This window comes from Carassius gibelio, chromosome A14 (assembly GCF_023724105.1).
Source record: "Carassius gibelio isolate Cgi1373 ecotype wild population from Czech Republic chromosome A14, carGib1.2-hapl.c, whole genome shotgun sequence".
Lineage (NCBI taxonomy): Eukaryota > Metazoa > Chordata > Actinopteri > Cypriniformes > Cyprinidae > Carassius > Carassius gibelio.
Genome location: NC_068384.1, coordinates 1699187 through 1843365, shown reverse-complemented (window position 1 = coordinate 1843365; position 144179 = coordinate 1699187). Strand labels below are relative to the sequence as shown.

The 144179-nt window shown below is 36.8% G+C and overlaps 10 protein-coding genes and 2 long non-coding RNA genes across 20 annotated transcripts in view; 3 read left to right on the top strand and 9 right to left on the bottom strand.

Moving 5' to 3' along the window:
- Positions 1 to 6681: 6681 nt before the first annotated feature.
- Positions 6682 to 19403, bottom strand: LOC128027058 (uncharacterized). Its single transcript, XR_008186619.1, has 3 exons — positions 18882 to 19403; positions 18685 to 18809; positions 6682 to 6788 (listed from the first exon to the last, which is right to left on the bottom strand). It is a non-coding gene; the product is annotated as an uncharacterized LOC128027058 (long non-coding RNA).
- An 8273-nt stretch (positions 19404 to 27676) lies between these two features.
- LOC128027057 (uncharacterized) lies at positions 27677 to 31044 on the bottom strand. Its single transcript, XR_008186618.1, has 4 exons — positions 30569 to 31044; positions 30339 to 30462; positions 28370 to 28452; positions 27677 to 27849 (listed from the first exon to the last, which is right to left on the bottom strand). It is a non-coding gene; the product is annotated as an uncharacterized LOC128027057 (long non-coding RNA).
- Positions 31045 to 32832: 1788 nt separating this feature from the next.
- LOC128027195 (inositol polyphosphate 5-phosphatase OCRL) lies at positions 32833 to 49377 on the bottom strand. 6 transcript variants are annotated; one of them, XM_052614536.1, is made up of 23 exons: positions 48806 to 49377; positions 48143 to 48222; positions 45156 to 45247; positions 44828 to 44866; positions 44604 to 44717; positions 43860 to 44009; positions 43391 to 43709; positions 43208 to 43309; positions 41985 to 42099; positions 41722 to 41838; positions 41309 to 41490; positions 41058 to 41169; positions 40688 to 40797; positions 40448 to 40583; positions 40264 to 40374; positions 39901 to 40066; positions 39248 to 39483; positions 37607 to 37630; positions 36538 to 36654; positions 36376 to 36460; positions 35850 to 35977; positions 35236 to 35347; positions 32833 to 35151 (listed from the first exon to the last, which is right to left on the bottom strand). In XM_052614536.1, the coding sequence occupies exons 1-23, from the start codon at positions 48848 to 48850 to the stop codon at positions 35027 to 35029; spliced, it is 2817 nt and encodes a 938-aa protein (XP_052470496.1). In that variant the 5' UTR covers positions 48851 to 49377; the 3' UTR covers positions 32833 to 35026. The 6 variants fall into 6 exon arrangements, with proteins under 6 accessions (XP_052470496.1, XP_052470498.1, XP_052470501.1 ...); XM_052614538.1 differs by having other exon boundaries at positions 43391 to 43685; XM_052614541.1 differs by lacking the exon at positions 48806 to 49377 and adding an exon at positions 48574 to 48596 and having other exon boundaries at positions 48143 to 48256.
- Positions 49378 to 49678: 301 nt separating this feature from the next.
- si:ch73-335m24.2 (protein eva-1 homolog C) lies at positions 49679 to 54850 on the bottom strand. 3 transcript variants are annotated; one of them, XM_052614542.1, is made up of 8 exons: positions 54650 to 54847; positions 52711 to 52913; positions 52488 to 52611; positions 52081 to 52233; positions 51755 to 51898; positions 51592 to 51663; positions 50671 to 50751; positions 49679 to 50333 (listed from the first exon to the last, which is right to left on the bottom strand). In XM_052614542.1, the coding sequence occupies exons 1-8, from the start codon at positions 54741 to 54743 to the stop codon at positions 49945 to 49947; spliced, it is 1260 nt and encodes a 419-aa protein (XP_052470502.1). In that variant the 5' UTR covers positions 54744 to 54847; the 3' UTR covers positions 49679 to 49944. The 3 variants fall into 3 exon arrangements, with proteins under 3 accessions (XP_052470502.1, XP_052470504.1, XP_052470503.1); XM_052614544.1 differs by lacking the exon at positions 52081 to 52233 and having other exon boundaries at positions 54650 to 54850; XM_052614543.1 differs by lacking the exon at positions 50671 to 50751 and having other exon boundaries at positions 54650 to 54841.
- Positions 54851 to 58262: 3412 nt separating this feature from the next.
- On the top strand, positions 58263 to 64520 carry LOC128027194 (chloride intracellular channel protein 2-like). Its single transcript, XM_052614534.1, has 6 exons — positions 58263 to 58475; positions 61125 to 61234; positions 61648 to 61773; positions 62439 to 62539; positions 63424 to 63593; positions 63713 to 64520. Exons 1-6 carry the CDS (start codon positions 58422 to 58424, stop codon positions 63869 to 63871), a joined length of 720 nt encoding a protein of 239 aa, XP_052470494.1. The 5' UTR covers positions 58263 to 58421; the 3' UTR covers positions 63872 to 64520.
- A 3349-nt stretch (positions 64521 to 67869) lies between these two features.
- LOC128027193 (sodium/potassium/calcium exchanger 3-like) lies at positions 67870 to 84848 on the bottom strand. The gene is made up of 18 exons (XM_052614533.1): positions 84724 to 84848; positions 84294 to 84549; positions 79029 to 79124; positions 76044 to 76120; positions 75149 to 75223; positions 74977 to 75061; positions 74797 to 74900; positions 74645 to 74719; positions 74530 to 74555; positions 74384 to 74437; positions 74070 to 74212; positions 73786 to 73952; positions 71892 to 72168; positions 70683 to 70849; positions 70464 to 70578; positions 70230 to 70342; positions 69714 to 69779; positions 67870 to 69603 (listed from the first exon to the last, which is right to left on the bottom strand). Exons 2-18 carry the CDS (start codon positions 84457 to 84459, stop codon positions 69493 to 69495), a joined length of 1917 nt encoding a protein of 638 aa, XP_052470493.1. The 5' UTR covers positions 84460 to 84549; positions 84724 to 84848; the 3' UTR covers positions 67870 to 69492.
- A 739-nt stretch (positions 84849 to 85587) lies between these two features.
- LOC128026959 (probable palmitoyltransferase ZDHHC24) lies at positions 85588 to 88619 on the bottom strand. The gene is made up of 5 exons (XM_052614261.1): positions 88466 to 88619; positions 88181 to 88233; positions 87832 to 88103; positions 87423 to 87700; positions 85588 to 86454 (listed from the first exon to the last, which is right to left on the bottom strand). The coding sequence occupies exons 1-5, from the start codon at positions 88470 to 88472 to the stop codon at positions 86162 to 86164; spliced, it is 903 nt and encodes a 300-aa protein (XP_052470221.1). The 5' UTR covers positions 88473 to 88619; the 3' UTR covers positions 85588 to 86161.
- Positions 88620 to 93949: 5330 nt separating this feature from the next.
- On the bottom strand, positions 93950 to 97234 carry LOC128027133 (hepatocyte nuclear factor 3-gamma-like). Its single transcript, XM_052614438.1, has 2 exons — positions 96917 to 97234; positions 93950 to 95249 (listed from the first exon to the last, which is right to left on the bottom strand). Exons 1-2 carry the CDS (start codon positions 96974 to 96976, stop codon positions 94182 to 94184), a joined length of 1128 nt encoding a protein of 375 aa, XP_052470398.1. The 5' UTR covers positions 96977 to 97234; the 3' UTR covers positions 93950 to 94181.
- A 1907-nt stretch (positions 97235 to 99141) lies between these two features.
- On the bottom strand, positions 99142 to 125748 carry LOC128027191 (cytoplasmic FMR1-interacting protein 2). 2 transcript variants are annotated; one of them, XM_052614531.1, is made up of 29 exons: positions 125602 to 125748; positions 114812 to 114961; positions 114627 to 114716; positions 112781 to 112858; positions 112226 to 112327; positions 111751 to 111932; positions 111562 to 111658; positions 111124 to 111252; positions 110936 to 111040; positions 110757 to 110845; positions 110022 to 110259; positions 109647 to 109939; positions 109430 to 109577; positions 109185 to 109338; positions 108781 to 108937; positions 108269 to 108365; positions 108091 to 108167; positions 107875 to 107983; positions 107655 to 107774; positions 106900 to 107099; positions 106729 to 106816; positions 106475 to 106618; positions 106285 to 106375; positions 105006 to 105136; positions 102555 to 102627; positions 102334 to 102428; positions 101354 to 101592; positions 101094 to 101241; positions 99142 to 100890 (listed from the first exon to the last, which is right to left on the bottom strand). In XM_052614531.1, the coding sequence occupies exons 2-29, from the start codon at positions 114926 to 114928 to the stop codon at positions 100723 to 100725; spliced, it is 3759 nt and encodes a 1252-aa protein (XP_052470491.1). In that variant the 5' UTR covers positions 114929 to 114961; positions 125602 to 125748; the 3' UTR covers positions 99142 to 100722. The 2 variants fall into 2 exon arrangements, with proteins under 2 accessions (XP_052470491.1, XP_052470492.1); XM_052614532.1 differs by lacking the exons at positions 99142 to 100890; positions 101094 to 101241; positions 101354 to 101592; positions 102334 to 102428; positions 102555 to 102627 and adding an exon at positions 102658 to 104218.
- A 329-nt stretch (positions 125749 to 126077) lies between these two features.
- On the bottom strand, positions 126078 to 133530 carry LOC128027662 (tyrosine-protein kinase ITK/TSK). The gene is made up of 17 exons (XM_052615456.1): positions 132805 to 133530; positions 132552 to 132656; positions 132281 to 132362; positions 132006 to 132128; positions 131826 to 131857; positions 131379 to 131530; positions 130390 to 130455; positions 130219 to 130273; positions 129610 to 129689; positions 129359 to 129504; positions 129076 to 129147; positions 128530 to 128698; positions 128230 to 128446; positions 128094 to 128158; positions 127893 to 128011; positions 127654 to 127811; positions 126078 to 127243 (listed from the first exon to the last, which is right to left on the bottom strand). The coding sequence occupies exons 1-17, from the start codon at positions 132940 to 132942 to the stop codon at positions 127175 to 127177; spliced, it is 1848 nt and encodes a 615-aa protein (XP_052471416.1). The 5' UTR covers positions 132943 to 133530; the 3' UTR covers positions 126078 to 127174.
- A 3011-nt stretch (positions 133531 to 136541) lies between these two features.
- LOC128026967 (mediator of RNA polymerase II transcription subunit 7-like) lies at positions 136542 to 138064 on the top strand. The gene is made up of 2 exons (XM_052614270.1): positions 136542 to 136710; positions 137058 to 138064. Exon 2 carries the CDS (start codon positions 137067 to 137069, stop codon positions 137793 to 137795), a length of 729 nt encoding a protein of 242 aa, XP_052470230.1. The 5' UTR covers positions 136542 to 136710; positions 137058 to 137066; the 3' UTR covers positions 137796 to 138064.
- A 914-nt stretch (positions 138065 to 138978) lies between these two features.
- The window catches only part of LOC128027190 (LON peptidase N-terminal domain and RING finger protein 1-like), a 14555-nt gene continuing 9354 nt past the window's right edge, over positions 138979 to 144179 (top strand). Inside the window, exons 1-5 of the mRNA XM_052614530.1 lie at positions 138979 to 139794; positions 142002 to 142120; positions 142882 to 143004; positions 143174 to 143344; positions 143467 to 143596. Coding sequence (XP_052470490.1) covers positions 139497 to 139794; positions 142002 to 142120; positions 142882 to 143004; positions 143174 to 143344; positions 143467 to 143596 — 841 coding nt within the window. The 5' untranslated portion in view covers positions 138979 to 139496. The remainder of the gene's footprint in view (positions 139795 to 142001; positions 142121 to 142881; positions 143005 to 143173; positions 143345 to 143466; positions 143597 to 144179) is intronic.

Here is a 144179-nt window from a genome sequence, read left to right as displayed (position 1 = left end):
TTCATAATTTTTTTTAGCTTTTATGTGGGAAAAAGATACATTTTCACTCCATTTTGATATTATAACATGACAAGATGATAATATAATATATATGTATTATATATTATTATGATATTGTTAATGATGAAAACCATATGAGCAGAAAAAAAAAAAAAAAACTGAAATCACTTCAGAAATCTTGACTTTATAGACATGGATGGTGACCCCAAAAATGAAAAGTTTGTCATCATTTTCTCACCCTCATTAAACAAACCTATATGTATGGGGAGAAACAATGGGTAGGACTTTCTTCTATGGAACACAAAAGAACACAGCTTGAAAAACATGTCTGGACATTAAAATAAAATGGTGCATTGTAGTTCATGTTCACTGTATTGACTGAAACACATCACAATTATGACAAAAAGTTACAACTAAGAGATAATCATAATTATAACAATGAGTCAAAATTATGACAGTCACAATGATAATTTCAACTATTTGTCTCCTAATTACTTTTTATGACATAATATTTTTTTTCCCATGTGTCCAAAATTAGCTTATATATGACATTATTTCTCTGTGGAACACAAACACAAAAAAGACTTGTCAATAAAATGGAAGTCAGTGTGGTCTAATGTTGTTTATTATCCCCAATAACTTTCATTGTGCGGACATTCTTTGATGAATAAGAGGAAATTGCCCCAACAATATAAATTAAACAATATTGTAACTACTGCATTATTTGACTGAAAGCTTAAACTGAGGGAAAGAGCAAAAATAAGAGAAATCTATATATAGTACACCAGAAAAAAAATTGATCTATATGTTCTGTCTGCAGGCCCTTATTACTGCTCTGTCCGTTGGGAGCAGCTCTGGGAAGTGTCTGCTTAGCATTGTGAGCTGACATGGTCTGACAGGCAGTAGGGTACCCCACGAGGTGATCGCACCCCGATCCGGAGAGGTTATGTCATCAAACCCGGGTCAGCTGTATAATTGGTCTGGGGGTCAGTGAGGTGATGTGGAGCGTGACAATGAAGCTCTAGAGTTACAGTGCAGATCTGGCTGGGGAGGCAGTTATGTAGCCCAGACTGCTCAGAGATCAGCAAGGAGTCTGCTCACTCTCACTGCAATAGAAGGTGTCATAGATTCCCATTAAAGCTAACTTATGGATTGAGTTGGCAACTCTGGACCCACAAAAACATAAAGATGCTTTATTATCACAGGGTGTTCTATATAATTGATAAAAGAGATATAAAAGCTAATATGATACAATTTTAACTTCAAGCCAAGACACAGCAGTAACATCTGGTGCAGGCCTGGCAACAAGCATCCAGTTTCTTCTGCCACACCATAGAATCATTATTATTACCTGTCTGTCTTGAAAGCACCACCAGCGGTGGGTGTTTTCTGCTTTCAAACTCAGTCAATTCTAATAAATCAGCCACACTGATACATAGTGGATCTGACAGCCCGTTGTCAAATCACTGCCATTCCAAACGTCAAAGCTGCAGAAAGAACAACATCACGGGCAATTTGGCACATTACAGCCTCCAAGAGCTGCCACTTGGACTCCTGCGCAGGGTCTGCGGCTGCACTGAAGTGGAAGAAAAAACACAAGGGACTGCAAACAGAGCCTGGAGCCAGGTAAGGAGCAAGAACAACACAGACCTAATGAACCTCAGCTGTGTTAACAGCAGCAATCCTGAGGAGGGGATGGATCACTGACGTGAAAAAAAAAAAAAAAATGCTAGGTGTTGTGTGTGAGGGGGTTGTGGCGAGCCAGTAGGTAGTAGTGTAGGAGCGTCTGTCATTTTGTGCTTGAGATCAGTTAGTTACTGCTCTAATCAGGGTGCCGAATTCTTGTGAATTGGTGAGAGAGCCCCTAGGGAAAGACCCACTATGATGAACTGTTATAGGTGAATGTGAGTGGGAGCCAACAGGGATGGAACACATCCTGGACTCATTTGCCTCACCACTGATCCAAAAAACATCATCCAGGATTAAACACACAAGGAGAGGCTTCAGCTTGACCTCAGTAGTATTCTTAAACTCTGGAATAACATACCTAACATTGTTCGGGAGGCAGACACAATCTTGCAGTTTAAATCAAAATTAAAGACCCATCTCTTTAACCTGGCTTACACATAACATACTAATATGATTTTAATATCCAAATCTGTTAAAGGATTTTTAGGCTGCATTAATTAGGTAAACCGGAACCAGGAACACTTCCCATAACACCCTATGTATTTGCTACATCATTAGAAGAATGGCATCTACTCTAATATAAGTCTGTTTCTCTCTTGTTCCGAGGTCACCGTGGCCACGAGATCCAGTCTGTGTCCAGATCAGAGGGTCACTGCAGACACCCGGATCCAGTAGGTATCCAGACCAGATGGTGGATCAGCACCTAGAAAGGACCTCTACTGCCCTGAAAGACAGCGGAGACCAGGACAACTAGAGCCCCAGATACAGATCCCCTGTAAAGACCTTGTCTCAGTCGACCACCAGGACAAGACCATGGGAAACAGATGATTCTTCTGCACAATCTGACTTTGCTTCAGCCTGGAATTGATCTACTGGTTTCGTCTGGTCAGAGGAGAACTGGCCCCCCAACTGAGCCTGGTTTCTCCCAAGGTATTTTTCTCCATTCTGTCACCGATGGAGTTTTGTTTCCTTGCCGCTGTCGCCTCTGGCTTGCTTAGTTGGGGTCACTTCATCTACAGCGATATCATTGACTTGATTTGCAAATAAATGCACAGACACTATTTAAACTGAACAGAGATGACATCACTGAATTCAATGATGAACTGCCTTTAACTGTCATTTTGCATTATTGACAAACTGTTTTCGTTGTTCAGTTGCTTTGACGCAATATATTTTGTTTAAAGCGCTATATAAATAAAGGTGACTTGACTTAGGTACAAGTTTTTAAATTTTAAATCTTTATTACTCCTTTTCATTTATTATTTCAAACAAATGCTGCTCGCTCAAACTTTCAATTCATCAAAGAATCTTGAAAAAAATATATGGATTCTAAAAAAATATTAAGCAGCACAACAATTTTCAACATTGATAACATTGTCAAATACAATAAAATCATACTTTTCCATGCATTCAATATGCTTCGAACCCTAAACGATTTAAACAGTTGCACTTCTCTGAAGTTGTTTACGCATCAAATACTTTTTAAATGCTTTCAATACATTATTAAATACATGTCAGTGTCTATGCAATCAACCACTTAACAGTAAAAAATAAATAAATAAATAAAATAAAAATACTGACCACCCCAAAGTTACCTTCAATATCTTCATTTTAACACAGACAGTTAATTAATGGACTCAACAGATTGATAAGTAAATGAAGTCAATGGTAAATCTTTTGGTCAGTTCTACTAACTCTCAGACCAATCTTTCATGGATCTTCATTGGTCTCCAGTTTTAAAGCACTGGAACAGAGGGAGGTTTGACATTGTTTTGGGAGTGGGGAAGATTGGAAGCTCTACCTCAGTTTTTATGATTGCATTTCAGGCAGTAAACAAGACTCTCCCCACGGGGATCCCGTGACATTGTAAAATGGAGCAAGGGCTTGTGCTAGGCAGTCACTTCAAAAAACACTGTTTCTCAAAACTTTTATTGAACTGTTTGCAGTTGCCTCGGCCTGCACATAAATTCATTATAACAACATTTTAAACATTAGCATCTGCTGGCGTCCTCTTCTAAATGTTAACTAGTCCTCAACGTGATTTTACACCCAGGCAGAAGTTGCATGAGGGCCCAAAAGAAACAGATTACCACAGAGAGAAGGTTATCAGTTCTGTGCACCAGAGAGATTGTCAGATAGCTAACAATAAACCATGCTGATCCAGGAAAGGTTATTAATGAACCCCTGCTTATCGCAGAACAAGTACAAAATTATTATCTGTTAAGGAAATTACTTATAAGAAGGTGGATGCCACTTTTTTTAAGGGAATCTCAGGTCCTGGGGGATGGCTGTGGTTTGCGGCTATAGTGCAAACAGGCAGACGTCAATGTCTCAGCCAACACTTGACAGACAGCAGCACGAGTCGCTACCCTCAAGTTATTCAACTAATCTTTCAAGTGGAAAATTAATCTTCCTTCTGCTCTCAGAGAAGCATAAAAGCTGTTTTGTCTGAACCTAGTGAAGTTTACCATAATCAGAAGCACAGCTTAACTAAAGTTGGGGAGATTGAGTTTTTTACCCCATGAATTTACAGCAGAGACAATCCCAGGGAGCAACCTGGGGTCAAGTACCTCAGTGAAGGACACAATGGTGATTGTTTTGAGCCCTAGATTAAGGTACTTAAATGGTGAACTTGAATGAAATGAGTAATCTTCCAGTTACCAGCCCTGAGATGCCACCACACCACCTAAATTAAGGCTGTGTGCAAGAGGAATTAAATACAACTTTTCAATTGACCCTTTGAAATGATCTCTTATTTGAGCCATAACATTAAAATAAACTCAATGAGACAGGCAAATGCATAAAGTGGTGCTATGATACTCTTGACACTTTGCTTAGCACTTACTAGGGATCTGAATGATTAATCAAAGATAGATTAATCGCTTGTAATAATTGTATCGATTAAGCTTAGAGATGGTCTATTATCTAATCAATTTCTGTTCAAATACATTCCAGTATTCATGCAAGCAGATGTCAAAAACACTGCCTCTAAAACCCACATTAGTTCTTAATGTATTTCATGACCGATACACAAACGTGCACTTTTGACTTGGTAAAACACAGGCTCAATGACAAATGTCGCAGGAGTGTTTGATTATAAGTAAAGAGTATATGCACTACAAAACACATGATCATATACTAACTAGAGTACACCATGACGAGCACTTTGTCTTAATTACAGTGATGATGTTGTGCTGCATCTCTATTGTTTCATTGACACATTGAATGAGTGCTGTGAGTGAAGAGGTGAGTGCTCTCTGTGTCTTCAAGCATTTTGGTTCGTGTTCAGATATGGAGAAGGTGTAATATTCACGTGAAGAGCACATTTTTTGTGGCATCCTTATCTGTTAACTGGCACCACACCATTCATAATGCACAAGAAGTGGAGAAAATAACAAGACATGACGCAACATCCATCTAGCACATATGCACTCCTGTTGCTTGAAAACAATTTTTGGGGTTCCATGCATGCAAGATGTGTCATCATTCTGTCTGCTGTAACAAAAGCCTTGTTGCTTTTCAAACTGTATCTGTTTGTTCTGCACAGATATAAGGTTATAATTCAGTCATTGCTATAAAATATTAGGATTTCGCCACATTCATTTGGCAGCACTGAAGTTGAATTGATTAACTGATTGTTAATTTACTTGAAAATCGATTATTAAGATTCCTGAAAATTCCCATCCCTAGCACTTAAGCTAAAGTGGATGAACTGAACCTGGTGATAACGTGATACAAGCAGACATGACGTGGCCACACAGAAGCAAAGCCTGCTCAGTCATTCAGAGCAGAAGCACTGTTCACTCAAAGATATTGCAGGATTCTGTGTACAGAAATCTTAATCTTGGAATTGTTCCATGATTATGGTGGAAAAGAAGTGTTTGTCTAAAATGCTGCGACGAAAATATATTGTCGTACTTGGTACACTGTATGTATATGCCTATATAAGCTTTGAAGTGCAGGGGTCATCATAAAATTGCATTGAAGCCTCAGGGAGTGCAGAGAGTTCAAGGAATGCAGAAACAATCTTCACATATGTCATACATGAAACCTTACAAAAAAATGAGCTCAATAAAAAAACAGACCTGCTTTTGGAGGAGAGGCACATTACAGGAAAAATGGCCCTGGCTATATCATCCTTTACCTCTCAGAGCTGGAGGAGGTTCTGATGTAACAGCTGGAAAATCTTGGCCGAGGATGCTTCATTCATGCGATAAGGCTCACATTCTGACTGCCTTTGTGAATTCTACACAGCTTATAAACGCATTAGTACACAGAGATGGAGATGTCACAGGGCAAAAGCGATGGTTTTTGGGAGGAGGCCAGACTGCTATTATTTGCCAACTCGGATTTGATGAACCCCATTAAACTATAATAGCTGATTTTCTAAATCGCTGCCAACGCTGCTCTTTAACAAGCTTCTGAGGATGTTTGCCTGTATCCATCCTATTAACCACCCCACTCTTCCTGATGTCTTAATGCAGGTCAGCTCCTCCGGGTTTTAGAGAGAGAAAAATGGACAGAGAAAAAAAAGAGAGGGAGAGCTATCTGCTCTTTTCCTTATCTTTTAGCATAAACATCTGAGCCCGTCTCAGACTCTGCCGCTCAACAACCAGCCAGACTTTCTTGGCACAGTCTGTATGTACCATAGAGAAACCACCAGGCAGAGAAAAAGCCCCACCACAGACTAAATCTCAGCACATCTGGAGCAAACCTGTAGCCTTGCGGATCACAGGTACCCGTATCATGCCATGCACACGCAGAGTAGCGCGAGGAAGTCAAGATGTGCAGTGATGCTGAGAGATATGCAAATCCATGTGCACGGTCCTTCCCTCAACTCTCCCTGAGGAATAAATCTGCATTTCATCAAGGTTCCTTTAGGTTGTAAATGCATTAAATATTCAGCATATATATTAAAATGCAGCTGAGCTTAGAGAATATGTGTAAAACTTCACCTCTACATTCAATCAAAAAAGAGGTCTTATCAGCTCATTATTTTTCACTGGATTGTTTATTAAACATGAACCCGTAGACCTTCCTCTCTGCTGTTTTGGAGTACGTGGTGATGGCAGTCAGGGCCTGGGTCTGGTTGAGACAGCCTGTAAACAGAGGCAAGGGAAGTAGATTTGAAAGTGCATGATCCAAACCAGAATTTTTATAATTCATGACTGAACACATTTTGTAACCATTTTCATGGTAATGCAGTGTTTGATTTGAAAATGGGTTTCAAAGGATGAATTTTGAGATTTTAGGTTTTCAAATGATATATAATTTCTGATGATTTCTAAAGTGTGATAGAGAAAAAGGCAACAAAGAAGACTTTTTTTGACAAAGGTCAGAACTCATGTTATGATGTAGGTTTTTGAGGTGCACTCTTGCCATAAATCAATCTATTACTTTTTCTACATAATTATTAACAACAAAGATTGGTAAAATATTGGTAAAATCTATATTCTAACGATATATAGTTTGTCATTATTAGATTAGGATTTAATTGTAATATAGTGATTTTCTGCTGAAGAAACATGGAAACAGTTGTGCTGCTTCTTATTTTTCTGGAAACACACACACACACACACACATATATTGTCTCATTCAGGATTCTTTGATGAATAGAAAGTATATACATTTAAATAAAAAATAAAAATAAAAAAAACTTATTTTGTAAAAATCTTTTGTAACATTTCTGTCACTTTTGACCAATTCTTTTTTTGAACGGTAGTGTAGATCCTTTCTTTCAGTGAAAATAGTGCTGTTATCCATTATTAAAGCTAGTTTGAGGCATATAATTAGAATCAAGTTTTCTTTGCATGGATAAGAGTCTTATCAACAACAAAAAAATTAGCTTTCTGTAAACGGTTTAATGTGATGTTCAAGCCAAGGTCCACAAAAAGCAAGTGGATCTTCAAACCACTTGCACATGTTTGATATTGTTGCAATTACTTTATGATAATAAACAGCTGGCATTTGATCCAGCACTGATAGACAGCTGAGATTATAGAAGCATGATCACACATGATTACCACTGTGGTTGTTGCCATGACTACAGTTTGGCGGAGTGATGCAGTGACCCCAGATCCCCTGGCTACTGGCCAGAGCTTCGAACATGAAGCAACAGAGCCACTCAGACAGTCAAGACATCTCTGACAAACAAACAAGTCAATCGTAAGTAGCCAGACAACATCTGCTGCAAAACTATTTGCTGCTTTGCAGATTTTCTAATTTAAATGTGCCCAATATGAAACAGTCAATTTCTTCTAGTCAACATGATAAACCATAACATGAAATGCAACAGATTCTAAACTTGTACTAAGTGGACAACAATCTGCTTAACAAACACTGAATGACTAAGACAATGCAATAGTTGAGACAAAAACATACTTGTTATGTGACACACAGCAACCACAATACCACTGTACAGTAAAACTGATATAGGCTTATGTCCCTACTGAATAAATACAAAATGTTATAAAATGAATAAATATAGAAAATGTTGATGGTTTTCACTACAAATAACCATTACAAACATTACAAACCATCTACTTTTAAATAGCATGAAATGCTATTTTGTGACGGCTTTGCAAGGGACAACATAAACTACTGTATAAGCACTTTCTATGAAGCCCATATTTATAATACGTTATAAGGGTATTCTTAAGGCATTATAATGAATGCATAATGCATTATAAAAAATAAAAAATCAACTCATAAATAATCATAACAACAATTATAATACATCATAATACTTATGTATTTGTGGTTTTAAGTTTAAGACTATGATTATAACACACAATGAACACCATATTAAATCTACTTCATTTACAGTACAATGGACTGTATCATATTTTGACATTGTTTAAGATATCTTACTACAGCTTGTGAGTGGTTAGATGTTGAGTGTTTCTGGTGGAGCTAATGTTACTTGACTGATGTGAGCTTAATACTCAAACTGAAAAAAATGCAATGTTTTATAGTTAAATTTTATTTTGAAGGTCCCCTTAATCAATTCACTATAAGCAGCTTTGCAACTACATGCCAACTAACTCTCATTAGATTATGAGTATGTTCAAGAACGGTAAAATCTAGTATGGTAGAATAAGCTAACATACTTACAAAGACTAGTTTTAGGCTGGTAATAAGCTGTATTTATTTTATTTTAGATAATATTCTAGGTTCAAACAGCCTTTAAGTATAGCTAACTACCTTTTCGAATCTGTGAATGACCTCAAATTATGATTAGCTTGTAGCTTGGCAAGCCACAGTTTTAAAAGTTGTTTCCAGCAGATTGTCGAGACCTTGCTGGACTTTTCTGTCTTTTTAATTCTAACTTCGCAGCAGGCTCCAAATGCACATTAGTTCATAAAACTTACCAACCTCTGCATAAGTATGAAACAACCTGAATACTCTCTTTTAACATGATCTCCCAGATATGCAAAGATTATGAGAAGTTATGAACAATCAGTGGAGCCTACTTTCTCTTCTAAACAGGAAATTATCATGTCCTACAAGCACCTAGACATTCTGACTCTGCATATCTCAACTATATATTTCTCTGTGCACTCTTTATAAAGTCCCAGTCCCTAGTGGATTTCAAAAGTAGCTCCCTTGCATGCTCCTTCCACATTTACCCTGCGGGAGAAAGTGTGTGATGTTTATGTAGTTGCCATGACGAGAGATGTTCTTTAGAGAGAGACTGAGGAGGTGTTTAATGATCTTCAGCACCCTCAGGTTTAGACAACCATTATAGCATCAGTCTCAAACATACACAAGTGCTTCTCTATTCTCTGCAGGGTAACCGATGGTGGTTGGCTGAGGACCAAGGAGGGACTTTTTTCTGCTACGATACCACCCAGAAGCCTAATACCATCCTGATGATTACTACTGGAGCTGTTGACAAACAGATGATATTCTCATGCATATGAAATTACCTGAAGTTTATACATATCAGACCGGTGGCATTATTTAGGTTACCTTTCTTTATTTGCCGTCTCTTGAGAGACAAGCATTTTTAAACTCGGATATCGGATTCATGAGAAAACCAAACACAGCATGCAAAGAAAACAAGCGCTCCTGAGAGACATCCATATGCGTAAACAAATTATATTCATCCTACATGGAAATTAAACAATGAGCTTCTATTGCTTGGAATTCAACTTTCATCATCATGCCCATCAATCATTACATACTCTTATATTCGAGTCATACTGCATACTGAGTCAAAGTGCATTTAACAAGGTTAATGTCTTTGGCTTACAATAAAACATATGGGAAGTGTTTATGAGGTTTAAAAATGGCAATTAACATTGTTTATGTCACTTTTCCACATGCAAAAGTAATTCCCATAATGCTTGCTGTGAATCAACTCCATGACTTTAACAATGGCAAAATAATATCTCTTTGCAAATGCTCACATGCAAACAATTAAATGCATTCAAAAGCATTTCAAATTTGATTTAAAGGAATCTGTGAATGACTTTGCGAAATGTGCGCCTACACTATGCCATTTAATGGAGCCCCCGTGAGCATTTGGCTTTTGCTCCAGCACCTCCGCAGCACATTTGTCTTCATCTGAGGTAACTGCTGAGCTGTGGGACAGCTCCCATTCGTTCGGTTTGATGATTAAACAGATTTTGATTTGGCATACTGCTGTGTAAACTTCCTGTGTGGCTAACCCTCAGGTCTAGCCTCTCCTCCGGGCCCCCCCCCAAGAGTCCCGAGCACCATTGCTGGTACCATCCGTCCAAATGCCCGTTTAACTCCCTCATTTCTAGGTGTTCCTCCAGGTCATTCTCCTGTTTTTCGCAACAGCCATATCCCAAAGACTTTGTGAATATTAAATAGCACAGACTGTGGGAATGGCTCCCAAATGGGCAGCAGATGTTGTTCGAAGTCGAGGTGAGATTGTTTGGTCTCCAAATGGAGTTTGGATATTGCTAGTTGACAACACTTCACAGCATGTAACCACTAAAGATCGGGCGACCACAGTTTCCACCAAAACATGATGGTAACAAATGATTTCGACCTCATCAAACCCTTTTATCGAATATTTACAAACCATATGGCTATTGCATAAACCTCAAGGGTTTTTAGGGTAAGTATCTTTTCATCTGTTGGTAATCACTATAAGCTCCATATGTTGTTAAGGTTCCTTAGGAACATTATCCTGCAGCTTTACTCTGATAAAAGGGGATATAATGTCTACCATAATCTCTTTAGAATAAAAGATGTGTCCTTTGTCTGGTAACATTATCTACTAAGAGGGGTGCCAACTCATGCCAGCTTCAGCTGCCAAACTGAATACTAACACTCTAATCAGTACAAACTACAACTGCCTTCTGGTTACCTGCATCACCTGTCAGCTCTGAGAGGAACCAGACCAGTATAAGGAGTAAGATGAATGAGTAACTAGTGGAAAATCCTTTCAGAGTCTGTTTAAGATCCAGAAGCAGTCGTACCTTCAGGCGAATGCTGTATCAAACTCAGCGAGACGAAAGAAAGGAAATAGCTTGGAAGGATGAAGAAAGAAGCATGCAAACCCATTTTTAGGGATTTATACAACTCATATCCTGCTTTTGACTCCATATAAATACTAATAATTGTTGTGATGATTAAAGTAGATGCTACAAGAAAGAGTTTATTTTAACATAACACAGAATGAGAATGTTTTATGTATACTCTACAGTATATGTATTTGTATTCATCATAGGACAAGGGATTGAGAAGACTGCATGGGAAATTAAAAGAATGAAATTTTTTTTATAAATATGATGGAAAGCAGAGCACTGTGGGTAAACATGCCTGGAAGCATCTATATTGAGTATATGATACATACTATATACTATGCATTGCTTATAGTGGTGTTAAGGCCGTTAACTAAGAATGGAAACCACATCACAACTAGAATGATAACAGCAAAGAGGAACAATATTATTGGAATATCGTTTTTCCAGCTGATAAATCAGAATCCAGAGTTTGAGCATTTAAAGATGACGTGTGCTTATAATAACAAAATATTATCATCAGTTGGTGCAGCCACACTAGTATAATTATCGATCTTGATGGAAATGGGCCTTTAGATGGTTGTGACAGAATTAAACTACTGCCAATTTGTCATGTTCTAAATCCATCCTGTGACATTGATTCATTAGCGACATGAGAGCAGCACCTTGACAGAGTCAATGACATTCCAATTAAATTCAAATATCACAATAACCATGAAAATTTACAGCAAACAGACTGTCATACCAAGAATGACAGGAAAAAAGAAAGACTACCTTGCCCTAGAAGTATGTTGTTTGGTATTCTCAGTGTTAGTATGTAGGCAGCTCTATCATCCTAGTAGAGACGGGGAAAGAGTGATGACTTCTTTCTTCGTCTGGTAACATCTTGCCGATTCCCTGCAGCTGAGGGCGGCCTCTGTAATTTATTATTTGTTCGGTTCTTATTATGGAAATACTTTCTCAATTGACTCTCACTTTTGTATATTTTCACAGTCATTATTTTCTTTCTTTAATCTCTCCCCCCTCCCTCTTTGTTTATTTGATGTAATAACATGCTTGGGTTCGTTTCTATAGGCACAGCATACGTGAACCCTAAAAAAGAGTTTTCTCTTTCAAAGGGACTTTGTTTATTTGTTCAGTCAGTCAGGTTGGGATAAAATGGCCAAGAGTGTCTATCATGAGGTGATCGCTGAACTGAACCATACATGCTGCTCTCTAGTGTACATTACCTCAAGTTCCTAATCCAATTTTTCATGACTTAAAAAACTGCATGTTCTGTTTGGCTCAAATATCATAAGGTATTGCCAATGATTACTTTATACAAGGTTGGATGTCCCATTTTTCATGTAGAAATTCCCTGTACCATGTGTGGAAAGCTGCTTACTTAGCAAATTACATTATTTGACTCTTTGGGTAAATCTCACGAAACCTTTGGTCTTATTTCACACCAAAATCAAAAGACAGACAATAATTTTTGTACAAGTATAATTATTTTTTCATTGTGACATTATTTTATATATTTTTAAAAACTTAAATATAGCTAAAAAACTTTGAAAACTTTTTTAAAGCTAATATATATATAAACACACACACACACACACACACACACACATATATATTAAACAATATTCAATATATTATAAATAAAAATATATTATAAAAATAGAAAATTATATGTAAAATTGTTAAATGTTTTAAATTATTAATTATCTTTAATTAAATATGCATATATTATCACTGTAGTATATGATTGTAAAAAATAATGTTATTTGCAGTTATGAGAATAATGGCAATCACCATTGAGAATATTGCTAATTACTACATAAAATTTTTTAAAACTCTGGCTGCACTAAGTCACAATAATTAAATGCTTTAAAATGCTTTATGCAAAACTTAATTGCTTATTTTTAATTAATTTTTTTGTTATCTTATTATGTGTGTGATTGACCCCCTTATTTTTGCTTTAAGTTTATTATTATAACATCAGTGTATTCATGCTTACACACAGGCTGGACGTCTGGGTAGGAATAACACTGTCTAACTAGACTCAGGTGTGTAAACTTTAATAAGCATTAGTATTAGTAAAGATTAAGAGCTGGCGTTTAATCTTTGTTATTCATAGATGTCTCTCTATCGATCTCAAGAGCATCAGGATTAAAAAAGGCCAGGGGTGTCACTGACCGCTGACCCAAACCTCAGCTTTGATGACTGACCCCTAATGCCAAGTTGTCAAGGTCTGAAAGCTAAAAGGAAGACCGGCCTCTGGCCTCTCAATGTCACTGCTGGTCTACAAGGGGTTAACAGCCATTAGGGTCCAGGGGTTAGGGTCTGAAACTCCCATGCCAATACATCACGTCCAACCCTGCCATCATCAGCAAAATTATTCAGTTCATGTTTTAAAGAGCAGTTGGTTCTGTTTTATTCAGCTGTTTTCAGCTCGGATAAGTTTTTCAAATTGGGAAATCAAAATTCAAAATTGTAAATGACTCACAAACCATCCCTACGAAATTAACACTGTAGCACAAATTGATTTAAAAATCCATTACCCGCATTTAAGAAATGTTTTAACTGGTAATCAGCACACAGTAAGCAAATTAGCGAGTAATGAGAACACAATATTCATCACATTAGAGATGGAAACAAGCTGGAAAAAGAAAAAAAGAAAATGAGCATTGAGTAAAAAAATGCCCTGCCAAATATTCTGATATATGACCTTTTGCTCCCTCCTACTGATGTCAGATCCTCCCCTCCCTCTTCCTTTGTCAAACCTCAGGAAAGGCCAGAAGCAAACCAAAATCCCCAGAGGCCGGCAGACCAGGCCCAGGGTCCAATACTTCATTCCAAGCACCCAGAAGGCTTTGGGGTGGGCGAATGTATTTAAAGAGAGAGGGGGGTGGGGGTGATCTGGTGCCCTTGGGCAACAAAAATGACTAAGTACCTTAGCAGTGAAAATAAGGGCCCCAAAGACAAAGCGACTTCCTCTCCTGCTGTCCGTGTTTCATATCCACCGAATTAAAGGAGTCAGTTTGGCTGCACAGGTCAGTTCAGGCCTTCAGTTCAACAGGAATCCACAGGTTCCTGGATAATCTTATCTAATCCAATATTAGCTGCATTTTTCATCTTAAATGCACAGATTAAAAGCCTTTGAAAGGGTTAATAGTGCAGGGCGCTTACAAGTGAGGGTCAGTATGAAGAGCGAAAGGCTTGCTGGGTAAATCTCCACAGCGCTCCATTTCATGACTTCAAAGGTGGTGAAACGATATGGCACTTGACAGACAGAAGGACGACTGTGGTCTCTTTCAAGTCCATGTCAGCAGAAAACACTCCCATAAAAGAGTTATGTACTGTACTTAAGAGTTCAGAAAGATGAGGAAAAAGATGGATTTCAAAAGCAAATATTTATTTAAAAGCTGTAGGTTGTTGCATAGAATAGATCTAGAATTCTCAATTAAAAACGAGCTGTAGAGGATAGGAGACAATAAAATGGGAACTACTGAAGGTTAGGTATTTTCTGTTAATAAGTCTGTAACTTATAACTTCTTAACTAATAACTTTTTTTTGTGTAATTTTGCACAATTTTGGTGGGACTAAAGCATTTTAATAAGACAAATTATTTCTTTAGAAAGACTAAAATCAAACTTTTAAAGTGCATGTCTAAAACAGTGTTTAGATAGTACAGGATAGGTTAAATTGAGATTCAACAGAGCACAAAGAAATGTGTAAACCTAAAAAGTCTCTTAAACTCGCCAAGTCTACATTTATTTCATAGTAAAAATGTCATACAGTAAAAACTGTTATTTTGTGAAATATTATTATAATTTAAAATAATACAGTATGCTTAAAAATTATTTATACCAGTTTTCATCATCATTACTCATTCTAATTTGGAGATAGCTGATTTGATGCTCTAGAAACATTTCTTATTATTAATGTTAAAAACAGTTGTGATGCTTTATGTTTTGGGGAAAAATATGATGTATTGTCAGGATTCTTTGATTATTAATAATAATAATAATAATAATAATAATAATAATAATAATAATAATAATAATAATAATAAAATAGAACTCTTTGTTAACATTTTACATATTTTTAACGTCACTTTAGTTTAATGTATCCTTGCTGGATAAAAGTACCGTTTCTTTAAAAAGGAAATTTTACAGACCCCAAACTTTTGAATTATAGGGTATGTATGTGTCAGTGACAAGGACTATGATTCCAGTGCTGAGAATCCCCCATCACTATCAACACACTCCCACTGCTGCACAGATCCAGTGTTTCTTGAAGACCCAGGGTTACCTGCCACCGACCTGTTATCAATGAGTTTGCACGAACTCCCTAAAGTTCATCTGTCAGTGAAGGTTTACATCTGCTCAGAAGGTTAAGTGTGTCTGACAGCTATTTTCTTTACTTTCCTGATGTGTGAGACTCACTGTTAAGAGTTGAATTGTGTGTGGTTTTAGTCTTTCTTTGTGTCTGCTTTAGTCCAGAAGAGAGCATCAGCTAGGGCAACTATTAAAACCCCAATCTCATTGTCACAGGGTTATGTGTGTTTTGAAAATCACGATTTTGCATATCATGATGAAATGTCTGTTGAGAGGCTACACAGATGCTGGGATAATTGGTGTCGAGTCTGTACCATTTTAAAATTGTAATGATGCAGAATGTGGCATCAGAGATATTCGTCGACAAACAGCATCTGGCAAAAACTACATGTGGGATTTTACACAAGCCAAATGGCAATGGAGATGGCAGCACAGTGTCATTAGGGGTTTGTGGAGCAGACAGCTCACTAAAATCTGCAAGAACCTACAAGCCAAGCCTTCATCTCTTATTCATCAAGGATGAGAAAGCAGGAGTAATATGAGAGCAGTATATTGAGGAAAATTAGTATATCTTATTGCAAGGATCAGAAGGCACAAAAGTGTGATATCAGCAGCCTGGCCTGTCGACAAAGACAAAACTCTCTTTCTGTCCATTTTAATGAGCTATTGTTTGTAAAGTGGTCACTTCCTAAACCTATAGAGGCAGGAAGCTCTATTTCAGGGGTATTTCAAAAGATTAAGGTTATGTGGTGGATGCGTCATGCCACACACATCAGTGCCGATGGGGAGTATTCCCAATCCGGTGATGCCATGGAAAAAAGCATGTTCAGCAAAGGAGGAAATTAGTTCATGCTTTCTGCAACTTTAAGAGGATGCACTTCCTGTGACCCATCTTGGCTTCAGGAATGAGGTCACCATTATTAGGAATGCCTTTTCTCATGTATTGTGTCACTCATTTACCCTGCAGTGCAATGACATATATTCTATTAACTGTAGAATTATTATTATTATTTTTTTTTAAATAATTTATTTAAAAATGCTACAATGCTCTATCATTGCCCTATGTACCATTTTTATTATAAAGCATAATCAAACTATATATTATTATATTCTACAAAGTATACATAGAACGTAACAATTTCTTCTGTTGTGATGGGGAAATTCTTGAAGGACCTATCTGAGATGTAAGGCTCAAACCACCAGAGATGGGACCAAGTCACACATGTGCAAGTCTCAAGTAAGTCTCAAGTCTTAACCTTCAAGTCTCAAGTAAGTCCCAAGTATTTTTTTCTTGGGCAAGTCAAGTCAAGTCAAGTCACAAGCTATGTCAAGTCAAGTCCAAGTCAAGTCACCTTAATATTGTTATTTTGCAGAATCTGATCTTAATAAAGTTAAAAAACGAGATATAAGTAACTGTCAGTAAATTAAAATAATTTGGATTTGCATTGTAAATACTCATGTTCAGTAAAATACATCATGGAATCAAACAAAATTGTAACTTCCTAAAATTATTTATTTTTCACTTCTGCCAACAGTGTTTGAAATGTTTTACATTTTCAACATTGAGTACATAAAACTAAACATCCAACAGACTCCTATCTGAACACCTCTCTCTCTCTCTCTCTCTCTCTTAAACACAGTTTACATACAACATTAAACTGTTACATTTCTCCTCTCTCTCTCTCTCTCTCTCTCACACACACACACACACACACACACACTCTCTCTCTCTCTCTCTCTCTCTCTCTCTCAGAGTATAGAATATAAATATGACGTATTTTCAGTTGTTTCATACTTTTTTGTTATATATATATATATATATATATATATATATATATATATATATATATATATAAATATAAATATATATATGTGTGTGTGTAATATGCACTTCTCATGATTGGGTAATCGCGGCAGCTACATTTGTTTTTCTGATTAATTGTTTTGCTCTATGAGAAAGACAAGGTAACAAAATATTCGGGGCTTATGCCCCCTTAGCCCAGCCCTAGCGCCGCCCCTGGAATGCGTTTTTTTGACGGCCTGCTAGCGGATCATTAGGGGCCGTTCACATCACGTCTTTTGCGAGCGCAAGTTCGTTATTTCCAATGTAGGCGCGCGGTATGCGCGCTCATAATGGAAGCAACGCGCTCACGACGTGCACCGCATCGAGTTAAAAACATCTAAACTTTTCAGAATGCTGCAAGCGCACTGCAGGTCATGTGACAATAACTAACCAATCAGCTTCATCCTTTCCCGTATCAACGTTGAAAGCTCAGCTAACATGAAGGAACAGCTGTTCATAGCTGTATATGGATTGCCATTTTGAAATGAATTTAGTAGCAGAGCTACTGCGAGCGGTTTTTAGTGCTGCAAATCCATTTATCCTTTGCTGAAATTTCTACGTCTTCATTGAGAGAGAGCGTGTCATGGATGCTTAGCAACGACAGACGCCCCAGGAGCACTTCTGCCCGACCGCTTTGGAAAGAAGGAGAAAGCGGCGCGACTAGCGTTTTCCACGCGTTTTTAGTCGCGAACTGAACTATTGAAGACAAAAGCGATGACCCTCGGTACCTCTCAGGCTGACATGTTGATGTGATGTGATATCTGATTTAAGTGGGCGTGGTGTGTGTAAGGTAGAGAGGGCATGACTGATGATAGTGTCCTGATCCAGTCACGACGCTATTCTCAGCCTGCGCTCCAGCTGAGTAATCAACTTTATTTAAAAAAAATAATTTATATATTTTATATTCAAACTGAAAACATGATTTGATTAACACTCAAGTCATTCAAGTCATCGTGTCTCAAGTCAAGTCAAGTCCCGAGTCTTTAACTTCCAAGTCCGAGTCAAGTCTCAAGTCCTAAAAATAGCGACTCGAGTCGACTCGAGTCCAAGTCACCAAGTCACAAGTCCCCATGTCTGCAAACCACTGGAGTATGGATATTTGCCAATATTTGATTCTTAGATTTCAATTTTAGACTATTTCACTCTTTACTGTATTATTGATCAAACATAAAGATAATGACCATGAGGGACGTCTTTCAAAAACATTTAAATATTTCACTGACCCCAAACTTTTGAATGTTAAAGTATCATGTTAATGTACAAGTAACAATACTAGCAATGCTTGCCTTCACACAGCACCTCTTATGATCGTCATAAAATGTATCACCTGTAAGCAGCAATTTCGATGTCCAGATTCATCTTCTGATTCATCAGTTCTTCACAGTCCCCACTCAGATCCTTCATCTAGAACTGAAGATCAGCCTCCTCCTCCTCCAGCTGACAGATGTAATTCTGAACAGAGACAGCACAGTGGTGAGATATTGAGAACCGCTGCAGTAGAATATGATCAGTGAGCGTTTGTACCTCCAGCTCCTCTATCTCCTCCAGGTATTTGGCTTTCTTTGATTCTATTTCGGCCTCCAACTCATCTCAATGCTTCTCCAGCTCTGCCACTTCTTTCTGCAGCTCTACAATCTACAATCACACATATACAGCTCCAGAAAAGACTGAGCGTATGTGTGTGATTTAAGGCTTGTTATTAATGGTTTTAAATTATGTACTGATTAATTCATTTTTATCCATTAAAAATATATACAATTAATAATGCATATGAAAGATGATACACCACAGCCAACAACATTCACAATATATTGGGAGCTCCTTCAATACTCTTTAAAAGGCATCTTAGGTGACACCTCATGAAGTTGGTCAGAGTCTGCAGAGCTACAATCTAGACATAGGGCAGCTAGTTTAAAGAAGCTAAAATATAAGAATGTTTTATTTGTTTAACTTTTTTTCATCACTATATAATTTCCATAATTCCCTTTGAGTGATTTCATATTTTTGATGACTTTATAATGTGAAAAATTGAGTCTTTCACTGTGCATGAACATAAACTGATGCGGATCCACATTGTGTAACTACACAGCTGAGCTTAACATAACATTATGTTGTAATTAATAGCTATTTTAGTCTTAGACTAGCAATTGTGAGAACATGTCTGAAAACAGTTGCTGTTTCATGTTGCATATTCACCCATCAACAAACACAAAGCAGAGAGCTGTCAGCCACACCTCAGTGCACGAGCAGCCCTGCTGTGAGTAATTACTGTAATCAGGTAAGTTAAACAGTCAGCTGTCAGAGATGGATGGAGATTGCACGCTCTGTTTCTCTTTCAGGTAGATCATGGTTATTAACAAGCTGATGATATGTCAACAGATGAAAATAGTTGTTACGCTGAATAAGGCAGTCTGCAATCCCCCCATCATCAGAGAAAATGTGCCATAACTGTGCCTTAATATACAGCTCAATGATAACTGATTTCACCACCAACAGTTTGTTTAGGCAAACTGTCTCAGAGAGCAACTAGATCACTAGTATCTATCCCTAATGGCAGGAGAGATAGGGTACGAGTATATTAGAGATGTGTCCAAAAACAAAGACATCTGCTGCTGCCAAGTTAGATCGGCAAATCATAGAAAGCATTTTAAGAAAACTGACCCAAAACTCTTGTTTTTGTCTTAATCTAGTAATTTATTTAAAAATACATAAAAAATTAACTGATGTAATGATTTGAAATCTGCTCTTCTATGAGGAGTATTTTTTTAATTGTAAATAAGAATTTATTCATTAAAAATGTGTCAAGCTCAATACATCCCTTAAAATATCAGTTAATTTGACAGCAAAGTTAGATAAGGATGTAAAATATAATGTGCTCCAACTTTCCAAAAACCTGCTATTCATGAATTAATAACTCATAATATTCGTAAAAAGGCTAAAATAAAACAAAATTAAATTAAATAATGTGCTTTTACTTTTCTATAAATACTGAATATTTCTTGACTACAATACATATTTCCCAGTAAAAATGGGACTAACAGCTTCAGAAGCCATTATTCTTTGCACCAACCACTGAACTGCACAGAATGAATTGGATATCATAGTAGACATCTACGCTGCTTTCAAAAACTGACCAGTTGAAGGGATTTTAGTAGCCAGAATGTTACATAAACATTAGATTCGGATGTGCCTTGAAGCCTTCTTATGGTGCATTCTGCAAAGGTTTCTGACTCAGGCTAAGAAACATAACTGATAGGAGAGAAAAATACAGAGAGGATGTTGTATGAATGGAGGGAGCAAGATGCAGCGGAGCAGACTGTCCATCACTGATCAGGGTACAGGATCCTGTGTTATGAGAGTGAGCAGTGTGGTTGGGGTCAATTTATTTTAAGAGAGGGGCTATGACCACAACCACAATAATTAGAACCAATCCACCCTGTTCGTTATCTCAAACCTAAAGGTGTCACTTGTGGCTGACCAATGATTTTCTTGCTCTTGAGAATGTAAACTGAAGCAGTGAACGGCTCCTAATCATTCCATAATAAGACCCTTTACGTGAATGCAGCGTCACTTATTCTTCTCTGCCTCTTTTTTTCACCCTAAAGTTTCTCTTCCTGTCGGTGAGGGAGGATGACAGGTGAGATTTTATTACTACGTCTCCTGAGGCACAGCAGGAATGTGTGAAGTTTATGAAGTTTACGATTGAGGGAGAGAGTGCGTTGGCAGACTGTGAAATGTATTGTTCATAATGGAAGACAGTGAGTGAGATAAACACAGTTAGAGACGATGCACTCCTCAGATGCTCCTGGTGCTATCTCTCAGAATAATCACTCCGGGCAGCAGGAGTTCTCTTACTTTATTTCTCAGCTGTCAGTCTGACTGAGGACGATGCATTGTAAAACACCATCCCCCACAGAAACTCCTCAGCTTTTACCCGCTCTCCTAAATGCTGATTTTCAGCATTAGGGGCTGACACAGGAGCTTGCGTCTGATGCTGAGCTGCTGAGGTGGTGGGAGTTCAGGTCAATAATTTGAGTTAAGCTGTGGCCATGTACACATTGAACAGGTTTGAGATTAACAAGTGCATTTAAATGTGGGGCCAATTCCCCTAAATGATTGTTCTGTGACTACAGGTTACAAGAGCATGAAACAGCAAGACAAACATATGTAGACAAGTACCTCTATCCCTCAAACTCAAAGGCTCATTTTTGTTTGCACAATAACAGACTAGCTAGGAAGTCAATGTCACCTAAAATTAAACATTTAGGAGCCAAATGACTTTATTTTACAAGTGACAGATTTGTTCAAATGGTTCGTCAGCAGCATTTGGTTATTCAATGTTATTCAATCCTGATTGATCCTGATTGTATTTCTGACATAAATGTCACTGCTTTGTAGAAATATTTCTGCCGGTTTATATAAAATATATCAATTGAATTTTAATCATAAAAAATAAAAATAAAATAATTTCTTTAATATCTAGAAATAATTCAACACTCACTCTACAAATCTCAATCTGATGAAGACAAATAGGCTGAAACGCCATGCTTAAATGTTGCAATTTTTTTTAGAGGTGAAATATTATTACAACCAAACAAAGTCTCCTGTACAATGGATTTTACAATGGATATCAGATCTTACTACATTAAACAACCAATGATACTTCTAGCATTTTTAAAAAATTTTAGAATTCCATTTATTACAACAAATCTCTGTTGCAAATATTTTTATATACAACCAATAATTCACTAATAATGACTCAGTGAGGGAGAGGGAGGTTTTGTGAACATAGGTAAAAGCTCTAATCGATTCACTAAGCGAGTCCGATTCAACCTGCTAACTCACATGCAAGTTCAAGACCATTCTGTACTGGTTCATAAGAAGCATATTTTCTTAAATCAGATGGTGTTCATTATTTCACATAGGAAATTGGTGTGCATTCTAATTAGACGTCATCTGCCTAGACTTAAATTATCCACCAAAGTGGATTCAAATGTAATTATTTTTTTGTGTAATTTGCAACCAATTTAGTTTGGAGCCCTGATGTGACTTTGGATGGTTCAGAGCTGTGTCACTGATGCAAAAGTGTGTTGTTGAAGATAAACGCACTCATCAAGTTCTTGAGGATATCCATGTCAGTCTCTTTGGAGACGTCCTTCACTTTCCCTCCAGTCAACTTAACCCAGCTGCTCTTGCTCCTTTCCTGCAGCATCAATGGCAGCAGCCCTCGAGGGTCTTGACTCAAACTGAAAAGCAGGAAAGGTTCACTGCTTTAAGTTTCTTGCATCTCTGAAGAAGAGAAACCATCCATCAAATTCTGCAGAGAGCAGGCAATGAAGATGAATCACTGATTATTCCCAGAAGAAAGAAGAGCAAATGAAGGCCCATCAGGTGAGCAGGTGCAACCAGTCAAAAATCCTCCTCCAATTACTGTTCCCCCCAAATCCCAATCAATATCAATTGTGAGCGAAACAATTGGACCTTGTGCAGCGCTAATGAATCAAAGAACTAGTTTTTGGTTCCGGAACCACCTGAGAGAGAGAGCAATGAATGGATAAGCTGACTAAATAAAAACAGGGAAGGGTGGTAAAGGATGTGTTTGTGCATGCGTGAGCTGGTTTTTTGTGCATGCACAACTTTTGGCAGAAGAGCAGGAGTTGTTCTTGGCCTGCTTATTTTACACCCACACACAACACACACACTAGAAATCTCTGAAAGCCTATAGAGGCTCTCCTGTGTCTTCTTGTAAAAGCGATCTATTCTCATCTCCAGACTCTTTCTGCATAGAAGCCTGGGAAAGGCTCCAGATCTCTGATTACTGCCGCAACCCTGGTCGAGAGCAGCCACTCCTGGTGCAAACGGGGTTAAAGGGCACTGATGCTGTAGGATGACCTTTAGAGAGCCATCACTCCTCAAAAGACACAGAGGGGACAATAGTGTTCTGTAATAGATGTGGACAGAGCTCTCTGTCCCACAAAACTGTCCCCTGAAGTAAAGTATGAAAGAGGAAGGAAAAAAACAAGCAAACCAGCCACACTGAGATGTGTTAAGGACGATTCTGTCATTATTTAAAGGCTTATTTAATTATTCTAGACCTTTTTACAGTGTTTGATAGTGTCCATCTCAATTGACTTGCATAATATAGAAAAGAGCAGCTATTAAAGAAGAAGAAAGTGACGTGACATTCAGCCAAGTATGGTGACCCATGCTCAGAATTTGTGCTCTGCATTTAACCCATCCGAAGTGCACACACACAGAGCAGTGAACACACACACACACACACACACACACACTAAGAACACACACCCGGAGCAGTGGGCAGCCATTTATGCTGCGGCGCCCGGGGAGCAGTTGGGGGTTCGATGCCTTGCTCAAGGGCACCTAAGTCGTGTTATTGAAGGTGGGGAGAGAACTGTAATTGCACTCCCCCCACCCACAATTCCTGCCGGCCTGAGGCTCGAACTCACAACCTTTCGATTGGGAGTCGGACTCTCTAACCATTACGCCGCAACTCCCCAATTATGCTACATTTCTCCTTATCCCACAGAATAAAGTACTTTTTTTTGTGAACTAATTCTTTAAAAGGAACAATTCAAGATGATACAAACTCGACTGACAGAAGTAAGTTCACACACACCGTGGACAGCCATTTTTTTTTGTGGCACCCGGCAAACAGAGTGCTGTACATCCACTCTCCCAAACTACAATCCCTGCCGTCACTAAGACTTGAACCCACTATCTTTAGATTACAAGTCCAATTCTCTAACCATTAGGCCACAACTGTTCCAATGCCCCAATGTACAACAAAAAATAAAACAATGGTCCCACTTGAAAAATTTGAAAGGCAATATGAATAAGTTTAGACAACTTTACAACTCAAATAATAAACTAAAGACTTAATTTAAGAGCTTTAAAAAATAATGAGCTTTACATTTCATCCTTTAAACTCCCTGAAATGCTGGTTTTATGTACTTATACAACACAACTTATTTCATGTTCTCTCATGTATGTATACTTGTAACAGCCTTACTTTAACTCTTTTATAAGGTTATATATTTTTTAATTATTTTCTGTGGTTATCAAATTACTGTTTAAAATGTTATGATATTTTATTTTTTATCAAATAAGTCTCTTTGAATGGAGTCAAGGCAATATTTATTTGATCCAAAAATACAGTAAAGACAGTAATATTGTTTAACATTTACATAAAAAAATTAGCATATTGTGATAAAGTTCATTATTTTCCATAATGTAATGATAAAAATTATTTATATATATTTTTATATAAAAATGATAAAAAGAAAAGTGTTTTTGATACAAAAAAAGTCAACCTTCAAATAATTATGTTCAGTTATGCACTCAATACTTGGTCGGGAGTCCTTTTGCAGAAATGACTGCTTCAATGTGGTGCATGGAGGCAATCAGCCTGTGGCACTGCTGAGGTGTGATGGAGGCCCAGGATGCAAAATCTCCTGATAGCTAGCTGCATTGACCCTGCCCTTGATAAAACACAGTGGACCAACACCAGCAGCTGACATGGCACTTGGCAGCTGACCCACTGACTGTGGGTACTTGACACTGGACTTCAGGCATTTTAGCATTTCCTTCTCCCCAGTCTTCCTCCAGACTCTGGCACCATGAATTCCAAATGACATGCAAAATTTGCTTTCATCCAAAAAAAGTAATTTGGACCACTGAGCAACAGTCCAGTGCTGCTTCTCTGTAGCCCATTTCCTGCACACGCCTGTGCACGGTGGCTCTGGATGTTTCTACTCCAGACTCAGTCCACAATCTTCCTCAGGGTCCGGTCACCTCTTCTCGTTGTGCAGCGTTTTTTGCTACACTTTTTCCTTCCCACAGAGGTGCCTTGATACAGCACTCTGGGAACAGCCTATTCATTCAGAAATTTCTTTCTGTGTCTTACCCTCTCGCTTGAGGGTGTCAATGATGGCCTTCTGGACAGCAGTCAGGTCAGCAGTCTTACCCATGATTGCGGTTTTGAGTAATGAACCAGGCTGGGAGTTTTTAAAAGCCTCAGGAATCTTTTGCAGGTGTTTAGAGTTAATTAATTGATTCAGATGGTTAGGTTAATAGCTCGTTTAGAGAACCTTTTCATAATATGCTAATTTTTTGAGATATGAATTTTGGGTTTTCCTGAGCTGTATGCCAAAGTCATCAGTATTAAAACAATAAAAGACCTGAAATATTTCAGTTGGTGTGCAATGAATCTAAAATATATGAAAGTTTAATTTTTATCAACTTTATCACAATATGCACATTTTTTAGAAGGACCTGTATGTGTGTGTGTGTGTGTATATATATATATATATATATATATATATATATATATATATATATATATATATATATGTATGTATGTATGTATGTATGTATATATATGTGTGTATATATATATATATATATATTAGTGCTGTCAATCGATTAAAAAAAATTAACTAATTAATCGCACAATTTTTTTAAATTAATCGCGATTAATCGCGATTAATCGCAATTAAAAGACTGAAACTTTTTGGATATGTAAATGTAAAATGTAAATAATTAATGTAAACTCAAGACAAAGAAACTATTTAAATTCAAAATATGATTGTTTATTGGAATTTTTGTTTAACTTGTAACAAAGATTTTCTCATGTAAACAACATACCTGCAATAAACCATCAATATCCTCCAAATTAACTGTTGGCTTGAAAGCCATATTTATTACAGAAATAAAAACACAGGCATGTAAGTACCATTTGAATTTCAAAACAATCAATGCCAATAAAAAACAAAAATGATTTCCATGTTGAATTCTAAGTGGACTGCAAAAAAATTCCAAAGTATAGTCATTGCCAGTGCTTTAAGTGGGCCAGTACGCACAGGTACTCAGTACCGCCACTTCCAAATATAGCTCTTGAGCGTACCGCCACCTCTCCGTGCGCCCAGAACGTGTTTGTAGCGTACCGGTACGCTCATTTGGACATCTGTTTTAATAGAGGTTTTAATCTTTTACCGGCACTGCCGATTTTCAGAGCGCCCTTCACAATGCAAGCTTCCTAATTCATCCCACCCAGAGCAGAAACTACATTACCCATTCACCCTTAAGTTACACAAGTGAATAGCGCGTGTGTCGCTTTTCCCACTGTTAAGTGTCAACAACTCAACGTGGCCGGAGAAGCTGTGTGAAACTCGTTGTGAGTTATACTAAAGCAAAATCTTGAGTATTTATTGTCTGATAAACATTAAAAACTGTCTGCGGAGGTTGAATCGTCCTGCAGCCCCCGCTGCTCATTGGCTGCAGCATCTTTTTTCTAAGTTCTAAAAAAATACCGTAGACGGCAAGGCACAAATTGAGATATTCATTTATCTAATTAATCTATAGCCTATGCACAAAGAGAATATGATCTTTTTGTCCCCTTTTTGTTTTAAAGCTTGATGAAGAGAGAGAGCGCAAGTTGCTGCAGCTGAGGAGGACAGTGATGCACGCGCACAGGAGTGATTGACAGTTCGCGGCACTGTGTACAAAAAATACTCCGCTACACAATTATTTCGTTATTTTCATTTAAGCTTATTAACGTTAGCGTTACAGAAAGGTCTGATTTACGCACTGTTACAGTCATTGTTTTTTTGTTTTTAAACAATGACATTTGAGTTCATGATTTTAATGTTGCTGTTTCTTGTGGCAGACTCAAGAGTAATCCGGCAGAGTTTTATACTGAAACTTTCCGTCTAAAAGTCCTTCCTTGGTCTTATCCATATTTCTTTGCACTTTGAACACACATAGGCCACAACTGGAAATAAAAAAAACTGCAACCGCGTTAATTGCGTTATTTTTTTTTAACGCGTTAAATATTTCAAATTAATCGAATGCGTTAACGCGCTAATTTTGACAGCACTAATATATATATATATATATATATATATATATATATATATATATATATATATATATATATATATATATATATATATATATATATATATATTTGCTTTTAATATATTTAAACATGTAATTTACTCCTGTGATGGCAAAGCCATTACTATAGTATTCAGTGTCACATGATCTTTCATAAATCATTCAGTATGCTGATTTGGTAGCTAAGACAGCTTTCTTATTTTTATCGATGTTGAAAAAAGTAGTGCTGCTCAACATTTTTCAGCAGCAATCAGTTGAGATTATTAAAATTCTCACTGTTTTACTGTCACTTTTAATCAATCTAATGCAGAATAAATTCATTAAAAAAAATAACTTCCCCCGAATGTTTGAAAAGCAGAGTATATGCTACAAAAGCTGTCAATTTAGCTTGTACTCACAATGTCAACAGTCATTGAGGTGTCAGAGTCGATGTCTCTATCTGTGTGTAAATCACCAGTTTGCTGTAGTACTCTTTGATGTTCATGATGAATGGAGTGATATCAAAGGAGGAGAACTGCAGGGATACAGTAGGAGAACCTCCATCCGGAGTCCTGGGCTCACATAATTTCTCCATCCTCTGTGGGCAAACACAACAATATGACTTTCGTTTTCTCCTCAGGTAACAATATCTGCCCATGCGAGACAGGGCAGCTGTTCATTAATCTTGGTCTGATGAAGTGTTCATGAAAAGGAGATTGAGTCCAAGTCTCAGCTTGTTCTCCTCAATGTGAAAAATGAGTGAGTAAGCAGCAGATGTTAATAAAACAAGAAGAACTTCAGTTTTCATTTCATATGCCTGAACTGTGAGTTATGTTGCACATCCCAGAGGGAGGTCAATGGAAATTTCTGTTTTCAGCACTTGAGTACCCGCAGACTCCCCATATATTCTTTCATTCTGTGTTTTGAGGGACCGTGATTCCTGTCAGTCTCCATTCCGCGAAACCTGTTCCCCTTACGATCAGAGGAGACACTTTAAATGGCCAAACCCCTAAAAGACCATTCCAAGAATTCAGAGGTCTAATGTAAAATTGCCTTTTCTGATAACAACTAAGAAGTAACAAGAAGTGTTATTGATGCAACATTCTGCATGGTCTTACCGTTTCATGGCAGCCAGCTGCTCTTTATATATGGCCACTTGCTCTTGCAGGGCCAGGCAGTCAGGGGTAAATGCTTCCAACTCCTGAGCGGGGCAGCAGAAATAAAGGTCAATTCAAACACAAAGCACTTACCCTCAACATCTTCTATCGTGAGCATCATCGGTGCCACCAAGTTTCCCCCAGCAAAGACAGTAATGCAGGGAAGAAGAGATCCACATATGTAGACCGACATCCAACATTCAGACAAAGCTGCACTTTATTCGGCTCATCTGGGTATCTTAAGTGCCCGATTAATTGGCGATGAATTCAATTACTCAGAGTGAAAGCATTTGCATGTGAATGCTGCAATGTGACGGTGGGTCTGGGCAGCAGAGGAGGCGCATTGCACACACACGCTTCCCTGGAACCCAGAATTGGCACAGAGGCTGATGTTCCCGTTATCTCAGCGTGAACACAAGCCCAGTACTGGAGAGAGTCTAGACAATGTTTCAATGCTGATTTGCTTTCTCTATTCCACACCGCCAAAGGGCTGAACTTCACAATGGTGGACGCATTCCAATTAGATGCTTGAAATCATACTTTCTCATGCAATTTTTTTTTCTCATATAACCACTGTCTTTAAAATGCTAGTTCAAACTAGTTTAGTGAATCCAAACTAGTGAAGATACAAAAATGCATATAGAATGCCAGGTTTATGTTTCTCAAGAATTTTATTTATACAGCTGCCACTCCACTTCTAAATGATCTTTCCGACTACCTCTTTGGTTCTATTCCTGTTTTGTTCTTTCCCTCAGCCCAGCCGTAGAGCTAAGCCCTGCTATGTTGCATCTAGGAGATATGAGAGGCTGAATGAGTGAATTATTAGGCATGGTGAAAGCTTTCCCACATCTGCTCTTTTACTGGAGATGTGCTCTGACATCTGTGGAGTGGCGGAGTGGTTTCTACACAAAGCAGCTCGGGTTTCAGAGTGGCCACTGGCCAGGAGTCAGCAGGGCCTGTAATCAGGACTCTCCAGAGCGGATCTGGGAGCAGCAGCTCTGCTGTGCCACTCCAGGGACTTTCACACACCTCCACTGGAGACAGAACACCCACCAGCCACATCACAGGCTAACACTACCATCTGGTGGTGGGGAAGTGTAGAGCTTAGCAAAAGTTCATATAAAAGCCTACATTCTGGTGTATAATTGCATAGATTTAATTCTGGTGGGAAGGTGTGAGTTTAAGTAGTGATTAAGGTTACTGCAAAGTGTTACTACCCTGCAATAATAGATTTTTTTTTCTGTATCAAGTTTCTTTAGATGAAATTTCATAAGACATTATATGTGGATATTTTTATTGAATCAGTGTTGACATTGTTAACTAAAACCCTTTTTAAACTTTTTAAAATAGTTTTTGGTAACTGAACTATAAATAAAATTGAATATTAAATAAATAAATAAAAACTACTTAAGTTGAAGTACTAAAAGTACTAAATCTGACAAAAAAAAAAAAAAAAGAAAAGTAAAAGGTAAAGGTATATATGTAAAAGAACAAATTACAAAATCTCAACCAAATTACTGAAACAAGCTCAAATTAAAATCTCAATAATAATAATAATAATAGTAAATCAAACTAAAATAAAACAGTACTGGGGGTTTTGTGTTTGTCAAATGGTATGTAAAGTAATATACTATATTTGTACTCTAGTGATTTATTGTGTGAATAGGAAACTGACTTTACACATCTACTAAAATGATCTTGGGGCAGTTGGTCTAAAATTAAATAGCAAAAATAACAAGAAAAGTGAAAATTAAAAAATTCTGAGAAATAAAAATAACATATCATTTCTTTAAAGAGTGACTTTGGTACTGATATAATTTATCAAAAGCTGTGGAATTTAACTTTAAGTGTGGTGGAAATGCCCAAATACTTTTTGGAGCCTGTCTATACACTGCATAGGAAATCAAATCTGCAGTATTCATGGCATTACCACAGAATCATCTTCTGGTTCTTGCTGGATGAGTCTCTTGTGCTCAACCACCTGATCGATCGTATTTCATCTGCAGACGCCGCAGTTCACCCTTTAGCTCCTCTGTGTTGCATAAAATCTCCTCCTGAGGGAAACAACAGGCCAGTAGCAAAGAAAGAACCAATAAAATAGATCATGTACTAAAGAAACTATGACATTTGAGGAGAAAACAAACACAACTTATGAATTACATTTTATCAAGTGAGGCATAAATGTGCAGCACCACCCAGGCCAGAGTTTCTGAGTGGTTCTTTCTCTTTCCGCAGTCTTTCTAACACAGACTCCAGACTGTAGTCCACAGGACAGCTGATGCTGATGGTGCTGGTGGAGATCTGCTCTGACTCCAGCCTCCAGAGATTCGTTTTCCTCTTCTAAACACCAAACCTACAATAGCCACATAACACATGGTACGAATTCCAAAAGTAGAGGACATGTAGCATATACGAATAAATGCATATGTTCAAACTGTTGTATCATATTTCACAACGCAGTAGAGGACACTGTGACTGCAGCATCTTCATGCCCTAATATGATTTTCCTCACACCCTCAGGCAAATGACTGACCCCATTAAACATCATGGAAATATGATAATTGGGCCACACACAGGGAACCCGTTAAATCCAGCATGAGCACAGCTGGTTGTTACCCAGCAGAACCAAGGGTGTGTATGAGTGGGAAGATTTTCATGTCTCACGACATCAACGGCTTGTTTATTTGCTGTGTAAGCAAAATATTGAAGGAAGAGAGGAAATACCAAAGCACAAAAGAGCTTATGTAATTTATTTAGAATTTAAAGTAAGAATACAGAGTGAAGTCATTGTTACATGAGTCAATTGAGGTTTTTAGATGGAAATACATGCCTAGTTTCCAGATATACAGTATCTCTGTGTGTGACTGTATACATGTATACATGTGTGTCATATATATATATTCTCATTCAAAGAGTTTTCTTTATTTTCATGACTATGAAAGAGAGTCACACTGAAGGCATCAAGGAAGGAGAGTGATGGGGTGCTGCGCCAGATGACCTGGCCTCCACAGTCACCGGACCTGAACCCAATGGAGATGGTTTAGGGGTGAGCTGGACCGCAGACAGAAGGCAAAAGGGCCAACAAGTGCTAAGCATCTCTCGGAGAACTCCTTCAAGACTGTTGGAAGACCATTTCAGGTGACTACCTCTTGAAGCTCATCAAGAGAATGCCAAGAGTGTGCAAAGCAGTAATCAAAGCAAAAGGTGGCTACTTTGAAGAACCTAGAATATGACATATTTTCAGTTGTTTCACACTTTTTTGTTATGTATATAATTCCACATGTTAATTCATTGATGCCTTCAGTGTGAATCTACAATTTTTCTTAGTCATGAAAATAAAGAAAACTCTTTGAATGAGAAGGTGTGTCCAAACCATTGGTCTGTACTGTGTGTGTGTATGTGTGTGTGTGTGTGTGTGTGTGTGTATATATATATATATATATATATATATATTTATTTATGTGTGCGTGTAAAGACAGTATCCCTCCCATTATTTTATAAGATAACCCTATTCAATGAGACATTTGAGTCCCCAAGTCTCATGATCCAATTACTCTGGAATACTCAATAGGTAAATATCATCCAAACAAGTAAATGGAAAACTTTTATTATTTATTCAATGTTTCAAATTACAGTATTTTAAGAAACAAAACATTTAAATACACTACCATTCAAAATTACTGGAGTACGACAACTTTCTTTTTTTCTGAAAGATGACACTCAGCAAGGCTGCATTTCTTGAGCACAAAAATCAGCATATTAGAATAATTTCTGAAGGATCGTGTGACTTAAGACTGGAGTGATGCTGAAAATTCAGCTTTAACAATCACAGGAATAAAGTACATTTTAAATAACTAAAATAGAAATCAGTAACTTTTGTAATATTTTACAATATACGTTTTTATTAAATAAATGCAGCATTGGTGAGCGTAAGAGACTTGCAAAAACATTAAAAAGTGTCACAACCCCAAACTTTTACCTATAATAACAACAACAACTACTGTAGAATTACTACAGTGTGAAGTGTGAAACAAAAATGAGTTTATATGGAGGAATTCTCTGAAATGAGCTTACGGTAGGAAGACACTCTCAGCAGGGCCATGACAGCAGCAGGACAGCAAGAAAAGATGACAACCGCACAAACCGGGGGTCTTTATAGATGCCATGGCTGAGAATGTCACAGGCACTTGTGGGATCTCCGCTGAACACAAGGTGGACTAATTAGAGGAACATCATCAGAAGACAAACATTTCCGACGGAGCAGAACCAATCCAGCCACTGCAACAGGACTGGAAGTCACTCCTTCAGAAAGCAGTTATACTGAGACAATGACAGTTCAGCTTTCAATAACTTTATTAAGAATTATTAACTTGGCAAGCACCAATAATAATAAAAAAAAGTTAAAAAAATCCCAGAACACTAAATAATATGATCACAATGTCTTTATTTCATTGAATAAATTAGATGCCCGGCCCCTCCCCACAAATAAAACAAAGTATGTGCAAGAACCCATCTGTTAAGTACCAGAAACATCATTACAAAAACTGAATGGATAGAAAGAAAGGACCCAACGATAAAACAAACAGGTGGTGCTCACAGCATACCAGAAATCTGTGCAATGGCCATTTGCATTTCTGTTCCACTGATTCAGTCTCCTGCAATGAGGTCCTCCCAGAAACATCATCTACTGGCAATGAAAAATGATTCCAGGCTATAAGTGTTTGAATAAGACAGTCAAGCTCCATAGTGGTCCTTTCAAAAGCAGAAATTAGAAAATAAAAAAAGGCCAACAGAAAGCTCAGACAAGGGCTGGTAAACATGGTAGAGGATGTGAAGTGATTTAGACATGACAATCAGGGAACATTGAACCTCACATAATATCATTCACAGAATTGTCACTATTTAGTTTTCAACACTCGTTAAGTGTTGAACAAATTGTAACAGCTTACATCTTTGTAACTTATTTACAACTAAAAGGTGCACATCAGTACCTTAAAAGGCACATTTTACCATTCCAACGGTACTAATATGCACCTTTCTGGATTAGATTAGATTTGTGTTTTTTTTTTTTCTGACAGTAAGGGAAGGCAGAACAACAAGACAGAAACTGCTTACAACTCTTTTTCCAAGTTGCAAGACTGACACAAAACATTTCCTGTGAGATTTTGAGGAAATGTCACACACATTGTGGCGAAACAGCTTTCGTGGTTTGTGCTCCAATAACATTTCAGCATTGGGACGATGATTAATACGAGCATAACAGAGGAGACTTCCTCTTTACACACTGTAGTACAAAGCCAGACTTTGTGCAAGAAGTTAAAAACCAGCAGAATCATCAGAATCATGTGCATTATGAATTCAAGAGAGATAAACACACTCCGGTATTGTCACTAGAAACAGAAAAAAGTCTATAGAAAAACAAAGCATAACTAACATGAAACAACACCAACAAAGGACACAAAGACAGTAAACGTACACAAAATTACCCCAAGTCTGGGTTAGTATCACCATTCATATACGGTAAATAGAAGAACCACAACTGCATCTTCATTACAAGACAGGACAGATAAAAGACAATAAAAGACCCAGTGAGCACATAAGTTAAAACGTTAACGTCTCTGTACCACGATCCATAACAGATCTGTAAATGAATAAGACCACAAAAGACTAAATGTTTCAGCACCAGAATCCAGATCTAATGAAGGTACTGTAATCACATCCGCTCATTGCCATCATTCAAGGTGACTAAGAAAATCATAGGTATGGTTGTGCCATCATAACGGACTGAAAAGGAGACCAGAGACCAAGGTTCAGAAGAATAACAGACTTATCTTTATCTGTGGAGAACATCCGAATACCCACTGCTGCGGACAATGGTGTAAGAGAATGGAAAACATACATAACGTGCACACCACGACGGACAATGCCGGCTGATTCATCATGATTCAGATAGAACTGAGTAAAGATCATAGTCCAGACTTCTCCTCCACTCCAAACGGTAGTCAACTGCCAAAGTTACCTTGTAGGAAACACTTCTCTGTGAAGGTAATTTTCGAAGGAGAAAAAGAAGGGAGCATGAGACTGGTGCAAATGGTGCTTTGATGGAGCATTTAACCTGGCAGCAGCAGTCAATACAATCTCCACAACATTGCTTTCCTTTAGTGTAACAAAGTCATTCTTTTTAGTGCCCATGAGTCCCATTCACACACAATCAGTCAAATCTGTCTGGGAATATCGAATTTGGCATTACAGCACTCTGATCCAGAGACTAAAACTAGAGAAAGTGGGGTTGTACATAGCATTATAGACGCTAGTCAAAAAGATGAGGTTTGTAAGGGTTAAATTGTAGTTATTAATACTACAGAAATTAACTGACACCTATTCCTCTGTAGAAGGAACAGAAGAACAGCGTAACGAAACCAATGGGCAGTGTCTGTGCAAAAAAGGCACTACCCAACAGTGTCAAACTTTTATCACGGAGGCTGTTAGCCAGCTTAGTGCAGGGTGGCCCAAATATCTCCCAGAGGACCAGCCACAAACACACCTCAAGTGTCTTTTTGCTTCACCTGAACACCTCTGAGAGAAAAGACATGACACCTCGTTCTGCAGTCCTCTTCCTCAGTCTTCGTCGCCTCCCATCAGGAACCCCAATATGAAGTCACTGGTTTTCTGACGATCGTATTGCGTCTGTTTGCCAGCGAGGTTGGGAGGCGGCCGAATGAGGAGGCTTGCGAAGAGAGTAGCTGGTGAAGAGGTACAAGAAGAGATATAACAGCGGCACACTTGAACGTTTGCAATCTGCCAGCACTAGAGAAAGCCAGACTCACCTAGGAGGTTGGCGTTCAGGTTGTTGTCAATCGAGTGTTTGAGTAATTCTCTCAAGAAGGCCATCAGGTAGCGGAACACATTGCGATGGGCTCGTGGGAGCTGAGATATGAGCTGCCGTTTACAGGAAAACAAAGAATTAATCCTTAAACTTTATTTCTTGTTTTAAAATGCACTTTGAATCTTATATTCATCAGTGTGGCTTCAAACTTTTGTAAGCCACTGTATTTTAGATGCTTGTCATAAGATAAAAAAAATATGGTTGGATGGTCAAAATGTGTATGTGTGTGAGTTATATTAATAGTTTTACATAAATGCTATTTAAAGTTTTTAGGGTTTTTTTAATCACAAAAAAAACTACATAGTTAAGACTCTGCATTGTTAACTCTATATAAGTTACATCAAGATTCTTCAATATAAGCAAAATGGACAATAAAATACACCCAAGTGAATCAGAATCAAATCACACTGAATGCAGAATCATATGGAGAGCTTGTGAATAGGAACTGAAACAAGAACATACATAGACTGCCAGACCTACCACAAAGAGCATATTAAATATATAGTCTTGACAGTCCCAGTATAGTTACTGTCATGCATGTTAATCCATGTTTACCTGCTTGCACAGGCGGCTGTCATGAGAGCATTCAAGACAGCGCTGATAGAGTTCGTAACACAGCACAGGCTCAGGAAGAGCCTCCAAGAAAATCAATAGTGCTTCGGCAACTGAGTGATTCGAGCCAGCTAACCAATTGTCAAGGAGAACCACGGTGAACAGTGAGAATGCACATTTTAGCATCAGGAAGAGAAAATACAGCAGTGAGAAAAAGGAAAAGACAGGGAGAGAAAAGAAAGTACACAGTGTCTCAAGGGATGTCTGGAGCACCATTACAGTAGGACAGAGGAAACATTCTCAGTCCCTCAGCTGCAGAGGGATGAATTGTGTGGGAGAGTCCGGCCAGTAAAAGCAGTTTTAAAGGTTGCCACTCGGTCACATTCATTGATGTGACAGACATTAGCATTTCTGAGAGTCCTTTAAAAAGGTTTATACAGACTACCAAACATTAATCTATTTGCTGGGAAAAACTCATCCTTTTCATTTATAAACATATTTATATATGTATTTTGGTGGGAAAGGATACGGATGGATTCAGGAATGCTGGTGTCCAAGCAGTCAATAATACTTTGTAGATCATCTTGCAGGCCAGGGGTCTGGAAAAGGTCCTCCTGTGTATTAAAAAAATACTCAGTTATTTGAGATGTTATGGTTAACCATTGGAGCATTCATGCTTTATTTTATTTACCTGCTGGCAGGCCTTTGTGTAGAGGTGATTAACAAGCAACCAGACCTCTTTGGGAATCTTCAGAGGGTTATCCTCTGTTCCAGAACTGTACAACAAGAAATTAAGCCGGCATTTCTCCTGTGAAATAGAAAAAAGATCACTTTCTTACTGTATTAACTAATGTATTAACAGACACATAAGGTACCACACAATATTAAAACATTGACTTTTAGTTTTACTGATATTTAATTAAATGGAACTGCATGCCTTTCTGCCAAAAATAACAAAAAAAAATAATTCTTAAAAATATTTTAATCTTTTTGAAAGTTTCTTATGCTCACCAAAGCTACATTTAAAAATAGTAAAAACATTAATAGTGTGAAATATTATATACATTAAATACATATAATGTAATATTGTTTTTTATTTTAATTTTACTTGTACCCTTTTTGTGGAAAGTGCCTTTAAATAAAAGATGTTTGTTAAGATGGTTCCAGTACAACCTGGACAATGGCCACTTTGTTTAAACTTTAGAGCATATAACAGCAATGGATGAAAAAATTCATCCATTTGACATTTGATAAAGGTGACAAATAGTATTGCACTCTCTCTCTCTTCTACAGACGCAAAATTGTATTACATGGAAATAAGTGACAGCCCCAAAACCAATGAACAATATAAGAGGACTCATGCAATTAGCAGGAATGAAACTCATGCTGAGCCTCACAGGCAAAAACAACTCTGTAGAACAGTTGACTCCAAATTACAAACACTGATTTGTGAGGCTGCTTTCTCTCTCTACTAATCTAATATCGCTGGCTGGTGAGCAGTGAGCTGGGTGAGGAAAGGAGGGGTAGAATTCAAGCTGAGAGATTCAAGCCTCAGTGACTTTCATTAGCCTGAACCAGCAGAGTGACTGCAGCAAGCTGACCCGTAGGAACAGGCAAGCTCATCGAGACACTGTCACACTGGCACAAACGTTTAAAAGCAGGACAAAGTCACCCACTATCACACATGTAGGTCACAATGATTGCAGCTGTCCTATTGCATAACCTAATACATATTTTCTGTGGATAAATAGGGACTTTACCTTTTCCATGCAGCTATCCTCTCCCTGAGAGTCATGCAGACCCAGAATGATTGGTCGGAAAGGAGTAGTCAGAGGAGAAAGGATTCAAAGAATTGACAGAGATGAGACCATAGAGAAACCAACAGTGAGAACACGGAGCCAGTATTACAAAATCACAGATAAGCAGCTTTTGGCAATCAAAGGTAGGGTTGGGAACCGAGAACCGGTTCTTATTCAGTGGATAAGTGGAACCAGTTCTTATTCAGAACCAGTTCAACCTGGTAGAATATTCTTTTTATTTATTCAGAACAGGTTCTGTTTTTTAAAAGAACCAGAACCAGAACCAATATCTAAGTTTCGGTTCCGAAAACGGTTTTGGTGCAACACGTGACCAAGTGCTGTGTTCTGATGATTTGGCTTTTCCCGTAAGGGATGTCACAAACAGAATAACAGAAATGCCGCCCTGCCTCTTTAATTATGGAGGAAACTGTTTCCAATGAAGCACATTCCACAGTCGCGATGTGCCACATTGCGTCTTTAACTGCCGAACACGTTTCCCTTGACTGTACGCGTACTCGCGCCTTTGATAACTGTGCATGTCGTTTTGTCTGACTGTACATGTACCGGTAGCGTGCCGCTAAATTACATCATATTCATCTCATATTGTCATTAAAGTACATACTGACTTCAGCTTGGACCACTGAATAAATAGACTGCTATTGTTATGCAAGTATGAGGGCTAGATTATTTAGTGTACAGGTCATTTCAAGAGTGATAAACAAAGTGATAGAAAATATTTATTTTCATGCATTTTAAATGTTTAAAAATGTGGAAACCACTCATTGCATCACACCATCTCCTGACTGCATTATTATTTGTAAAATATGGAGTTTTATGGAGAGTGTGTATACATGATTATATAAGTATAGCAGTTTATAGTTCATTAATTTAGGGAAATGAACAAGTGTCTTAGTCCTCAAGGGATTATTTGGCCAACCAGCTACTTAGTATAAAAAAATATCAACTTTGACGCACATGCTGATCGATGGACTAGCATTACTCAACATTACTTACCTTCCAGCAAGACTACATTCAATGAAGGTAAAATAGTAAAAAACATAATAATAGTTCATTTAAATAGAACCAGAATCAGAACCTGAACATTTTTATATTGTAATATATTTTGAATTTTGACATTGCCTACCTTTAAATTAATTTGACAGTAAGGAATGAACAGTATTGAGCATTGAGTAGTTGAGTATTGTGCAGTTTTAATAGTTGTTTAATGATTTTAATGGAACCGGAACCATTAGGTGGAACCGGAACCGGAACATTTCCCACGATTACCAACCTTATCAAATGTGATAACTGAACAGCAGAGACAGAAAATAACTAAAGAAGACTACTCTCTAATTAAAAACTAACCATATTTTGAGAAAATAGAAGCAAATGGAAATGTTACGAACAGCACGGGTGGTTTGCATGATGACCTACTGGTTCTGAACAACCTGTATCCCATAAAAACATTTATTTATGGACTTCCTCATTATAGCCTCAAAGAAGAATCCTGTATCCCTGGACATCTAAAATATGGGGAAGAATTCCTGTATCCTGTGTGATTATAATCCATCTAATCAACTTAAGCTGTGGTCTGAGCCTCACCAGATCGATGAGTTTGGTGATGGGGATCTCACGGATGGGCTTCTTCATACGGCACAGGGTCTCTAAAGATGTGCCGAAACAACTGGGCAGGTAGTTTCCCGCAATAGTGATGAAGTAGTCTTTCCCTCGGTCCAGATGAAGCACCAGGATGTCCTCGATTTGATCCTCACCAGAGTTTAGCAGCATCACAGAGTCTTTACTGACATACACCTCCAGGAAGATCTCCATTGCCTCATCTACAAGGAATAGGAATATATAGACAATGCGGAGGATGCACGTTCTGCACATGAATTAAAAAAATACATCATGTTTTTTTAAACTGTATATGGCCAGCTGACAAGACACTTTAAAAGGCAATTTATTTATTCTCGTTTTCATCATTTGGAAAAATGACCCATTCACAAAATGATGGTGAACAAATTTCACATATTTTCCATAAAATTCTGTGGTCCTTCTGGACATGGATGCAAATTAATTACACTGACATTATACTGACATCTAAATGGAATATTTTTTCAAAAAAGTTTCCATGAAATTGCATTATTTTTTTTATTTTTTTTAACACAGTAAAGGATAAAAGGAATTTTAATCAAACAGTTTGTACTTGTCAACTACAGCATTCATTTATATTTGATGCCATTTGAGATACTTACTAGGGTCTAGTACCCCTTCACTGGGCTCAGCACGTAGCCAGGGCTTACAGTATTGCGAATCATTGAGTTTGGGAATGAAGGCGAAGGTGCAAGCAACCTGTCCGTCATTAGTGATGAGAAAACTCTGACGCTGAAGCTGACGGAACTTCACATTCTCAAAAGTGAACTATGGGATAAAAAACAGGTGCAACATGAAAATGACGCTGTAAGCACATACAATACCATTCAACATTTTTTGGCAAAGCTGAATATACAGCAGCCATTCTTCAGTGTCAAATGATCCTTTAAGAGCTAAAAAAAATTCTTATTATGATCAATGTTAAAAACAGTTCTGCTGCAGTCTGGCTTTCTGTCATTACTCACCTCCCGTTTTGTTAGGGACAGAGAGGGCAGAAAGTCATTTTCCATCCTGTCCATCTCCCGCACAATCTCTTCGAACACCTTCTTATAGCGATGCTCAATCACCATCTTCACCTGCAGCACACATAAAATCAATATGATGCTCTCAACTCCTTTATAGGAGCAGGATTAAAGCAGTAAACCTCACCCCGATACTGAAGAGAGCGCTGACAGGTTTGTGGTCACTGGTCTTCAGCTCCATGTGACTGCGGTAGTGAAGCTGCTTCACATTGCTCCCCCTCCAGAGGATACGGTCGCACCAGGCAGGGACTCGACACTTCCCACTGTGGGCAACAAAAACCAAATCATGTCACGTCAATTCTTTCCTTTTTAAGATCATCAAACAATGATGTATAAAGGAAGAGGTCCTAATCTCCAAGAACTTTACCTTGAGTCCCATCGGTCTGATTTAGCATCATATTTGTAAGTTGGGCAGAAATTAATCTCCCCTTCCATGAAGTCAGTAAAGGCACGTTTAGTCTTTCTCTGGATGTTCAGCTGACAAAATGAAAAAGATGCTATTAAGTAGCTTTTAGACCAAAAATGGAAGTATGCCTGTATTTGGCTACCACTTAAAGAACTGCCGTTCACATACACACACACACAGGAAAAGAAAAAGAAGAAGCAACAAAAGATAACCTAAACCAGATAAAAAATTTAACTAATGAACACAAGTTTGTTATTTAGTTACAAATATTAATAACGAGAGAAACGATTCTAAAATAATATTATGAAGTAGCAACATTGCAAGGTCTCACCTGATCATACTCCTGAAGCCTCCGCAGCTCCTTCTCAGCAATAAGTTTTTTTACGTCCCCAACTTCAGGAAAACAGAGCCTGTAGTTGAGATCTCCAAGCCAAATCACCACACTTAAGAGGAGAGATCATAACACCGAACCATTTAAACATACAGTAGACCCAACATTAGCTATAAAATTCCATTATCTAATCACAGAAAATCAGTTTCAAAAATGGTTACTCTGTATAACCAGATGTCTGGGACACTCACTCATGTTTGACTATACTTAGACGTGGATATTCCATTAGGTGGAAACTCATGCGGGCACATATGTCTTTGTAGTCCTGGTTCCGCCGCTCATAATCATCCACATGAGCCGCCAAGTGAGAGTTTACGAAGCAGAAGCTAGTATTATGGAACACAAAGCGCACAGCAACTCCTCCTTTATTCCCCTACAGTAATGGAACAACAAAAGTGGATTAATATTTTCAGGTCACGGACACTGATCTACTGCATCATTAGCTTTGTGGTTATTTCAGTAATTCGTGTAATCGATAACCCTCTAAGATTACACTATATCTAATGCAAACACAACAAAAGATACAAAGTATATGCCAACTGATAGGCTAGAAGTACTTCCTGTTTTGACAAACCACTTCCTATTGTTACAAATTCAAACACACCATTTTATTCATGAGGCCAGTTCCCACAGACTCAGAAGCCACCTCTCGAATGTGATGTTCGTGCTCCTTGTTGACATACACCACCAGCATCATTCCCACTAGGCGAATGATACGGATCTGAAGACAGGATACAGAGCCTCATGAAAAGTTCACATAAAATAAAAACAAGCACCACATACTTTCTTCAGTTGACCATGGTAAAGACTAGACTGTTCTTTGCATTTTAAATGTTGAAAAGCAAAAATCAGTTGTCGTTTGCTCACCTGTTTGTATTTGGCTTTCGAATGGAGGCTTTTCTCTACTGCCTCAACCCATAACTGTTCTTTGGATGAGTCCATATAGAAAAAGGCCTCCGTGCTCAGGTCCAGCTCCTGAAATCTGCCAAATAACAGAACAAATCAACATGAGCATAATCAATCAAATCTACGAATGGACAATTAATAATGTACAGGGCTCCAGACTTAATTCTTCCCACTGGTCGCTCTTTTGCCCCTAACTTTTTCAGTTGCACGAGCACATGATTTGGTCGCAATATTTACAATATGTGATTAATCAATGCATGCTGATGAACTTTTATCATAGTTTATAATTATATGGAAACGGTTAACATTCAACCTGTTCTTTTTCATCAGTAGTGTTATTTGTGATTTGAATTTTGTGAATGGGAGTTCCTCTTTTGCCATGTTTTAAGCCAGGCTTCGGATGCTTTCACTTTCGAATTCACAATCTTGTTGTCACTTTTACAAGAAAATATAATTGTCTGTTTGGCTTGCATACATCTACACACCGTTCACTTTGTAAGACTAAAACAAAATATGGATTCACTGTTATTCTTAAGTGAAAAGCACAACAATAAAACAGTAAGATACATTGACAAACTAGCTTACAAAATGCTTATTAACCAAAACGAATAAGATGCTCCACATGCTGTATTATATACAGATGAATAAATTACAGAACGTTTAGCAAACACTGAGGAATCAAAAAATAACAGCCTCCATAGCGTAACGCGAGATAAACAGCAAAGATAAAAAGCTTTTCGAAAAGAAAACACAAAGAAAATTATAACTACACTTGCTGTCGGTGCCTTCATTGGTTTAAGAAGCGGTCTTTTACTTTAGCTTGAAAACCATCCATAGTTTCCTCAATATTCACGTCATTTTTGCCTTCACGCTTGTGCTGACGTGGCAAGTATAAACCAGGCTGAGTGAGTGCGAAAACCTGAGAGGATGATAGAATAGCGGGGGAGGGGAAGCGAAAACAGAGACTGACTGGATGCGCCGTTAACAAAATCGACCTGTGCATTGATTTTAAATATAATTATATAACATTTCGGCAGTCGCACCAGTGTGATCTCTCTAAAAAAAATTGTTGCACCAGTGACAATGACAATGACTGTTTTCAAACAGGTTTCCCAAACACTGCCCCATCTGCATGATCCAAATGTGTTTCCAGTGGAGCAAGGACCCCATGTTCTGCCACTCACCCCAGTGCGTAGACATCTGGAGGGTCTGGGTCACGACACAGCCAGGGCTCAAGACTGCTGTCAGGAGACTGACCGTTGACATTCCAAGTGCCAATGAAGAACCTGTAAAACAGTGACTCAATCAAATGTCAGGAATCAGTAAAAACAAAATCAATCACACATTTTCAGGCATGTTACATTTACCTAAAGTTCTTAATGTCCACGTATTCTTTCTCCTTCTTGTTGAGACGATACTTAAGAAGGCCTTCCCTTGACCCTGCGTGGGTGCTCATCATGGCCTGTCTCATGGTGTAGCTGGAAGGGCTGTCAGAGTTTTGTGCAGATGGTGGCCTTTCTTTAGTAGTTGGGCCTGCCGTGACGTTATTGGATGGTGTAAATGTGCCCTTGCGAGGGGGAAGAGGGGGCAGTGGTGGAGGAGGTGGGCCTCGTTGCGCAATTATACGGTTTTTCTTGTTCTTCTTCTCTTCAAAGCCAAAATCTGTGGTCAGTGAGAGGGTGGAGTCTATAAACATAGAGAGGAACAGACCAGCAAGATTGTAAGCGACAAAGTGTTCACTAGCAACTACTGTCTTTGATGTATCTACCCATGTAACCCAATGTAGAAATGGTAATGCTCTTGTATTATTTGTGCCATTTTTTTTTTATAACATACCTGTGTTTGAGGGCTTTACTAAAGTGCTATTGTTGATGTTATTAGAGGTGGATTTGGAGGTTCCTCTTTGAGGTGGGACTGGAATGCAGTCTTTGACCGGAACAGGTACAACAGGCTCCATCTTTCTGGGCAGTAAACTCTTCCTCTCAGCTAAAGGTGGGATGAAACCATTTAACAGTGATGTTTCATGAAGTTATGGTGAATGGCTTTTAAAATGTCTTCAGCATTTAAAAATATTTCATATTGTCACCATTTTAGTATAGGCAGCTCTACGTTCAAGAGTGGACAGTAAAGCACAGGTCTGCTTCAGTGAACAGTAGGCATAAACAACAACCAAAAGAAAGACAAAACAAGAAAAGCAGGTTTTCATGGTTTTTTACTTTAAATGTTTCCCTGATCTGGACATGATCTTTCTTTTTTCAAATCTCTTCATAAGAATGAATATAAAAATCTAATTCTAAAAATCTAGCAAGGGCAATGTTTTTTTTGTAGGTGGCTTAACCTTTGACTTGATTGTAGTTGTACTAACATAAACTAAAGTAAACCAATACTAAAGAGTTATGCGTGTCAAAATTACTGCCTGACATTGAGGTCAAATTCTTCCAGGAAGCATTCATTACCAACAACCCTATAAATCTGGGTGTTGGTTACTCTGGTAAATAAATGATTAGAGTAGTTAATAAATAAGAAATGTGGCTTGATGTTTGTGGCTGCATTCTGAGCAGGGAAAATGAGGAGGATCACCTTGCTGTTTGGCCTCCGTCACATGCTGTAAGAAGGACTGAGTGTGAACATCATCCTGCAGCTCCAGGAGAAGCTCCGGCGTTTGCTCGCCTTGAAGACGAATCTGTATTGTCGCTGTTGAGGAACATTGTGTCATATTCTCACATCAAGCTATGCATTTTATTCATTAGCAAAAGCAATGTAAAATGTAAAACAAATGAAAAGAGGATTAATTAAAAACTTACTGTTATTGGAGATGTCAATGAGAAGCACTTCTTCAATCTCTGAAATAGGAAATTTAAAAAAGTCAGGGATAGATTTTAAGAGGACTGTACCAGGAAAGACATAACATAAAAATAACCTGCCCTCTATGGTGACAAATGATTTTCAAATATTTGATCTGGAGAGGGAGATTTCATCATTCAAAACAGTGCTTATCATCTAAGCCTCATTGACAGAGACCAAAGGTGAGTTTGAACAGGGAGGAAAATATTATAGTGAGGAGAGAGCAAATGCATTTACACGGTTACAAAAAATCCTTCTGTAAAGTATAAATAGACAATAGAAGTTTACCTCGAATTATCTGAAAATGGTTATTAATGGGGATAGAGAGCTGGGACACTGGGCTTGATACAATTGTTTCAGGATTTGCCAGAATATCCAACCTAACAACAAGAGATTCATTCATGAAATGTTGTACAAGAATACATAACCTGTTTCACAATACTTTCTTTATCAATTCATTTTAATCTAGGATTTTAACACAGTCGGTTTATACAGTACATTTAGTTTTATTCGACAGAAGCATGCTCAGTTTACAAAAAAAAAAAAAAAAAAAATTGTTTATACATTTAGCATGCGGTACACTGTAGAGTATCATTCAACAGTTTAGGGTCAGTTCGATTTCATTTTTTAAGGAGATTCATCAAAAGTGACATGGAGAAGACATTTTAATGCTACAATATATGAATAATGTTACAAAAGATTTCCATTTCAAATAAATGCTGTTCTTTTGAACTTTCTATTCATCAAAGAATCAAAAAACTACATCCAGGTTTCAGCAAAAGTATTAAGCAGCACAACTGTTTAACATTATTAATAATTAGAATAGATGTTTCTTGAGCAGCGAATCATATTAGTATACAAGTATGATTTCTGAAGGATCGTGTGACACCGAAGAAAAGTCAGCTTTGTCATCACAATAATACATTTTAAAATATATTACAATAGAAAATTGTTATTTTTAAATTGTGAAAATATTATTTCACAGGGTTGCTGTTTTTACTGTAATTGTGATCAAATAAAATGCAGCATTAGTGAACACAAGAGACATTGTCAAATCTTACTGACCTCAAACTTTTGAATGGTATTGTATCTCTCATATTTCCACTATGGTCCAGCATAATCTTATCTCATCAAAAATGTATCTTCAGAATGTAGAGGGTGGAGGGAAGCTTTTGGAAATGCAGCCGGCTAAATGCATATTGGAGGGCTAATTGCAGACCATATTTCACTCTGACAATAACAGTGCCAACTCCAGGGCATCAGATTCCTCTCAACATGGTCTTACCTACATTACACTACATGAAAAACTCAATTACAGTGGATTATTGGAAAAACCTTCAGATATCACTGCCTAAAGTGTGCTCTGCAAATGCATGCAGACAAGACTAGACTCTGCTGCCAGCGAGCCCCTCTCATTCAGTCTCAGAAGACGCTAATTGCTGTAATGGATGCTGTTGCCAGGAAACGCAGCACTCATGAACAAGGGAAATTTGGCCTAGACTTACTAAGCAATCTCACATTCAATCAATACAAATAATAGCCCAGTGTAGCGATGATGGTTATAATCTGCTCATGCCAAAAATATTTCCTTATTCTCGGAGGTTAAAAAGTGTCACTCACTGCCACATTAACATTTCATTATCTACACAATTCAAAATTGTTTTGTAATTCAAGCACTCCCCATCCACCCCAAAGGTTTTCCAGCTAAATGAAACATTATATACTTTTATTAGCTGGTTACACCTTCAGTGATCTATACAAAGATGCTCTAGCAGTTCAGGTGAAATTAAAATTGCGTTCTCATCTACTCACCCTTACGTTGTTGCAAACCCATAAGACTTTTGCTCATCTATAAAACACAAACCTGAAGAGAAACCTGAAACCTGAGATTTAATAATTTTGGCATTATCAACATTTAAACACTGATCAAAGCACTGTACATAAATTGAGCTAATCAAATACGGTAAAGGAAAGCTTGAGTGTGTTTGTTCTTGTGTCACACAAGCATGTTTGAGATTCCTCAATAACCAATGAAGTTTGTTCTTGCATGTCAAGCAAGGTACAGTTGAGCTGCCGTTGACTGTATTTTTTGTGCTCTATAGGCTATGATCAATGTTTATTTGTGAATAAATGCCTAAATTAGTCATTTTTATGTAAACTATCATTTTAGTCTTAATTTGTTGCTTTAACTCTGTGGTTCCCGATCCTGATCCTGGAGAACCCCAACATGGCAGATTTTCGATGTGCTTCATATCTGACACAAACACTTGAGGTCTTAATTTTAATGAATGAGCTAATGAGGTGTATTTGATTAGAGAGACACCTGCAATGTGCAGTGTTGGAGGTTCTCAAGAATCACTGCTCTAACTGATTTCCCATAATCCAGGAGTTTTGTAAAGCATGACTAACTACAAAAGCAATTTGCATAAAATATTTTACAGTGCGTGTACTAACATGTACTTATAGTGTACTTACAGTGTATCTAAGAAAGTTCTGGTATCACAAGGTAACTACATGGGGTAGGGTTAGGTTTAGGGGTAGGTTCAGGGTTAGTAACTAGTTATTACATAGTTATTGTAATAACTATAATAAGTACATAGTATGTACATGAGGAACAGGACTGTAAAATAAAGTGCTACCCTCTCAATGCATACTTTAACATCTAATGCCTAATACTCACAGTCATTGTCTGAAATATCAACTGTGCACTTTGTTCTAATTATTATGAGATCCTTTTCATTACACAAATGGATGTATTCAAAAAATAACATTTGTGACGTCTTTTGCCCAGGCAATTCTTGAGCTTTGCGTAAAGCAGAGTGTGTACAGTTTTAATGCAGTTAAAGAGTTTGTGTGCTCATGTGAGGCCTATTAGGCTCCGGGACACCGAGGTGGAATGCAGAATAATGGGCAGCACGCTGGCATCCACCAAACACACAACGAAAGCCACACTGCCTCATCGCACAATCTTTCACAGTCTTCTGACACCTATAGCAACCAGCATCTAGGGCAATATGCAATTCACATTTCTTTCACATTCATCTTTCATAGAAGCAGAGGTTGTCACAGTTGGATAAACCAGTAGTGAAAGAGAGACTACAACAAAGTTGCTAAGTTTTAGGGATGATAATCAAGAATCACGCACATCAGACTGAAAGGAAATTTAGTTCTGATGCTCATATTTCTCAACAAATCCTGTTTTACACAAAAGCACTGTTTACGTGTGACCATGTGAATCAAGTGGAATGAAAACTGAGATTAAACAGTCTACTCACTTGAACTGTCCAGAACACTCTAACAGGGACAGGAGTCTTGGTTCTTTTTGTCCGTTTCTGAGCTCATGTCCTCTAACAGTCTGTAAAATCACTGTTAAGGATTCAATTGAATAGCTGGAGGCAGAGGGAAAGGGAATGGGGTGGAAAGTGAGACGTCTCGTGGCTCTCCCATGCTCCCTCTCTCACACAATCAAAGAACTTGTTGGACTTTATGGGTAAGTAATAAAAGATTAGTGAAAATCTCCATCATACTTCAAGATATACATTAAAAAATCATTAAAGGCGCTACTCTCATAATAAACAGCCCCTGTTCTGTAACATCTATAATGTCGTAACTTACAGACACATCGTATCAAGTGGCAACAATGTCACGCAATGATGTTCAAGTTATTCCTAAGAAATATAAAAGCATGGTCAAACAAAACGCTCACCATGAGACGCTTGTGTATGAATTATGTCAGACAGCAGAGAGAAAACGGCAACCCAGATGACAACATCTGAATTCGGTTCAGCCTCTTTAATAAACTGACGAGACGAAAATAATTGTTATTTTTTTACCATTACAGCTACTAGCTGAACTAGGCTAACAAGACACGGCTAAATGACACAGCTACTGCTCTTTACAAAATTAAATGAACAACCGAGTTTCCAAATAAAGGATACGGCCAAACACTGGCTATCGGATTTCCCGAGTGAAGACTCCATCATGAATGTTGTTAAATGTTCTGAATTAAAGCCGTCAGGCGGCTAGCTAACAGGCTAAACAACTCAGCGCGAGTGTTTTCTCATGTCAGGCTCCACCCCTCACCCTCGCGTGCTGTGCTGGCCTTCCGGGCTGATTGAGACGGATCTCTATCGGGAAATAATTTAACCCGTAAAACGGGTTTTTAATAAACACGGGTGGTAAAAACAAAACAGTCAATGAAAAGTTACACTCGCTATTCCAAAAAGCAGTGACGTAAAAGAGCGTGCGTCAGATTGTGAGCCCATGCGGAGTCTTTGAACCTCAGAGAAAACGTCTCCGGTTACTATCGTATCCTCGGTTCCCTGTTAGGCGAGAACGAGACTGTTGAGTTATCGCCTCGACAAGGGAACGGGTCTGTTGTCGCGTTAATAGTTAAATGACATCTCGAGTGATGTTCGGGTTTGGCAAAAATATGTTACAAAACATAACCGGTCAAGTATGAGTTCTGAGGTCATCATCACCGCGCTGTCCCGGACGCAGCAACAACATTGGGCGTGTTATGCAATGCTTGGGGACGTCATGGATACTCAACTTTTTCGCAATAAAAAATGGGTCACGACATACTTTAAATATTGACTTTGTAGAGTTTCCGTCAAACGCCCTGATATTAATCAGAGAGGAAGTTGTTGCTAATCTCAAATATCCAAATGGCTTGTGGGCATCTTTTTGGGTGCATAACTTTGTGTGTGTGTGTGTGTGTGTGTGTGTGTGTGTGTGTAATGCAAGTGTATTATTATTTCAGTCACACCCAGAACAAATTATGTTTTTATTCAAAGCAAATTCCAAATAAATTGTTTTATAAGCACACTATTATTTTATTTGTAATGTGCACTCCAAATAAATCATTTTACAGACTTCCAGTCATTAAAAAAAAACAGTTTAAATTATATATAAATATGAAACTGCATAGGCTACATACAGTCTATTTAGAAAACATAAGCAGGTTGATTCTTGTCACATTTAAGAAAATCTAATCTTGTACTTCACTCATGTTATATTGTATAATTAGTAGTAATTTAAATAGGGAAAACCGTCAGATATGCACAGAACATCAAGATTAAGCAGATGAGGTTTTGATTTTGTGCATAGCATAAGGGCTGGAGCTGATATGAGGCCAGATGTCTCCATTGGCTGCCTCAGGTTTGTCCTCATCCTTCCTGTCCTCCATCACCACTGTCATTATCATCTCTGGGTTGAAGACGTCTGGCGTGTAGTAAGGGCGCGCGAGGTGACGAAAAGAAGACCGCAAGTAGGCATCATCTTCATCAAAATCATCTATTTGTCCTCCATTTGTCCTCCTGGAGGACTTGAGCTCATCTCCTAGCTCAGAGGCCAGGTCTTTCAGATCTCTAATCAGGGTGGACTTGAGACCGAACAAACACAGCAAGAAAAACAGACCGGCACAGATACCAGAAACAAAGTATAAAGCCACTGCCTCCGGAAGACCTTGGGGAAATGGAAAAGTGAGGCCAGGATGAACAATACAATCAACAATATCGAGGACAATATCGTATTTGAAGGCCATTGCTGACTGCGGATGTTAGCAAACTATAAAATAAAATAAAAAAACATAATTATTCATATTAATTTGTTCTCTAAGGCTTTGGCATGTGTATATTAAGCGTTTACTGATTATTTACATGTATGTTGCATATAACAAAACGTGTACATTTTTTAAATTGAATAAATAGTTGATCATACAAAAGAAAGATGAATAATATTACGTAAAAAATGGCATTAAATCATTGGAACATTCTGGGATCAGATCAAATATCTAACATACCCTGGATTTGGGAAAAGATTTCCAGAGAGTTGGTGAAAATGTTTTGTGGTCTGGACACACCGGGGCCAGTGTACCACCCTCCTGTGAAGGAGGATCCAGCAGTCAGCAAGACCATCAACAACGATGACTGGCAGTTGTGTTGAGCCACAGGTCAAAAGTTTACATTTATCTTTAAAAATCTGCTAAATGTGAATCATTTTTAAATAATATCAAGGATAGTAGAAATGCTTTTTAGTTTTTATCTGAATATCACATAACAGATATTTACACCCTAATCAAAAGTTTACAAATGCTTGCTTTTTAATACACCCCCATTTCTTAATGCATTGTGTTGCCTTCTTATGCATCAGTGAATGTTTCACCTTTTGCAATAACTGTTTATGAGCCCCTTAGTTGCCCTCAGTGTGAATAGAAGGATCTCAAAATCATACTGTTACTGCTGGAAAATGTGCAGTACCTGGAGGATTATTTTGAACAACAGTAGGCTGCTTAACTGCTCAGAACAATCAGTGAATGGACTCATAAACAGTTATCAAAAATAGAGTCATAAATCGTCCAGGTAAGAACAAAAAGTATTAAGAATCAAGAGTATGCAAACTTATTTATAAATATATAAATATTATTTAGTCTTGTGGACTATATGCGAAGTGAAATAGCTTATTTGGGGCAAAAAACAAACAAACAAATAAATTAATAAAAATGCAATTTTTATGTTCTCTTTTATTTTATCAAAACTAATAACATACTGAAAATTCTGCAAGTTGTATGTAAATCTTTTTACCACAACTTTGCTGTCATTTTTTCAAATGCAATACTCACGAATGAGTTACAGTTATTATATTTTTAATACAATCTGGTTTATTCAGTTGAAAATTAGCTTAGTAATGAAGACAATTAGCACTATAAAATAATTTTTCTTACCATGTGTATAGTCAGAGAGCAAGAAAGGATCTATGTTTCCACGTCCAACATCTTCCAGGAGATACCGTGGTACTAAATACACAACAACAAAGTACATATTTTTATGACTGCTTCAACATTAATGTAAAGTATTTGTAGTTTCTCTAAACCTATTGAAACATACCACAAGTGAAGGAGACTCGCAAGTGCTTTTTGGTCCCAGGGAAACAGGGGTCTCCAAATCCCTGAGCATCAGCCAGCACAGAGCAGTTTGTCCTGCCATGACACTTCCTTGACACTCTCCTTAAAGCTGATGGAGACAAGCACTCTAACAGGAAACAAGCATTTAAACATAATCTCATTACATGAATGAGTGCTTTTAAACATATCTGATGATCTCTGTTCTATATTGTTCAATAAAAAAGGATTTGAACACATGAATTGGTGCCTCTGCTGTTGTAGCAAAACCTTCCCACTAGATGGGAGAAGTGTGTTATTTCAGTCTCAGACCTATGTCTGGTTTTGTTTTAGCCTCTTGAGGGCATTCAAGGCTGTCATGCTCCAGGTGGCCAAACGTGGCTGAATAGATGGCCAAAACCGTGTCATTCTTACAGGCCAGCTTCAGCCGCTCATTCTCACACACTGTTCTTGAGCGATGATGCTCTGTGAAGAAGGGAAAGTCATTAGGTGTGTGGAAAACTGTGGATTCAAGGGTTTACATGCTTATTTTATGCCTACTGATCAGACTATTTCACCATTAGTTTCAATCAGATCGAAATACATTCAAATCAAGCTCTGTCAGATTAACTATAGCATTTTTAATCCAGTTGAGCCATCATTTTTGATTATTTGGGTGCAGGTAATGTAGATATAGATGTGTTTGGTTACAAAATATTGTACTGATATAGGTGTCTCACCAGGCTTGCACTTGTAGGAGACAATGATGTATTTTCTGCTTTCAGGGCAGGGATCTTGACCAAACACAGGACTTGCCACAGGAATCTGACACTGTCGTCGGTCCTGGCACTCAGACATCACTTTCTATACATTAAAAACACACATTCTGACTGAAATTCATTCATTATTATGAGCTCTAGAGATTTGTTCTCTCTAGAATGAGGAAATGGTGATCAAAGATACCTGAATGGCTGCGGTTGATATACAGTCTGTGTTTTCCTCCGTTATGTTTGGGTTTGCGTGTGGGCATAGATATGGACTTGGAACACGGCGTCCATAAAATGCTGAGATAACAGCCACAGATGTTCTGGTGGGGCATCTGATGGACAGCGTCTCTCCATCACACGCATGGGCAGTGTGGTTCTTAAGGATCCTGTGGAGGTAATCTAAAAGAAAGTACATGCAGACATCAGCTGCAGATGAAACATAATTTGAGCATCACTGTTGCCAAGATAAAGGCCTATGTCATAGCTCTGCACACAAACAAGGCATTATGAATGCTTTTAGAAAACAGCATTGTAGACCACAACTAATGCTCACTGATTCTCCCAACATGTTGCAGGGCAAATCCAGCAGAATGACAATGGGAAAACTAACTCCCTCCCTAATAAAATCTTGTGAGGTGTGGCTGACATTAAAACTTTATAATGCAGAAAGCTCTTCTTGGTTTCTACCACAACTGCTGTTTTAATCTTAAAGATACAGATACAATAAGTGAGATTTCCAACTGGGTTGGAATCCAGGAAGGGAGAACTACAACAAGAAAAAAAAGAAAAGGAAAACATAAAAGAAATGTGTTAATTATTTAGCATTTTGGCGGGCCTATGAAATGCTTTATGAAACTTTTGTAATAATAGATTTCAGTGGTTTTGAAGCAGAAAAAGGCAAATACACCATAAAAATTATTAATATTGCAAATTTTATTATTACAAATTATTAATACAAGTTAATAAACTTCAGTGATTTAGGAGGGAGAAATGGTGAATATATATATATATATATATATATATATATATATATATATATATATATATATATATATATATATATATACAAATTAAATAATAATAATAATAATAAAATAAAAAATACTGGTAAGCCTATGGATTTATTTATATTATTAATACACTATGCATAATTTTATTAATACTTTTTGGAAAGAATTAGACTAAATAAATCTATAGTTAAAAAATAATAATAAAATAAACTAAATCTCAGCTAACTTTGTCAGAAAATTGCAGTGAAAGAAAGGCAGAGGTCAGAGGTAATGACCCCAATAGGATTTGAAAGAAGATTTCCTGTTCACTAAATGGCAGACTTGGGATTTAAATTTTGGAGAACATACTTCAGAACATTTCTTTGCCAAGATTTCTTTCTTGTCCTCCACTTTTCCACACATCTCAGGTTTCTAGACTGTTATTTTTTAAACAAGCAGGGCTACGTTCCTTCACCAGTCTATATCCATTAGTATTCAGAGAGACGGAACTGGATCAACGCCAATTGTAATGTTTGGCCTGTACCTCTCTCTCTCTCTCTCTCTCTCTCTCTCTCTCTCTCTCTTTCTCTCTCGCTCACTCTCTCGGGTTGGGCCATTCTGCATCTGTAGAGTCCTCTGTTATGCAGTGCCAGGCACGGACACACTCACAAATAAACACAATGAGCTATTCTTGGCTTATCATTACTTGAAGCTACAGAACAGCGGAATTAAGCCAACATTTGTCAGGCACACTTAAATCATGACTTCTGTGGTACTGTGACACATAAACACTGCAGCTGGCTTCATATTTGTTGATTCTAATGTCTTTTGAAGCCCAAATATAGTGTATTTTGCACTCCTTCAGCCAAGCTTTTACACAAAATATTTGTCTTTGGTTCAGAATGGATTAATGTAGATAACAGCCTTTCTTTTATTTTATGGATTGTCCTAGGACGGTGGAGGAGGATGGGACAGTTCTGTGACTCTTTAACACCCGTCTCTCTTAAGCTGATACACTACAGATTGTTGACAAGGATTATTTGAAAGACAAAATACAAAATGATCTCTTTCCTTTGGGAAGTTCGCTCGAGGACAGCATGCTGAATTTCCTCTATCACAACCACAAAATCTGAGAAAAACACTCACCAGAGAAATCTGGAGCTGACGAGGTTTCCCGTGTGTTGAGAGCTAGGGCGACAGAGAGGAAACACCAGGACCAACAAGAGCTCCATGGAGACATAGTGCACAATGCACATTACGAAGCGCTGTGATTTTTAACTAGGAGAAATTGGTTGGCTTTTTACAGCCCTCTGACTTCTGACCAGGAGAAAGAGGTCAATGGTGGCATTGTGTTGAGCAGAGAACAAGCGCTCTTTCAGCAGCAATGAGACTGACATACATTTGTGTCATTGCCCTAATTAGACTGTTTTCATGCTTTTTTTCCATTTATTTATCAAAAGGGCTTTTCGAGGTGACAAAATTCACACGTCTGTTTTCAATGAGCAGCTACTCTGATGATAATAAATTTAGTTTCCAGTCAAAAGTTCAGCAAAGATCAGTTTTCAGTAATTAATACTGATCAGTCTGATTCAGAAATCTAGTCTTAATTAAAAGTAAACATATCTGTTATAAGTTCAATAAACCTGAAAAGAACATTAGTGTAAGATATTAAGAATTGTTTTCATATATAGCTTTCATATAAGTAGATTTCAAAAGGTTTACTATATCTTAAAATGTATTTAAATATATTACGTTCATATTATACATAATACAAATAATACTTTTTGAAATATAATTAATTTTCTTGTTTTAAGCATTTATCACAGAAAATTATACACTTAAAATAAAACACATTTGCTGGTAGAGTAAGAAAAATAAACCAAAACTGTATATAAATTAGGAAGTATTTTATTTTCAGCAAGTATGCATTCAGTTGATCAAAAGTGATGCAAACTTTTGAAGGCAGTGTACATAAAATAGATATTCTCTGAAAGTGTCATTATTTTACAAATTTTCTTTTTTTTTTTTATCTTGTTTTAAGTAGGTTAATTTGATATGTATTTATTTTTGGCATGCATTTATCCCTACATTCAGATTCCTCTATTAAGAAAAAAAAACAACAAGAAATGATCTTTGCTGAGCTTGACTGTTTTGTTTCATTTGCTTGTGTTGATGTACAGTTACAGCAGTGGGCCCTCATGATCAACATTTGGGGTCCTGTTTCAGGAGATAAATTAAGGATTTTCCAAGCTGTGTTCCCAGCTGCTAGATGTCCTGTAGATAGCTTATCATCTGAGGATAAGTGCTTCCTCCCTCGGTCTGAAGAGGAGAGGTCAGTGGTTAGTGAGTGCATCACATTTCTGTATTCCAGAAACATTAGAAAAAGCAACTCTTTTGCCATAGAAACTTAACAAATCTAGCAGAAAATATGAGTCTTGTGTCAGTCTGCTTTCTCTATAAGGACAGTAGATTATCCCAACATGTGCGGCCTATTAAGCAGAAGACAGAAAACACATAGGACTATCTATAAAGTGCAATCTGTCAATACAAACACCCTCTCCAAAGCAAAGAAAGTTCCACCCCCACATATGAGACTGGTCTATTGCCTGATAGGAATGTTTTTTGTGAATTAAATGCTGTGCATTTGACATGTTTGCTTAGTGATTGCAACGATGACATCAGATTAGAGGCTTAGTCTTGCATCCTTACAGCTCATCATCTCCATAGTGATTTCTTGTTTGGTGCTATATTCTTTGCGGTGGAGCAGTATAACGGGAATGAGAAGCTAGAATGGACTAAATAGCTTACAGCTCAGAAATGTTACTCATAGTATCCTGTTGGCCCCAGGAGGAGGGAGTACACTGGGTAAACTGGCAACGGCTCATTTCCTGTGCTGGCTGAAGTGGATCTCACTTGATTTCCAGGATTTGTTAGGAGTTTCCATGTCACGCTCTTGTTTTGTTAACAGTTCAGTACGATCAACAAGCTCGTTATCCTTAAAGGGACAGTTCACAATAAAATAAAAAATAAAAAAGGTCTTCATTTACACATTCTTAAGTCTCTTAAACGAAATCTTACTTCCGTGACACACAAAAGAAGATATTTAGCCAAATGTCAGAGCTGCTTTCTTTCAAACAATGAACTGTTTTTAGGCACCATGCATGGTCTGACAAGCTCCGTCATAAAAATAGTCCTTACTTATACATTATATTGTTTAGTCAACTTATTTCACCTTATTTAACACGGAAGTAAGCCATTATTTTAATGCATGAGAATTCTGATTTATTAGTCGCTAATAACTATAGGTAAATAAGAATAATTAAGTGTGGTATAACTATTTGTGCTACAAACAAATGTGTTTATTATGGAAATACATCAAAATAATATAAGAAATACAAGTTAGCAATGTAAAGCAGTATAACAAGCTGTTTTGTGCAGTAAAAAATAACTGAAAGAGGATGATATCTGGGACAACACAAATTCAAGTTACAACTTACTACATCACAAAAATATTGCTTTAAAATTCAAACTTGACAGACATGAGGTGTCTACTTTTATGGTAACGCTATATTTCAAACTATTGTGAATTCCCCAAAATGATGCAATAAATACCCTTAAAACAACATCTGTGTGATGAATGAGGAAATGAAACTCTTGATCATTAGCGTCTATTTAAGTGGATTAAGTTTTTTTTTTTAATGACATTACATCACTAATTTCTGTTTATATAGCATTGTTGTACAGGATGAATTTTACAGTCTAAGTCGATGTTAGAGATTGACTTTATGTTGTAAGTTATTCTGAGAGTGTTTCCATGTTAATATCCGCGGCTATGAAGGAAAGCCATGAGATGACATAATTGTTTCCCTTGACTCAAACCACATCTGTGACTCAAGAGGACTTCACAGGGAATGAGGGGAACAACCTATTTGTTTAAAAAGAACCAATCCCTTGAGACTGATCACATTCAAACACCCTAGTTTGTCCATTACACACAACTGAGTGTATCTTAACAATAAACGTCTGTTGTTTTATATAAACTATTCACATACTATAGACCAACCCTAGCACATACTGTACCCTACTCTACTAGGCTATATAAATATATATATATATATACATATATAGACACACACACACACACACACACACACTTTATTTATGAATCATTATTCCAACCGAGGACATCCCCGAGTGTTCCCCAAAGGATTTAGCTCACAGTTTGGGTAAAAAACAAAATTGCTGTTGCTGTGTTTCAACTGATTTCAAAAGTGAAATCAGGTTGCTTTTGAAAGGTTTCAACACGGGTTACTGGAAGTTTGAAAAATTCCAGAGAAGTAGATAATATGAAAGAACAGAATGAGTCAGAATCACAAATGGTCTAAATCATTGAAACACAGAGGAGAGAAAGTGGCTGTGCGGTCTGACATGTGGTAGCAATTATATTTTTCCTTTAAAGTGAAAATGTGAAGCGGATCAACTGATATCCCTACATTACACAGTTGAAAGCAACACATTGCGATCGAACATATGGGAGGGAGGAATGTTAAGAGGTCAGTTAAAAGTGTTAATAGTCTACATGAATGGAATGTGCCCCTGCTTCACGTCTGAGATAACACTGTGAGTGTAAACGCATGTTGGATAAAATGAAAAGCTATTTTTGAGCTCTCTGTCACATTCTGGCAGTTATATAGTTATAGTTGAGGTCACGCCCATCCTCCCTAGCCTCCCTCCCTCCTAACTTTTAAAGTCTGTTGCCTCAGGGAGACAGCAGAAAGCACGAGTCTGAATAACTTTCACCCATTACAGCTGCTTACGGATCTTCAGGGGATCTTCGGCTCTCTGCTTAATTTGTGGAATACTTTTCACAGAGGTCTGGACTGACTAAAATCTTTTACTGCTGAAAAAATAAATAAAAATGGCTCTCAGACAAGACTCAGATAAAGAACCACGAATCGAGCTCTTCATAAAGGTAAGTTGTTTAACTTTTAAGTTTTAGTTGGTCAGATACTCTTATTCCCAAATTCAAATTAAATTAAAGATTAATATTGATCTCTGTCTATTATATATATATATATATATATATATATATATATATATATATATATATATATATATATATATACATATATATATATATATATATATATATAAAATTTAAAAACCAACCATTTATATCATCCACTAATCTGAATATTGAAGTGGAGACGTGTCAAGGCGTCAGCAGAGCATGTCAACTGTTATTAGCTCCATTTACAATCCTTTTTTGTTATTAGCTCCATTAGCAATCCTTATTTTTGGAATAGTCATGTTAAACTCACAGAATTATACAAACTTTTTATTTAATTGTTGTAGTTTATAAAATAGTTTATGTACAGCTCGCCTCTTACTGTCCATCTATTATATCATAAGAGTGTAAGAGTAATTTGTTTCTGGCAGAAAGGAGGAATAAAGTCCTACACTCTTATGGACTAAAAATACACAGCTTGTGACTTCTTTAAAAAGTTGGCAAAAGTGGTTTTATTGTGGGTTTACTCTCTATCGGTGCTTTCCGTTAGGGAAGGTCTTCATTTGGGCACCATGAATCAGAGGTTGATATGAGCGTCACGGTCAACACATATACTACTGAAAACTGGCTAGTATGCTTGATATATAACTGTTCACACTTACTTTGCTCTTTATCAGAACAGACACACAGACAGGACTGAAGTCATCTTATCAACACACAAACACACACACACACACGCACACAGAAAGACTGACAGCTCTTGGCTCCCTGTCATCACACCCATAAATATGCTTGTATTTCCTATTCTGTAGATCGCATTAACATGTTTTGCCAGTTTGGCTACAGTTCATAACCTGAATGAGTAGGATATGGATGAGTGGTGACCTTTAGATCCCAAAGACCAACAAAGCTTTGTAGATGCTCACCAGGTTATTTATAATTATAATGTTCTCGTTTGAACAAAAATGTGCATCATGGGCGATAGAAGCATTGTTCAGATCTGTTATCTCCCTCTTCTAGACAATTCCTGCTTTTCCTCTATTTGGATTAAGCTCTTGAATTGTCCAACCACACCCACACAAAACATGTGCTATTTATGTCCTATTCTTTTTATAAGGAGCGCCACATTTAGTTAGAAATAAAAGCTATCCATTAATAATAACACTAATGAGGGTCTCAGAGACCCCAACGGTGTTAAAATATCGATTGACTATGTTTATGTACCTTTAAGAAAATTGCTTATTCAAAAGAGCAGCAGTCTGAAACATCTAGTAAACACCAACGCAGTTTTCTTATGCTACATTCTATGAAAAAGTCAGGGCCCAAAAATATGCCCAATGTACTGTGTTAATATAAAGGAATTTTCTGTTTGAATTTTTACAGGTGTTTTATGAGTATTTTAAACGATGGATTGCACTGTGTTGTGTTTTAGGGTTAAAGGAAATGTCTGTAAACTAAATGTCCTGATAATGGATAATGTCCTGGCAGAAGACCAGTGATGGCAGTACCTTTTCTGTTTTTCTACAGATTTTTTTCTCTCAGTGCAACATAACTTTCTCATAGTTAAATACCTGGATTTCTGTCATGGAAATGCTTGCAAGGCATTCTAATGTGTTTACACAGTACACATAAACGTGGATGAAACCTGCAACTAAAGAAATGGAAAGTTGTGGACAAAGCAAAACACTTATATAAAGTACTGTTTAAAGTTTTGGGGTTAGTAAAAAAAAAGTATATATATATATATATATATATATATATATATATATATATATATATACAACATTTTATTCAGAGAGGATGTATTAAATTGATTAAAAGTGACAGTAAAGACAGTTATAATGTTAAATGCTGTTATTGTCATCAAAGAATCCTGAAAAACACAACTGTTTTCAGCATTGATAATAACAATAAAAGTTTCTTGTGCACCAAAATCAACATATTAAAATGATTTCTAAGGGATCATGTTACAGTGAGGACTAGAATTATAGTGATAATAGCAACTGTAATGATATTTTACAATATTACTGTTTTTACTTCTTCATTAAATAAATGCAGCCTTGGCAATTTGCTTCTTTCCAAAACAGTAAAAAAGTACCAACTCCAAACTTATGCTAGTATACTAAGAGCATCCTAGAGAGTAATAGCTTATATAAACACAAATGCCATTTTACGTCTAAAGCAGCATTCTAGTAATGCAAACATAGTAATACTTTTATGTACTGCTATCTTCCTCTCTTGGGATTTGAATGAAGGGATAATTCACAAAAAAAAGGAAAAAAGAAAATTCTGTCATCATGCTCAGCCTCACGTCCTTCCAGAATCTGAAGAAAACTGAAACAACACTGAACCCCATTGACTTTAAGTTTATTGACACTGATGCATTATTCTTGTCCACAAACATATTTTTTTAAGTTCCGCAGAAGAAAGAAAGGCAAATGTGCCATTAATTATTTTATACACACAGGGTCTCTGGGACCTCAAACATAAAAAAACAGTAAGGGTTAAGGAAAGTGTGTGCTTCAGTATGTGATGACCTTTATGTGACCTAGTGTCCAGTCTGATGGTATGTGATACTGACCATGGATTTCTCTTTTTTTTTTTCGTCTCAAGGCGGGTCATGACGGAGAGAACGTGGGGAACTGTCCCTTCTGCCAGAGACTCTTCATGGTTCTTTGGCTGAAAGGAGTGAAGTTCACAGTAACCACTGTTGACATGAGGAAGTGAGTGTCAAATTAAGCTTTAATATCTCGGAAACATGACGATAAGGCTGTCTAATGGAATGGTATTCAGTAGACAAATGGCAAAATCTGAGGAACTGTGGGCCAGCACCGGACTGAGTTTAATAACACTGGGAGCGGTCAAAGCACTCACATGATCAAGGCAGTGTGAACTTTCCCATCGCACTGTTCAGATCTAACTCTTTCAGCTTTCAACCATTTACCAGCCGGACACTCCTACAGTATATCCGTGTGTGTTGAGTGATTAAACTGAGCTTAATATTGTTTTAAAAAAGCATTAATCACTATAGCTCTCATTCAGAGGCTCCCAGTGTACAATAAATGACTTGATATTGACCATGTCCGCACCCTGTGGTTTACACTCCCTCTGCTTTACTCCACCCTGTGTTGTTTAGGAAGCCAGAAGAGCTAAAAGACTTAGCTCCAGGTACCAACCCTCCTTTCCTCTTGTACAATGGCACACTGAAAACCGACTTTATTAAGATCGAAGAGTTCCTGGAGACCACCCTCGCTCCTCCCAGGTATTGTGCATGTCCGTTACCTCATGTGATGCCCTATCAAACATATTGGCTTTCACTCTGACAAAACTGTTTCATAAACATATTATTCTAGTGTTATTCTTTCATAAATCACACGGCTGCACTTAATTAAGTCAAATCTGATGCATTGATATAGTATTAATAAATCATCCACATCAAAGACTTCCCGCCCACTTCAGAATAGTTCATGCAGAATAGTTTTGCATTATTGAGACACTGTTTTCCAAATGAATGTTGTTCAGTGCTTTGACGCAATGTATTTTGTTTAAAGCGCTATATAAATAAAGGTGATTGATTGATTGATGCTGACTTATAATTTTATTCTAATTTTAAACAATACTATAATTTTAGCACTGGCTGAAATCATATACTGTTTTTTTTATTTTTATTTTTTTATTTTTTGAAAGAAATAATGTTTATACAACAAATATGCATTATTTTACTTTTATTTTACTATTACTTTTTAATAATCAAATAAACACAATATTTTTTTAAATAAAACCCTATGGCATATTTAACATGCATTATGCATATAGACATATAGACTTTTTAAATGTCAGCATAATAATGTGAATGTTGTTGGATGTCCAAGTTTTTCGGTGCGTGAAGACTTGCTGTAAATGTTTCTCTCTGTCTTATCCTTCCAGCTATCCTCATCTCAGTCCCCGCTACAAAGAGTCTTTTGATGTTGGCGCTGACATTTTTGCCAAGTTCTCCGCTTACATCAAGAACAGCCCAAACAATGCTTGTAAGTTTCATTCAGTTTTACAAAACCTTTTCAAAATTACATGCTTTCCCTCGCTTATTTACACAGTCATAACAGCTCAGTGTCTAAAACTAATTTACGCCACAGATTCATGATGCTGTTCACTAGTTCAGAATGTGTGTGTTGTCTTAAGGTGCAGTCACATTTGACGAAATTTCTATTCACTTTTACACCAAGCAGCTTTCTGTTGGTCAACGTGGAGGGTGCCATTGTGAAATATTCTTCTAGTACCTTATTTGAGTAGCACAGAGGTAGCACGATTGTGTGATATTGCTTTTATACAACAATACATTAAAAAGTTAATATCAAGTTACATTTTAGACACAATATTGCAAAGTTCCAAACGTAGCCACAGCAGAAACATACAGTAGCATCCCCAACATTACTGAAGTGCTTCGTTCCTACATGACTCAGTGTTTTGAACAAACCAGTTCAGTGAACGATTCAATGAGTCGTTCAAAATAACAGTAGTGTGGCCTGTCAAGATGAATCTGCTTTTTGGAATGAATCAATTCAATTACTCATAAAGACTGTATTTTGTCCCCATTTACTGATGTGCTCTGCAGAAAGATAATTGAAAATCCACACCATCAATGCTCAGATTAACGTACACTGCCCAGTACAGACATTGGGTGATCTATAATAACCAGTTTTATGAAGATTTTCCCTGTTTGTATCAGCAAAGATGATATTTAGAGAGTATTTAGATACTTAAATAGATTCAGTTACTAGGCCTACATAATGGAACAAAACAAAATTAGTATCTAAGTATTCTTGCACATGTAGACACTGTGGCATCACAACTAGACTAAAATGTACTAAAGCACTCCTAAATATTTCTTTTTCTCTACTGTTTGATTCCTCAGTCCACGAAAAAGCCTTATTGAGAGAGTTTAAGCGCCTGGATGACTATCTGAACACTCCGCTTCAGGATGAGCTGGATCAAAACATCAGCGTATCCAAAAGAATGTTCCTTGATGGCAACCGCTTGACACTGGCAGATTGCAACCTGTTGCCAAAGCTGCACGTCATCAAGGTGAGATGCCTCTGTGGTTTACACACACACACACATACACAGGCTTGTATGATTCATTAAAGCTATTTCATTTTAAATACATATTTATAAATGTGTTCATTCTGTTTTCTGTTTTGTAGGTTGCTGCCAAAAAGTACTGTAGTTTTGAGATACCTGCTCAGTTCACTGGAGTGTGGCGTTACTTGCAGAACGCATATGAGAGACAAGAGTTCAGCCAGACCTGTCCAGCCGACATAGAAATCGAGAAATCCTATCTGAGTGTGACCAAGAGGAACTGAGCTTCAGATTAATGAAGCAATGTTGTGATAAAACGTTTAAATAGTGTAAATAAATAAAAAAACAAACAAGTTTTATAGCCATCTACATAGTTGTAGTTCACAGGTATAGAAATCTATTACAGCGAGGACAAAACTAAAACACACACACAGTTTGCTTTCATTGTGCCTGTGATCTCAAAGCCCATTAGATTTACTACTTCTAGTGACTGCTACAGTCAAAGAGGCTTTATTCTAGTAGTTTTAGAGGTTATAGGATCCTTTGCAAATGATTTTGAGCACAACAGTCAACAGAGTAGTGCTTTTAAATGCATATCATATGTATTTTTTGTGCATATTTGTGTATATATGTATTTTACATTAATTGGGGAGTATTCGGTTACATGTAATGTAAACCTAAAAAATCTATGTGTTTTAATCATCTGTAATGAGCTAAAAACTCTGTGGAGACAAAAGTTAAGTCGATTCATGCGCAGTACTGGAGTCAGCGAGTCATGCAGCGGTAATGGTTGTTTTGTATCAAGGGTTATTGTGAAGGGTGTATGAGTCACACAAACACCATTGTTAGACTTTGTGATTGTTTAAGAAAGAGATTAAACTGCTTTCTTTCAGAGTTTACTTAAAAATAAAATCAATATCATATACATCACAAGTTTGTCTTTCTTTTTGAAGCATCTGCCATGAAGTTTATCCAGTCTGAATCAAGAGCTTTGATGAAAGATGGATTAAACACACACACACACACAAACACACACACACACTGGGTCAGTTTTCCTTTATGATAAAAAATACATTCATATTCATTTACATATATCATTTATATATATGTGTATAAATACACAATGTCAAACAACAACCGGATGGATATTTTATGGGGAAAAACATACATACATACATACATACAAAAAGCATAGATTTTATATGTTTGTACATAAGGTATGTTAAACTGGTCCTCTGTCCATTTCAGTGGATTAATTCCTAGTTTGTAACACAATATTTCCAAAAACAGGCTGGAAAGGAAGGACAAAAAATTGATTTAGTAATGCAATAAAGATAGTCATGATGCTGTCTTTGACATATTTAGTCTCTTTGACATACTTTGTCTCTGAGTAAATCTGCACCTAATATTAGTAAGTAGTTGTTGTTGCTTGTTGTCATGAAAACATTGATATATTTTTATTTGCACAACATATATGAGGACCTCTGTGTCTCTTTAACTGCTCACCTCTCTTATTGTTTTTGGGCAAGTTTTGCTCAGATCGTAGATAGCCTTGAGAACGCAGGTTATCAGCTGCTGCCAGTTTCAAGATGACTGCTTTGAAATCATCCTCCTAAAGACACACAACATATTCATTGTCACTTTAGTTACCTTTTAATTATGAGAAAGAAAGATAGTAAGAAATGGTAAATTCATTAGAAAGAGTAGGATCATACTGTACCATGTTATTAATTTTTTCTTGTTGCAAAGTTTCTTTTGCACCTAGAAAGAAAGTTTAAGCCGAACAAAATAAATGAATGAATAAAACATGATTAGACTGCAGGAATTTTTGGAAAGATGTGTCCATTGTAATAATATTAGAAATGTTCTGTAATAATAAGCACCCAAGAGTCACAGTCTCACCTCTCTGGAGCAGGACAGGGAGCACAGTTTTGATGTCTCTTTGCTCTGTTAAGTCATTATTCTGTCTGTCCTCAACCTCTGCCACCAGTTTCTGAATCAGTTCTGAGACAGAAAAAAAGGTAAAAGCAATTCAATTATGAACTACAAAACTACACTGAAAAAAACGTTGGCGGTGAAACAAGTCAATTTCACAAATAATCACAAAGAAACAGCATGTGATACATTGACTTAAACATGGAATTTTAAAGAAACACCGCAATCGTGTCTTCTTGTAAAACATATTCCAATATTATTTGTTTTGTATACAACTTTGAAAATGTTTTACAGTTTTATTCGAATTTTCACCCCCAAAAAAACCTTGTTTCTAAGTTGAATGATCATGTTTATAAGCTTTAGTGAAGATGGATTGAGTTATCATGTTAAGTTATCACTGATCAAGCTCATGGGTCTTCATCAAATCTTTCCAATCCTGTATTCACCACTTCCTCTTTAACATTTACAATGAAAGCAGAAGGGAAATTGAGCACTCAGCATAAGCCCAGCGTCTTTTAGACATGGGTTTTACCATTTAGCCTCATGTTCAGCCTTAACCAACTTCTCAAGAGCACACTGATAATCTTACCTTCCTGTTGAGGCAGTGGCGTGTCTGAATATAGAGGCATTGCGTCAGTTCTCAGCGCAGAGCAAACCACGGCCAGAATGTAGAGCAGTGCCAGTGACAACATGTTGAGAGGTCGGCGGGTGTCTCCAGTCTTCAGTACTCTCGCCCCAGCCAGGACCTTCAGTTTTTATATCTTCAGAGGCCATCTATCCTGAAGGGATCGATATTGCTCATGTCACCCCATCCCAGTGTTTATGGTTTTGACGTGATGGCTCCCTCGTCATAGACACAATTAGGGTGTGCTGTCAATTCAGACAGAGACTATCTCTGCTTGCACAGAGACCCCTAACAAATGTTTACTCTTCACTTCCCATCTGTGACTGCTCTGCCTCAGATTCTTTATGTCTTGATATACCTTATGTTGCATGATGTATTTGGGCTGATGTTTCATTGATTAGTATCAAATGTTAAATTAATCAGTGCATTTTTATTATAAAATAAGCAGAACGAGCTAATTGCATTACAAGCATTTGATTCAGTTTATTTTTGGGCAATTCTGTTTTCAGTGGTATTCAGAGTTAGAAACTGTCACCCACACATGCAAAGCAATCCATGAATACTCAAGAAGCACTATTACGCACCAGATGACGTTTGTCCTGGGAAAGTGCTATTGGTTTCTCTTTTGCTGTATTTATCAAAGTGAAAGGTATATGATATGACACAAAGGTTTGGTGCCAAATGAACAAACAGCGCAGAGCGGTGATGGATTATGTCTGTGTTTCTGGAATTGCAGGTGGAAGTACTGGACTAACATCACTCATCTTCCACCAGCTTTAATGAAAAAAACAAAAACAAATTAGGAAGCCCCAAAACAAGGAGAACATAATAAAGAACATAATTTATTTTGGTTTTACTTTGGAGAAAAGCAAGATTTTGATGACTATGTTGCCTCAAACTAAACTTAAACTTAAACCTAAAAACGTAAATTCTTATAAACTACATTTTATATACACATAATATACACTGTTGTTCAAAAATGTAGGGTTTTATGATTTTTTATGTTTTTTTCTTCTTATGCTCACCAAGGCAGTATTTACATGATAAAAAATACAGTAGAAACAACAGTCAGTAGAATCACAATTTAAGATAACTGTTTTCTATTTTAATATATTTTAAAATGTCATTTATTCCTGTAATGGCAAAGCTGAATTTCCACGCGACCCTTCAGAAATCATTCTGATTTGATCCTTAAGAAACATTTCTTATTATTATCTATTTGAAAACAGAACAAATTCAAAATTAAAAAGAACAGTATTTGTTTAAAATAGAATCATTTTTTATGATAATTGTCTTTAATGACTAAGATGATGTTTGAATATAAAAATAAAATAAAACCTAAACTATACCTTACTGACAGCACACATGACCAGTAGTGTACTTTATTAAATATTGCTCTTGTTTAATTACTCTGGGCCTATCGAATTTTAAAAACCAGATACAGCTTTCTTCAAATTTTATCAAATATACTGCTGTATACTCTTCTGTCTTAACAGGTCCACACACATGGCTAGATCACACATGGAAGATAGAAACATTTATAATAAATGTTAATCCACTGTAAAAAGCTGTAAATGTAAAAAACTATGTAACTTTCCAAAAACTGTTTCCAAATTGAAGCTTATAAATAAACTCTTAAGAAGAACTCTTTATTTATAACTTTATTCGCGACACTTCCATAAGTTCAAGGGGAAGACTACAAATGCCACATTAGAGTGATGATCTGGGGTATTGCACAGACCTTGTTTTATTGCACTCAACAATCTTTAAGAAGACAGACAGAACTGTAACAAACGGTAATGAGCTGCTTCATTGTTACTTCTAAAACGAAAACAAACAGGAAGTTGTTCAACTGAAACATTCAGTTTACTCAATCCGGCTGTAACTTGTCATTTACTATTCATTTTTTCACATCAATTTAATTAACACTCTTTATTGCGAGTGGTAAGATGAAAATCTTCTAGACAAATTAAATAATTTACATTTTGCTCATTAGTAGAGAGTTGCAAACCACAAAAAAAAAAAAAAAAAAAAAAAATCAGTGTGGGTCTTACTTAAATACGTCTTTAAAAAAAATAAATATACAACAGAACAAAAAAATTAAGCATTTATAAACAGAATAAGATGTCAAATGTCTAAAATAACTTTACAGATAACTTTACAACAATTAAAACACTGCTGTACAAGAATTAACCAAATAATTTCTGCTCAAACAGTGGAAGCCTTTGATTATGAACATAATCTGTCTATCTATATCTATATCTATCTATCTATCTATCTATCTATCTATCTATCTATCTATCTATATATATATATATATATATATATATATATATATATATATATATATACACATTATAATTCATCATCTGACCTGTAGACAGTATGCAATATACGATGGTTGAAAAAAATAAAAAATAATAATAATAACTATATTGTGATACCAAACTCTTCATTTGGTGCATTTAAAATGACAAAGCCTGTGTATAAAGCAGTTCTTTGTGAATAATGGCTAAACATTGTTAAAGATTTAATTGATTGTTATTTTCTCATGTTCATATTCATAGTAGTGCAGTAGAGCACAAAAGTAATTTCATTACAACATATCAAAATCTGCAACAGACACCTCTATATAAAGTTACACTTTATATAAAACTATTTATGTTTGGAACGTAAACACTTACCAAAGACAGGGGATGTTTTTGGCTAATCAGTAATACTACAAGAAATGCCTTCCAAAATACCAGAATATTTTCTTTTTCAAGGAACAAACAAACTGCTCTTAATTATACTGAAACAGGAAAATCCTTAGCACTAACTTTTACAGACCTAAAGTCAAAAATAAAAAAGGCAAAGTAATGCAATAAATTGAATTTAACAACAGTTAATAGAATTCTTTTAAGTATTAACACTTTTGCAGTGACATATTTTTCTTCATATCACGCTTGCTTGTGACTATAAGATTTCAGAATAGAAATATGCAAAAGCCGAGCCTAGAGAAAGTCTCCTGTTTGCTGTAAACATTTAATACCAGTTGTATAAATTCATCACACCTTGTAATTAAAACTCTTTAAGAAGCTCTGAGTGCTAAGAAATGTTTCAGAGGTACAGTATGAAGGACAGTCTCCTTCAGTTTGGCAGCACTGTGTAGTGAGTGGGTGACTGGCTTAAAGCCGTGTGTAGAACCGACCGAAGCAGAGTCACGCTTCACAGTGTAACGTTCACTACTCTGGCCTCAAACCATGGCTGGAATAACCGCTACTAATAAGGCAGTGACTGGGGGTAAAATATGATTATCTAGGTCTAGATCTACCCTACAGCTAAGCAAAACATGGAAAGTGGGATCTAGAGTTTCTCAAAGCAGATGGAGCAGAGCAGGAAGATGGCATACAGAAACAGAAGCCCGAGGCCGAGCCTCCGGTCCAGCCTCCAGTGGTTCAGGTGCACGCTCAGTACCTAGAGAAATACACGGGCAAAGACAAGCCACGTACATGCCATGAGACATAATATGTAAAAGCATAAACATAAGATCAAGAGGGTTCTCAAATTATATGTGATGACCTTACAGTGAGAAAAACAGAAGCAAGGAGAAGAATCACCGAGTACACCAGCCCCTTACTGTTAATGAAGACCTGGCGGAAGAGCGAGAGAGAATGCTGTTAGAATCAAAAGAAGTTTTTGGTGCCGCTCAAATTTAGCACACAGAACCAGGATCATTATTCCTAATGAAAACAAACACTAATGAAGACTAATACTGAAATAACACACAAATAAAGTGGATCTTATGAATTGTAAAAGTTATGAAAAGAAATAGCAATTTAATAATTAATTAAACTTGTTAATAATAAAGCTGAAAAAAAAAACTTACACTAAATGAAAATTATAAAATTTGACTGAAATACATATAATTTGCTATAAATATATATTTATATCATATGCTACTAAATACATTATTTATTTGCTAATTTCTTATTGCTTTATTTAATTTAATATCTTTTTTCTCTCGAATGATACACAATCAGAGAAAGAAAACATCAGTGACCATTGTGACCCATCCCTAGTTAAAATCAATCAAAACTCACAGTTGACCCATAATCAACCACTAGAGTCCGCAGTGCCCATGGGAAACCGAGACCCAGTAGAATATCGAAGATGTTGCTGCCAATCGAGTTAGACACCGCCATGTCTCCCATACCTGCAGCACCAGACACATTCATTCATCTGACCAATCAAATCAACTTTACAAACATACTCATCTGATCTTTTAAAACTGAATATGTGGACAGGAAGATGGAAGAGTGGGGCGATCTTAGCACCTTGACGGGCAACTATGAGACTAGCCATGCAGTCTGGGACACTGGTGCCTGCTGCTAGAAATGTAATACCCATGACAACATCTGGAATGTCCAGTGTGAAACTGATAATGGTGACCTGCAATAAAGACAGTGTGTTTTATTAGCCCATCCTATCATACACTGAGCCATTCCCACAAGATGTTTTGTCAGTGACAATGAGCGTTGAAGGGTTGATCTCACCATCCACACCATGAGGTAGGAGAACACGGCAATCCAGAGTGTAGAGGCCACAAAGGTTACCATGAACCAGCGCTCCCAGCGGGGCAAAACACAGTTGGGGACAGTGTAGTACAGAAGGCAGCCTAAGGGCCATGACAGCGCCCACTTCACTTGCTCCCAGCGCCCCTCTGTGGATAAAAGTACTTCAAATCATTACCTCATTTCATTCTATGCCCCTTAACACCACCTACAGGACAAAAACAGTATCACATTTATGTAAAAATACAAAAGATACAAAAAGCTGTCACTGTGGTGGTACATTTCAAAGTACATTTAGGGTAATAATATGCACCTTTGTGTACCTTTTGAAAGCATTTTGCCACAGGGAAAGCTTTTATACCTTTTTTTTCTGAGTATACATAAAAATATCACCAACAGGACAAAGACAGTCTCTACAGACAAAGATACTTGATTTCTGTTTTCATGATCTCTTTTTATTTGCCTTTTGTTATTGAAATGCTTCAAAGGTTTCCCTTTTGAGCTCTTCAAATAGCAATTTTCACCCTTATTGTCATCTTCAGTGAGATGTTTGAATGTTCAGCAGTGATAGAGTTCATTTGATTGCAAGCCGCATCAGCCCCGAGAGGTTTGAGCCCTCTCATCACTTTCCTATAATCATAGCACTAGCATAGCACTAGTGCTTTAATCTAAAATGCATGCCCCCATTACCTAGAAATGGCTCTCAGACTAATGCATTATGGTCCTTAAGGGGCCGAAAATGAGGGCCATTCTTCTAATCAGGATGTGAGGAAAAAACGGAGATGGATGAACCATAATAAACTCAATGCGTTGTCCTGTTATTCTGAATAATGCTTTAATATCATGTTTTGGAATCATTTATAAACATATCCACTAGGGGTGGAAGACTTTATGCCCCTTATGATGCAATTCATTTTTGATTTGCGGAGTTATCAAATTCTAAATTGATTTTGGACGAATGGCATCAAGATTCCACGTGTATATGCACACACACACACATTGTTTCTGCACTAATAATTTTTTCACTGTATAAATGCATATAATATACTATAATAATTTGCTAAAAAAATATTCATGATAAAGAAATGTTAATTATTTGGATGTTAATTAAATGGATGTTAATTTAATTTATGATTCTTTTGTGGATTGATCCAGAATTGTTTGAGAAAAAGTTGTTTAATATTCACTCACCTGGCACAGTAAAAGGTCTGAAGTGTTGTTCTTCATCTGCCTCTTCTTCCTCCTCATCTTTAGGTTGTGTGTCCTCTATGTCTGCTACTTGTTTTAACTCTCCTCCTTGGCCCCTCGGTCTGGGTTCCTCCAGGGGTTGTGTTTCACTCTCAAGGGCCCCTCCGTTCTCCAGACCCCAAGGAACCCCCTCCATGCCTGGACCATCTTGGCCAGGAGTGTCCCCTGCTCCGCTGCCACTGCTGTCTCCAGGGCTCCTGTTTCTAATCAGTCTCTGCCTCTGTTGATTACATGTGTGAGATGTGAGAGATGTACAGTCGGACACTGCAGGGCTGGAGAAGAGGAGACCCAATGTGAACCCCTTCAAATGAATGAGATTCAATTAGATGATAGATGGGAAGGACAGAGATTCAGAGTCAAGCTTGTTGAACACATCCCAAGACCAAGGTAAAGCACAGTCCATTAGTGTGTCGTAGAGAGGACATGCAAGAGCTGCAAGAGTCAAGCCAACAAGTAAGTCATGTGAACGACTGTAGATGGAATAAAGCATTTGTTCAAACAAACAACAGAATGGTTACATTAGGTTAAAGGGGTCTCAACAAAAATGGAAATTAGGAGTGGTGTCTGAGGATGCCTGAACCTAGGAAGAAATACTACTGCTGACATTTGAAGTGTAAACGTTTGGATATACAGGAAATAGCAGATGATCTAAGAATTGGATCAGTCACAAATCCTACCTGTTACAGAAGTTACAGCTGAAGGGTCCTATTAAGGGACCCATAGGACAGAGAAACCATAAATGAAATCTCTTTAATAATTCTCCAAGATAGTAATAATAATAAATGAGTTCAAACGAACAGTCCCGCTTCTCAAGTTTCTCCTGAGAACAAAAATGTTATTTCATATTTCTTACTGAATGTGACAGATTCTCATTCACGGCCATTTCTACCTCTCCTAAATTAAGAAGCACTGGTTGTATATATATATATATATATATATATATATATATATATATATATATATATATATATATATATATATATATATATATATATATATATATATATATATATATATATATATATATATATATATATATATATATATATATATATGTATCATAATTGAAACAAGGAATAACAGTTATTTGAGATAAAAAAATGCTCAAACTTTTTGAATTATGCATGAAACAAGGAAAACTCATTTTTAATGAAAAAAAAAATCTAAATATGCTTTTTTATAAGAATACCTATACTCCGCAAGAATTCATAAAAGGTTGGATTAAAGTTGACAGTAATAATAATAATAATAATAAAATAAATGTAAGAGAAACAACACCAGAAATTAGTAATAATAATAAAAAATTATTTCTGAAGGATCACATGACACTGAAGACTAGAGAAAATATGTTGCATAAATCCAGCTTTGAAATTTAGCAGGAATAAATTATTTTAAAATATATGAAAATACAAGACAGTTTACAGTTTTAAGACAGTTTAAATTGTAATTTTATTTCACAATATTACTGTTTTAACTGTATTTGTGATTAAATAAATGGCGAGCATAAGAGACCACTTTCAAAAACATTTTTTAAAATCTTATCAACATTAGTATATTCTCTTGCTCTAGTCTTAATATCTTATACATTTTTATTTCTCAAATCAATTTTATTTTGTTTTAAGGACACTGGAATATTTTACTGGAAAACAAGACAAAAAAAAAAGATTAAGAAAACAAAATGGAGACAAAGTTGATACACTAATAAAGAAAAGACTGTAACTCTAATAGCTTACTTTAATCCATCAAATAATCTTGATAATTCATATTCTTGGTTGAAAACGGAGGTGCTGTTGTCCCATCCAGACATGCACAAAGTGAGCAAGCATCTAGCCAGTACCTCGGTGATGAGCATGCGTCCGGCCATGCTGAGGCGAGTGCGGGGGGAGAAGTGGGGCGTGATCATGACACGGAGGCTTGCCTCTGAGAAAGAGAACTGGTGAGGGTGTAGACTCATCATCTCATCCACCATCACCACCGGGGAGTCCTGGCCACCCGCATCCTGACCTGAGAGAGAGAGAGAGAGAGAGAGAGAGAGAGAGACGTGATACTTTATAATGCACACACACACTCAGTATGATCTGCACAGCTCCACCCTCCACACACACACACACACACACACACCTTTCTTCAAGAGGATCATGGAGGTGTCACAGTGTGAGCTCGCCTCTCCTACCGACACATCTCTGCGCAGACTGCTCACCAAACACGGCTGACCTGGAATACCAAACCTCTGCTCCACCCAGCCCCAAATCTGACTGTTAAACCTTGAAAGGAACACACAGAAACTCATATTATATCATGTGAAAATTACATTAAAAATAAATACATTTACGCTATACTATTTGCAGTATATAGTACAATAAATCTAATTTCATTAACATTACTTACATTTTAACTCTTCTTGTATATAATATATAAACATGTGAAATACTCACTTCATGATAAGGATGTAAACTCCATACATTGATATAAGCATTATAGTCTCCCACCTGCAACAGTTATATTATATGATAAAGCCCAGTACACTTAAATGTCAATGAGTAATATTACACCTCCTTTATGATGATTTCAGTACACTTACCAAATTACTTTTTCATCATATATGATCTGAAATACACACACACACACACAAGCACAAAAATAAATTAGGGTTGACTATAAATTCAACCTACAGATACAGTCATACTCACGCTTACCAGAATCAAGGCCAACACAGAAAGTATGTAGTAGATAGAGTCACGGAAGAGCGGCCACCAGGTCAGAGTGATGGTCTGTGAAGCAGGAACGCTGGAATGTAACAAGAATCTGTAACATTTCATATTTAATGTAATAAATATGCATATACTACCTGTCCAGCAAATATTCCACAAACTCCGATGATGACCAGGATGTTGAAGACCGCTGATCCCACAATAGTTCCCAACCCCAGGTCTCCCTTGGTGATGAACACACCTGATAAGAAGAGACACTTTCTTAATGACAACTTATTTACACCAGCAGCTTATTGAAACATTGCTAGAGGTCTGACCAATCAAAGAAGTGAAAAGCTCAGGGGCGGAGCTTCCTGCTGCCATGAAAGTGGCACCTGCAACATCCTCACTGAGGTGCAGATTCTGAAAATACAAACTCCAGCTCAGAATATGCTCTGATGTTTCCCGGGAACACTGAGATTCCCGTCTGTAGGAACAAATTGCACTCACCTCACAAATTTTTTCCAGAGAGGGGACAAAGTAGACGTCGCAGACAATAGCAAGGGCATAAAACATGTAAACCGTCTGTGGTCACAAGAGCACACAATAGATAGTTCAGCAGAAATCCATTACTTAACTTTTACAAACACTAATTTGATAGCACAAGACCAATAACAGTGCTATCAAAGACCCTACTGAATGAGTTCTTTCAGCTGTAGTTGTATCATTATTTTGAATTTTGCTATGCACTCAGTAAACAAATGTGTTTGTGTAATCAAATTACAAACTATAATTCTACAAGTGAAACCAGAATGCAAACACAAAAACTTCTACTAAAACAAATAAAAAACGGAATGTCCACTACCGTTCAAACGTTTAAGGGAGCGGTTATGTTTTTAATGCTTTTAAAATCTCTAATGGTCACCAAAGCTGAATTCACTGGATCAAAAATACAGTTAAAATGGTAACATTGTTATATATGCATACTGTGAATACTACACTTTAAAATAACCATTTCTTATTTTAATATATTTTAAAATGTAATTATTCCAGATGACAAAGCTGATTTTTCAGCATCACTACTCCAGACTTCAGAGTCACATCCTTCAGAAATCATTCTAATATGCTGATTTGGTGCTGAAGAAACACTTCATATTAATATTAATGTTGAAAACAGCTGCTTTGTGCAAATCATAATACGTATGTTCAGCAGTATTTATTTCAAATGGAGATCTTCTTTACAGTAACATCTGACCAGTTCAATGCATCCTTGCTGAATAAAAATATAGATGTCTTTAAAATATTTTTAAAAACTAAACTTTTGAACAGTCCTGTAATTATCATTATACAGTCAATCACTGCATCACAGTTCTCTGTATTTCTCACCGTACTTTGGTATACCTACACAAAACACATGCAGTAGAATTGCCCCATGCCTCCTCTGTCCCTTAGTGAAGATGTCCTCAGGAAATTCATGAATAGCTGGGTGGAAAAGTGAACATTTTAGAGAATAGAGACAGGGGCAAAAATACCTCCAGGAATTCTACACAGAGAAACTATGCAATCATGCTTACATTAAAGGTCACATAATATCAAGGTTTCGCATCTGACAGCGCAGTGGCTATTAAACCTTATTTTGATTTACGTAACATTTCTAATGGCCCTAAAGAAATTGTGGCTGACATGGTAAAGTGTAACCACACATTCAGATGTATATTGTAGTAGAGGAAAAACAAACAAACAAACAAACAAAAAGAAGGCAAAGTAAACTGTATTTAATCTATGAATACACTGATCTATGTAGTGTTGTACTTTCTTACTTCACTGATGTAGTCCATGTCAAGGCAATGCTCTCCATTTATCTTAAGGTTGTTAAGAAGCTTTTATCCGTGGTAACTAAGTGGTAACTAAGAGGCCAGGAAGAGTAGGCCTAGTTAAATTAGAGGACTTGTAATACTTTAGCCCACAACTTCTTGAGATGCAATCAGCGTGAAGACGATTCTTGCTCTGACTGCTTTAAAGTGGGTAGCTGTCTAATAAACAGCCAGGAAAAAGGGCACGCTTTAAATGCACAGATTAAAAGCAATTAGCTTTTCTGTTTTTCAACTTCTCACATTTTGAAAATGTATAGAATTTGCATACAATGAGCTTATTTAAAAATTCTATTCCACTAGAAAATGTCAAAAGCAATGGGAAATTTGTCTTGATTCATCTGAGCAATACTATTAAATCTGTTATCTTGATGCATAGCTGGAATTAATAGCTGCTCAGTTACATTTAAGATTCAATTTACCAAGGACTTTCTAATTGAATTTCATAAATCAGAAGGATTTATAAATAATTAAAGGGGTTTAATGATTTCAAGAGCTTTTAGAGCATTGCATTTTATTACATTTGTCCTCTAAAATCAATCTGCTCAGCCTGCGCTACCGCTGATATCTTAGTTAGCTGTTTTTAAACATTAATTTTCCAAAAAGCATTGCTATCAACTTTCAATAAACAGCAATAATAGATAAGAATAGAAAGTATCAAATAAAAAAAATGTATAACTTCAAACAATAACTTGTGATGTATGAACAGTGCAAGCAAATAACCATTGGCTCTATTTTCTCTGCATTACAAAAAACAACCTTAAATGTGTTTTACATGATTGAAGTGAATCGTATGCAGTCTGCAAAATATAATTAATGTCACTGAACATATTGGGCCCTATTTTAATGATCTAAATGCAAAGTGTAAAGCGCACGGCACAGGTGCACTCAGGGCGTGTCCAAATCCACTTTTGCTATTTTAACAACGGAAAAAACGGTCCATGCACATGGCCGCATTTTTGGAAAGGGTTGTCCCTATTTTCTTAATGAGTAAATGGCGTAATGTTCAATAAACCAATAGGCTGAATTGGAAATAGGTAGCCTAATTCTAATACATGCAATGATTATCCCTCATTACATTTTTATATTTACAGTGTGTTTAGAGAAGACTGTGAAAATTCATCTGCATTGTTGATCCTTTTAGTCTTTTATTTAAAAAAGTTACAAAAATGTCATTATGAAATAAATGTTTTCCTCTAATACACATTGGTCACAATTCAATAATGTTTGAAACCTCCATTTGCCAGTTTAACAGGTCAAAATTTTGAGGTTAGAGAACACCTGACAAGATATCAGAGACCATTCCTTCATCCGGAATCACTCCAGACCCTTTGGATTCCCAGCTCCATGTTGGTGCTTCTCCTCTTCAGTTGTCTCCTCTCATTTTCCGTTAGGGTTCAGGTCAGAGGACTGGAATGGCTATAACAGAAGCTTGGTTTTGAGCTCAGTGACCCATTTCTGTGTTCTCCAGCTGTGACCCTTGGAGAGTCTTTAGCTACTCAAACTCTCCTTCTTACCGCACATTAAGACGATATAGACACATGTCCTCTTCCAGGCAGTTTTGTAACATTTTCTGTTATTGCCCTGATGGGCACTGCTCTAGCTCTTTTCTTATAGCCACTTCACTAATATGTGAAGCTCAGTTATCTTTTGCTGCACATCAGAAATATATTGTTTGGTTTTTCTCATTGTGATGGATGATTTAAGGGAATTTGGGCTTTGTTTTCCCTCCTCTTTATATTTCTCTTAAACAGAAAGCCAGTGCTGGATGATTTCATGTTTATAATCATGATGGAGTGCTCAAAATTGTGAATATGAATGGGAATATACTTCAGAGATATTATACTCATAAGAATTTCTAGGGGTGCCAATAATTGTGGCCAATGTGTATTAAAGAAAAACATTAATTTCATAATTATGTGCCTGAACACACCTCTTTTTTAGCCCAGCACGCCCATGGGCGCACAAATGGGTGCAAATGCATTTGCTAATTAAACAACGTTGTGCTGGATGGAAAAATGCGAATGGCGCCGGACTGAAAATAGCAAAAACACTTGCGCCGCGACTTGTGTCTCATTGCGCCGGGTGTATGATAGGGCCCATTATCATGAATAAAATTCAGAAAGAGTTGCAACCTACACAAGGCACTGAAAACTGTGCTGGTGAAAAAACACTTTTCTACAGGTTAGAAAGTGAGTGAGATGGATTGGTGGAAGAGGAAAAAAGAAAACAGATGAAAAAGAGAAACACCTCTGGGGATGAGTGATTTGTGGAGTTGATTAAAAGAAAAAAAGGACATATGACGTATCTCTCTAAAGTGGCACACTTTGAATGCTTGAAACAGATTATCCTTTGTTCTGAAATTAGAGATTCCGTTGCTTAGAAACACAAGCCTCAAAGGGGGCTTGACTATGAAGAGGGCACCTGTCTGCATCACTTCACAGAATGAGGAGGCAGGGGGAAAGATAGCGTGATTTGGAGAGAACATCAGAGAGAGAACTGCTCAGGGTTTCACTCACCAGCTCTGGGTGAACTTGATGTCTGGTTCTCCTCTATGATCTGCTGGGTTAGTTTACGCCGGGCCCAGGTCAAGTCCGAATCCTCTTTGGAATGGGCTGTAAAAACACAAAACACATGTTCATCTATATCTTGTTAACTGGTCCAGCTTAGTTACTGATTAATTTAATTAAAGGGGGGGTGAAATGCTCGTTTTCACTCAATATCCTGTTAATCTTGAGTACCTATAGAGTAGTACTGCATCCTTCATAACTCCAAAAAGTCTTTAGTTTTATTATATTCATAAGAGAAAGATAGTCTGTACCGATTTTTCCCGGAAAAACACGACCGGCTGGAGGCGTGACATGTGGGCGGAGCTAAAGAATCACGAGCGCGAGTAAGCTTTTGCGTTGAGAGCATGTGGAGACTGTGACATTACCGTGAGGGAAAAACCATCATCCAAAACAAACCATGGCTTACAGTCAGATTCAGCCGTTTATTTATGATCCAGAATCAGATCCCGAGGCTGAAACTGAACGAGAGCAGCAGCAGCAACGACTCGCTCCGAGCGGGGCTCGAACCGGGGTCTCCGGCATGGGAGGCAGACACACTAACAAGGAGGCAGAGATATTTTAAGCAGTTTTACTCACCGCCTGCGGTTCCAACACACGATCGTGACCCTTTTTCGTTGGGATTGCATCATCCTTAAGAAATAAACGATACGCAAATCCATCGTCAAACTGGGCCTTGTTTGTAAAACAAGCATCTTCGAAATTGCAGGGAACAAACAAAAACACTTGCACAACTCCGTTGATGCTCTGTAAAAATAAACTCCATCCACTGGTCCCTTAATGCTGTTTTTTTTTTTTTTTGGTAATCTGTGCAGGGTTGTCTTGCCCTGGCAACCAAAAACACACTTCTTTTGTGACTTTTCGCGACGCTCTCGCTCTGATCAGTGAATCGCTCTGATCAGTGAAATGTCTGTGCTTAGCCTCGCTATACAGGAGCGCGCGCTCTTCCGGCAGAAATGCCCTAGGACCCATGTAAGGAAATTCTGCTCCATCTAACGTCACACAGAGCCATACTTTCTGAAACTTGTGACAAACCGGAAGGAGTATTTTTTGAACAAAAATACTCCTTCAAATGTACAAATTAATTTTTGAAACTTTGTCCATGTTTAGCATGGGAATCCAACTCTTTAACAGTGTAAAAAACTCAGTATGCATGAAATAGCATTTCACCCCCCCTTTAAAGAAAAAACATTGGCACAAATGTTCAAGTCAATTGATACCTAAAATAGAATTATTACTATTATTAAATGTATTAATATAATTATTAATGTAATTATTATTAATCAGATTAACCAATATTTCATATCTAACCACAACTCTTTAGTTACACCATCATTACAGTGCAGTAGGGATGTAATGATGCACCCCGAACCGGTTGAAAATCTGTACAAAAAAAAAAAAAAAATAAATAAAAAGAAAAAAAAAGTGACGATTCAAGTAGGTTGAGATGCTAAGCGAATCGCAATACAACTGGGGATGGGGGTTTATATGAATCTCTGTCTGAGAAGAATTGACAGTCTTCAGTAAAGTTTAGATGGCTTGCCTCTGTATGATGCATATAAATGTAGCGTTTATAAGTGCAGCACTGCTTTGTTTACAGCAGTAACCAAGGAAATACTATATTGTGGCTATTCCATAAGCGCCACCTGCTGTCAGAATTTTAATTCAGCATGTCTGCTGTGGTTTCATCCAGATGTTTTATGTAGTTGAGTTTCACACAGTTAAAGTCAGATCATTCTGTTTTTGTGTTCAAATTATACAATCTAATTTAAATCAAAAACTGCTCGTTGCACATGAATCGTTGAATCTTTGTTTGGGTCATGATTAAAATGCAGATGGTATCATGAAATCAGTATTGTGAATCGTATTGCATGTATTCGTATTGCAATGTATCATGAGTTGAGAGAATCTTTACGACCCTCAAGTGCAGGGTCCAAAAGTCTGGTAAAATGCTTTTATTTTGATTATTTTCTAATTATTATTCATTATTTTTTATTATCATTATTTTTCATTAAATTACTTAAATAATAATTTTCTGAGTTTTGGACACCCTGTATTAAACTTGAACCCCAACTCATTTAAAAATAGGCAAAAGATTGAGGCAATCAGAATGCTTCCTTCCCTTCTCTCAAGTTCCCATGGAAACCTCATCCAAAAGCAGTGTCTAATGAATGGTATGGAACTGGATGTGTGGTGTGGTTTACCCAAGAAACAAATGACAAAGATAGTTCTCATTTGCATATGCAAACTAATCAGTTCCAAATATAACTGCAAAAGGCAACATGGCTGCGTATTAGAATATGTTGACAGAATGTAGACATATAGGCAATGGCATGGTAGTGATGGATAAAATTCAAGAGCACATGATTGACACATAACTGTAAACTATATATTTGAAAATTACTTTTAGATTTATATATAAATTCAATGATTGGTTGCCTGCTATTTTTTATTTATTTTTCAAGTACAGAGCAGTTTCTACATCTATTTATGGATTCTTCGGTTTTTGACGTATCTGTAGATCCACATCTAAACCTGCATTGTTCTTGACATGGTGATGTTACAGTCTATTATTAAAGTGAAGCTCCAGTTACCAAAAAGGGAAAGAAATCACACTCATTTCATTCAGCTCTAGATTCCGATGGCACTTTTTTAAGGAGCTGCTTAACATTCAAACTCAGCCTCCCAGAGGAACTCATTACTCACACAGACAAAGGTGGAAAAGTTAAAGTCACTGTGAAAAGATCAAATTATAAGCAACACAGAATGGTGACGCAGAAGTAGGTCACATTGTACATTCATTTCGGTCAGCATTCGTTTGTGCTTTTCCTCTTTACCTGCGATCAGTCACTTCTATTCAGGTTTTTAAATCTTTAGTAAAGACATATCTTTTTAAAAAGGCTTATGGGCTGGAGTAACTGCTGTATACAGTTTTACTTTGTGTATTACTTCTGCCACCTATTTTTTTGTAAATTTGTTTTAGGCTTACTGGCTTAATTATACTTCTCTGTGCTGCACTTTGGTCGGCTCAGTTGTTTTTAAATGTGCTCTAAAAATAAATGAAACTCAAACTTTTCGACAAGGTGAAGTGTCACCTGTCACCTTGTCCCATGTCCTTTGCTCGTTGTCCGATGGCCAAATGCATAGCTTGGTTATGTTTGGATTATTTAATTATTATTTTATTAATTGTCTGGAATGGTTATTATAGTGTTGTTATACAATTTTTTTTTTTTTTTTATTAACTCAAAATAGCATCTGATGTGCTTTATGTTTACTATTTTTCTAGCATGTTTACATCTTATCTATCTAGGTTTGTGTGTATCCGCTTTGTGTGCTTGCATAGCTAATTGTGGAAATGGTATTTGATGTTACGTTAGAGTTATTGTGCTGATGTTTTGTTGTTTCTTGTTGTTATTTTAAACATCTTGTCAAAGGACTGCAGTTGAAAATTAGCCAGCTGGCTAACCCTGGCACATTTACAGAAATGTTGATTTATGTGTGTTGTCCTGAAAGAAAGAAAGAAAGAAAGAAAGAAAGAAAGATTGTTGTGGGGAAAAAATACAGTTTTTGCATTGCCATCCTTCTGATCCCAACATTAGGAAAGAGTGGATGAACTGTATTTTTAATGAAGATCCAGACTGTGTCAGTAAGAACTTGGTTCTTTGTTCACTTCATACTGCGGATTCGTCTGCAAACAAAATACAGTTCAATACAGGATTTTTAGAAAGACTAAAAGATGATGCTGTGGCAACTATTGGATCCAATGTCAAAACACACAAGAGTGAGTAACTGTTTTAATATGAGCTCACTATTGCTTTGTCTGTTATTAGAGAGCTTTTGATTTGTACTGAGTATTTATGCATTTTTAAGCTAAATCACAGCAGCATCCAAGGATGTCGGGAGTCAAACATACACAACTGTTAGCTAATCACAGCAGTGGTCATTTTCTGCCAAGTCTACAATCCGCCATGACTCATCCGCCAATCAGTTCATGACCCCTTTAAAAAAAGTTAATCCATTTACTCACCCTGATGTAAATCAGATCTTTCTTTCTTTCTTCTATGATACCCCCCTAAAAATATATATTTTATATTAAACTTTATTGGACCCCAATGACTTTCAATGTGAAAACGCGAGGGGGGGGGGGGGGGGGCGGTATGTCGTTCCATGTTTGAAATTACAAGAGGATGATTAAATAATGACAGAATTTTCACTTTTGGGTAGATTGCCCCTTTATACCATTTAAATAAATAAAAAAAAGGAATTTTTAAACTCCATAGTGCTCAAAGCAAGAACTTCAATTACAAGCAAAGTTTTTATCACTAAAAATGAAATATGATGAAATTGACTTCTTTGATGACTGAAGAACTTCTAAACCCCTGCTAATTTAACCCTTGAACCTTTAGGGATGAGTAATATTGAAGACCCAAGACACAAGTGTAATGTCCAGGTAACAATGCTCTCAAGGTTCTGGAGAGGTCACTGTGAAATATGTCAAGCTGAAGCAGCTGTCACAGTCATGCCCTTTACAGACAGCCAATTATGTGGCTGCCATGGTCTGCCACCCATGCAGTCCCTGCTGCTCCTCCACTACTGCTTTTGGCATTTTAAAATGATGCTTTAGAAACTGTTTATCAGTGGCCAACCTATTCAGCAACTTAAAGTACATTTCTGACACTGTCATTTTGTAACCAATTTAGATTTTTTTTTCCACAAATGAATTGTAACAAAGACTATAGAAGGACTTTGATTGTATGTTGGCACCTCAAACACCCAACAGACAATATATATATATATATATTTTTTTTTTTTTTGCTATATGTAAATATGCAATGAAGTGACAAATATTCACTTATATTATTCTTGTTACCTCAATTTCTGATTTATTTTGCTGTCTGATTAATTGAAATTCGTCATTTTGTTTCTTGAAAGTAGTGGATCTAATAATTTGTTTTGATCATGCACGCTTCTATTGCTGCTCATGTGGTTGATTCACAGACATATTGCATAACTTAAACGCATTAATATGTCATAATGACGAGAAACTCGTCAATTAATCAAGAATGTTCCACATCTCCACGACAATGATAAACACTCAAAAGGATGATATTCAGCCTATATAATGCACCGCAGTAAAACGGGAATTCCCCACAAACATTTAAGAAAATATTTATCAAAATTAGCAGCGGAAAGACTTATGGTAATGAATAAACACACCTGTTACATGAAGAATTTGAGCGAAGCAGGTGACTGCGATGAGCCCGACTGCACATATGAAGAGCCGATAGAAGAGCCGCTGCCGTCTGGATGCCAACACCGCCTTCATCCCTCCACCACACCTCTCAAAACACGTCCATCCAAGCGAGAAGCCCTCTTCTTTCATTCACAACACCTATATTGGCATTCTTTTCAACATACGGTGGACCAGCTTGCTTAAGTTCAGTCATACGTCTGTCGCCTCAACATCCTATCGCTTCAATAAAGATACACAATCATCTTTCACGTAACCACAGTGAACCCTTCAGGAATTTCAGTAATATAAAGCTGCAACGAAAATGTCTTAAATGTCGCAGAGCAGGAAACGAATAGAAATATTCAAATGTTTTCACGTATTGTGTCTCAGCTTATGCATTCTAATCACACCCACCTCCATCTCCATCCGTGTCCGTTTCTCGCGCGCTCTCCTCCCTCCACACAAGGCGCTCGTCTCCGTCACTCAAACTCACAACTGCGCCCTCATCCAGGGTTCACAATAATAACACCACACTTATCCAGCTGGGGGAAATCAACCCAGTTGATTGTTTCAAGGCTAGATATACCGACCTCAAAAATATTTGGAGTACTTAATAGGGTACAGAATGGGGCAAGAAACTCTTAAAATTACTTTGATCGTGTTATTATTATTTTATCCTCGTGGGCAGAAGCAGTACTAGTAACTCTAAAAGTGATTCTGCAATTGTCTCTGTTATACTCAGTTAACTGACAATTAAAAAGTAATAATAATAGTAGAAGTTATAGCTCAGTTTAGGCTAAATTTGGCAACCTTTCACATATTAGGGGCGAAAGTATGTTTTGTGGTTACTGATAAAATATTTGTTGTTTCTGAAAGGATGACAACATTCATGGAAACAGTCAATAATACAATTTGGACATTTAAAGGAACAGTTCACTCAAAAATGAAAAACCACACAACTGCAATTAGTAAATGAATTTGCTTTTCACAAACACAGCTCTTTTTGATTCACATTAATTGATGGACTGGAGTCGTGTGGATTATTTGTGATGTTTTTAACAGCTGTTTGGTCTCGCATTCTAACGGCACCCATTCACTGCAGAGGATCCCCATTGGTGAGCAAGCAATTCTAAATTTCACCAAATCTGTTCTGATGAAGAAACAGACTCATCTATATCTTGGATGACCTGAAATATAGTACATTTTCATCAAATTCTCGTTTTTGGGTGATCCTTTTAAGATATATCTAAAAATGAATATCACTGCATTGGATAACAATTAATTAAACCAAATGGCATTTATTGTAAATAAAGATTATTACAATTGGTACAGATTCAAAATAACAAATATAAACATAAGACTTGAGATAAAAAATATTCAGTTCAATCATTAAAAAAAAAAGATGTGTTTTATAACTCAGGACAAACGAAAAAGACAGCTTGGCATATAGCACATTCACATTTGTTTGAACAGATATTTGGCACATCAATGACTGTATGACCAATTCAATCAGAAAAAATACATCCCCTTCCAAATTTTGTTTAGCTTTACGAATGCAAAGACTGCACAACAGAACAAGGGAGAAAAAAAATGCATAAAATATTTCAAATTATGTACTTTACATACACCAAATTAACACCAATTAACCATAAGAGTGCTGTAATGAACAAAAACAAACTGTAAAGTGAAATCCGAAATCCTGCTGGTTCTTCAGATTAAAAAAAAAAAAGCTGGTAAGAGCTGCTAATTGTTTGGTGTGAGCAACCGTTGCTTCAGGATCAACAACGTCATTCTGCATCAGCTGGGCAAATGTATTAAAATTGCAAGGAGAAAGTATCTATCAGTGCACATCCTACTTCATGGGCTCAAGCGAACCAGTCACCTTGAAGTTTATGCCGTCTCCAGGCAGCGGGGAAGGTATCAAAGGACAGAGCCAGCAGATGTACCAGTACTTGCCCAAGCATTCCCTGATGTTAGCCACTGCTCCCAGGTTGTAAGGCTTCCGTGTGGAGTACCATTCACGTGTTGTCTGTCCCCTCAGCATCAGAATCACATGAAAAAAGAGGAAGGCAGCAACCAATAGGAAGCCCACTACACAAGTGTCGGCAATGAATGCAAAAGCAAACGCTCGTGCCGTCACTTGTCCTGTGGTGGAAGAAAAACAGATGGGTATTTGTGTGACAATTTAAAAGGGGTCATACAATACATTTAAGTTTAATTAAATTTTTTGCTAAAAATCATAATTTTAGAATTTAACTTTTGTTGTTGTTGCTGCAGCTATTCAAAAATATGGGGTCAAACAGACTTTTTCATAACTGTAATACCGTGAAATATTATTACAATTGTCTATATATATATATATATATATATATATATATATATATATATATAGAGAGAGAGAGAGAGAGAGAGAGAGATACACACATATATACATATACATATATACATATACAAACATATATATATATATATATATACATTCATACATATACACACACACACATATATATAAAATGTAATTTATTTCTGTGATGGCAAAGCAAAAAAAAAAAAAAAAAAATGAACAGAAAGCATTTATTTACAAAATAAATCTTTTGTTACATATTATAAATGTCTTTACTGTGTTGATCAATTTAATGCATCCTTGCTGAATATAAATATTCAATTCTACCCCCCTCAAACAAAAAAAACAACAACTCCAAAGTCTATAAAAACACACTTGCATTTTCAAAACATCCTCCTCTATGTTATTTTAAGTTTTTCATTTAGCAGATACTTTTATCCAAAATGACATAAATGAGCAACACATAAAGAAAAAGGCCAGCCAAGATAATATCACCATATTAAAATCAGCACTCTACAAATAGTATTTAGTTTTGCAGGGCACCACAACACGTATAGTATAAAAAACAAATGTGGAATATGTGAAGCCAGAGCTGCACAAGCCCTTCATCATTGTTGAGATTTTGACTATGTAGTTAAATTTGACTTAGAAAATGTGCAGAATATTCACAGCACATTCAACTCTCATTTCAAAAGATGGAGGAAAGTTTGATTTCTCATGACATTATACATTTCTCAGAGCAGACACTGATAAGAAATTTCATACGTACCAGAGACGAGCATTATCCAGGGCATAAGCAAGAGCAAGACACTGTGAAATGTTACACCCTCCTTCAGGATGACAATGAAAACCTCAGCATTCATGAATACTGCATAGAGCAGCCCTGCCCACATGAAGAGCAGACAGGTCAGGAAATACCGGTAATTGTAGAAACCCACACACTGGCCAAAAAACACACAGTGGTGATCACGCCGCAGTACACACACATTGCAATCGTAGCAGTGTGAGCACCGAGGAGGAGTGTGTGTCTCACAGTTGTAACAGTACCTATAATAAAAGAACAAAATATCTAATTATTTCATTACTTGAATTCATGAATGCCACAAAATGTCAAACAGAGATTTAGAAGCAGAAATAAATGCTATATAAACACTGTAAAATCAAAACAAACCAATTACCTCCACCCTTGACCCAATGCATCGCCTCCAAGAAACACTCCGCGAATACTGGGGTTAGTTTTGACAAACAGAGAGGCATTCCAGGTTATATTTCCCAACATGAAGTACTGAGCGAAGAGATGCATGGCCTTCCACATACTGGACCACTCAGTCTTCTTCTGTTCTGGCTCAAGGGGAGCCTCGACCAGCACCAAATAACTAACCTCAGCAGTGATGGAGAACACCAGCACAGCATTCAGAACGATGGGCAGATGACGACCGGACGACTCCACCTTACACCACAGTCTACTCATGAACCTGGCCATGTTTTCAGCTTTGAATCATCTGCTGCGTGAGACTCTAACGTTACCTGATCAACCTGTTTCCTAAATGTAAAGCCACTCGATTCACGTTTGCTTGAATCTGAACACAAACATAAAAAAGATGACAAATTGAGGGAAGCATTAAAAAAATCTCTCAAAAGTCTGCTGGTTTAACGACATTTATAGAAGCTGTTACAAATAAGTAAGCTTACTAGTAACAGACATTACAAACTCTGACAGATAAGACTGAATGTTCCAGTCACACTGACAGCAGCTAGCGATTAAAAATTATAAAACACTGCTACGATTTCCTTTTATTAATGCATACCGACCTGTCATACCATTCAGAGTATATTTTCGACGATAAATGCAGAACCAATGATACCCTGCTGGCTGCTGTCTTTAACACTTCTTTTACTGTCTATGGCACTGATGTATATGTGTGTTGCAACTGAATCGGTCCCTCTAACACAAATGACACTCTACAAGAGTTCCATGTTCCCGGAAATAAGGTGATTGTACAGAAACTATGGCGTGCCAAATTACTCCAAATGTAAATAAATGTTGAAATAAATTGTGAAATACATATTGAAATAATTAAATACATAAATTAATGCACAAATTCCGAAATAAATAATTGTTTTTTATCCATTCATGTCTTTATTTATTTATTTATTTATTCGTTCATTTATTTATTTATTCATTTATTTCATCCCTCCACATTTCATTTTCAGGGTTACGGTTTTCGAAACAAGCTATGGCTGAGGATATGGTACAGTAAAAGATCTGTTGTTAACTCTTGCAGGTGAAGTTATCAATCAAAACGTTGACTATGACATTATTTTAATACAAGTAAAACAAAATATATATTTTACTGTACCATCCTCAGCCATAGCTCGTGATGCGAAAATCAAGAAAAAGGACCAAAGAAATTGAGTTTGAAAGGTGACACTGCACACTAAGTGACATGCACACATCCCTAACCCTGGAAATGAAACGTGGAGGGGAGAAATAAATGAATTAATGAATAAATACATAAACCAATGAATAAATAAATAAGTACATAAATGAATTAATTAATAAATAAGTACATAAAGAAATGAATGAATACATAAAATAATTAATATTTATTTATGCAATTATTTATGTGTTTAAATATTTCATTATGTATTTAACGTTTTATTTATATATTTAAACATTTATTTAATTATTTAATTTTGAGTCATTTGGCCCTCCCTACCTGAGAACTGGATCGCTTAACAAGCAGGGGAGCCCGTGTCTAATAATCACAAGGTTTACTCCAGTGATTTTATTTTATGAAAGTCGGTAGGCTATAGACATATGCCTTAAAGTCTTTGCAGCTAAATACGTAAATGCATGCACACATAAATTTAAACTGGAGATGTTAACATTTTCATTTTCTTCAGTTTTTTTATTCAAAAACTATTGTAAAAATATGTATAACGTGATAAATTGGATTTGAAGAACAGATTTCAGATAATTAACTGTAATTTGAAGAATGCTCTTTGTGAAGATGATGTGGCAGCAGCGGTTTTCTCTGAAATAATCTAAAGTTGTAAAATATAGTGAAATGTCAAAGCCTTGATGTTAGTATAGTAAGACGTAATCTTTAAACACAGACAACCACAATTTTCCTTTGACCACCCCTTTCCTTTTGACCCCAATCTCAAAGAATAATCCCTAATCTCATAATCCGCACTGTTGTCTGAGAGAAAGCAGACAGCCATTCAGAGCGAGTTTAACATGACATCCTTTACAAAGAGTGAGGAGGAGAGCCATGACAATCACCAAAGGAAGGAATACGACAATCTCTGAGTGCTCGTGTGATCACTTTGCACTTTATTTTATTAATTTCGTCCCAGTACCAGTCCCAGATCGGTTTTATTTTATTTTTATTTTACTCAGTTATTATTTTACTTTTACGTTTTCTATTTAGAATAATTTAGTTTGTGATGTCGAGGTCTTGTGGCGCAAATTTTCCGTGATGTAAACTTCGTTCCAGTTCTCCCCCTTACCGTTAAAACCCATGAGAGGGCGCTATCGCTTGTTCACAAAGGCTGTAAAAAATATTACAGTGATGATTCACACATAACTGACTATTCTGTCATTATTTACTCACCCTCATGTTATTTGATACCTCTTAAAGTAGTATCATCTGTAGAAGATGTGGTTATGTGAAATGAAAGACCTCCGTAGCTTAGTAAAAAAGATGCAATGAAAGTGAATGGTGGTTGTCATTATGCCTTTAACAAAGTACAAGTTTGGAACTACGACATAAACTGCTCTTTTACATCATTCTGTAGTAAGGGAATTTGTGTTTAACTAACCTTTCTGAATTTGTATCTCTCTAATAATCTCTAAAGATCTATCTATCTATCTATCTATCTATCTATCTATCTATCTATCTATCTATCTATCTATCTATCTATCTATCTATCTATTCAGCATTATATTAGTCACCTTGAGTTAGTGAAATTTTATTATTTGCAATCAGCATAGGTTTTATAGTCTTTTTGTTTTTGTTTTTGTTTCTTTAATTTTTTTTTATCCAGATCAACCCTCTGGTTCAGAGGAGGAAAATCTAGCACAGAAGAACCATCCTGCAGCCACAGATGAGATAGTGGAGTCTGATTATGAGTTTGACCACTTCTAGATTAAACCAGAAACTAGATCATAAATTGGAAACAATGGAAAGGGGAAACCAACAATGGATGAATACGCTGGACAGAAGCTGCAATAACTCGATGCTTTCAGAAAATGAGCAAGGTGCACGCCCTAAACAGCAGCTTCAGACCAGCCAGAGAGCCACAAGGCCGAGCAATGAATAGAGGAATCAGATTACAAAGGGATGAAAGAGAAAAGAAAGGGATAAATAGATGCTGGGTGTCCCTCATCTTTTTTTGTTATTTGCTGGTAGCTTATCTGACTGTCCTGAAAGAACCACACCACTGTCACTCTGCAAACACAGGTGGATCCAGAGACGAAGAGAGAATAATAGAGGAGATGACTAGTGGATGATGTTAAATGAAAGAAGCCATGTTATAGATTTTATTCTAAGCACATACCTAAAATGGTTTCATTTTCCTAAAACAGTAAAGCATTTAATTTATCTAAATTCATGTATTAGTAATGTCATATAGGGAATGAAAGTGTTTAACCTGAATTCTTTGGCATTATTTTAAATTTAGCAAGATTTTCGAGCACTTTCTCATTCAGATGGGGAGCGTGGCCTGAAATGAGGGGGATGAGTGGGGGTTCGGGGGAAGAGGGGGTGCTACGGGAAGGAGTACAGGCCTGTCACTGCCTCTGAGTGATGGCTATTTGAACAGGCATATTTACCCGAGCCCTTGTGAAAGGAGACGGAGGGACACTAACGGAGACGCGCAGGCACAGACAGGCAATAAAAAGCTGGCCACTGTGTAAACAACATGGCCTGGTCTGTTCGGCCGCTGCCATGCCAACAGGGTAGCTTCCACTCTCCAGCCAATCACATGCCAGCTTTTTGACAAGTGGAACAAAACCTCCATCAGATGTTTAAAGAAGCCATTTGAATGCTTATGAAATAAAATATTATCTTCTGCGTTTAGTTGATATGTTTTGGAAGTGACATGTCCATGTGGAGTGAAATGTTGTACTGGTTTAAACAGCATGTTGCCATTCTTGAGCATGCAGATTATTTTTATGACCTATGAATTTTTTTCTTTTAAGCATTGTTGCAACACATGCATGTTTAAAATGAACTAGCAAAAACAAAAAGGTGTGACGCTTAAAAGGACCAGAACATAATTATACAGTTTGAATTTAATTACATATATACATTTTTATTCATAAACTATAAATAACTTTATGGCATTATTTATTTAAGATTTATTACATTTATTATTTATTTTTTATTGCACACTGCTGTTCAAAGGTTTGGGGTCAGTAAGTGTTTTTAAAGAAGTCTATTGCTAAACAGGGCTGCATTTATTTTAATAATAATAATAAAAACGTTAAAAAGAGTGATATTGTGAAATATTAGTGCAATATAAAGTAACAGTTTTCTATTTTAAATTAAATGTGCTTAATAAACATTTATTGTAATTATTAATATATATTGCTTAATGTTGCTATGTATTTAAGATAAATGGAACTAATCAGAATAACTGAACTGAATTTGACAAACTTTTTCCCCAACCCCACCACACACACACACACACACACACAGTCTGCGTTCACAGCTGGCCAACTGATGACCTGCAGAATGCATCTTCACACCCTACAAATCCACATTCACACCCTTGTAATGCTAAGAACTGAATACACATAACCAGACTCTTTAGATATTTAGAAAGCCATAGTCATCCATCATCAACATACAGCAGAATCTGCTGTGAGCCGATTTCTAAAGAAGGCAATAATCTGTGCAGGAATAGATCATAACCATGAAATCTCATGAACTCCTCATGTCTCGCCTTCTCTCTGAATCTCGGACACACACTGAGGCGTCTGTGGCTTCTGCTCAGATCGCTGTGGGTGTCCCTGTGTCCTATTGTTGAGAAGATACTGCTTTGGGGAGGTCCACCATTAAGACCAGTGTCTTCCTATTGTTCTCACACACTCAACATAACCCTGCTTACCCAGGAATCAAAGGTTAGGCTAGGAGTGGATGAAGGGGGTTGCAACCTTTCTTCTGCTAGCATTCAGCCCATGAGACACCAACTAGTCAAAATCACAAGCCATGTCTGGACACTAACCACTAACCTATCTTATATCATCAATGAATCTGTCAGGTTTTTCCTGACTGTTTAGGGACATGTAAGTGTCATAAATAAGCATTTTTATTAAATTTTTCTCATTTACTTGTAAATTAATTTTTTATTAATAAATTTTATCATATAATTTCATTTTATTTGTAATTTATGTAGCATTTTTTTCATACACATGCATTTTTATTCCAAATTAATGCACTAGTAAAGTAATATACACAATCCCCTTATATACATTAATTTTATATTATTTAATTATTTGATAAAATATAATACAATAGTATTTTTATTTATTTGTTTGCTTTTCTGCTTGTTTAGATACATGTTTGTGCCATTATTATTATTATTATTTGTAATTCATATACTGGTAAATTATTTATTTAATTATTTTATATGTTTTACGATAAAATAATTTTATTTATAACTTATTTTATTTGCCCATTAAAAGACATAAATGCCATAAATGTACATTTTTATTTCCAACTCATACTCATAAATTAATATGCATAATCTTAATGTTCCTCTATTATTTATTTGGTACATATATGATTTTTATGCATTATTTATTCTTATTGTTTTGCTTGATTTTCTGCTTAGACATTTTCTAATCAAGTTTTATTTTTGTTATTTTCATGCCAGAAATATGGATTTTTTTAAAAACATATTAACAACTAAATGGATGTGCATAATATTCATCAATTTATTTTATATTATCAATTTTTTCATAATTGTTAATAAAAATAATAAGTGTTATTATTATTATATTATTTTTCAGGGTCTGCTCTATTTTACACAAACTGTGCATTTTATAATATATTTTTAATTAGTTTCTAAAGATTCGTTCAGGTTAGTGTGAGGAATGTCAAGACAGGAAATGATGTTTATCTTTTACAATGTGAGCAGGACAATGCCTCTGTTGAGTTGATTCTTCCCCAAACACTCTCTTGAGGAATTTAAAAAATGCAGCAGTAAAAAATGTGGAAGCATGAAAGTCTGATTATAATCTTGAAACACACACCAAACAAATAATTAACACCTTTTGGAATGTTCAAATTTTTACTTGAGATTTACAGCAAGGAATTCACATATGTATTTTCAAACACCTTCAATTCAACTGAATTCACTTGAAGCATTCCCACAGAATCAAAGAAATCCTTCAGCATCAGATAACAGATACTTCTCCAGCTATGAGATGTCCAGCTAATATATACAGCAATAATAAGTATCTAAACAGAAATGTATCCATTTTTAAAGCCCTTAATAGACTATAGGAGGTTAGTCAGGAGGAACTCAGAAGAGGAGCAGGACACATGCTAAATCCAGGGTAGTAAACCGAGTCTCCTGCATACGAGGTGAGGTTGGGATGGGAATTAGACTGGCAGTAAACTGGGTAGTTCACCGGAGTCTCGCAGTACTGGAAGTCCATAAGTCGCTGGACAGAAATGGAGTGTTGGGATGTAGGTTCACAGTGAAAGCTGGTTTCCATAGAGGCCGGCGGGACGGGCTGCAGGCTGGGAGTGGACATTGTTGGGAATGGGACATTAAGGGAAGGCAGGTGTGTTGAGATCTCTGGAGGCTGGGTAGGAAATAAAGTGTGTGAGGGCGTAAGGTGCTGATGAAGATGGGAAGGAGAAGGAGCTTTGGTTTCAGGATAGGACACTGGTAAAATGCTTGAATGCTGTGCTGTGGTGTCACTTGGAGGAGGTACAGGTGATTTACAAGAAGAGTTGAGTGACTTGACCTCCACCTTTTTTTTCTTCCCTTTTGATTTTACAGGTTCTCCATCCAAATTGTTTGGCAACGTCGCCTTCTGACACTTGAAGCGCTTCTGGCGACGCATGTAGCAGCCGTTTTCGAACATGTTGCCCGAGTCTGGGTGCAGGGCCCAGTACGAGCCTTTCCCTGGTGAGTCTGGTGATCTTGGTACACGCACGAAGCAGTCGTTGAATGACAGGGAATGGCGGATGGAGTTTTGCCATCTCTGTTGATTCTGTCTGTAATACGGAAAGAGCTGGCGGATCCAGTCGTAGATCTCGTTCAGTGTCAGTCTCTTGGCTGGCGACTGCTGGATTGCCATGCAGATAAGAGAGATGTAAGAATATGGTGGCTTGGCGTGGCTTAAGGTCCGTCTGTAGACTGATTTCAGTGCTGGAAACTCAGGTTCACTGGAGCTGCACTCAGCGTATCCTTTGGGGTTTGGTGGAGGCAGTATTCCCACTGGGCTTCCGAGTCTCCCGGTGTTTCCCGCAGCTGCTGAATCACACGGTGGGCCGTAACTCTGGTAGTGATGTCCTGGGGGGGAATATCCTCTGGTGCCCAACGGCTGGTTGTCTGCTCCATAATATACCTAAAAATATTAAAAATTAATAAATTGTCATTAAATTTGAGAATATTATTATTATTATTATTGTAATATGAGGGCCAGAGTCTAAAATAAACCAAGGCCTTGGGCCCCAAATCACACTGATAATGTGAAAAAATGCAGCCATTTTTGTTTCATCTGTTATTTAGTATTTTATATATTTAATAATATTCCATTAAAAGCAACTTGAATGTGTCACTAATATGATGGTTTTTTTCATTGACCAAATCAAAATCAGCTGGAATAGTATAGAGAGAGATATATCTAACAAAACGTCTCACCAATAATTTTAAATGTTTATTGTTATTGTCTTGTGCATTATTTAGATTTTACAATTAACAGCGATCAAATGTATTATAGTTAGTTTTCAAATAAAGTATTATAAAGAAATGTATACGTGGTTTATAAAATAGACATTTTAAATGCTTAAAACTAATTCTGAAAATATATTAAATTGTGTTCCAAAAAAAAAAAACGAAGCTTTTACAGATTGGAACGACATGGGGTTAAGTGATTAATGACAACATTTTAATTTTGGGATGGAGTATCCCTTTAATGTCTTTGTAGGATAGAGTTAAGAGTTTACTTGATTTTTGGTTTTGCCATATTTGGGTTATTAATATTAATATTAAACATATTTATATTCGGCATCTTGTGTGCATCTGTTGGACTCGTGAAAGTGACGATTATTACGAAAAAAACAGTAAAATAATCTACAACTTTTTCGGTTCCTAGCCTAAAATTATGTATAATTGTTATGGGAGTGTGCAGTAGAACCGAAATATGAATTTTGACGACGATGATGACTTGTATTGCTGACGTTGGCGTCCAATGATTCTTGTGTATCCCTTATTTCCAAACCAAACCTTGGCGCCTTAAATGGGTAACCCATGTAAATGTATTTTGACCACCCACCCAGCCGATAACCCCATTATCCGGCTAGCCCGGCTATTCTTCTCACCCTTGTTTTGTCTCTTTTTAAGTCACTCACCGTCGGCCTTTTTTCTATCTCAGGACAGAGGGATATTTGGGGGAGCGACTGATGTTTTCAGTTGTTCTTTTTTTCCACGATGAACAGGGCGTTCGTAATAACTCGGCCCTTTCAAGTCGGAACCCCGCTTTCGTGTTTCGGATTCCGAAACGCCCCTCTGGTTATGAGCCCGTGCTGGGCCGATTGTAAGGCATGCACGAGTGTCAAAGCGCGAGACATTCAACACAATCACACACAGAGTCAATCAATTAACTGCCGCGAGACCACACACATACAATCGCAGACACGCTGAAAACAGCTAGACACACAGACAAAAAGCTTCAAACGGCAAATGTCACCTGTTTCTGGACTATTATAATATTTTAAAAGGTTTTGTTCTGATCTGTTGTGTTTTAGCTGAAATTAGTGTTTGAATAAATTATAGGTGAGCAAAAAAAAAAAAAAAAAAAAAGGTTGAAGGTAACTTAGGCTAATCGTAATGTTAGCCTATAGTAAAATATTAGTTGCCACTGGTTTGGGGAATATATAAATATAACTAATTTAAATATTTAGGCAGTTTCTCCCTAAAACTGTGGGGGAAGAATATTTATTAAATATACTTTATTATAAATTATAAATGACAGGTAAATCGAATAAAATGTTTTCTCCCATGGGAACATACCTCGTTGGAGTAAAATGAAATCCATTGATCGCCTCTCTCCCGTTTCACTTCGTCAATCATGTCTTCTGTTATTCAACTAAACAGACTAAGTATTTAATTAATTATGCAAAATGACAGAGTGAATTACAAGTAAAACGAGACTTAAATCTCAATGAGTATCACAGAGCATGCTGTGTAAACTGCTGTAGGTAAACTGCTGTAGGTGTCCAGTCAGGAAAGTTTGGGAGTAATGAGCTGAGCTGCTCCTCACAGACTTGAGTCCCATATATGAGCGAGCGCTGATCTCCCGCCCTCTGACCAGCGTCCTGCCCCCTGAACACTACACAGTACACACTAGCCTACTACACCGCTTCATTCACTCCATTGAGCAATTCAAAAACTTTATTGTCACAAAATGGCCAGTTATACCCACCTGAAAACCGAAAGAAAGTTGACAATTATGCCGTTTCGCAACATAAATATTCCGATTTGTTTATTTACGACAAACAATTTGAAAATGAGCCAGATTTTAATGATAGTTACCAAACATCATTATATTTCCATAAGAGTCAGACATCCAGACTTAAAACTGTGGCACGTGTGGTCTCAGAGAAATTCACTAAAATATGATGTCCTTGAGGACAAAAGCCTATGCCCGGGTCCCATGACGATAGGCCTAGATCAAAATGTGTTTAAACGACTTTAAGAAAACGTCCAAGATAACACTATAACAAAATGGTCAGGATTTCTCTTGATAACGTAAAATTACAATGTTCTTTCTTTCTTCAATCTTTTTAGCATAATTCATGGTTTTGTTGTAGCATTAACTAAGACTATGGCCATGTGGAATAATCAGTAGCAAAAAATGAAATAACATAGTGACAAAAATGCTTATTCTAGGCCTAGACCAGCATTTTATCATCTAAATAAAATGAGTTTTTATGGTTAATACAAATTCTCAAATACATCTATTAATTATATGTGACAAATTGATCACAACTAATGTTTTCGTACGATTAGAAAAGAATCAGTTCTTCTTGGAGGTGAATGCTCCTGAAAATTAAGTCAAATATTGCCCCTTAATTTTCATTTTAAAATTAATTTTAAATTGTATTTCTGACATTGATATGAAATAAATACCATTGAGCTAAAATATATTCATGTGCATCTCTTTTTTTTCAGTCTGTAAAGTTGGTATTGTGTCTCATTCAGTGGTCACAACTCGCCCCTCTCCCTTTTTCTCCCTCCACATCTCAGTCCTCTCCATTGTGGGAGACAGCTGTTTGGCGGATTGGGGGTGTTGGGTGTCATTTTTATTGATGGAAAGCAAACATTTACTCTGTGTGCCATTTAAAAGCACCACCCTCATCTGCCTGCCAGTTCAGCTCAGCCAGAGGCCTCAAGAAACACTCCTGCTCTAACACAACAGACATAACGAGTTGTGTATTCATATTGACAAAGGAGAAACCAAAATATTCATACCATCCTCAAAACTTGGAAATGTCAGTTTTGAAAAACAAAACTGGTGTATCTAGTGCTAAGTGCCTCCTGCATTTGATGAAATGTTTTTAAAAACAAGACAATTAATTATATCCTATTCAGGCCTTCCCAAGGTGTGAGAAATGGCAAGAACTTACTGATTAAATCACCAACTGGGCATTAACACAAGAATATTTAAAGACTCATTCCCTCTTCAAAATATTGGTGCTTTCATTAAAACCTTTTTGTTTAAATGGTTCCATAAAGAACCTTTAACATCTGAAGAACCTTTCTGTTTCACAAACGGTTCTTTGTGGTGAAAGAAGGTTCTTCAAATGACAAAAGGTAAAAAAATGATGGTTCTTTAAAGAACATTTGACTGAATGATTTGTTGTGGAACCAACAATGGTTCTTCTATGGCATTGCTGTGAACAAGCTTTTAAAAGCACATTTATATTTAAGAGTGTTCTTAAGTTTCTTAAAGATTAAATCAAGTTTGAGGCTAAATACATCAAGTGAGCATTGCACTGTTCTCTTTGATATGTGTTGGTACCAAAAATATAAAAACATCAGGAAACAAAGATAACCTGATTTAGTTAAAATATTTTATGATTAAACTTTTATTGATTAAACTGCAAGATGTTTGATTTTGATAATTTAGAGCCCCAGTCTAGATTAAAATGTTGCTGCAAATCAATAGTTTGCACGAAAACCTAAATAACTAAGCCTAAATTCAAATAAAGAAATAAATAAAGCCCGCCAGACGGTTTCCATTAGATTGTTTTTTATTTCATGGAAATACAACATAATTATAATTCCTGTTCAGAACAATTTGTTGTACATTCTATTATTCTCTCCTTTTTTTTTTTTTTGTATTTCAAAACATGATCACTTGTACAACAATATGAACAAAAATCTCATGTCACAAACAGATCCATGATGACAATAAATTACACCTGTCATGCTTTGAGATTTTAAAACAGCACGTCCTTAATGTCAAAACATTTTTTTTTTCATCATCGTTCACATATTAACCCTTCCAAGAGCGAGAAAAATCAACTTGTATGCATAAATAGGTTACTGGAAAATTCCCATTTAATTCAACAGTTATTTAAAAACTGATTAAAATCAATCTGAAAACTCCAGGAAAAAAGGAAACAACAGAATATGATGAGCATTCATGAGGTTACATTTACAACAGCCACATAAATTACAAAACTGAACAGAACGCTGGCCATTCTGCGTAACACTGCTGAAGCAAAAGGTCTGTAAAGGTAAATACTGAAATATAGGAAATGTCAACATTTGAAATTTTATCTTTAATATTTCTGGAAATTTTAGCAAGCATGATATCGAAACAGCAGATGTCCAATATTTTTGCTTTTTGTCCATTATTGGTCAAGGTAATGCAGTATCATTACTGCTGTCTGTTACAGTAAGAAATGTCACCACAGCACAAATCCAGTTATTAGAACTTCAGAACGGTAAACTGCTTCACTAGTTTACATATGATTATTGTGCATAAAATCGCCCAAATCAATAGTTTAAAGACTGAGATTAAACTGACAGAAAAGATAAGTGAGGTTACTTTTCAACAGTTGAGGCAAATACTGATACCAGTTAAGTACCAAAAAAAATGTCAACAAGTATTACACGCAATTCTCGACCGCAACATTTACAATGATGGATGTTACAAATGCAAATATCTGTAAACCAGTGCTTTAATGCAATAAAGAGAACGCTATAAACAATTTTGAGCATAAAAGAATTAGAAATAGGAGAAATTATTAAGGACATTTGTGTCCATATTTGTCAACAACTCAACATACTCTTGCTTTTTGGTCTGTATATTACAGTACAAACTATATTAGGATATATGGCATTTGTGAAGTACATGCAAATACTATTATAAATGAAATCTGTATGGGCATTGTTAAAAAAAAAAAAAAAAAAAACCTGACATCAGTCATGTTTTCTTTTAATACTTATTAATAATCAAAGTAATTCATATTTACTTTTTTTTTTCTTTTTTTTTTACTAGAACTTAACATTTGTTAGAACTTCCTCTGGTGACCTGGAAATATTTTAGGCAGTCCTTAATCTCTCAAACTGGTTCACTTCAAATGTGAAACAGATAGTGAGTGTTGATATTCATAAGGGTTAGATAACAGCTGGGGCAGACTGAGAAATCTACTGTGATTTTTAACCATGTGGCGAGACTGGAGGTTCGTCTCTTATTTAAATAAAGCCCAGGCAGTCCTGAAAGCTCTAAGGCCCTGTACACTACATTTGAGACCAATGTCACACCAGAGGAAGAATAGGATAGCTGGAAGTCAAATAAAGTTGATTTAACATGTGGTGGCCAGAGACTGATGTATAGGAGGCTGGAAACAGCGAACATGCTCCACAGTAGAACTGTCTGTCTCCACAGCCTTCATGTACTTGTTGAGGATGGCAAAGATCTCGTTGTTGAGAATCTGATACTTTCTGATGCGGTCTGCCATCTTTTTCAGGGGCTGAAAGTTACGTGAAAAAACATTAAATACGGAAGCCCATATCTACTTACTCTAATCTTCAGTGTCACATGATCATTCAGAAATCATGGTAAAATGCTGATTTGCTGCTCAAGAAACATTACTGACCTCAAACTTTTTAAGAGTTTCCTGCAATGATTTGTCATTTTTAAATAGTTCATGTCTATATGAAATCAGGAACTTACCACATTCTTAATGATCTCATCTTTGCCGTCCTGCCTCTGGACCTTCAGCAAGTGGTAGCAGAAATCGAAGAGGTCAAAGCGACGTTGTTGTCCTAATAGCACAATAATGGCACATCCAGCCCAGTTCAGACCATCACCGAAGCACTGCCTGAACACAAAAAGCCCCAAAACGTTCATAAATCGAAATCAAGTGCTCGCTTGCTATTTTTTATGTAAATTGCAAACTATTCCAAAAATCCAAGCTGAATGTATATGCATACTCTGCAGTGAACTCGTGCGTGCCCACAGGGATGCAGTACACAAACTGCATGGCGCTCCAGAGGCGGTGGAACTCCATGCACTCGTCCACATGCATGACGCCATTGGTGGGGGGAGGGCCTCGCCACACGCTGTCCTGAAGGAAGCTGCGAATGCGCGTCAGGATGACTTCAAACATGGACAGACCACAGCACAGACGCTCCTTCGTCAGCAGGTCTCCCTCTCGAGCTATTGCAATTTGCTAGTAAAGGCAATTAAAAAACAAAACCAAATCAACCTAATCATGTACAGCACTGAAGGCATAAACAGTCTAAATCCAGTGGTTACAGAAAACAATCACCCATCTTTAAAAGAATCAAGTCCTGAAATGAAGACGGACAGCTGTATTTACTCAGTGCAACTTATAACATCCAAGTGTAAGATAGAACACCAACATGTCAGAAAAAAAAACAAAAAAAAAAAACATGAATTGCTGAGTTGGAAAAAGGATCACTCCCTCCTAAAAATGACCTATAAACTCAATCAGATGTAGCTAATCACCTTCTCAATGGCACACAAAGCCAACTGACTTTCAACTGTGATCAGTTGTGCTAATTTTGATCTGGTCAGCGTGAAAAGAGCTTTCCTGGAGCATTTCAGTCCTCGGTAGCACAACCGAAGCACTGTCAAAAAGAGCTCTGGGATAAAGTTAAGTCAAAGATTTCAAAGGCTTTATCAATGCCTAAAAACACAGTGAAGTCTATTATTAAGAAGTGGAAGGTATTTGGTACAACACAGACCCTCCCCGGACCAGGACGCAACTGTATGAAAGAGCCAGTCTACTTTACTGAAATAAATGTATTATTCTATTTAGCAAAAATACATTAAACTGATCAAATGCAATGGCGAAGACATTTACAATGTTGCAAAATATTTCTATATAGGAAAAAAAAAAAGATTGTGCTACATATTGTGTTAGTGACAAATGCAACGATTGGCTCACCTGTGGGGTCCCAAGTCTCTCAATGAGGGGCACCAGGTGAAGAGGAGCATACTTTGCCTCCAGCCTCTTCATCCTCACCTCAAGTCGCTCACCCTCTGTAAACATACATCATTAAATGGAGATTTCAGCAGGTATAAAATTGAACTCATATAAAGATTTCTTAATCAGAAAGCAATTATGAGAAACATGATCTTGTAGTTTTTAAATGTGATTTTTTTCACCTTTTATGTAGACTCTTGGGAGGATGTTCTGGAATGGTGCTGCATGAAGTAAGTCACAAACCTCTTCCTGTGACTGAGGTCAAACAAACAAAACAAAAAACATGACGAGGAATGAATGAAAAATGCTTCATCACACTGCAAAATGAAATCTGAATCAAGCTTTACATACAAACATCAGACACACACACACACACACACACACACATATCAGTGTAAAAATGGGTTAGTTGTAATATATATGAAAATGTAACAGTCCTAACCATGATGATATTTAAGAACTGATGTTGACTGAGAAGCTCGGAATAACGGTAACTGATTATACCAAATATAGTACTGATAAAAGGATCTCATCCAAAAATCTGATCACAAATAGCACTTTCTGATTCTAAAAAAAAAACAAAACTTGAAACAAGTTCAAAACATTTCCTTTAAATTGCTTGCTTTGAACAGCATTTCTATTATTATGCATCGTCTCATATCTATTAGATATTTGTATTTAGATACATTTATAAAATTAATATATAATATGCATATTTCTGTGAGAACTATGATTGTTTTTTTGCAATAAAAGGTTATAATATTTGTTGAAAATATTTTGGTTACCCTATTAAAGGGTGTAATATTCTTTATTTTATTAATTTAACACACTTTTTTTAAAGTTGGTCTATGCATGCATGCAGATTGTCCTCAGTTGTCGTGACATGCCCTACTTTTTTGATCAACATTTAAGACATTAACTTAAAAAATAAAATAAAAAATGTATTGAGATTTGTGTGTTCTATGTTTCAGTCTGCTGTACCTCATCTTGCTGTTTTTAACACAAAAATGGGTCATGTGATTGCCCAATCCAAACTGTAGATCACAAAACGGCATTTTGGACATCACTAACTATCAATATGCATTCTATTAAACCTCTACATCAACATTTACTAATATAAACCCAGAAAGATATAAAATATGGGATAAATTAATTACTATTGTGGCAGTTGGTGTAAACCACTGATCATTGGTGTAAACCCTAAATTAAATGTAATGTGGAAAGTTCAAGGTCTCATGGCATTGACCTTCAAATCAATGAGGCACACAAATCTGAGCAAAAATGACTTCATTCACAATAATAAAACAAGCACTGAACAACACCTAAACAAGAAGAGAGATGACCAGAAGAGCACCCTGACAGAAACAATGTTAATGAGAGATCAGCGTGCAATGATCATTCGACATTCACTATGCTTCAGAGAGAGAGAGAGAGAGAGAGAGAGAGAGACCCAAACAGGAACACGAGAGAAACAGGCTTCAGAAGATTTACAGTCAGAAGAAGAGTGTATGGAAGCAGATGTGCACCAGTACGGGACGTCACAGGCAGCCAGAGAGGAGTCGTGACTGCCATGAAAGCAAGGAAGACTTCCTTTAGAGGAATTGATCCTAAATAAGCCTTAATATTAAGCCACTGGGCACGTTTAGAAACGTCATGAAAGTGCCAGACGTTCACATCTCCGTATTACATTTCAAGTTTTATTCTCTCGTCTTGGTGACACTAGCATCCTTGAATCCATGGCAGAACACGGCACAAAAGTGACTAAAGAAAAAGTATAAAAACCAGGAAGAGTGTGTGCTCAGTCAGTTTGTGGTTCGGTTATGTATGAGGCCTAATTCCTTACCACCTGTAGTTGTTGCCAGCGTGTAATGAGAAATAAAGTTGCTTTTTAGGGGCAGATGGCAGCAGTGTCCTCCACCCACACACTCATTAATATACACACAGTAATTCATTAATATTCACATCCAGAAATGCACACATATTAGCATACACATCAGCGTACAAATTCAAATCTGCCTCTTTATGCAGCTCATTTGCAAAGCCAGGCTGAGTCATGTCATGATTGAGCCTTGAAATTTGGTGTGTCAACAGGATGCTTTTATTATAAAAAAAAAAAAAAAATCTTTAGAGCAAATCATACTTATTCAGAAGAAAACAAGGCATTTTATAAAAGATCAGACCTGCCAACCTTGACAAAGAATGAAGAGAACAGCAATAGTGCAAAGCTTAGTTCATATTATTTTGCACTATTTTGCTTTGCACTTATTTCCTCTTATACACCACCACATCATGAAGAAAACAATGCAATAATTTATAGTTGAGACAGGGATAACCCATCAGCCTTAAAATGTGGATTTGCAGTCAATTTTAGCATAAGGCAACAAGGAAAACTAAACTCTGCTTTAAACACCTCATTGGCCATAAAGGTTGCACCAGATTTTGTGTAATCTTACTAGTGTACTTTGATGTCAAAATGCGTACCTATTACACAAAATGTGTACAGGTTGGCAGGTCTGAAAGATTGAAGCTAAAATAGAAATCAGCTTTAGAAATCAGCTTTGAGATGAGGTTTTAGATTTATTGATTAGGACTAAGTCATGCAAATAGGAAAATTAATTCAGAGGGGGTCTCACCAGAGCTTGCTCGATGAGCAGACAAAAGAGGATGGCATTGCCCACCTCTCTCAGACTCTGAAACACATCGGTCTTGAGCTCAGCATACTCAATGATGTCTTTCAGCTGATGGTGGAAGAACTCCAAGATGCCTGACAAATGGTCCACATTACATAACTTAAAATCCAGGCTAGGAATTGACATTCATATCCTTAAAGGGTTAGTTCACCCAAAAATCTAAATAATGTCATTAATGATTACTCCGGGATATTGGTTTGTTTGAACTCAGAGGGAGTGTGAGCCACATTAAAAAAGTTAACAGCTTAAGTCATTTGTGGATTAATGCGTATTGGAGACGCAAACCGTTTAAAACGATTCAGTTCGATTTAGTGAACTGGTTCAAAAAGATCCGGTTACATCAAATGATTCGTTCACGAACTGGATATCATTACACTGCAGTGTTTTGAACTCTCTCACAACAGACACAGAAGAGAAGACAATGCTGAATAAAGTCTATGCTATTTTTTGACCAAAATGTATTTTCGATGCTTCAAAAAATTCGAACTGACCCTCTGATGTCACATGGACTACTTTGATGATGTTTTTCTTACCTTTCTGGACATGAACAGTATACCGTACACACAGCTTCAATGGGGTGACTGAGAGCTCTCGGACTAAATCTAAAGTATCTTAAACTGTGTTCCAAAGATGAACGGAGGTCTCACGGGTTTGGAACGACATGAGGGTAAGTTATTAATGACATCATTTTGATTATTTGGTGAACTAACCCTTTAAGTTACTGCCTTCTTCACTTTAATGAGCTATAAAATGTTTTACAAAGTGTTATACAAATTGTTTTAATTCATACATTATACTAAATTAACAAATTCAATCGACAGCTCTAATAGAATTCAATTTACATTCATGCATTTGGTAGTCATTTGTATACATTTTTTGAGGCTTGGAGAGCATATATATATATATATATATATACACACATATATACATATACATATAGATATATATATATATATATATATATATATATATATATATATATATATATATATATATATATATATATATATATATATAAACACATACACACACACACACACACACACACACACACACACATATATATATATATTTGTTTTTTTTAATGTAAAAGTTTTCATCCTATTCTTTGTATTTATTCTATTCTTTGAATTTATAAATCCTGTAGCAGATTAAGACAGGTGGAGTTAGGGGAGGTGGAGGGACTGTGACACGACTGGAGTGTTACTAGCTCTGATCTCACCTGGTGATCCGTACTCATGACGAGGGAGACGGCAGATCTTGGGCATCACCTCTATGAGGGTTTTCACATACTGCAGGATGGTGCCTTGCAACTGGAAAAGACAGAGGAACAGGACAAGTGATAAAAACTAAATACTGGAGTAGTGCATGAAAGAGAACCTACATGTACACATAGCAGAGAGACAAAATACCAAGCTCTTGACAATCTTGAGCAGCTCCTCCATCACCACAGCAATGCCCTGGTAACCAAGAAGACGGCAGATTGTTTTGAAATGTGGAGGACCCACAAAGTTCCTGTAGGAACTGTAGATGTGGGAGTAAGCAATGTTCAGAGGCTGAAAAACAGAGAGAGATCTTTAAAAACAGACATCAATATTCTCTAGCACACTTTAACACATTCAAGTCTTTGGTTTGGTAGCACAGACTAATTATGCTGCTTACAGACCTTGGAGCCATATAAGTAGTAAGGCTGGACATTGGCAGGTTTGTCCCTCTGAGGCTCCTGGGTAAAGGGAATGGCTGTCCGCACAAACCTGTTCCATGAGATCGAACACTTTTGTCAACTATAATGAACCACATTAGTACGGGTCTGAATCTACAACTTATGTTTACCAACCTGTTGGTGGAGCCATTGTAACAGTAGTTTGGTAAGAAGTCAAAGTTGAGTTCCCAGAAGACATGCAGTGTGATGCGGCCGTACGGAGCAGACACGTTGTGATTGGCCTCACGGAACATGGCGTCAAAACTGTCCAGGGTCATGTGCTTCGAGAGCAGGCGATGAGTCAACCTGTTGATTTCCATCAGCCATTCAAGCTCCTGAAACACACATGACCAGAACAGTTTCAGTTTAGTGAAAGTTCTTAGAGTCCTTGGATTTCTAAATCAAGTAGGGCTGCACGATTATCACAAAAATCATAATTGTCGATTATTCCCTTAAAACTGTAATTGCGATTATTAATTATGATTATCACAATTTACATTGAATTTGTGTTTATACCATTGTTTGATGCAACTGCATGCCGTATTTTTACATGAGAATAAACAAGCTGAAAACACTCTTACTGAAAAACTTATAGTGCTTTTCTATAGTTTTAGGGCTCAAATGTCTCAAATAAAATAAAAAAATGCATCTTAAGCATGCAGAATAACATAAGTGGACTTTGAACGATTAATTGCCACTTTGAACGATTCCGTAATTGTGGAATCCATAATCGTAATTGCGATTCGAAATTTGGTCAGTTGTGCAGCCTTAAAATCAAGATTATTCAATTTTAAGATGTCCAAATGAGTAAGAAAATTGTCTGCAATACCGAAGAAACAGATTATGATGACAACAAATACCAAAACAGTCTAAAAGCACAAGATTCTCACCACTATGGAGGTGAGGTCCTCGCTCTCAAAGCGGCTGATGGCCTGATCCAGGGATTTGTACATGGCTGCTGAGATCCTCTGGGTTATCAATCTGTTCAGGTCGATGGAGCGACCCAGCAGCTAACAAAACAGAAACATGTTGTTAAGAGTCATCATTTACAGAGTACTGAAAGTGATAGCAAGCTGCTTATTCTAATTGGCAATCGGTGTGTTGTCACACCTGAACATGTCTCTGTTTGAGCAGTGTTTCGTAGCGGTTTGAAGGCGGGTATGGAATGATCACACCATAGTTCTTACACTCCGCACGGAAGCGTTTGTCTAGGAGGACACTGTGAGGAAGAGAAAGAAACATACAATCTATAGCAGAATGATTTCTTTGTTTGACCTCTTAAATTAAGCTTGAGAAACATTTAAAATGAGGAAGGCTAATTGTTACCTTCCAGCCATTGCTTTGTAGTAGGCAAATATCTGGTCAGCTAACTTGTACACAAACTGATCGAAACACAGGTTGACCTAAAATGGAAAAGAGATTGCTTCCGTTTTTACTTAAGATCCTTTTGAACGGAAGACAATAATGAAGAAGCTGATAATAAATAAGTAGATATACACTCTACCTCGGCCTCTATCTCATCATAGAGGAACTGCTTCTTGAATTTGGTGAGGGCATAATAACCACTATCATTATAAAGGTCCAACGGATACAGCACATATCTGAGGCGAAAAGAAAAAAAAAATATATAAAAAATGCTACAACCTGATAGACACGATTAGTGTTCATAGAGACTACTGTTCAAAGGTTTGGGGTTGGTAAGAAGTCTCTTATGCTGTTATTACAATTTTAAAATAACTGTTTACTATTTCAATATTTTTTGTGATGGCAAAGCTGGATCTTCAATGTCTCATGATCCTTCCGAAATCATTCTAATATGTGATGTGGTGCTCAATAAAAATCTCTTATTACTTTCAATATTAAAAACAGTTTTGGTGTTTATTATTTTTATGGATACTTATATATTCACAATCAATTTAACACATCCAAACTGAATAAATAGAAGACTGACCCCTAAATTTGGAACGCTAGTGTAGCTTAATACCCAGTTTTAAACTGTGTGTATGTGGCACATACTCCATCATGGAGGGCTCTTTGGTCTCCAGAATGTGGTCGGTGAGGATCCAGGGCATCGACATCTCAATGGGGAACTGGATGCGACGGCCCATGGTGAGCTCCAGAAAGAACTCTCGGAACCACAGTTGGGACAGATCACAGCACTGCTGCAGGGCCTCTGGCAGCCAGACAGGAAACAATGAGAACCTCATGCAAAAAAGAGACTGCAACATTTCTCAGTCTACTCTCTGTTGCTGTGAAAACTATGAATATGAAAGTGAAGATGTAGTAGTGACCCATACTCAGAATTTCTGCTCTGCATCCATGTGAACACACACACACCGTGAACACACACCCGGAGCATATGCACTTTACATATAAAGATGATGCAGTTGCTTAACAGAAAACTGTTGCTGTTGTCTCACCACTAAAGTTCAGGAGATGGGTGAAGAAGAAAGACTGCTTGTGGAAGTCCTCTATGGCCTGAACGATGGGGCCATCCAGACTGCTGCGAAGAGTCTTCTTAGAGCCACTTTTATCGGCGATGAGAGACTCCAGCATGGTGCGCACCATGTAAAGCTATATGACCGGGAGGAGCAGATAGTACTCAGAAACAAACCTCACAAATAGCATTAAATATCATCTATGTTGCAAACACAGTTTGACTGACCTGTGTGCTTGAGGGGCCAACCGTGCGACGAGGAACTTTGATGTCAAATCCTCCTTTGGGGTCCTTCTCTCCCCTCAGACAGGGGTCATTAGGAGGTTCTCTTCCCCCTTCCCAATCACAGATGGTTTTACGAATTGCCTGAAGTACACTATAAGGAAGCAAGGAGATAAGTAATGCCCAAAAAACTATATTTTGTTTTACGTGGTGTACATCTTACCTAATGAGGACGTTCTTTTTCTTGCGCACTGCCTGTCTGAGTGGCTCTCTCAGGGTCACTTGTGCAAAGTCCTGCAGGGCAGAGTAGATTGTGTGCCTGATGGCCTGGTTGAACACGCTCTCCATCCGTCCCATCAGCACCTGGAGACCCTTGATCATAGCGATGACCTCCACCAAGGCGAACTTCTCCTCGCTGGTGTAGTTGTAGCGTGTGGCACGTTCATACTCCTCGGCTGTGCCAGGACAGTCCTTGTTGCAGAACTTATCCGTCGGGTGGACTAGTTTCCAAGAGTACTAGAGGACGAGAAGACAGTTTAAATGCAAGGTAGACGGAGAAGTGGAATGCTGCAAACTGTTTAAATGGTCTCAGGCGCACCACTTCCATGACATGAGTGCTCCACTTGGACAGAAGCTGCAGTCCTCTGAGTGCCAGGTCGAAAAGCTCCTTGTATTCCTCATCAGACTTCTGACTGTCCAGCCCTGATCCAGTCACCACCTCACTGTTACTGTAGCGCGCCAGCTCTGAGATGAAGCGGATGTGGTCGTCTCTGATCTGTACCATCTGCTCGCAAAGGTTATACTGCGGACTGATGCTGCTCTGAGTGCAGGTCCACCTGAGAAAGACAGAGAGAGAGAGAGAGAGAGAAGACACTGTTAAAAAGCTGTACACAAAAGAACTCTCTTTGATATTGTGTAATATTATTACATTTTAAATAGCTGTTTTCTCTTTTAATATATATTAAAATGTAATTATTCCTTTTTTTCAGAAGCCATTTCTCCAGTCTTCAGTGTCTCGCGATCCTTCAGAAACAGCTGTGCTGTCTAATAATTTTATAGAAACTTTGATGATTTTTTTGGATTCTTTGATGATTAGAAAGTTCAAAAGAACAGTATTTATTTGAAATCTTTTCTAAAATCATAAATGTCTTTACTGTAAGTTTTGATGCAAATTTTGATACTGTATAAAAGTATCATTATCTTTAAAAAGTCAAAACTTCTGAACTTCTTGAACCGGTCAAGTAATGCTAATGAGAGAACTAGCATCAGATAGAAAAGCAAAGCACTTGTGGTTACAAGATCGTATCATTCATAAACTCAGTCGAACACTCACTTGGACTTGTTCTCTTCATAGTGGGCACTTGTTTCTATGTATCGTGACAGCTCGATCTGCATATCTCCAAAGAGGGGCACGACCTGAAGCTGTGAAGGCATCCACACCAAATGTTACAATCAGAGAATTATGACCAAAAAACAGTCAGTTTTCAAGAGAACCAGAAATTTTGCATTCACCTTAAAGAACTTGTCGATTTTGCTAAGGTTTATCCTTTTCTTTGCATCCAGTTTGTAGATGTTGCTGACATTTCCATCCATCAAGTATAGACCGAAACCCATGACCTGAAACACAGAGCCATGCCTTCATCTGTGAAGCTCTCTTTCAGCCGAGTCTAAAAAGCTTCAGCGGGAATGGACGCGCTCACCTTTAGCAGCATGTGTTTCTCACTGGGGGTCAGGTACATCTTGTTCTCGTAGTAATCCACAGAGATGTTGACAATATCAGCCAGCAGCTCCTCATAACCTGGGATCACCTCCAGCTGCTGGTGCAGACACTGGACAAACACCACATAAAACATGACACACTGCATGCAAATGTCCAAGTGAAACGGGAGGACAAAATCAGCCATGAAAAATCACTTTTATTGTATGGCCGCTCATCACACAAGTCTAACATATGGTTACAGAAGTTGTATGGACCACTTTAATGTTTTCAATCATTATAGGATCTTGACAGCCCTTAGTTACTGTACTTTTAATTGCCAATGTGTTGCATGAGCTGCATAACAAATAATTAAATATTTATTGAGTATTATGGACTATTCCTTTTATGTAAATTTGACCATATTTTAAGTTACACATACCTGTGTAATTCTGTTGTGATTGGCTAAAAACATCGAGAGGTTTTGGGACTCTTGGATGGACTGTGGGTCAGCCATCTTTCTCAGGAATTGAGCCGCTCTTTAAAGATGAAATAGCAATATAGAGCTTTTTATGTACGTGTTTATATATTATAGCTAAAAAAAATGTAAATGTAAACTTCACTCTTATACCTCTTGTAAGCAGAGTGGTCATTTTTTACACTGCACTTCATGTTCTTCAGTTCGTCCAGCACGGCAAACATGTTGATAAACTTTCCTAAAGTGAGGAGGTAGGCCTCGGACACAAAGTCCTTCCTGCGTTCAGCATGACACAGTCGCTTTACCTCGCTGCAGAAACGTTCGATGGCCTTGCGCTAGAAGGAGGGATATCAATGTTAAAGCTACTACGACTCTCGCTACTAATTTTGAAAGAACAACAACAACAAAAAAACACTCCTTTATTTGAAAAGTTAAATATGAATATAAATAAGTAATTAAATGGAATGTAGCCTTCAAGTAATTGTTATTTTCTGTAAGTAATTAAAAATAAACACAAAAATGAAGACATAAGAAATAACGAGTTTTTCTTATTAGTATTGTTGTTTGATGAATAATCATGTAATTTCAGAATTGATAAGTAATGAATGGAGTTTTATTCCTCTCTCACCTGGAAGTACATGAATTTCATGAGCTTGGTGACCTCAGGTTCCAGCACCTCCACGGTTTTCTCGTAGATCTCCACACGGTTTGGCTGCTCGTTGCACTTCACCTGATGTGCACAAGGGGGCGTCATTAAACTGGCAGGATTCAGAACTGGGATCATGAATAATGGGTCTTTTCCCTGCAGTGAGTGCAGGGCAATTATGTTGTTGAATTTGGTCATTTCAATCATAACTTGGGGTTCAGATTCTCTTCAGATCGAGAGCATATCTTGAAAAAAAAAAAGTCAATTAATGTAAAACAAGACTTGGCACGTAGTCGTTCAACGTTGACAGCAACATTCAAACTTCAATAAATCTATGTGCACTTGACACATGATACTCTAGCATATTCTTATTGAGTTCCTCTTCTACACCATGACTTGCCTGATAGTAAAAGCATATGTGGGCCAGTAGTTCAAACAGTGCATGATTTTACTAGAGTACTGAGAATACACCTCAAATTGGACCACACTTACTGCATCAGATGTCACGTGTGTGTGTGTGTGTGTGTGTGTGTGTACCTGAGGAATGGCTCTGGAGCAGCTCCTCCAGGTGTACAGCATGACAGCATACTCATGCCCCTCCTCCAGCATTTCATTCTGAGAAGAAAAACACAGTTTGAAAAAGAGGAAAAAGAACAACTATAAAAGGAACCACTCACATAATCTCATTTTTCGGACCTCATGCTTTCGAAAAAACAACAATCCATCAGACACTTATTTACTGGAAGTGACCATTATTGCTACGTAGAATAACTCCATGTTCCTTACAGGAATTATTTGCAATGGTGGTATAAAACGTTGTAAGCCTGTTCATAGACAGAGGGAGAGATGAAGAGAGGGAGAAAGTCTAGACAGCTCATCTGATTAAAGTGGAGGCAATTCAGTTTTGTCATTTCATGCTGCATACATTGATTTAAATGTACAAATGTGAGAAGAGACAATACAAGTATGCAGGTATGATTTTAATTGTTCCCATTGCAAACACTGTATTAACTTAGACCACAGCATTCTTATTCTATATATAGCGAACTTGTTCACAGCATACAAAGACTACATTTATGAGCTCATTAGAGATTTAGCAGAAGGTAGCTGAAGCAAACAGGACTTCCAGTCCTTGAGGACTTCTGTTTCACAGAGTAATGTGCACTCCTGTTTGACAGTCCACGCACATCCACGAGCCACTGAGCTGTGAGAGGAAGAGGTGGAGTAGCTGCTTTAACACCATTTTTATCCTGCACAAAACCCCACAGAAACTGAAAACTGTACAAAACAAGCATAAACAAGGGTGTCTTTGAGAAAATGTGTTTGTCCTGAGCTCTCTGCCTTTCACCTCTGATAAAACAGAAATGAAACTGATGGGGTTTTTATATGGCACAAAACATCTTGCCCAGCTTTTACACGCCTGACCCTTAAATAGTCATTACAGTTGCAAATCTGTTGATGTGGTTTAAGATGCTCTGACAGATGGATGTTCACACAGAAATTCACACAAAGCAATCTATGTTTAGGATAAGGAAATACCTTCTTTTAAAGTCCATTTAGAGTACATACGATTTTACGTGCAGACTCATCAGTCAAATAGGATTTGGAATATTCTTTCAAAGTCACAAACCTTGTAATATGTTGCAATACCATGATAGAACCTGATAACTATTGCTACTTATTCTTTGCCACTGTATCATTCATATACCATGGCATTTAATTGTTTCTTTTAATAAAATCTAAATTGTAATGTTTTGGAATGATGCTTATCGAGGATGCATTTGATTAATAATAGAGTAAAAAAGTACTTATAAAATATTATTACAATTTAAATCATATCTTGTTTTCTATTAAAATGTCAATTATTTCTGCTGAAACTGAATTTTCAGCATCATTACTCCAAGTCTTCAGTGTCACATGATTCTTTAGAAATCATTCTAATATGCTGATTTGCATCTTTTTTTTAAAAAATAGCAATACTTTGTAATATTATAAATGTCACTTTTGATCAAGTTAATGCATTCTTGCTGGATAAATGCTGGATAGCTGCTTCACAGAACACCATGATATAGCCAGTTTACATTGTGAAAAAACACGGTTTTGTAACAACACCTAAAAATATGCTAACGTCATGGTATTTTTTGTAAGTAAATGCTTTGGGAAGCTGCTCTGTGCTTATTTAAACATCACTGTAGCAAAGAAAAGCCAACATCAGATAAACTGAATGACTGTTTCTGCTTCTCAGTGCCCTTCTGATAAAAATTTCAGAAAGAACTATAAAGAGCAGCTTTGTTATAATGCAACATCCTTTTGTTATTGCTGCTCTTGGTCACATGGCCTGCAATTCTAATGTGCTGTTTCACAAAGTCCTCCTTCTACTCACCATGCTGGAGTGCACAGTGGCCTGTTCAATGTAGCGGGCAATACCAGTGACAAACGCATTTCTGTCTTCGAAGTTGGTGTCAAAGTTTGCCTAGTAACAGACAGAAGGTCAGTCCAGTTATGTCCAAATTTACTGTAAACTCTACATTAAACAGCGACTATAAAAAAGCATTTGTGTAAATGTACCTGGTACATGATGGAGGATGGTGGGGGTTCGATGCATGGCTGCTGGTCTGGGAGGGGAAGCTCCTCCAGCAGGTCCACATTGGACAGCGCATCCTCCAGGGTCACGTGGGTGGTCATTGCGACACAGGTTCACTCACAAAACAGTCCAATCTGAAACATACATAAACCATGAGCTTCAACACCATCAGACAAGGATGCTGGACAAGGATACTCAATTGCATGAAACACAGTCTATGAAACACTAGCATTTGACGTGACCTTGAAGTAATCCCTCTAGTTAAAGTGTTTCACTTGGCTTCACCGTTGGAATTCAATTAGGTTCCAAACACAAGCAATGGCGTGGCTGCCAGCAAATCATAAGAACTAATGAAACGTTACATATTATGCATGTTGTGCTTTTATTATTTATAATATAAAGGAGGGCGATACTAACCAAAACCTGACATGAGTTATTTTATGTTATCATATCATCATATATATGTTATCATATATAATCACTTTAAAGATAATTTTGCTTAAAATAAGGTTTAATATTTTTGTTAATTTTCTACAGCAATTTCACCATACCATTACTTCAGACATAACCTAATGTGTTAACGTGAATAAGCCAAGATGGTCATTTTGATGTTTTTCTCTTTTGTTTGAATTTGACTATATTCGCAATAAGCCATGAATAACAAATTGAGCTCTCTTTTACGGTTTATTGCTTGTTTAAAATCACTTCAACATAACATAATATAATATAGTATAATGTAGTGCTGGGCGGTATACCGGTTCATACTGAAAACCGGTGTATATTTTCGTTACGATATAAATTTTTAATATACTGCCATACAGATGTATTTAATTACTCAATGTTCGTAATGAACGTTATGCTGCGCCGTGGCCGCGCGACACTGTTTCAGACGGACCCTTTACAATGTTGCACTTTAAGCAGCGACTGCGAGGCGTGATGAGGGTAAACACAGTAGTGCTCTGGTGTTACGTTATAATGCCTGTTTCACACATACTCCGTTTGCAGTGCGTATGCGTTGCAATTTTTTTTTACGCACCCATGTTAACGGATTCCATTGTTCACACTGCACGAGGTAGCGGCTCATCAGTGCATCAAGGAACGGTCCGTCTGCAGCATTGCAGTGATTGTTTACGCACCGAGTCTATTTTTGCTGTGGTGCAGGCGCTGATTAAAGTGAAAGTGCATTGTTTGTGGGAAAAATTAACAAGGATTGAAACGAAAATGCAGTCATTTCACAATAAATGTATACTTATTAAAGCTGTGTTTCACACGCAACACATGGGTTTTTGGCTAGGTTTAAAACAAGAAAAGGTGCACTTTCAGATAAACAAGGAAAACAATATATATTTTCACTTTTATGGAGGCAGAAAAACAAAGTTCATTAAGACCCGTGGGATTGCTTGTGATAAAGATTTAAATGCAAAAGGCACAGGACTGTTTCTGTCTGTGGTGTTTTAATTTGACATATTTTAACAAGAAAAGTAGGCTAATTATTTTGTTTAAATGTTTTGCCGCTTGCTTGAGCAGCTTATTATACAAACCTAGAAGTAAAATGCATGACTAATGCATTGTTTATATTTATTGAGTTTAAAATAATGTCTATAACTATGAAAGATTGTTACTGTGATAAAAGACTCACAATGTTGAAAAAAAAATATGATATGACATTTACATGATATGATATCAAAACAATGAACAAATGTTGTGTTTGTGGACTAAACAGCCGCGGAACTGTAGCAGACTGCAAACACGTCCTGTGTGAAAGCACAATGAGTCCGTGCTGCAGACTGCATATGAGTATTTGTGAAACAGGAGTAACAGGCAAGATGGATGCTGCAGAACTAGTAGAACATGACACAAAAGAACCAAAAAGAGGAGCCTGGTCTGCTGTTTGGAGGGTTTTTGGTTTCCAAAAATCCGACCTCGACCAAACAACCATTATTTATTCTAGTGCTGTCGGGCTAAAACACAAGCAAATTGCTCCAGCACCTTAGCCGCAAGCATGTCTTGGAATATCAACCAGCAGAAAATGTATTGTACACCTGATTATGCAAAAAAAAAAAAAAAAAAAAACTCATGAACCGGGAAACCGGCATAATTTTGAAAAAAAAACATGATATACATTTTTGTTCAAACCGCCCAGCACTAATATAATGGTAAAACTTTAGAACAGTGAACACATATTCACTATTAACTCCTTTATTATGGTATTATTTCCCTGAACAAACTCCATTTGCTGCCTTTGCTCTATATTGTATAGAAGAGTCAATCACTCAACAGACATTTCGAAAAGCAGCTTTAAGGCCCAATATACTTCAAACGAAATCGAAGAACGAACTGATATAACATCATTTTGAACAAAATCATGCCGAAACGAAGTTCGTTTTGAGTTGTTTTGGCAGTTCGAAACAGCTGACCAAAGAAACATTTCTGCAGGAGCTCGTTTTGTCCCCTAAACACATTTGAGTTTCCATTGGTCCGTGGCGGTTACGCAATCAGTGGGTGTGTTCTAAAACTCCACCTTATTTGGCATGCACTTTTTTTTACGGTTCGTTTCTCAAGAGAGAACAATATCTCCAGCCTAGTCACTAGTAACATGAATACACTGGAGTGTCGAATAGCTGAGCTGGCACAGATATATCCGCACCTGTACAATCGCTCGCGGAGAGACTTTAAAGATTCAGAGAAAGCATTTAATTCCTAGAAAGAAATTGCAATGAAGCTTGGTGTCGACGGCCCAGAGTTATGCAAAAAGCAATGTAAAGAAACATCCGAGACAAGTTTTCCAAAGCCATGAAAAGAATGGAAGTAAAAAGTTATGATATAAGGTAGCAAGTACCAAATATGTGTTTCAAATAAATATAACACAATACTGCTTTTTCTTTCAATAAGCGAATTTAAAGGGTATAGCATAAATGAAATGTCAAACGAACTTACAACAATAAACCTTTCAAAGTTTTTCAAAAAGTAAATTTATCAGAAGTAAATCATGACATTCATGACAATTTATCCAGTTTAATAAAATAAATGAACACTAATAAAATTAAGTAAACTGACTCCAACATTTTTTTTTTTCACGTCATGCTTAGGTTTTACAGACTATGAGACATTCACACTTCCCATAAAGGACTGATTTTGGTTCTTTTGTATTGCAAACATGACACTTGACTCTGAACTGCGGCTAATCCCTATTCCTTTGGTCTATAATATTCTGACCATTGGTAATAGTCTCACACCTAGATTGCCTACACTTCCTCATTTCATCGTTGTTGTGTTTAGGGCTTAGGCACGAGTTTTTCGACACATTTACATTAATCTATACCCCGCCACCAGCAGCACGAGGGTGTCGGAATGTTCGTATACCATCGCTCAGCCTTTTCAAACTTCTTTTTGCCCCCAGACGAAGAACGAAAATGAACTTCTGTTGCGGTATACTGGGGCCTTTAGAAGTCATGATCCTATTTCTGTTTTTTTTAGGTTTCTTTTGTTAGTACCTAATACCACGAATGACACATTTCTTTAATGCTGTGTCCAAAATTTTTTTTTTACAACTTTTACAAATGCATCTCAAGACCCCTGCATTTTCAGGAAGTTGGGTTTGTTGAGGCGTATCGCCGATTTTAGACCCGAGGCTGATTTTTGACTCACAAAACCAATGCCTTGAATTAGAAGCTACTTCAATTGCTCCTGTGCAGAATACTGCAGAATTTATATATAGGACAATTTGAGGCAAACCTGTCAAAGAATATTAGTTCATTTATGGAGGATGAAAAACAATGATGAAAGAGAAAGGAGAAATGGGATTGGAAAATGTCAACCCTAGGTTGCCCACATGTCCAACATATCTGTTATGTTACAGCACAAATACATTTCAGGTCTTAAGATGTTTATGTATAATACAACATGATGAATCTGTCCAGAACAGGTGAAGTGGCTTGTTAGTCATTTGTCCAAGAAGGAGGCTGATTTTCAATCTTTACCTTCATTAAAACAATGACAGAGCATGGAAATGTGGAGCTTGTTTGACCATTGAGCATCGCACATGTAGGAAGAGAGATGGCCTGTGGTCACCATGTGATTAAATAAGGAGCCTATATGGAACAACAGCTCTCTTATGAGTAACCCAACAAACAGGAACTAAGTAGAAATTACGTAGTGCGAACAACGTACAGTAAAAGAGAAAAATGATGACGCATCGTAGCAACAACACACAGAGTGAAGGCTATTCACTGTGCAAACGAAAAACATTCTAGCAAAATGACCAAAAACAACTAACAATATGTCTGCAGGCTCTACCTGCACCATCAAATGCAGCTGGAAAAATACTGGTTTTTCCAAACAGATTTAGGGGAGAATCAAATTATAAAAGGCTTATTTTACAGTTGTCTGTCCACATTAAGCTGGGGAAAAAACATTTTAACCTCACACAACGACACATATCAACTTTAAACAGCACTCTCAACAGGTTTGGTGGGTTCAACCCAAAGTTAGTTTCAGGTGGTTGGAGGTCACAGCAGAATCACATGACAGAATAACGGTCTCAGACCATTCACAGTAGGTCAGGGTGGAAACAACACTTGATCACAATGCTGAAGGACAGAGAAAGGGCCAACATCAGGTCTTCACAAGCACAAACTAGTCCAGGGATGTATGCCAAATCAAATCGAAGTCATGTTACTGAGTTGTTAAGTGGTGAAAGCTACAAGAAACTTTTCCTAATGGAAAAACCCATTGTTAATATGTCACTTGCCATTTTTCTTGTACAGGCCACAAACAAATGCATGCTGATACGCTCAACGGCACTTTAACAATACAGATTCATCTATGCTGCTATAAAATGGGTGTGGTTTCCTTTCAGCATTTATTTATCTCACAATGTCATGCAACTATGTATTACAGGAGTTTTAATTTAGACAACAGCAACAGCTCTAAAACACGTGAAGCTCCTGTTCTGCTCAGCTGCTTCTGCAAAGCTTGTTCAAGTTCTGTCCTGAAAGAAAAATTAAGGTCCGCTTCAAAAACTTAGTGAGCCATTGTTCAAACAAATCGGTCCTTCTTTGAAATTGAGTCCCCATTAGGACCCCAAGAGGTTCCATTGTCTCAAATAACCTTTAATAAGTATGCTAATAAGTTAGTGCCTGATGATAATTCAATAAAAATCATATTATATGTCATTAGAACTGCACTGTAATGACCATTAATGTCTTCTTTATTTAGCTCAAGCGCAAGGTTGGGGTTCGATTCCCCAGGAACACGTGATAGGTAAAAATTGGTAGCCTGAATGCACTGTAAGTGCCTTGGGATAAAAGCGTCTGTTAAATGCATAAATTTAATTTCAATTTAATGTACTTATATAAAATATAAATACAGATATTTAATTTATTAGTTCATTATTATTTTATTTATTATTATTCATTAAACTTCGCAGACTTCAATAAAGTAACTAAATGGAATGTCAACGCAATAATAATGACTTAAATATACATTTTGCTCAAATATTTTGCATCCAAAAGTGGAAGTACTTTAAATCTCTTCCCCCTTTTACAAAAAACCATAAACTGCAGTACAAGATGGTTTCTGCAGCCAGTTAAAGACTAAACCATAGTTTGTTTAGCAAAGCATTGTTTAAATATAGGTACTAAAATACATTTAGCAATTGTTGTTTCCCCCCTGCTGCAACAAAAATATACCGAACCATGACTTTAAAAATGAGACACGTAACAAGCATCATTTTTGTATGTTATATCACTTCCCTAACATTTTAACAAATGAAATTGCATTATATAGTAATAAATTACATTACACATATTTTGGTGTATTCTTAGTTCAACTAATGTAGTTGATGAAGACCTTATTTATTAACAAGAAAATCCCATTTTTAACAGTACCATTTTGCAATCAACATAGGTGTCCGCCTTCAAATGCAGATTTCTAGTCATCATGGAACGTCATAAGTGACTCATATGGAACACTCTCATTAATATTCTGTGTGAGAGACTTGCCTCAAAATTGAACACATAATCACACATAACCAGAGTAAAAGAATCCATTTTAAAATGAAGGAAACTACTTTTTATGATTATCTAATAATAAAAAATGACTCAATACATACTTCATGAAGGTGATCATTCTCTAACAGTAATATTCAACAAACAGAGCTGGTCTGCATCAAAAACAAAAATCAAAAGGAGGATGTAGTTTGAGCCCTGGGTGTTTCTGCACATTGTGATCTGCTGAAAAGAATCATGTAAGGTGGCATGAGACATGTTCAGACTGATAACAACCGCAGAGCTGAATAATTGTCATTCAAAATGGGACTCTTGGAAAAAAAAACATCCATGACACCAACAAGTTCCAAGTGGAAGAAGTGATCTGACAGGGAGAGAGAGAGAGAAAAAGTGGGGGAGACAGAGAGGTAGACGCTGTGCCTGTGGAAAAGGATCCTGAGATACTAGAATAAACTTTCCCACAATGGCTTATTCTCATTGTACGGTGGGGTTCACTGTCTACATTCCTATACGTTCAGTGAGCATGACAAAATCGCACTACCACCGACATGAGCCACATGCTTTTTACTGAGATACTACAAACATGTTATCATGGCAACAATTCCAACATAAATCCATGCTTTTCCCAAAGCTCCCCACTGTCCACAACAATATTCAAAGGTCACATGATTTTTCTAGTTGTTTATGATTTACTGTATAAAGATTAAGGATAATGATTTTCAAAAAATTATTTTTACCCCCAATTTCTACCTGATACATAAAATATTTTAGAGCTTGACAAAACTATTCAAATGTATATTCATAAAATTTATAAAAGTACCTAAGGAGGTTTTAGTTTCATCCCATTTAAATGTGTGTGTGTGTGTGTGTGTGTGTGTGTATACACACTACTGGTCAAAAGTTTTGAGATCAGTAAGACTTGCAATGTTTTTTAAAGAAGTCTGTTATGCACATCAAGGCTGCATTTATTTGATCAAAAATACAGGATAAAAAACAGTAATCTTGCAAAATGTTATTACAATATAAAATAAAGGTTTATATTTTAATATATTTAATAAATATAATTTATTTCTGTGATGCAATGCTGAATTTCCATCAGCCATTACTCCAGTATAAAGGGTCACATGATCCTTGAGAAATCATTCTAATAGGCCGATTTATTATTAGAACAATCAATGCTGGCAACAGTTGTGCTACCAAATATATATATTTTTTGGAAACTGCAATAATTTTTTCAGGATTCTTTGATGACTAAAAAGTTCAAAAGAACAGCATTTATTCAAAATATAAATATTTTCTAACACAAGTTCAAAAAAAATATTAAGAAGCACAACAGCTTCCAGCACTGATAATAAACCAGCAATCAATTAGAATGATTTCTGGAGGATCATGTGACACTGAAGGCTGGAGTAATGAATCAGCTGTGCATCTCAGGAATAAATTATATTTTAAATGTATATTAAAATAGAAAAACTTTATTTTACATCATTATAATATTTCACGGTATTACATAATTTTTCTGTATTTTTGACCTTATAAATGCAGCCTTGATGAGCATAAGAAACTCCTGTTACAGAATGTCTGAAATATACATATTTTAGCTTTTGTAGCTGACAACCACTGGTCTAGCCACAATAAGCTGTTCGAGACGTAAGGGTAATAAGGGCTTCCACCACTGAAAAAGACTCACATTTGGGTCACACTACTCGGTTGGACATCATACTCGTGCTCTTTCTGCAAGCCTTGAGCTACAATTAGTCAGGCAGGCAGGCGGGACGTGTAATTGATGACTGACTGAAAGATTCTCCCTTATGTACAGACAGGCTACACTGAAACAACCCCTCCACATACTCTGGACTGTTCATGATTGCATCATTCAATTGCAGTTTCTGAGATGAGCAAAAATGTGGTTGATGATGTAGTTAGGAATGCATCATTTCCATCAGCAGGTGAAACAGTTTCATTATGAGTGCTGTTCACCATGCGTTTTATCACTGATTACATTAGCAGGTAAAAATGACACAGACGGATTTTCATCTGTATTCAGGAAACCAGTGGTTCCTTGTTCCCTTGCAAAGGAGCGTGTGCATAATTTGAAATGTGTAAGTGATATACAAATCATGGCTCAACATGCTTTAAAGGAGCTATGTGGAGGTTTTTACTTAAAAAAATCTTTGAGATAGAGTTTTCATTTGTACATGTATGAGCCAACCATGATGTAAAAAAAGAATGACACCTCGACTGTCCACCACGGTTGCCTCTATCAGTCTGTAGGCTCAACTGTGCGTGGAGGAGTCGGGCCCGAATTGGCGCGAAAATTCACAAAATGTGACGTCATGCGCATTCTCGTCTACTTAGGCTTACAACCGTACGGCACGCCAGCCATTATTGTAAGCAGTGGCAATAGTGTTTTCAAATGGACTCTGCAGATGGAAAGAAGCGACCAGCCTCCAGCACAATTCAGACATCCACATACACTCATCGAAGTAAAAAATAAATAAATAAATAAATAAATAAATAAGAGCGTGCTCCTCTGCCAGGCGGCAAGGAACTCGACCGGAAGTTGAAGTCGGCTGCGTGCTGCCATCTTGTAGCAGAACTTCACTTGCGTTAGCATTCCCATTGACTCCCATTCATTTTGGCGTCACTTTGACAGCGAATAACTTTACATCTGAGGCGTTTAAAGACTCCGTTTGTCCATTATTTATTTCTAAGATACACGACAATGTATAAAGGGCTCCATTACCTTCTATGTTACATTATGGCCCAGTCGAAACAGTTTTTATAAAAAATAGGCTAACGATTGCGTCATAACCACTCGACTCTCTGTCGTATTACCGTACAGACAGGAGGAGAAGCTCGGAGGCAATTAACTTAATATGGCGTACTGGCGTTACATTTTAAAATACTATACAAAATAATCAATCAGAATACTTACTTCTGCTCACTCACGCCAAATAACTCCCCGCTCAAGCTCGCCGTCTCTGCAAGATTAACGATGGCAGTTTGCACGCACAGCTACTAGAACATTTACATCTGTCAGACAGGTTGCTGACGTCGTCAAGCTTCGTTTGAGTCTGCACGTCAGAAACGGAAGTGCTAAAAAACGCTAAAAATGGGCTTCAATTGTCTCAGTTGAGTTTCAATGGGGTCGCGGTGTCCATTTCTTTTACTGTCTATGTCCTCTGTGCACTGAGAACGAGCATGAGACTGGCTGCAGTTCCTCAAACGGCCAATGGTGTCAGTAACGGTTAGAAATTTCAGAACCTACGGAATGCTCCTTTAATGAATGAAAAGATTCTGCAAGAAGTTACAGTTAAAGTCGACATGAAATGAAAATGTACCCCTTTTTTTTGTACCCCATGTTACTGACCTTGTAAATGTGAATGGAACTGTAATAACTCCAGCCGTTTCTTACAATTGACTGTGAATTTGTTGCTACTTCTGTTTCATCATCACAACTTTAAGGTGTGGACAACAGTTAACTTCACACCGTTCTCTCAAGAGTACTTGATTAGTGAACGAATATGTTTGTAGTGTACAAATACCACTAAACTGGATAATGTACACTTGACAACATACTGGTGCTACGTTCCTCTCACTCGTATCACTCATCGTTTAAAAATGGTTATTACAAAATGTTTATTACAACTTTAGACTGTGATAAAAATGGCCCTGGAGGACTTCAGTTTAATTTCATTTTGATAAATCCATAAAGACAATGAAATCATCAATCAGAATTTCAACTGGTAAAATATATAAAGAGCTAAATGAGAAAATAAAAATCTCAGAAAGAGTTTACTTTCAATTAACATGGTTGGCAGATTACTACATAAAATAATAATATTGTTGCAGTGCTCCTCTTGTTGTTGGCCGATAGCAGTCTACATTGTAACGGACTATTTCTTGGAGGAAGGTTGAAACTAATTTAACAGAATATGTTGAATCATATCATTTTTTTGTTTATTTTTATGTTCGTGTATTTTTAATATCATAACTAGCATTGTACAAAGCAGGATATCGTACAATAAGCTGGTCTATACCTCGCAATATCGTTTATTTTGCCCGTCAGGCTGCAAATGATCATTTCTGAATTGCATTAACAGCATGTTAACTAAACCCAATTATTCGACATAAAATCCCAAAATATGGGTCTTTAATCATAACATAAGCAAAACATTTCCACGAGTTTAAATGAAAAGGCTTGAATTTAATTTATGGTCATTTAGTGCGTCATACAGGTCATTTCTTAATCATCAAAGGCGTGAAAATAACGGTTCGGTTGGCAATAACCCAGTCACCGGGCACCAGCAACACGAGCAAGCTCGACAGCTCGTGGAAAGAATGGTAAAAAAAAACATCTCAAAATGTAATTATGGCGACATGAAACGACACTGACCTTCAAGTAATCTAATTGTGCTCTAAAGTAAACAAATAAAGATAAAACGCATTCGTTCACACTTGAGATGTGCGAGATACGTGCGCTCTCACCCCACCCATAAAGCGGAGAGATGCTATCTATCAGCACCTCCATCATAATAAACCATCTTCACCAAATTAGTGTTAAACTCCCTCAAACGCGAACACACAGGTAGCTGGCTTGAAACAACAAAATTCAAGCCAAAACCGTTTTCGTTGTGCAAATATGACTGAGCATCATGCCGGGGAATAACGTTACACGAGCAGGTTGGTGTCATCATCTCGCGCGCACCGTCGAGCGAGCGCTCTCATCTCTGTAATTCATGAAAATATTCACATTTACCTACCTGCTAATTGCATGTCCGCACTTAAACTAACGGACGGCCAGTGCAAAGCGGGGCGAAACAGTATGAAATAGCGTTGGTTCGGTGGAGTAGAATTGATGCTCTGGGCTCGGTCTCTATCCGCTAATCCACCCCACACAAAGAGTAGAAAATGGCTGCAAGTGCATGCTCTTAAAGAGACAGGCACCCATGTAAATCAGCATCTCTGGTGTGAGTCATCAGTTTGCATAGTCGATTTTTTTTTAATTCTTCGAGTAGTGGATTAATTTTAGCATGAATATAAACAAAGAAGGTAAGAGGAGTGCAGATTCTATGGTGTTTTCTATGAGTATGCATTATCATATATTTGCATTGACTGCTGTACTTCTGACCCACTTAGCACTCTATCACTGTGGTCTATTTAGATTATGCCATGAACAATGATGGTTTAAGTTTATAGGAATATTAAAAGACAAATAATCTAGAAGTATACTAAGGTGTATTTACAGATACAAATTTTATTAAGAGGCAATATAGACTTCCTGGAATTGGGTTTTTCTTTATGAGGGCATCTTTTTCTAAAAATATAAAAACACGCCATCATGTTGGTTTATGTATCAGTACATTCAAACAGTATTTTCCCAAAAACAAACTGAATCAATTAGATAAAAAAAAAGCAGACAAATTAAAACAGACAAACAAAAACATTGTAGGTTTCATTGAATTGCTCTGGAAACACATTAAAGATATATGCACTTTTTTTCTGTGACTATGGCCTCAGGCTGCATATATGGTGAATACTGGCATGCTGCAGTGTATTTCTATTCAGTGCTGTTGTCACAGTAACCAGTGAAGGCATTTGTGTTACTATGCACCAATCAACAGTAACAGCAGGTCCACATCATGAGCTTATACTTGCATGCTCCTTAAAATAAACAGTCTGTAGACTTGATCAGTACAGTAGTCTTGATATAATCACAAATGATTCTGCTCAAATAGATTTGTATTACAAACTTTTACTTCAGTTAGGAAATTGTGAGTTTATTGTGCATAAAGCTTTATGCAAACAATGGAAATCAATTACAGAATCAGGACATAGATGTAAATGTGATTCTTTGTTGAATACACTGCAACAGTAATGTATTCCACTAATAAGCAACGTTTCTACTGGTGTTGAAACAAATGGCTCATGTGTGCCTCCTAAGGGACAGATTTGTGTTTGCAGAAGTCATGCATGTATATAAACGGGAAAAACACAGGTCAGTGACATAACGTGGAATAAATGACGAATATAAGAAATCTGTGAAATAAATAAAATATACAAATAAATACAATATTTGATTTGTACAATTTACAGTGTTTTCAGCTGAAGGGATAATTCAGATAGTTTGTTTAATACAAACTTCCATATACAGAAAACTGCTAAGCAACGATTCTTCAAAATGGTCCTTTTGTGTTCCAAAAAAATTAATACAATCAAATAAAAAACTGTACACAGGTTTAGATGACATGCCAGTTATTAAATGATGACAAAATGTCCTGTTTTTCTTGAATAAGCTATCCCTATAAGCCAGTACAGGGAAGGGTGTGATCAGGATTACGGTTCTTGTTCAAGGCAGGCCAGTTCATGCAGGAGCTGAGCAAACGAGGGGCGATCATCAGGTTTCTGTTAAACAAACAGGGTTGTATTTATGTTGCCGTGGCAATAATAACACTAAGAAGACACATAGGCAAATAACTTAATAAACAAATCAGGATACAGAGCATCACTTGCTTTGAATTACACAAGTAACAAAAGACAGACACTAGGAAGGTTTAGTAAAAAAATAACTGAATACCCTATAGACATTTAAAACTGTGTAAAGAAAAAAAAAAGTCATTAAAGCAAAATGGGAACATGACTAATTTCCTCAGAAGGCCCTATTCACGAGAACAGGATTTCTCAGTAAAACCGCCTTTCTACAGAATGACATTTTATTTTTTACTAATATTCAAATCAATTTATGGTTTAAAGATAGTAAGTTGAGATGATTTTATATTCTGGAAAGTTTATGATGAATTTTATGATGGACTCACCTCTTTCCAGCTCCATTGCATTAACTCGTACACGCTCTGTGGACAGAGACGGGGTCTCAGGAGCCGTAGTCCTGCATTTAGGGCCTCCACTACTTCTGCATTACCACGGGTATCATAGGGCAAACGGCCCTCACTGTACACCTCCCACATGAACACACCTGCAAATGAGACGTCAATATATATTTAGATCAAATATGTGAATAAAGGTTTAAGGCTGATTAACATCAATATGGCCTCACCGAAAGACCACACGTCTGATTTGCTGCTGTACTTCTGGAATTTGATCACCTCTGGAGAGGACCATCTCACTGGAAATTTGGACCCAAAAGAACTGGTGTACTGATCATCTAGGACAAACCTGTAGACACAGGTGGGATTTTCCATAACACTGAGGTATTAAAAAGCAGCGATGTGTGCAATACTGAGGCGCTGCTACTCACCTCGTCATTCCAAAATCTGATATCTTCACCACATTGTCTTCAGAAACCAAACAGTTTCTTGCAGCCTGTTAAATAGGACGATTTTAGAACAAATGCACAAAATATCTGACACATTAAAGACCCCGTTAACACTTACCAAGTCTCTGTGGATGAAGTTGGAGCTCTCCAGGTAGGCCATCCCCTCGCTCACATCCAAACACATCCCCAGCAGGACCTCCTGGGAGAAGTTGCCTTTTCTGGCACGCAAGTAGTCTGTCAGGCAGCCGTTCTCCATGAATTCAAACACCAGATAGATGGGCGAGCGCTGAGTGACCACACCATACAACTGGACCAGCTTACTGTGGGACAGTTTCCTGTGGAGACGGACAATGAGTGACGCGATAAATTCATGGTACACTTTTGAAGTCCTTTGAAACATACAGCATGAGTTACTCACATCATCACTTGTGCTTCCTCCTTAAATTCCTCCTCTGACATGAATCCCTCTCGGACGGTCTTAACTGCAACCTGCTGGTCATTCCAGCATCCCTTCCAGACCAAGCCAAACTGCCCACTGCCCAGTTCCTCGCTTAATGTCAGTTCATCAGGGTGAATCTCCCATTTATCTGTAAAACGCACAGACTTTGTCGCATTTTACAAAGAAGTGGTTATATACTATTTAAAAGTTTGGGGTCTGTACGATTTTTGTAATGTTTCTGTAAGAAGTCTCTTATTTTCACCAAAGACTTTGGTCCAGTCTTGAGTGTTACATGATCCTTTAGAAAACATCTTAATATGCTGGTTTGGTGTTTAAGAAAAAAAATAAAAAATCTTATTATAATCAATTTTAAAAACAGTTGTGCTGCTTGTAGAAACTGTTGAATTTATATATTTTTTTCAGGATAAAAAGCTCAATAGAACAGCATTTATTCGAAATAGAAATGACGTATTTATAATATACACTTCAATAAAGCTCAAATTTTATTTGACAGCTTAAGTTTACCTGATGACAACTCATCGATCCTTGAATCTGTGACATTTCTGGTCACACAGTGCCTCAACCTGGTTATTAAACCTGACACAGAAACAAGCACAGGACAAAGTGAAGATTCTTACGCAGTTTTAAAATCTGACATTAAAATCGTAAGCTTTATCAACTTTAAGATTTAAAAAAGACAGTTTTTTAAAGCAGTGCTTCTAACAAGTAAGGGACATAGCAACATGCAGCTGATCTTATGTAATGAACATTATTTAAAACATTGGCATGCGATATTTTGTCAGCTTACCTGCCGGATTGTGTTGGTGATAGCGGATGAGCTCTGGAATGGTCGAGAACACGTATTTCTCAGCTAAGTAATACATGACCTTTTCACCTTCTCTTTGCACTTTAATCTGGTAGTGCTTAACTAGGGGATGCTTCTCTCCATTAGTCCTGCAGATGAATGATATTCATCAAAAACACCAGTGTAAGATCAAAAAATGACTTGATAAAATTCTTTGTAAGTAATAATAATTTCATAGCAAAGTAAGCATTTACCCTGCAGCTCTGGAAAATATTGAGACGGTGTAAACACCTGCATGTTTAGAGTCACGAACGATGAAACCCCCGTCCTTGTTCTGTAAATTAAACCTTTATTTTTAACCATAAATTCAACCATAATTATCAACACTTACCAATATAAATACCATAAATGAGAAAGTATACATAGAATCCTGATTTTTGCTTTATTCTGTGTGCTATGGATAAATGTGTCGATATAAATGTTGTACTAGTGCTTCTGTGGGTGTCAGACGGTTTATGTTAGTTACTGATAATGATTATGACAGACATCTGTTTCATATATCATGTGTGAATGTGAGATCTTTCATAATTTAAACATAACATGTCAAATTCTCTTGACAGGAAGAGAACAGCAGCCACATTCTGGTTTAAAGGGTGTAAATTTCTGTTTGAACTGTGCACTGTTTTGCCTGCACCGTCTGCAGGCATTGCTCTTGCAGGTTTGCAAAGAACCCCAACTTTCTGCAATGCCCGAAAACTGTGAAAATGTACTGAAATGGCATGACATAAGTTTTTAACAAAGTCAGAGTTTACAGTTATCTGACATGGAAACTTTCATTGACTGTCGTTTGTTGGTGGCCTTACCTCTCTCATTAGTAAGCTCTCTGCCTCGGTGCGAGTTATGTCTTTATTGTACCATCTATAAAACCACAAAGCATTGGAAAAACTATTACTGTATACTTAATCGAGATTTGATTATGAATTCAAGACATTTGCTCAAATCTTTTATTCTGTAATATATTGAAGCAGACTTACTCAAATTTCTCGATGTTGTTTGATAATTTCTCTGCAATATATATGCATGGCACCGTGCCAACATTTCTGTAACAGGAGAGAAAAAGAGCAAACAAATATTTTTACTGGTAAGATTTATTTACGTTTCCTACCACTGAGTTTTAATGAACAATTATTTTCCTCTTCCCTGTTTTTGTCATTATTATGCTAAACAAAACTTTAGCAGCTTCATAGAAAACATTCTATATTAATCACTAATGCTGTCATTGTTTATTCTTATAGAAGTGCTGTTTTAGTTAGTGAACATATAACCTTGGATTGGCTGAATAATAATAATAGTCATATAATTTTTTTTGTCCCTTTTTAGTTAATACATTTTTTATATTAAGGCAGCATCTGGATGAAAATAAAATAAAACAAAATAAAATGTTGTGACATTGTTTAATGCTAAATATCATGGATCCTTTGTTTGCCTTTTCAAATCCAAATAAACATATGGGGGTCTTGACGCTGTCAATATATAAACTAGAACCAACTAAACAACATGCTTTTAGGATTTTTTATTACTTTATTCTTTATATATCATTGTAAAACTTCATTATCCAAACATTTTTAAACAGTTAAAATGTAAATTAAGCTGCCCAAATCGGTTAACTGCCAGATTTCATACAAATAATAATAATATTTGATCATGTTGTTTATATAATGCATGAATGAATGATGCTACAGTTAAATGATGCAATAATACAATCCTGTTGTAACTGGTTAAAGTATTTTCAAATAACTTTTTTTTTGTAGAGGAACTGATATTGAATGCTGAACTGGTTCATATCTGTTGGGTTTTTGTGTCTGATATTCATGACGGCGAGTGGGAAGGGTGTGGCCTTTAGTTTAATGATCAAATGTTCTTCTTTTACATGTTTATGTAATTCATCACACTTCACAGTGGAGGGACTATTTTAGAAGGCATTATAAACTGAAGTTATGCAAAAGTGGTTTAAGATATTTACCCGTCTTTGTCCCTCACTGTCCACCAGTTTGGTTCTGAACTGTCAACGACAAAATACTCTTCATCTTTATGCAGAGGCAGATCAGTATCTTCTACGGGGCTGAAATTCCTCAAAGCCACAACAATCCTGTCCTCTGGATCTGAAGATCGCCGCTAGTGGATAAATACAGACAGCTCAAATTAAAGAATCTCATCCAAACACGGTCATGATTAAACAAAGCTTTTCAACAGCGAAAACAACAGAAATGTTTGAGTAATCTTAAACATTAAAACTGAAATACAAATAAAAATAAGTATAAAATATGCATATATATATATATATATATATATATATATATATATATATATATATATATATATATATATATATATATATATATATATATATATATATTTATACACATGTATATATATATGGGAAACTGTAAACAGAGATTGGATGACAAACCATTGGATCTGGAGTTGGGGGAAGAGGTTTGGCTGTGGGAAGAAATAAAATGCTTATACATTTTATTTCATTCAAATTTCAGTCATACTCCACCTTATAAATACTGCATTCACATACGGTGGAGTGACAATAATGTTATTTGATTTCAAATAAGCAGCTGTTTAAAACAAGAGTCTGCACCTCCACTGGGATAGTATTCACTGCATCCCGTGGCCAGCTTCTCGGTCCGATGACAACATCTCCATTTCCCTTCTCCCCAGAAGTCAGGATGGTACTTCAGAAATAAGCTGTTATTTTGTGTCGCTTCACAGGTTGAAGAAATAACATAAAACACAAAAGATAAAACACACGTGTTTTGAATATTTAAACAAAATCCTAATTCACTCTATACTTAAAACCCTTTTTTTCTTTTCTGTTTTTTACAATGCATATCACTTTCTGTAACAGCTGCTTACCTTCTTTCAGAGCTCTGACCCATTTTAACCTACATTCGTTATCTGGAGCAAACACATACAGATAGTAGCTGTCATGGGCGACCTGTCAAGAAACAAATGCATGAATAAAAAGTTTAAGCAATGTAAACAAAAACCAAACAGGGATAAAAACCTTTTTAGGCATTTAGGAAAAACACTGACAGATATGATGTAATATCGACATTTTTTAAAAGCCCCTTCTCCTGTATAAGCTCCGACAAAATCTTTAAGCAAAACTCCACTGGATTCTCACCTGGAAAGGGTACTTGTATTCACAGGGAATGGGAACGTCACTGCGAACGATCTCCACACACTTGATATGAGACAGTTCGATGCAGCCTTTCTGAGTTGGCTTTTTCTAAGGCGATAAACAAAGGAATGGCATTATTTTATTCTTCATTCATCACAGACATTTTCTGAACTTATTAAAAGGGTGAAAAGGTAATTTTGCAGTAATACTACAAAACAAACCAGATTAACAGTTACAGTGAGGTGTGACTACTTACTCCAGGCCGATGTTCAAAGTATGTCAGATCCTGTGTGTTTAACACGAAAATCCTCTCTTTGTAATTGCACGGCGAAGTTCTTCTCTTCTGCTGTGATTTCTTGTACAGTGTTTCCTTTAGGATGACCCTTGGGTACATGGTGAAACCTGGATATTTGACTACCACATGGAAGTTTGACTCATGGCGAATGATGTGTGGCAATCACTAGTTATACACTTGTAGAGCTTACACTGATGTATAAAGCATAGGTTTCCGGAGTTGACACTTTAGGTAAGCCACTTCCTGAGGTAGACTGCACAAAATGATCTCCCAAGCAATCACACACAGACAGAGACACAGCAAACACACACACAAAAATATATGCGGTTTCTCCTGCATTTTTAGGACATTAGTTTGCATGCTTATTAAGCTATTTTTATTGTAATATTATACAGTGCAGGTTATTTCAGTTTCCTTGTGGGAGCATCTGTAACTATCCAATTTAATTTGGTTTCTGTTCCTGTTTCAGGTTGCATTTTGTTTTACCTTTGTCCCTTTTGTATAGAATAGTTTCATGTGTCTTCAGGGTCGTAGCTGGGGTTAGCGGGGCCCCGGTGCAGGTTGTACCAGTGGTCCCTGATTGAAAGTGTTTAATTTGTATGTTCGTTCTGTTTATTTGTTTGTTCTATTTACACAGTTTTTTCAAGTTTGTAAATGTGCAGGTACAGAAACCAAATAATTAAATGTAAAATAGCACTGTAAAAATTTTATATACAGTCAAACCGAAATTTATTCAAACACCTTCAACATTTCTCAAATTATCAGTTTATTTGCTATAGTTTAGAAAATGGTAATAAAATAAGAACTCAGATTTAAACTGTTAGAACAAATTTATCTTGATATTATCAGATAACTTCGATAGAAAGATATGTAATGTATTACAATGAAACAAAACTTCAGACAACTGGCAATACTTTGTTGACCAATTACCAAGAAATTAATAATTTTGTTCAGTCTGTGGTGCATGTGAAAAGGTTGCATTAGTAACTCCAGTAAAAAAAAAAAAAAAAAACATTTAAGCAAAACATGGTCAGGGCAAAGTGTCTGAATACATCTTTGTCATATATATATATATATATATATATATATATATATATATATATATATATATATATATATATATATATATATATATATATACACACACATACATACATATATATATATATATATATATATATATATATATATATATATATATATATATACATATATATATATATATATAGATATATATTTATATTTATATATATATATATATATATATATATATATATATATATATATATATATATATATATATATATATATATATTTATTATCAATTTCACTAGTAGTAAAATGCATGAACATTTTTGGGGGATAATATGTCACAGTTCACTTTATGTTGTGACATTTGCCAAGTATGGTAACTCATACTCAGAATTGGTGCTCTGCATTTGACCCATCCAAGTGCAAACACACACACACAGCAGTGAGAAGTGAAAACACCCCCGGAGCAGTGGGCAGCTATATATATCCAGCGCTCAGGAAGCAACTGGGGGTTCAGTGCCTTAATCAAGGTATTGAAGGTGGAAGAGAGCGCTGATCATTTACTTCTCTCCACCTACAAATCCTGACAGCACCGAGACTCGAACCGGCAACCTTTGGGATACAAGTCCAACTCTCTAACCATTAGGCACGTACTAGTAAAAAAAATCTATATTTCTTTCTTTCCTTTTAATTTTTTTATTTTTCTTTCATTGGATTAAAATTAAAGCAGCTAGTAGCTAAATTAGGCACGGTCACTTTAAGAGATAATGAATGCATCCAATATAATACACATACGATTTTTTTTCTCAACTGTTTACTTTCACTTAAGACATAACTGACAGTTTTCGAACATACTATCCAAGACGGGTATTTTCACATAATTTTTATGTTTTTTGTCGGAACAAGAGCAAAAACAAAATCGGTGTTCAAGTGTTTTGAGATGTCTCTCTCCGCGTGAGCCTGAACACCAGAACACCGCCGTGCTAAAGTGGGCTCTTACACATTCTTTTCTGTTTGTTTAAACTGCGATTTGTTTTTGTTCGTTCAGGTGCAGGAGAAACTTAAAGGAGAACTTTGCAAAGCAGAGCTCGGTTTAGTGTTCCTGTCTGTGAGACGTGGTTCTATCTTCTGCGTGCGCACCGAACACAGCACACGAGTAACCAGCTGCTCAGTTCAGCTTTTCCGTGTCTTGTGTTTGAATGCATTAAACTCTTTTGAATGGTTAAATTGGCAAGTGGCAAGGCTTAATAACACGTGAAAATGGTAAGCTTTTCACTTATCCTGTCAACTGTCCTGAGCGTTTTTTTAGACTGGCCTCAGCTAGATGGTTGAGATCGCCGGTCCCCACCCCCCCTCAGCCGTGGGCCCCAATCGACACCACCTTTCACCCCACTAGCGACGGCCCTGTGTGTCTGTCTCTCTAAGTGGCAAACTGTGAAAGTAACATCAATGTAAACAAAGCTCATGGAGGCAGTTGAAAGAGAAGAAACTTTCAAATGTTATCCTAAAAAAAAATTTGTGTTCATATTTTTGAGAACCAGCATAATAGACATAAACTTGAAACCTGGCATTACAGGTAAAGGTTGAAAAGTTATCTAACCACAAACATTAATAAAGAAACTGCATCAGTGTAAACTAAACAGTCATATAAAAAGTAACTCAATTACTGTACACATCTGCTATTGGCTACAACAAAGTACGGAATGAAATGACACTGTTTGTTTTTAGTTTTTGTGTAGGCTAAAAGAGTTATAAAATTATGTGAAGAAAGGATAAAAAATTCCATCATATTTACTGGTAGCAGCTTTAATTTTTTTTAATCTTTTTACTGACAAAACATTTTTTGTTTTTTTCTGACTTTCTGATGATGTTTCAAAAAGTTTCTGTAGGGGATTATTTGTTAAATTACATAAATTATATATACATATATATATATATACATATATATATATATATATATATATACATATATACATATATATACATATATACATACATATATATATATATATATATATATATATATATATATATATATATATATATATATATATATATATATACATATATACATATATATATATATATATATATATATATATATATATACATACATACATACATACATACATACATACATACATACATACATACATATATATATATATATATATATATATATATATATATATATATATTAAAAAACCTTTTATACAACACAATAATTTATAAATTAATAAACAAGAAAATAAAACAACAAAACTGTCAAAAATAAAGTAGAAAATTCCAGCAAGAATGCAATGAAAGTACGAAAATGATCACTTTAACAGTTACTCACCCTTTTTATAGCTTTGACCTTTTTAACCTGCTGTCGATGTCTGAAGCAAACATACATTTATATATACCCGTCATGGACAGTCTGCCAACAAACATTAAGACAAGAATAAACAAACAAGAACTATATTTAAAAAAATATGTATTTCTTATATTTTGTAAATTTCCCTTTTTTTTTAAAGCTGATCTAAATTAAATTAATTATATTAAGGCTATTTATCAAACCATAAACTGTAAAGAAAACAAAAACAGTATTAAACATTCAAACTACGACGTCATTGAATACGCTAGTTTAGGACACGCCCTAATGTGTCTTTGGCCAACGAAATACCTCGTTGCTAAGGGAGTGTGCACCAATGCAATCCATTAATCTTTAGACCTGGAGAAATCTAGAAATCGAGATCGACATGCAAAAGGACTTGGTCGTTTTGCTTATGTTTACTGAAAATCTGTTTACGTAGCTGACATTACTTTTTTTTTTCATTAAAGCCAGCAGTTTGGGTAAGTATTTTTGTTAAATATTACAGTGACGAGTCTCGGAATCATCATTCGGTGAGCCGTGGCTTTTAGCTTGTTAGCTCTTTCTAGACCAGTATTGTTGATCAACTAAGTCATGTTTTATTTTACTACATTTCCAAAGCCCTCCAATATGTTTGTTTTACGGTAGTATATTCTAGGAAAGATAAAGTATTTTTTTTAAAGCGAATTGTGTTTGTTATGATTATTATCATTTTGTAGAATGTATCCCCAAGAACTGTTATTTATTTATTTATTTATTTTTTACTAATAGTAGCGTTATTGAATAATGTTACTGAGTAATTTAACAAATATATTTGATTATTTTCTAGATTTCCAAAATGGGGGAGCCACAGCAGGTCAGTGCTCTCCCACCGCCTCCGATGCAGTACATCAAGGAGTACACAGATGAAAATGTGCGAAAGGGACTGGCCCCCAAACCCCCTCCTCCTATTCGAGACAGTTACATGATGTTTGGTAATCAGTTCCAATGCGATGACCTCATTATTCGTCCACTGGAGAGCCAAGGCATTGAGCGCCTTCACCCTATGCAGTTTGACCACAAAAGAGAGCTGAAGAAACTAAATATGTCCATCCTGGTCAACTTTCTGGACCTTCTGGACATCCTCATCAAAAGCCCAGGCAGCATTAAGCGAGAGGAGAAGCTGGAGGACTTGAAACTTCTTTTTGTCCACATGCATCACCTCATCAACGAGTACCGTCCCCACCAGGCCAGAGAGACGCTGCGGGTCATGATGGAGGTTCAGAAGAGACAGAGACTGGAGACGGCTGAGCGTTTCCAGAAGCACCTGGAGCGGGTGGTGGAGATGATCCAGGGGTATCTTGCCTCACTGCCTGATGATTTGCCACAACCCAACAGCTCCAGCGTGGGAGAGGCTGGTGGTGTGGCGTCAGCTGGAGACTTCAGACTAAAAACTGAGCCTAGGGATGTAGATGAGACAGGTGTTAGCTGCATGGTTGCACAAACGGACAAGAACGTGCCCAGTAGAAAGGACAAAGTGTGGGACAAGGATGCTGCAATGTGCAGTATTATTGATGAGATGACATAAGCTGACTAAGGATTATTTTTAAATGTTATTCAGGAAATATCAGTTCTTCTACTTTGTTACCAAACTTGGAATAGGCAGCCAACAAGCACAACACACCTACAGACATTTTTACTGTTTAACAATGAAGCCAGATTACACAGTCACTGAAGAAGAGCTATGTGTGTAAAATAATAAAGGTCTACTGGTCTTTTCATTTTCATATCTCTAACTGTATTTTTGATCATTAAAACAGGCACATTGTTAAGTATAAAATACAGTTTTCAACCATATTTTATAAAATTGTTGGATGCGTACCGCCCATTTGTGTGTGTGTGTGTATATATATGTATATATATATATATATGGTCATATAATTAACCTCTGCTCAAGTGTTTTATGTAAAGAATAAGCTTAAACCTTAATTTCATCAAACTACTGGTATATAACCTGTTACCCAGCCTAACAATCGATAATTACAAAAATATGTTGTGTCATGTGATGTTGTTAGGTTATTTAAGTCATTCTCTGTGTCACGGTTATGTGATGCAGATTGGTTGGAGGAAATGCAAACTTATAAAACCTGCACTTATGCAATCTTGTGTAAGTGATCTTTAGTCTAACGAGTGACAAACATTTGAACTAAATAATACTTGTATGCTTGGCAAGTATTCACAAAGCCTCTGTATTTGCAGTGTCATCTTAATAAGCTGTTTTAAAGTTTTTCTGCTGACCAATATGTCACTAAACATCTGTACGATAACATAAGAATGTTACAAAGCAACTGTACTAAGATTTATGTAACTTTAGTAAACTAACGTTACTTTATGTTGAAGAATACTAGAACAACGTATGATTCATGTTTAATTAACATTAATACAGTCTTGTTCCTCGTGGCTGTAGTATTAGTGACCCTCAATGTAGAATCTAGGAAAGCCCTTTATGCTTTTTAATACCTAAAGCAAAACTTTTTCCTACATGCGTTAAATGCTGAAATACACAAGAGAAACGCAAGAAAGCAACTCGTTATAATTAGCATAATTATTAAACACCCATATGTCCATGGCACAGTTTGCTCTGTAGGCGTCTGTCATTAAAGTAGTGCGCGAGATTCCCTGTTATGAAACGCGGCGTTTGCTGTTTCACAACAGGGCGGAACGCGGAGCGCGGAGCCAATGGGAAGCACCACAACGCGTCACGTGTTTTTTTTTATTTATGTAAGGTAATGTGTCAGAAGCGAACCCAGCATAATCTTCATGCTACACAAGAGAAAAATTTTGTTCTTGCGAGCTTAAAACAGAGATCCATCGGTTGCGTTTTATTTTGTCCTTGCACTACGTTGATGGAGTTCGGAGGAGTCGTGCTGATCGGACTGAAGCGGAGCCAACCAATTCATCATGCACAACAAGGGAAAACGTTACTCTCACAACAAAGACTGAGATATGATTGACAATGGATAATCATACGTATTAAATCGACTGTCATATAAAAGTCAGTTGGAGAGGGATTCCTAAAGCATGCTCTTTGCACAATTTCGCAGACATTGTCATCGGCCTTTGGAAGCTTATAACAGCAGCGATCACGAAATGAGATAGGACAGAGCTGTTAAACTGCCCATGTCGTTAAACTTTTTTTTTTTTTACATGTCACATGTCGTGCTAAAGGATAAAGCTGTGTAACTTTGGAGAAAAGGTATCAGCTGTGACACCGGGTGAAGAGTCGAGCATGGATCTGCTGGAGTGTCCGATCTGTCTGTTCCTCATGTGCGAGCCCATGACCATGAGCTGCGGTCACTCTTTCTGCAGGAGATGCATGGGAGCCTTCCTGCCCTCGCGATGCCCCACATGCAAAGAACGTTTAAAACAGAGAGATGCAAAAAACATCAAAAACAACGTGTTGCTCTTCAGCGTCCTTGAGAAATGTTGTCCCGAAGAGACTAAGATGAAATGTCACATTCAAGAGAAACTGAAAACGAGCGAGTTTACAGAAGCGCTGCGTATTGCTGATGAAGGGATCGAAATGGGTAAGGATGCAAACGCCGTTTACCGAGCGAACTGACCTTATGCAACCTCCCTGGTGTTTATAAACAAAGAGGAACGTTTAGAGTCCCGTCTCGGTTATGCATGCAGGTGCAGATGCTTGGACTGTAGCTGTGTCTTAAGCCTAAGGTTGAAAAAAAAAAAAAAAAAAAGAATACACCAGCAGAGTGATTTTTATTTTTAATATGTTTAGTTCTTGCACTGTGCTCGAACGTGCTTTCGAAACATACAGTGCGACTAATGTTGTTGACCGAAACATTCTAATGAACCGATTTTTTTTATACATTTTTTTTTATTGAGTCAAAACATACAAAACATACGAATGAACCAAAATCTAACGATCCGGGAACAGTTACCGGGACACATTACCTCAGTGTGAAAAGGTAATCAGAATACCGAACTAATGACTCGTATGAGCCGACTCTTTTTTTATGAATCAAAACATAAGTAAACCAAAACATTTCACTGTCTGGCTCGGAGGGGGAAAAAAAGTTTGCTGTAGCAAATTGTACTTAAGACTAGTGTTAATGATTGGTTCATATAAGAAAGTGTAAATGCACATTATTATTCAATAGGCATACACCATTAATCACCTTTTTATGAAATATATGTTTAATTTTTTTTTTCCAGTATTTCTATTTAGTGTATAGTTAGTCTGTAAATGCACTGCATTTATACCACCTCTAAAAAGTACACACATTTTGGTGCGTAAGTGCGCAAAGTGACATGTAACATGCCTAGTTAGTGCTGTCTAGATAGGGAACATTTCTTTTTCTTGATGTGCAGGATATTTATAACCCATAATAATAATTGCCACTTGCCTTTTATAGGACATTTTTGAAAGCACACTTAATTCTGCAAATGTAGGCCAATGAGTCGGTGAACCTCACACTAATGAAAAAAAGAATGCATTCAATGTAATGACAAAACTCCAGAAATATAATGATTTTAATTACATTTTAATAAGTAACTGTATTAGTAATATTGTACATCAACCATGTCAGTTCATGTCATCACTGTGGAAAATGCATCAGAGAGATGATGTAATGAATATACTTAATGCATGTTTTGAATCAGATCAATCTTTTACAGCCTGTAAACACAGGTAGGCAGAAATAATGAAAGCCATATGCAGCAGGAGTTTGAAATCTTTGAAATATTTGCCCTAGTTTGCAGCATTTTAACACAGCGTGGGTTAGTTGAAGACTGTTTGATATTGTCTTTGTGATCCACCTACTCTCACACAAGTGAGTGGAGAGCCGTGGTTGTTGAAAGCAACAGTGATTTCATAATCTCAGGTCTCCTAAAGGGTTAATGAGCAGCAGAAAAAGTGGGTTAAAACATGCTGTGAGTGGCTGATGTCACTAACAGACAGAAGCCAAGGGTAAATAAGGCTATGAAAGCACTTCTAGGGAACACTTTGGTGAAATAACAACCCTCCCCCAGGTATACAATCTACACAAAGGAGACATTATAGAAAATATTGTAAGATGCACAAATGTAGTTGTGGAGAATTGGGTGCAATGACTGTATCCCGTGACAGTATGAGCTAGCACAGTTTGATAATATTGTAAGTTTCTTCTCTTGTAGATATAACATTACTCTTAACAGCAACAGTACCATTTGCCCTTTAGTGAATTACGTATCATTTTACAGCCACTGAATGACTGCAATTATCTGTCTAGTAACATAAACCTCCGAGGCCAAATCGAGATGTCTGTCAACTCTTTGAATCCAATTAGAGACAGTTTCCTGTACACTCAGCGTTTTGCCCCACATATACTTTCCATGTTGTGTAACCAAGGATCCTATGACATAATCTGGTTTTGTATGGGTAACAACCTGGTTATTTCATCTGTCAAAGTGCACATGTAAGTGACGTACATGCAGCTTGCATTTTTTCCCTCTTTATATAATAGAAATGTTGAATTCTAGTCATTGTCAGATCCCTTTGTAGTTGTATTTGATTGATCTTAGATTAATGCGCGCTCATCCACCTCTTCCTTTGTGTATTTTGTAGCAGGTGAACTACATCAGTTGCATCTGATTTTTATGCATCAGACATTTTATTTCTTCTTTTTGGATTATGCTATTAGGTTGGCCTTTTTGTTTATGCCCACTCAAAATGATCAAAACAGATAAAAGCCTATGTCTGAAATACCACACTGTTCATCTTTTCGTGAATCTACAGTCCCTGAAGATGTGAGTCTTAAAGTATGGCGAGCTGAGGCCTGCATGGGCCTCCGTCGCTTTTCGGATGCCCTCCGTGACCTGGATGACCTGTGCTGTGTGCGACCCAACTGGACCGAGGTGAGGGCAGTTTTTGCTTTCTCGTGGCATAATATTACGGAAATGACTGACAGCTTTGCAGATATGCAATATCTGTTGATATGGCTTGCGAACATTTTGAGATTTGACATTTTTCTCACAGAAATATACTGTCATGTTACATATTACCATACATATCACTGTTCAGTTAAAATCAATGAAATATTCTGTAACATTATGAATATAAAGGATTTATATGTATAATGTTACAGAATATTTACATAATATTTAGTTACAGAACTTTTCTATTTCTGTTTTCAAGTAAATGCTGCTGTTATGAACCTTTAATATTAAGCAGAACAACTATTTTCAATGTTTATAATAATATGAAATGTTTCTTGAAGTGCCAAATCAGCCTATTAGAATGATTTCTAAAGGATCATGTGACACTGAAGACTGGAGTAAAGATGCTGAAACATGTGGCTTTACCATCACAGGAATACATTCTATTTTAAAATATATTCAAATAGAAATTGTAATTGTTATAATATTAATATATGTTTTGGATCAAATAAATGCAGCCTGGATAAGCATAAGAGACTCATATTTTATGTCTTTACTGACCCCAAGCTAGTTCAAATTGGCACAATAAAGCACTGCTGAAAACTTTGTAAAACAGCAGATTTACATTTATACCTGAGGATTTTGCTATTGTGTTTGTTATAAGTTATTTTAAACGTTATATTTAATACATTAAATAGGGCTACCTGTGATAATTTGTGGTTGAATTCTATGTTTTGTAGGGTTTCTTTCGTAAAGGGAACGTGCTTCTTGAAATGGGCAGACGGACTGAAGCCCTCATTCAGTTTTACCGTTGCCTGAAGCAGCAGTCTGATTTTGCCCCTGCAAAAAGTCAGATTAAGAAGGTGAGCTTTCAAAAATCCGGTATGATGAGCAAAGCATTTTCTGGAAATAGAATCATAACTTTTAGAATCATTTTGAGGGATTCAGTACCAAAACATCCATACAGAGACCATGTTCTGCTTTAAAACATAAAGGAATGTTTCTATGATACCCTCACTGATTCGTATGCAGATCTTAGAGGCAGAGGGCATGGCTGTACCAGAAGAAGTTCCACGGATGCTGCATGTTGTGTCTGAGTACTTGCAGGATCTCTGTCCCATCACCAGCTCTGTAAGCCCCTTGTGTCCAGATGCTCAGCGCTACTCCCACAACGATACCGAAGGTCAAAGTGATCCCGTGCAGGTGAGGTGTGCGCACTGCACTAATGCTGTTGTAACTTCACTTTTGAAATGTAACATCGGCAATGTTAACATCATTAGGAAAAGTTTTTGCTTACTCTCAGGCTCTGTTCTGTTCTGTCCTAGAATGCAACTAAAGTGAAGCACGGCACCAGCAGCGAGTGCTGCCTGAGCCTGTGTCAGGCCGTGTCCTTCCTCCCCACTGCTGAGGATGATGAGGAACTGATGACGAAGAGAGAAGAGAAACAGAACAGAGGTGAAAACATCTTAAAGTGATATTTCACCCAAAATGAAAATTTTGTCATTACTCACTTACCCCCATGTCATTCCAAACCCGTAAAAGCTATATATTATTTTTTTTATTGTCAAATAAACTCTTTTTTTTTTTTTTTTAATTCACATACAAAAAGTATTCTCATCGCTTCATGACATTACAGCCGAACCAGGGATGTTAGATGGACTATTCTGATGATGTCTTTCATACTTTTCTGGACTTTGACAGTGTAACTTACTTGGCAGTCAATGGGATAGTCACAAGCTTCCCAATTTTCATCCAAAATATCTTAAATTGTGCTCTGAAGGCGAACAAAGCTTTTATGGGTTATGAAAGACATGGGGGGTAAGTGATTGATGACAAACTTTTCAGGAAAGGGCAGGAGTAACCCTTTAATCACTACTATAGAACAAACATAATGCATACACATTTGAACATATAACATTTAGGAACTGTTAAAACATTGATTTAGTACTAAATAAAATACAATAAACCTTTATTGCTTAAGTATGAAACAGTTTTAATATTAAAAATCATATTAAACATTTTACATTAATTTAGATTT

Coding starts and splice junctions, on each gene's coding strand:
- LOC128027193 (XM_052614533.1), bottom strand. CDS start 84,459: ATGAAAGAAGAGGGCTTCTCGCTTGGATGGACGTGTTTTGAGAGGTGT. Junction 70,579..70,682: donor CCTACCTCATGGTGTGGATG/GTGAGATCAACC, acceptor TCTTTATTGCAG/GTCACCATTATCAGTTTCAC. Junction 70,343..70,463: donor TCTCATAGTTGCCCGTCAAG/GTGCTAAGATCG, acceptor CTGGTGCTGCAG/GTATGGGAGACATGGCGGTG.
- LOC128026959 (XM_052614261.1), bottom strand. Junction 87,701..87,831: donor GCATTGGGTCAAGGGTGGAG/GTAATTGGTTTG, acceptor CTTTTATTATAG/GTACTGTTACAACTGTGAGA. Junction 86,455..87,422: donor CTGGATAATGCTCGTCTCTG/GTACGTATGAAA, acceptor CTTCCACCACAG/GACAAGTGACGGCACGAGCG.
- LOC128027191 (XM_052614531.1), bottom strand. CDS start 114,928: ATGACCACCCACGTGACCCTGGAGGATGCGCTGTCCAATGTGGACCTG. Junction 110,846..110,935: donor AAATCGACAAGTTCTTTAAG/GTGAATGCAAAA, acceptor ATGCCTTCACAG/CTTCAGGTCGTGCCCCTCTT. Junction 108,168..108,268: donor ATGATGAGATAGAGGCCGAG/GTAGAGTGTATA, acceptor TTTCCATTTTAG/GTCAACCTGTGTTTCGATCA.
- LOC128027194 (XM_052614534.1), top strand. CDS start 58,422: ATGGCTCTCAGACAAGACTCAGATAAAGAACCACGAATCGAGCTCTTC. Junction 58,476..61,124: donor GAATCGAGCTCTTCATAAAG/GTAAGTTGTTTA, acceptor TTTCGTCTCAAG/GCGGGTCATGACGGAGAGAA. Junction 61,235..61,647: donor ACCACTGTTGACATGAGGAA/GTGAGTGTCAAA, acceptor TGTGTTGTTTAG/GAAGCCAGAAGAGCTAAAAG.
- si:ch73-335m24.2 (XM_052614542.1), bottom strand. CDS start 54,743: ATGTCTCCATGGAGCTCTTGTTGGTCCTGGTGTTTCCTCTCTGTCGCC. Junction 52,612..52,710: donor TATCAACCGCAGCCATTCAG/GTATCTTTGATC, acceptor TTTAATGTATAG/AAAGTGATGTCTGAGTGCCA. Junction 51,899..52,080: donor TAAAACAAAACCAGACATAG/GTCTGAGACTGA, acceptor GTTTCCTGTTAG/AGTGCTTGTCTCCATCAGCT.
- LOC128027195 (XM_052614536.1), bottom strand. CDS start 48,850: ATGATGGAGTCTTCACTCGGGAAATCCGATAGCCAGTGTTTGGCC. Junction 37,631..39,247: donor TCACCAAACTCATCGATCTG/GTGAGGCTCAGA, acceptor CATGACTCTCAG/GGAGAGGATAGCTGCATGGA. Junction 36,655..37,606: donor AGGATAGCTGCATGGAAAAG/GTAAAGTCCCTA, acceptor TCTATTTCACAG/GAGAAATGCCGGCTTAATTT.
- LOC128027662 (XM_052615456.1), bottom strand. CDS start 132,942: ATGTACCCAAGGGTCATCCTAAAGGAAACACTGTACAAGAAATCACAG. Junction 130,274..130,389: donor AACAACATCGAGAAATTTGA/GTAAGTCTGCTT, acceptor GTGGTTTTATAG/ATGGTACAATAAAGACATAA. Junction 128,159..128,229: donor ACTTCATCCACAGAGACTTG/GTAAGTGTTAAC, acceptor CCTATTTAACAG/GCTGCAAGAAACTGTTTGGT.
- LOC128027133 (XM_052614438.1), bottom strand. CDS start 96,976: ATGATTGACGAAGTGAAACGGGAGAGAGGCGATCAATGGATTTCATTT. Junction 95,250..96,916: donor TTTCATTTTACTCCAACGAG/GTATGTTCCCAT, acceptor TAATATTTTTAG/GTATATTATGGAGCAGACAA.
- LOC128026967 (XM_052614270.1), top strand. CDS start 137,067: ATGGGGGAGCCACAGCAGGTCAGTGCTCTCCCACCGCCTCCGATGCAG.